Below are 123,312 nucleotides of genomic sequence, written 5' to 3'. Positions count from 1 at the left end.
GCCCCGCCCCGGCGCAGCCCCGCCACGAGGCAGCCCCGCCCAGGGGCAGCCCCGCCCAGGGGCAGCCCCCCCACGAGGCAGCCCCGCCCAGGCGCAGCCCCCCCACGACGCAGCCCCGCCCAGGGGCAGCCCCGCCCAGGGGCAGCCCCACCACGACGCAGCCCCGCCCAGGCGCAGGCCCCCAACGACGCAGCCCCGCCCCGGCGCAGCCCCGCCCAGGCGCAGCCCCGCCCCGACGCAGCCCCCCCACGACGCAGCCCCGCCCAGGCGCAGCCCCCCAACGACGCAGTCCCGCCCCGAGCAGCCCCGGCGCGGCCCCGCCCCGGCCCGGCCCCCGCCGCCTCGGCCCCGCCCCGCCTAGGCCCCGCCGCTGCCGCCTCGGCCCCGCCCCCCGCCCCCCGTGACCGCCGCGCCCCCGCCCCCCCGTGACCGCCGCGCCCCCGCTCCCCCGCCCCCCCGTCCCCCCCGCCCCCCCGTGGCCGCCGCGCCCCCGCCCCCCCGTGACCGCCGCGCCCCCGCTCCCCCGCCCCCCCGTCCCCCCGCCCCCCCGTGACCGCCGCGCCCCCGCCCCCCCGTGACCGCCGCGCCCCCGCCCCCCCCGTGACCGCCGCGCCCCCGCCCCCCGTGACCGCCGCGCCCCCGCCCCCCCGTGACCGCCGCGCCCCCGCCCCCCCCAGTGACCGACGCGCCCCCGCCCCCCGTGACCGCCGCGCCCCCGCCCCCCCCGTGACCGCCGCGCCCCCGCCCCCCCCCCACCGCCGCGCCCTGCGGGCGGGATCCCGCCTCTCCTGCGGCTTCGCGGGACCAGGACGTGGGCGGCGCCCGCCGCTCCCCCCCCACCCGCTCCCGCCGCGAGCCCCTCTGTGCGCCCGTCTGGGGGCGCCCACTTTCGGAGTGCGTGGGCGGTGCCGCCGAGACGCGCCGCGCAGGCCTGGGGGCGCCTCGCTGCCGGGGCTCTGGGAAGGGGCTCCCTGCACCGGGGACCAGACACCGGCCACGCGAGGCGCGGCCACCACGCGGCCCTCAGGGGCTGCTTGGTGCCGGGACTGCCCGCGGGAACCGGGTGCCTTCCAGACAGTCGCGCCCGCGGCCCCTCCCGCTGCCCGCGGCCCCCCGGGCGTCGCTCTCCCTGCCGCTCCCTGCACCCAGGCCCCTGTGCACTAGGTCCTGACACAGGGCGGTGCCAGCCACCCCCCTCCACCGCAGGCCCGTCAAGACCGTGGCCACAGCCAGACTGCAGTTCTTGGGGCTGGGCCTCAGTTCACAAGGCAGGCCCACGCTCGGGGCGCCTGCACCCCAGGGGTTGGGACGGGGCTGCGGGGGTGGAGGGATTGTCATTTACCAGATGCCGAAGATGCAACAGTGTTTGCGAGTGGGGTGACCAGGCCCTGCTGTCTCCCCTGAGCTACCACCTGGCCCAGCTGGGTGCCCAGAGGCTCCAGGCAGGAGCACCCCCTTCTGAGCCCCCAACGCCAGAGGCAGGCGTCTCTCAGGGACTTTGCTGCTCCGGGCCTCTGACTCTAGCTCCCCACCTTCTCCACCGACACCCCCCACCTCCTCCAAGAAGCCTCCGCCAGGCATGCATTCCCCCCACAGCAGACCCTGGGGCCCAGGGCGGTCGACCAGCGTGGTGGCGGCCAGCCATCTGTGGTTGCCAGCCCAAGCCTTGTCCGTGCATGTGCACGAGTGTGTACGTATGTGTACGTATGTGTGCTAGGGAGCCCTCTGCCTCAGGTCCTCCCAGGGCCCCAGCCAGGGCACACCCAGGCGCCTGAGGCAGCCTGTACACAGCCAGGGAGCCTGTGGCTCAGGGGGCCCTGGGCGTCTTCCCGAGGCCTCCCCTGCTCCTGTGCAAGTCCTCAAAGACCCGGGACCCCAGACCCCAAGAGAGACCAGCCCAGGCCGCGGGTGGGGGTGTGGGGGTGCAGAGGCCGCCCTGCAACCTCCAGTCTGGGCTCTGGGGGGGGCGGGGGGGGCTGTAACCTGAATTGCTCCCAAACGCCTCCCAGAATGAAAGGATTAGAGGCAAAGGCTGAGAGTATAAAAGAGTCACTCGGGGAAAAGGAAAGATAATCGATTAAACAACTGCAGAAAGTCTCAGCCAGAAAGATGGGAAACACAGAAGGCTGGCAGGAGATGGTTCTGAAGGGAGCAGTTGCTAAATGAATGAATAAGATAACCCGGGAGTGACTCACCCCAGGCGGGGGAGCCCCTCAAGGTGAGGTGGCCTTCCAGGCGGCCTGCCTCCCCTGCCTGAGAAGCAGCCATTCCCCAGGCCAAGGCCCAGAGCAGATCCCCACCCCCAGATCCACATGGGGTGGCCTGGTGTGGGTCAGCCGCAGGGGGCTGGGGGCTGGGGGCTGGGGGCAGGCAGCAGCGCACCCTCAGGACCTGAGCACCCGCACAGCCTTGGACCCAGGCAGCAGGGCTGTGGCTGCAGTGGCGACTCTGGCCTGTACCCCAGTTTTTTTTTTAAGATTTATTTATTTAATGGGCCTCCCCGGGGGCGCAGCGGTTGAGCGCTGGGTTGCGAAGCTGCCCGGCAGCACCGGTTCGATCCCTGGCTGCTCCCCGGCCACCAGAAGAGGGTCCCCCATGGCGCGCAGACCTCTCCTGCCACCCGCTGCTCCCCTCAGCAGTGTCCTTCGGTCCTTCTGCCTGCTCTGCTCCCCGCTCTGGCTCTGGTGACTCCTCTCACCCTCCTGCACTTCTGACTGTCCCCAGTGCTTGTATAAATAAATAAATAAGTCTTTAAAAATGAATGAATAAAAACTAGAGGGCCTCCCTGGGGATGCAAGGGGTTAAGACACAACCTATGAAGCTGTCTATAGCCTCTGCAGCACAAGTTCGATCCCCAGCCAGGGAGCTGACCCACATGGTGCAGCAGACCTCTCCTGCCGCTCGCTGCTCCCCTCAGCAGTGTACTTCGTCAGTCTGCCTGTTCTGCTCCCCGCTCTGGCTCTGGTGGATTCTCTCACCCTCCCGCGCTTCTGACTGTGCCCAGTGCTTGCGTAAATAATAAATAAATCTTTTTAAAAATATATTTATTTAGTTATACAAGATCTGGGGTACAGGCCAGATGCACAGGAGGGTGAGAGGATTCACCAGAGACAGAGCGGGGAGCAGAACAGGTAGATGGACTGAAACCCACTGCTGAGGGGAGCAGCGGGGAGACAGGAGAGGTCTGCCGTGCCTTGTGGGATTCTCGCCGGCTGGCAGGCTCGAACCCGCGCTGCAGAGGCTGTGAACAGCTTCACAGTGCGGTGCTCAACCGCCTGCGCCACCAGGGAGGTCCTGTACCCCAGTTCTTAAAAAAACTAAACTAAACTAAAATTGGACCCAGTGCGTCGAGACTTAAAAGGAATGATTTCGCTTCTCTGAGAGTGAAGCATCCCACCAGGCCAGTTGGCTTTCATGGTAAAAGCATTTTAGGCCTGAACGTTGCTCCAAGTTCCCTGACAGGCGCAGGTCGGGCACTGCCAGGAGCTCAGCGCCCCTCCCAGGGGCCGGCGTCTCCAGGAGGGCACGAGGGGCAGGCACGGGGGCTCCGCAGGTGTTCCTCAGGCTTCCTGCCTCTGCAATCGGGTGGTGGAGGCACCCGTCAAAGTCAGGTTTCCACGCATGCCCCCGCCCCCCACCCCAGCGCTGAGCTGCAAGTCCTGCCCTGCAGCTGTGATGGTCACTGCAGCAGGCCGCCCCCTCCTGGGGTGTCTCTACTGTGATGGTCACTGCAGCAGGCCGCCCCCTCCTGGGGTGTCTCTACGCCCTGGGGTGTCTGTGAGGCAGAGAGCGAGGGTCTGCCTTGGGCATCACCTGCACGCTGGTGAGAGTTTCCTTTTTTTTTTTTTCTTTATTTTTTTTAAATAGAGGCATGTTTTTATTTATTGATTTGTTTGTTTGTTTATACAAGCACTGGGCACAGTCAGAAGCGCGGGAGGGTGAGAGAATTCGCCAGAGCCAGAGCGGGGAGCAGAGCAGGCAGAAGGACCGAAGGACACTGCTGAGGGGAGCAGCGGGCGGCAGGAGGGGTCTGCGCGCCCTGCGGGACCCTCCTCCGGTGGCCGGGGAGCAGCCGGGGATCGAACCGGCGCTGCAGAGGCTGCGGGCACCTTCGCCACCCAGCGCTCAACCGCTGCGCCGCGGGGAGGCCCAGGCTCAGGGCTGTAAACAGGGCCTCCTCGGGCCGCCCCCTCCCTCCCCTGGGGCTCGGGTCCGGAGCAGCAGCAGCTCAGAAGGGGGGGGGCGGCGCGGGGCGCGCGGGGGGCGGGCGGGGGGGGGGCACGGACGGGAAGGGAGGTCGAGGGGCGGGGAAGGCCTCGGGAGAGGGGCGTGTGGGGAGCCGGAGAGGCCGCGGCAGGGCGCTCCGCGGGGCGAGGGCGTCGGGGCTCGAGTCGCGCGGAGGCCGCGGGCCGCTCCCTCCGGCCGCCCCTTCGCGGGCTCCGCGGCCGCGCGCCGGGGGCGCTGCCCACTCGGGACAGCGGCCTCGACGGCGGCTCTGCCCGCGGGGCCCGCGCGCCCCCGTCTCGGGGCGCGGCGAGCGGACACACCGAGGGGCGCGCGGGGCGGGCGGCGGGCGCCCCGGGAGGGCACCTGCGCGGCGGGCGGCGGTCCTGGGGCGCCGCCCACCGGGGGGCGCGGGGCGGGGGCCACGGCCGACCCGCGGCGGGGCCGGACAAAGGGCGCTGCCGCCACTGGCCGGAGCTCGCCTCGCGGCCGGCGCTCGGGCCCGGGGCCAATGGGCGCCTTGGGATGCAAATGGGGCGCCTTAAAAGGCCGGGGCCGCGGGGGGCAGAGCGGCTGCGGGGCGCGGGGGACCGCAAGGTGCGGCGGGGCGGGGGCCGGGGCCGGCGCCGAGCCGCCCGCAGGCCCGGAGGCCCCTGGAGGAGCGGCGGCGGCGCGCGCGCATCGGCCGGAGCCTGCGGGAGCTGCGGGGCTGCTGGCGGGCGCTGAGGGGCGCGGGGCGGGCGGCGGGGGGTCGGCCCGGCGGCCCCGCCTCCCGCCCCCGCCGCGCGCCCCGCAGGTGCGGGCCCAGCCGGAGAGCGCCGGGGCGCTGGAGCCGGCGGCCGGCGGTGCCGAGTGGCGGCGGGGCGCGCGGGCGGGGCGCGGCACCTTCGCCCGCCCGGCGAGCCCCTGGACGGGGACCCCCGCCGTCGGCGGCTCGGCCTCCCCGGGAGCGGGCGCGCCCCGCGTCTCCTGGGCGCGCCGGGTCCCGCGGGCGGGGCGGGCGGGCGCTGCGCTCTCCCTCCCACCCCGGGGCGCCGGCCGAGCCGCCGCGGGCGAGCGCTTTGCGCGGGCTGCATGCAGGCGCGCTCGAGGTGCACACGCCCGTGTCCGCGTGCCCGGCCGCCGCCGCCGCCGCCGGGCTCCTGAACCCCTGCTGAGTCCAGGCCGCTGCCGAGGGCAGCCGCGCCCGGGATCTGCTGGGGCACGCGCGCCCCCCGGGGAGGAGCGGCTGGCCAGCGCGGGGGTGGGGGGGGCCGGGGTCCCCGCTGCCGAGCCCCCGGGGCCCCGGCGAGGACCAGCGCGCCGACCTGGAGGAGGCCCCGGAGGCCGAGCCGAGCCGGGCTCCCGCGGACGGGCTGGACTCGGTGCCCGCGGCCCCGGCAGCCTGACAGCCGCCCGCGCAGCCCAGAGCGTCTGGAGGCCGCGGAGACCCGGCCGGCTGGGCCCGGCCCCGGTGTGGCGGACGGAGACCTGGCTGTCTCCCGGCTGCCGCGCTCCTCTGGGCCAGGCCTGCTGGGCAGTCCCGACGACCGCGCCGGGCCCCGCCCTTGTTTCCCGAGGGAGCGGCTTGTACGGCCCCCACAGCCCCCCTGGGGGGAGCGGGAGGGCTCCCCAGGCAGAGGAAGCCGCTCGCGGAGGCGCCAGCCTGCACGGGCACTGTGGCCCGGGCAAGGCAAAGAGCAGCGCCGAGCTGCCCGGCCGCGGGCACCGGTATCCGGGCAGCAGCCCTGGCCTGAGGAGAGGCTTGAACTTGCCCCTTCAGCCTGGCTGCAGGAGGCGGCGGCCTGAGGGTCCAGAGCTGGCGGGAGCAGCGAGGTCCCGGTTCCGCTTGCGCCTCGCACACCTGAGCTCACACTAGGTGGCCGGGGAACGTCCCAGCGCCAGTAAATAAAGGACTTTGGAGCGCGAGCTGCCCCTTGAGGCTCCCGAGTGGGGGGTGTCTGATGTGTCCGTGTGCCCTGGGGTCACACGTGCCGTGTGGACTGCGGGGAAGGCTTTCCAGCCTCCCCCCGTCGGCCTAGTGCCATGGCCCGGGCACAGGACAGCCGCTGCCCGGCTCACGGCGGACGCCGCGCCTGGCCTGGGCCTGGCTTGCCCTCCCCGGAGTCGCAGGCCGCGGGGAGCGGATGCCGCCGGCCGAGGTGTGTCTCCACGTGACCGAGCGAGAGGGGCAGTGTCCGGCCAGGACTGGCCTCTGGCTCTTGAGCTTCCAGGACTGAAGCGAGCACCTAATTACTAGTCCATGGTTTGGAAATTTTGAGGGGTTTTGCCTCTCCACCCCCAGTTCCTTTCAGAAACCCGGAGCCCCAGGCAGAGCAGGCTCAAGGGCAAGGTGGGCCCGGGAGGTGGAAGGTCTGGGAGGAGAGCGAGGGAGACAGCCCTGTTGGGCGGGGCCAGGGCCAGAGGCAGCATGTGGTCACTGCCAGGGGACCAGCTCCCGCTCCAGGACCCCAGAGCAGCTTGTTCTCACTTTGGGCTGGCAGTGCCCAGACTGGGCGAGACACTCGGGACTGCCGCCAGGTGCCTTGGCTTCTTCCCCGACAAAAGCCCCTGGAGGGGTGCTGCGCCCTGTGATCCCATCTTAACCCTCCAGCGCCCCCCCCCCCCAACCAGACGGGGCTTCATATTAGGAGTTGGGGCCAGAGGAGGTGGGGTGGGGGACGCAGGCCTGTAGGGGGGGCGAGGGGGCGCATTCCTCCCGGAGTGCCCCAGGCAGGCGGCTGCAGGATGTGTGCAGGCCCGCCTGAGCTATCCCGCGCAGCCCCCAGCAGCCCCCAAGGCCACTGGTGGGCCCCGGTGCCATGCGGGGAGCACCAGCCACCAGGAACGGCTGTGAAGGAACAGCTCTCCTCTCAAGCCCACGCTCGTCCTTCTACCCAGCAGCCCTGGGGAGGGGCAGGGAGCCGGGGACTCGTGTGGGCCAGGGGCAGGCAGGAGGCGAGCCGGGGAGCAGGCCCCTGGGACGAGGGCCTTCCCAAGGGCAGCGTGCTAACCCCACGCTCTGGCCCGAGGCGGGGCCCGCCCACCTCTGCTCTCGTCTCCAACCGCCCGGCGCAGCCTCATTCTCGGGAACACAAATGGCTCCCGGCAGTGCCCGTGCCAGCCTTGCCCACCGTGCCGCCGGGACCGCCTGCTGCCCGCCGCAGGCCTTCCGCCGCCCCTCCCGCCCTGCAGACACCCCTGTCACCGGCTCCCCGCGCCGAAGGCCTCGCTCTGGCACTGGGCGGCCTGGCCTCGCCATTTTCTGAGAACTGCCTCCCCCCACCCCAGGCCCCTGGCCCGCTGCGGCTGCTCCCCAGGGCCCCGGGACAGGTCACCGCAAACCTGGCGCTTCACACAATTATTCTCCTGCATTCTGTGGATGACCAGCCTGCCCGCCCGAGGCGGACATCAAGGCAGGCCGTGTGGTTCTGGGGCTTGAGGGAGGGTCCGTTTTTCCTTCGCCCGCCCGGGGCTGCCCACCCTGCTCGGCCGGCAGCCGCTCCCGCCATCTTCAAGGCCAGCGACGGTGCTGCCGCCACCTGACCATTCCCCACGCCTCCCGCGGACCCCTCTGCCTCCCTCCTCCTCCTCCTGCTTTCAGGGTCCATCCCGAAAGCCTGACGCCATCTCCCTTCCCCAGGCCCTGGCCTGAGGGTGTGGCCGCTCGGGGCGCCCGTGTTCTGCTGCCCACACCAGCTGCCCCGCCGCTGCCGACACCCCCAGCGTGCGCGCCAGCCCCCTGCGCGCGGGTTCTGCCCCCGCCCCCCTCATTAGTCTCCCCTCCCTTCTGGACCATTCTCAGCAACCCACAGGCCGAGCCACGTCCACCCAGGAGGGGGGCGGCGAGCCTGGAGCGGACCCCCGGCTCTGCCTGTCTCTCTGCTCGAAAGCAACCGCGCTGTCCCCCCTCCTCCCCCCGCCCCCCGCGGTCTGCCCGGCCGGCCTCGGGGCGTCCTGCTTCCAGGCGCAGCCCCGCTAGAGCGCAGTCCTGGGGTGCGGCCCCGCGCGGCCCCAGAACCCCGCCTGTGCGGCGCCGGCGCCCGCCTGTCTCCCGGCTGGAGGCCGCGCGCGCGCCCGGGGCTCCCCCGCCCCGCGCCCCCCGGGCCCGGCCCCCGCCCCGTGCACGCGGCCCCCTCGGAGAAGGGGGGCCTGGCGGGCGCCACACCCCGGAGAAGCCGAGCGCCGCCCCACCGTCCTCCTCCAGCCCGCGCCGCCCCGCCGGGGGCAAGCGCAGAGCTCACCGCGGCTCCCCCCGCGCCCCGCCTCCACTCGAGTCCAGGCGGCCCTCGCCCCGCCTTCCCCGAGCGCGCTCCCGGCCCGGGCGGCCGCGCAGCCCCGTCCGAGCCACTGCGCGCCGCGCGGGCCTCGGCGGGCGACGGGCAACCCGCGGGGCCGGGAGGGAGGGGCCGGCAGCCCGGCCAGCGCGCCCGGGGCCGCTCCGCGCCGCTCGAGGGCGCTCGGAAGGCGCTCGGGTGCGCTCGGAAGGCGCTCGAGGGCGCTCGGAAGGCGCTCGAGGGCGCTCGGAAGGCGCTCGGGTGCGCTCGGGTGCGCTCGGAAGGCGCTCGGGTGCGCTCGGAAGCGCCCGGAGTCGGCCGGGAGGCGCTCGGGGGACCTCGGCGGCGCACGCCCCGGGCAGCCGCGGGGCCTCCTGGGAGCTGTAGTCCGGGCCCGCGGGCGCGGCCGACGCGACCCCGGAGGCCCCGCCCCCGCCGCGGGGCGCCTCGCCCGGGGCGTCGCGTGCCCGGCGCCGGCGGTTCCGACGCGGGGCGGGCCGGGCTGCCGGGTCGGCGCGGCGCTGGGGAGGCCCCGGGATCTCCCTCCGTCCGCGGGGCGCGCGGTTGCCGGCCCCGCGCTCCGGCCCGACCGGCGCCCTCCGGCCCCCGCCCCCCGCCCCGCCCCGCCCCCAGGGCTGCCCCGCCTCGCCGGGCGCCCGGGCTGTGCCGGCGCCGCCCCGCGTGAGGCTCCCCGAGGGGCGCGCGCTCCCGAGGGGCTCCCCGCGGCCGCTGGGACGGCCCCGCGCTCCCGTGCTGCGTCCACGGCCGGGCAGCGCCCGCCTTCCCCGCGGGCGGCGCGGCGCCCCCTCCCAGCCCCGCGTCGCTGGGGCCCAGGCCTGGGGCCGCCGGCCGCGCCGGCCCGACTCCGGCCTCCAGCCCCGCCCGCGGCCGGGCCCCCCCCCCACCCCGGGCGAGCGCAGGGCCGAGCCGAAGCCGCCCCTGTCCGGCTGTCTGGGCCCCGCGCCCGCTCGTCCCCGGGTCGGCGCCCCCTCCCCGCCAGGGCCGCGGCCGGCCGGGCGCTCGAGGACGGTCCGTGGCCTGCGCCCGCGGAGCCGGGCCGGGTCGGGCGCGGGAAGCCGAGAACACGCCGGGGCCACCTGAGGGCTCCCGGGCCTGCCCTCGGGAGAGGCAGCTTCAGAGGCGCCAGACGCCTCCTGGGCCTCACGTGGCGGCAGCAAAGGCGTTGCGGGAAGAACGGCCAGCGGGCCCGGGCCCGGGCAGCGGGCTTCCTGGAGGAGGCGCATGGGAACCCTGCAGGCCAGCCCCGGCGGAGGGAGGGCAGCAGAGGGGGCCTGGCTCCCAGACCCTAGAGGTCACTGCACTTCCGACCTTGACTGAGTCTGTCCTGACGGGACCGCTGGCCGGACTAGGGAGGAAAACCCAGAAGGGCAGGCGGGGCTCGTAGAGCACAGGGGCTGCAGGGGTGGGGGGTTGGCTGTGGTCAGGGCGCGCCCTGAGAGGGTGCTGGGCCTCAGTGGCCTCAGTCTGGCCGCTCCCTCCCTCTCCCCCGCTGGGTGCAGAGCTCATGCTAGCCAGTCACCCCTGCCTGGCACCCGACTCACACGGCTTCCTGGCGAGCAGCTCCCCCACCTGTCAATCCTGGGGGGCAGCCCCAGAGCAGTGGAGAGGGGGTGCCCGGCTCCCCACAGGGGTGTGCAGCTGGCTGCAGGAGCTGCCCCCCAGGCTCTCCCTGTGGAGACAAGACACAGAAGGGGAGACAGAGCTGTCTGGGCCTGGTGACAGACTGGCCCCGCTCATCAGGCGAACAAAGCTTCATTATCTCGCCATTTCTGCAGCTCAGGCATCCCGGGGGGCCATCCTGCTGGCCCCGCGTTCCTGCCGCCAGGGCCTCACGGCTGCAGTTGGCGTGAGGCAGGACTGGGTCTGGTCTCCAGCCAGGGAGAGGAGGGAGTGGGCCCCCAAGTCCAAGCTGGCCCCGGAGCCTTCTCTTCTGCCTTCTGGCTGAGGCCTCCCTCAGGGGTTTGCAACCCTGGCCTGGAGCAAACCCGCCCCCCCCCCCCAACAGGCAGCAGCCTCTGCTACCACCTCATCTTATAACCTTATATTCTATTTAATTTTTTCTAATCTTTGTTTCTTTCCGAGCTGCAAAAGTTTCATTCTGTTGATTACTGTGGCCAGAGGGACATGAAAAATGAGATGCTTCAGAGTAAAAGAGCCAGTCACAATGAACTAACTCACTTGCCATTAGAAATAAAGTTCAAAAAATCTTTGGCTGTCGCACTTGCCTGTTGTTGGGTCTATGTTCTATTAAAATAATTTTTATCATGGGAGAGCAGCGACGGGAGAATTATCGACATGTCTGCCAACCACATCTTTTGCTCACACTCATGCACTCGTTTCTGAACATTTTTTTAAAGATTTCTTTATTTGTACATATAAGAGCTGGGGTGCAGGCCAGAGATGCAGGGGGTGAGAGGATTCACCAGAGACAGTGGGGAGCAGAACAGGCAGACTGACTGAAACACACTGCTGAGGGGAGCAGTGGGTGAGTCAGGAGAGGTCTGCCGCGCCCTGTGGGTAGCTCCCTGGCTGGCCAGGATTCGAACTCGTGCTGCAGAGGCTGCAGACAGCCTCACGGTGCGGTGCTTAACCCTTTGTGCCACCAGGGAAGCCCAGATCCGCCTGTTCTCCCACTCTGTCTCTGGTGAACCCTCTCAGCTCCCGCATCTCTGGCCTACAACCCAGCTTTTGTATGCATAAATCAATCAGTCTTAAAAAAAATTATCAGTAATGTAATAATAACAAATGCATTTCAGTACATTAATAAGGGTTATATTTATCAGGTAGGTGTACATAAAATTTTGTATCAAAAATACAGAAATCAGGGGCCTCTGTGGTGGCACAGTGGGTTGAGCGCGGGGCTGTGCAGCTGTCCGCAGCCTCTGCAATGCGGGTTCAATCCCTGCCAGCTGGTGAGAGTCCCACATGGCACTGCAGACCCTCCTGTCTCGCCCGCTGCTCCCCTCAGCAGTGTATTTCTGTCATCTGCCTGTTCTGCTCCCCGCTCTGTCTCTGGTGAATCCTCTCACCCTCCCGCGCCTCTGGCCTGTACCCCAGCTCTTGTATAAAAATAAAACAAATCTTTAAAGAAATATATAGAAATCAAATTTATATTTGCTGTTGGAAATATAAAATGGGAATAGACACTGTAGAAAAACTGCATGTAGAATTACCATACAACCCAGCAGTTCCACTCTTAGGTAGACTTCAAAGTACTGAAAATGGACCGGGGCAGATAACTGGACACCAGCTTCATAGCTGGGTTAGTCACAATAGCCAAATGGAAAACAACTCGTGACCTAGTCAGTATTTGAACAAAATGGGGTCTATTCAGACAGTGGAATATTATTCAGCCATACAAAGACAAAGGAAAAAGGAGGCGTCTGAGCGCCGGGTGGGGGTGGGAGGTGTGGGGGTGTGGACAGAACTTCAAGAGCATAGAATCTCTGTTTCTGATGACGAAAAAGTTCTTACCTCTAAAACGGGGTGAGAATACAAAGGTGCACCCTGCATGTTGCTGCTGCGCCAAGCGGCGCGGGAAAGGCTGGGAGGTCACAGGTAAGGCCAGGCTAAGCTTCCCGCAGGCGGGAAATTTATTGCTCCGGGCGGGGACCCCCGCGGGGGTAAGTGGCCCCGAGGAGGGGGTACGGGCAAGCTTTCACAGCGCGGGGTCTGGCCTTGGAGGGAGGTGGAGAAGGCAGAGTGGAAGCTGCCTTTCAAAGTTCTCCCGGAACCGGCTGCTCCTTCAGCGCCGCCCGTCAGGCCCGCGGAGCCGGCTCCGGGAGGCAGGTGGCAGCAGTTCCAAGTCCCCCTCTGAACCCCGTCTCCGCCCCTGCCTCCCCCTTACACTATAAACAGTAAAAATACAACGTCTGAACAAGGCTCCTGAGGTGTCCTTCAGGAAATAGTTTACGAAAAAATAAACACGTACATGCAATTTGCTGCATGATATTGATCATGACTTTTACAGTGCGCTTTGGGAAAACTGCGAGAAGTCAGTGTCCACGCTGCTTTGTCCGGCTTGACTCTCCGGAACTAGTCCCAGAGCGGGTGGCTGCGCGCGCCGGGCTGCCCCGAGGCTGGAGCTGCGCCCCCGCACCCCCCCCCGCTGGAGCTGCCCCCCCCCCCCGGGCTGGAGCTGCCCCGAGGCTCGAGCTGCCCGACGAGCCGGCCCCGCGTCCCCCCCGCGCGCAGCCTCCAAGGGGCGGCCGCGAGCCAGGGGGACCCGGCTGGAAAGCGGGCCGCTTGGGCCCCTGGGGGCGCGGGGCCGGGCCCAGCTCCGCCCGGCCAGGGAGTGACCCCGGGCCCCCGCCCTGCTCCCCAGCACGCGTCCCGGCGGGCCCGCCGCTCTGCAGCACCCACGGGCGTCTTTGGCGGAAGGCCGCCGCCCGGGCCCGCTCTCCCGGGGCCGCTCTCCCGGGGCCGCTCTCCCGGGGCCGCTCTCCCGGGGCCGCTCTCCCGGGGCCGCTCTCCCGGGGCCGCTCTCCCGGGCGCGGGTCCCGACGCGACCCCGAGGGGCAGCCGCGCCCGGGGGAGACGCGGGCGGGCGGGGCGGGCGCGGCGGGGCAGCCCCGTCCCGCCCGCGTGGGGCTCGCGCCCTGAGGCACCGGCGCGGGCTGCGCGCGTCCCGGCCCGGCCCGGCCCGGCCGAGCCTCTCCCCCGCGGGCCGGGCCGGGCCGGGGCCGCCGGGGCTCCCCGCTCGGCGCGCGCTCGGCCCGACGCGGGAAAGGCCCGGCGCGCATGCGCCAGCGCGCCCCGCCCCCGCCGTCCCGCCCCGCCCCGCGCGCAGGACCCTGGGGCGCCCGCCACGCCGCGCGCCGATTGGTGGCGCTCGGGCCCGCCCCCGGGTGATTGACGGCGCCGGCCGCCACCGCCGCCGCCCCGCCGCTGCCGCTGCCGCCGCCGCCGCCGCCGGGTGTGGAGGCGCCGCCTCGCGGGCCGCGTGTCCCCCGCCGCCGCCATGGACCTGTTCGGGGACCTGCCGGAGCCCGCGCGCTCGCCGCGCCCGGCTGCCGGTAAGCGGCCGCCCGGAAGGCCGAGGGGGGAGGCCGGCGGGCGGCGGCCTGGGGCGGGCGGACGGGGCGCGCCTCCGCCATCTTCCCGCGGGCGGCGGCCCGGCCCGGCCTTTGTGCGCCGCGCGGGGGGGGCGGGGGCGGGGCCTCGCGGGGCGGGGCCTCGCGGGGCGGGGCCTCGCGGGGGGGCGGGGGGCGGGCGGTGGCCGGGCAGCGTCCACTCGCGGGGCTTGGGGGGGCCAGGCTGCATCCACTGGGGGGCCGGGCAGTATCCACGTGCGAGGCTGGGGGTCCGGGCAGGGTCCACGGGGAGGCCGGGCTGCGACCGCACCTGCGGGGCCGGGGGTGGTGCTGGTCCCCCGCGGGCTGGGGGCTCTGGCTGCGTCCAGGCTGGGCGGCGTCCACATGCGGGGCGCGGGGCTGTGCTGGATCTCGGGGCTGGCGGGCTGCGTCCACAGGGCCCGAGGGCAGCCTGGCCTCGCAGGGTGCCGCCCCCCCGGCTCTCCAGCGCCTTCACGCTTCTCTGTGACACCCACACCCGTGCCAGGAGCTCGGGTTTACATTGCTGTTTCCTGCCCCGTGGGAGCAGCGACCTGGGCATCCCGCCCCTGGAGCCCGTCCCCTGTGCCCTGACCGTGCCCTGGACAGCAGGTTTTGCGCTCTCCGCGTCACGGGAAGTCTCCCGTCCCCAAGTTTTGGGCACTGCCCAGGCCGGCATGCCCGACTGGCCAGCGATCCTGTAGGCCCAGGTCTGTGTGCTCCAGACCAATGTCCCAATGTCCCGGGCCCTGGCTTTGTAGTCCCCTGCGTCCAGTGGGTGCCCCGCCAGGTTTATTTTGGAGGACCCGTGAATGTCCTGCCGGCCGACTTCCAGCAGGATGCAGTCGTGGAAAGCCTTGCTTGGAAACTTAGGGGCAATAAACACGGAAAACTTGAAAACGTGCAGATTTCCAGGCCCACCTCAGTGCCACCAAACCTGGAAACCTGGGAGCGGGGTCCTGAGTCCATGTTGTCAGGCCCCAGGGCATTGTGCCTGGCGGGGCCCTGGAGACCCATCTGCGAAGCCCTGAGGTAGGGAGTACCCCGTGGACAGCCCAGCCTCTGTGTCCAGGGAGCTCAATTCTGAATACGAGCAATTGTGGCCGAAGCCGGTGGAGCTGAGGGCTGCAGGAAATGCTCAGGAGTGGGTTGGCCTCCGAAGGGGGTGGGCTGGTGCGCCGGGACTGCAGGCGGGGGACAGGGCGCTCGCAGGCATGTCGCTCTCCAGCTGGCCAGAGTGGGGCGTGGGCAGGGCAGTGTGGGACAGAGGTGTCGCTGGCAGGACCAGCCCCTGGCTTCTCACGGTGCAGAGCCGCCAGCTTTTTTCGGGCGTTAACCCCAGCGATGGCTCTTTCTTTGCCCCTGTGGCGGCACAGAAGCCTCCCCGCTGCTTGAACCAGGTGTCCATAGGCCGTCAGTTCTGGTCATGGCTGCCTGGCTGTGCAGCTTTTGCTCCATAGAGTACGACTGTCTGTATCTGGCTGTTTGGATGGGCGGGTGTGGCTATAAGCCACATTGGTTTATTCAATCTCTGTCACTTTTTATCCAAAATTAATTTGGGTTTCCTTAGGGGAAGGCACCCTTGAGGGGATACAAATAGGACTTACAAGCTGGCACCTGGCAGCCTGACCCCAGGTGCAGTGGCGAAGCCACCCTGGCCGAGGTGATAGGGCTGCCTGATGTTTAGACCCCTTCCCTGGAGTGGGTGGTGAGCAGCCCCCGCGGCCGGAGGGCACAGGCCCTGCCTACCGAGTGTATTTTTTAAAGTAGCTTTGAAACAAAGGAGGCGGGCGTCCTGAGGGCACAGGATGCCAGGAGGCCGAGCGGCTGGGCGCCAGGGTGGCGGCTGGCTCGGACGAGATGAGATTTAACAGGTAAGGAAATCACCTGTGCAGGAACGGGGTCTCAGTTCACACCCTTGGGAACACCATGACTTGGGGAGCGTGGAAGTGCCGGCTTTGTTTCAGTAAATGGATTGTACTGAGAAATTAAAGATGGGGTCAGTGACAGCAAAGTGGGGGTTTCACGACGTGGATGGAAGAGCCTGAACTGCTCGTGCGCCTGGCCCGAGCCGGGTGCCGTGGGTGTCCGAGCTTAGGGCAGGAGCAGCGGTGGACGCGGTGGCGTCACGGGTCCCTGGGAGCCCAGAAATGTGCCCAGACTGGTTCTGGACGGCAGCTCTGCTCGCTGCAGGCCCAGTACCCCGGGCAGGCGAGCCAGTGCCAGCACCAAGGCACCTGTGTACCCTGAGCGACCGGCCGCCTCCGGGAACTCTCACCGGCGCTGCCCGTGTGCCGAGCCCGCCTCACCGTACTTTTGGGTCTGATCATCCCCCTGATGTTGCGCCCCGAGCCGCCTCCGTCTTTCGGTCAGGGGAGGCGAGCGCAGGGGAGTGATCGTGCAGGCACGGGAGGTGTGTCCACGCCAGCGCCACAGGGCGGCCTTCCGGACAGCCGCACAGGTCAGGGGCGTGTGGCGCCCGGCGTCCTCGTGGGTCCTCCCGGCAGGCCGGGGGCCAGCTGTGGGGCGGGGCGGCTTTGCGGCCGTCTTCAGGGAGGGTGAAAGCGCCCCACGCAGAAGACAGCCTAGACGATAGAGTGGGGCTCACTTATCGCAGAATTGGGGGTTAGGCAAGAAAAAAACCCAAGACAGAAAAATGAAAATTGATTTAACTGCGTGAAAATTAAAATAAAATTCCGCAGGATGAGATACGACCAGGCAGAGCCGCGAGAGCACCCACACGGGTGAGTAGGGAAGGGGTGACGGGGTGCGTCGGGGAGATGCCGGCGCCAGTGGGGTGTAGCCCGGAGCCCCTCACTCCCAGTCTCTGAGGGGAGAACCGCCGGCCCCCGTGTGCCGCGCTTCTCACTGGTCAGACCCGAGACCAGATAGCGTAGGCGCTGGCGAGGACTAGGGCCTGGATGCCCTCGGAAGCGTGGGGGTGCCATGGTTTGGGGGAGAACGGTGGGCATCTGTCAGGTGGAAGGCACCCTGAGCTGTCTCCGGCGGCCTCCCTGCGGTTTGTGCGGTGGCAGCCATGGGGCCGAGAGTCCAGGAGCCTGAGAAGGGCCGTGCTTGGGGGCTGTGCTTGCTGGTGGTGGGGCCCCGGGCCTCCGCGGGAAGGCGTGGCCTCTGCAAACGTGGACTCCAGTGGAAGAGAACGCTGGGGGTTAGAAAATCCAGGCCAGGTACTTTCAAGCCTCTTTGTTGCTCTGCTGTCCCCACCGCAGCCTCCTGGTGGGCGAGTCCACCCGCTGGGCCCACCTGGGGTGACTTGGCTTCGGTGAGATTCACAATGAAGACAGCCTTTGGCCTTGTTTCTTTATTAGGATTCTTATATTTACAAATGAGGGGGCGTCTTCCAAAGTCAGTGATTGCAGCCCCGAGTACTTGGTGTTACATTTACCCAAATAGGGCGTCAGGTTCTGGCCAATGAGACGTGCCCTTCCTGGCGCCCGTCCCCTGCAGGCTGCTGTTTTGCTTCCTTGAGATTCCTGACGCGAAAGGTCGCCCGCGGGTCTCACAGAGCCTCTGAGTCCTCTGGGGTCCTAAGGGCTGAATGAGGTGATTTTTGTCAAGTTCCTGAGGGTGCCGGCCGCAGAGGTCGGGGAGGCCCGGCTGCTGGCTCCAGTGCCCCCGGAGCCCTTGGGTGGCTGGTCAGCGGGAGCCTCCGACCACCCCTGCGCGCCGCGGCCGGCCTGTAGCTGCCTCAGGTCACTGCAGGGGCTCAGCATGGCCTAGTGGCCTCGAGCAGCCATTCTCGTCCTTGTCAGCCACGCTCACGTGTGACCAGCAAAAACATGGGGTGGTCGCAGGGTGTCTGCTTGCATTTCCACGCGCAGCGCGGCCTCCGCTGAAGATGGTTCCGCTGCAGTCTTTGGCCTTTGCGACTGCCAGGAGAGCAGCGGGCGCCGATGGGGGCAGCTCTGGCCTGGACTGGCACCCCCTGGTGTGCGGGGCTCCCAGCCAGCGCGGCCCCTGGAGGCATCGCTGCTGCATTTCCGGTGCTGGCGATGCAGCCTCGGGCGGGCCTGTGCCGTGGCCAGAGGGGCCTGATTCGGGGGTTGGGGGGGTATGGGGGGGTGGCAGGCGGGCGGTGGGAGTCAGGAGGGCGCCTTCCTGCCCGGAACTTCTCGGGCGTTTAAGGTGCTTCTGACCGAAACTCGCCTGAAGACGTTTTCTGCCTTGGAGTGAATCAGTTTTGATTGAAACTTGCTTTTCAGGCTTCGGCACCCAGCTCTGGCGTGCAGAGGCAGAGAGCGGGTGAGCCTCGGCGGAGCCCCGCCGCTCGGCTCTGGGGGTCCCCCCGGACGGCGCCATGTCCCGTGGGGTGAAGCCCTAGGCCGGCAGGTCCTGCCGGCTTTGCCCCAGTCACCGCTCCCGTGGGGCTGGAGATGAGGCCCGGCGGGTCAGTGTCACGGGGAAAGGGATAATGAAAGCCAGGACGGCTCAGACAGGGCGCTTCTGCGCGTGCGTCTTCAGATTTTTAATATAAAGTCTCCAGGCTTCGTCCTAAGTCTTGTCTTGGCGCATCTGAAAATCCGCGTCTTCTCCACAGACACTTCCTGACCGGGCTGCCGTGCTGGGCGCCAGGCCGCCCCGGCGCTGCGCGTCTGCCTTAAGGTTCTGTGGGGTGCTGGATTCCGGGCCTTTTTTAGACCTGTAGGTCTTTGAACGGGGTGCAGGCCAGGGGGGCGGGGTGAGAGGACTCCCCAGAGACAGAGTGGGGAGCAGAACAGGCGGATCCACTGAAGCACACTGCTGAGGGGAGCAGCGGGGAGACAGGAGGGGTCTGCTGCGCCCTGTGGGTCACTCTGGCCGGCGGGGATGGCACTCAGGCTGCAGAGGCTGCGGGTACCTTCCCAGTGCTGCGCCCAACCCCTGACGCCACCAGGGAGGCCCCTGTCTTGAGGTTTCAAATCATTAATTATCTTCTTGCCCTGAAGTCTGTTTCTTCCCAGGATTCACTTTTTTTTTTTTAATTTTTTTTTTTATAGAGGCATTTTTTTTTATTTATTTGTTTGTTTTGTTTATACAAGCACTGGGTACAGTCAGAAGCGCGGGAGGGTGAGAGAACTCACCAGAGCCAGAGCGGGGAGCAGAGCAGGCAGAAGGACCGAAGGACACTGCTGAGGGGAGCAGCGGGCGGCAGGAGGGGTCTGCGCGCCATGCGGGTCCCTCCTCCGGTGGCCGGGGAGCAGCTGGGGATCGAACCAGCGCTGCAGAGGCTGCGGGCAGCTTCGCAACCCAGCGCTCAACCGCTGCGCCACCGGGGAGGCCCAGGATTCACTTTTAAAGAAAGATTTTAAGTGTTTGCTGCTTTCAATAGAAAATTATCAAAAATGTTTGTTTTTCTCAAAATGCCTGCTGGGTCATCTTCCGCTGCTCTTACGGTGACTCGCTGTTGGGAACAAACGTCCATATTAACCACCGTCAGGAAAATACTGTGTGAAGGAAGTTCTGTCCTAGGGGGGTGAGGAAGCTGAACCCGCGGCAGGGCGGCGTGGCTGCTCCCGCCCGCTCTAAGCAGGTGTTCCCTGTTCCAGGGAGAGACGCCCCGAGGGGACCCCCGCTCCTTGACGCGCGCCCTCCGGCCAGCAGTGCTGACTCAGGTACAGTCTGCAGGCGCGCCCAGGTGTGTGTCAGCGTGTCCCCTGGGGTTGTAGTGGTCTCCGTCTTTCTCCCTCTCCCCCGCTCTCAGCACAGATGTGTAGGTGTTGGACTGTCTTAAGTTTTGAATCCATGGCTCAGGTAAGGCGGAAAAAGCCACCGGTCGCTAGCCCTGAGACGCTGCGCGGATGGCTGAGCGGTTTTCTCCGGTTCATAAGTGTCTGTTTTACCTGCTGGAATAAGATTTAACTCTTGAAGGCAGATTTTTGCTTCCTTTGGAACAATAGGCCTCGGAGTGAAAATAGGTTTCCACGCGTCAGGCGCTGCGGTGGGCGCCGCCGCTGGATGCACACGCGTGTCCAGGCTGTCTCCAGGCTGTCTCCAGACATGCACAGGCGTGTCCAGGGACCTGCTCGGGTGTCCCAGTGGGGGGGCTGCTGGCCTGCCGGCCGGAGTCTGACTAACAGCACATCCTACTGTGTTTCAGGACCGGGGGGACCTTTGCTTTTTGATGATCTCCCACCAGCCAGCAGCGGCGATTCAGGTAAGTGGTTGGGGAGTCAGGGTGCTCACGGCAATCACCCACCTTTACTCTTATGTGACATTTATTTGTAGCTTTAACAGACTTGGTGACGCCAGCGCACAGCGTAGCGTGAGCATTGGGACGACAAGGAGGGAGGGGCAGTGTAGATTCTCACGAGCCAGTCACTTCGATGATGGTTTTTTGCTGCTTGTGGTACAGCTTCTTTTTCTTTTTTTTTTTTTTAAAGATTTATTTATTTATTTATACAAGCACTGGGTACAGTCAGAAGTGGGGGACAGTGAGGAATTCACCAGAGCCAGAGCGGGGAGCAGAGCAGGCAGAAGGAGCGAAGGACACTGCTGAGGGGAGCAGCGGGCGGCAGGAGAGGTCGCGCGCCATGTGGGACCCTCGCCAGCCGGGGGCCAGGGATCGAACCGGTGCTGCAGAGGCTGCGGGCAGCTTCGCAACCCAGCGCTCAACCGCTGCGCCACCAGGGAGGCTTCTTGCAGCAGACTTTGGGAATTGCAAATGTAGTGATTTACTTTGAAGTTTGTTATTGACAATTAAAAAACGCTCATCTCTTATTCTTGTTTGCCTTTTATGTTCCTGACAGACCGAGATGTATCCAGAAGTGTCTGAAAATGTAAAATAGTTAAAGTGTTTTCAATATCCTGAACCCACAAATACAAATAATAGGTCTTCAGTTTTATGCCGTTACATGAAAAAGGACTTCATAAGGAAGTGAAATCAGAGTGATGCCAGTTTACAGACTGGGGCAGATCATGTGTGGGAATTTTCTTTTTTTTTTTTTTTTTTAAAGAACATGATCTTTATTTCTTTTAAGATTTATTTATTTATACAAGAGCCAGGGTACAAGCCAAAGGTATAGGGGGTGAGAGCATTCACCAGAGGCAGAGTGGGGAGCAGAACAGGCAGACTGACTGAAACACCCTGCTGAGGGGAGCAGCGGGTGAGACAGGAGAGGTCTGCCGCGCCATGTGGGCTACCCCACGGCCGGCAGGGGTGGAACCAGCACTGCAGAGGCTGCGGACAGCTTCACAGTGCTACACTCAACCGCCTGCGCCACCAGGGAGGCCCTGCAGGAATTTTCTTGAAAGTCGAGATCTTAGTTATTTTCTAGTCAGCCTTTTGCTCTCAAGATGCCTTTGACTGATTTGCTTTCCTTTTTATCAGGCCTATTAACGTTGGCTCTGCCCGTTCTGGTAAATGTTTGACTTTTTTTTTTTTTAAGATTTATTTATGCATACAAGAACAGGGGTACAGGCCAGAGTTGTGGGGGTGAAAGGATTCCCCAGAGAGAGCGGGGAGCAGAACAGGCGGATCTACTGAAACACACTGCTGAGGGGAGCAGCGGGGAGATAGGCGAGGTCTGCTGCACCCTGTGGGTTGCTCCCTGGCTGGGGCTCAAACTCGTGCTGCAGTGGCTGCAGTTAGCTTCATAGGTTGCATGTTAACCCTTTGCACCGCCAGGGAGGCCCTGACTTGTCTTTTTATGTCCCAGTTAAGCAGAAAGGAACAGAGCGGCTTCCTTTAGGTTATCATATTCAAACTTATTATCCTGTCTCACTAGAACGCACCAGGGTTCCCCTAAGGTGGGGGGCGTGGGGATGCAGGCTGCCTTTTTTTCACAAGCATTTATTTTCTGGCATAAAATCTTTTGTTGTCAGAGCACATGCTGCTATTCAAGAGCACTATTTGGATTATTAGCTCATTACCATAAAGTTGCTGGAATTAGTATTATACTTTTCTTACATAAAAATTGGAAGGTTTTTCGGAGCTGCGGATCCATGCAATCTCATTCATTTTAGCCTAAAACCTTTCCAATAAATACAGTGCTCTTCTTTACTATGGGAATTAATATGTGCAGACAGGCCTTTTAACAAATTTAATAAAAGGACGATTTCAAAGTAGCTACATCTCGGTTAGCCATAGAGCAAAAGACAAGAAAAAACTAGTAACAACTTAGAAGATTCCAGCACCATTATTAGAACGTTTGGTAGCTTTGGTTTATTTTGAATATAGAATCCAGTCTTGCATTTAATATTTTGAATTTCTTGAGAAGTAGGTTCTTCTCAAGCAGGCAAGAACCTTATGAAAATTGACTACATTCTAGGCCAGAAAGTAAGTCCCAGTTAAGAGTGGGTTTCACGGACAGCCCGTGGCCGCTGGCTCTCGCGTGACTCAGTCAGAAGTCAGTAACAAAACTTTCATCGTTTCTTGTTTTGCACTTTAAAAGAAAGGGAGGTTTCTCTTCCGTACACGTTGGGAAAACTGGATCACAACCAGTGACAGGGCGGGCGGCTGGCATCGGAGGCCACGCACCTGTCGAGGGGCCGGGGCATGTGTGTGAGGGTCACGGTGGGGAGTTGACTCTTTGGGGAGGAGGCGTTTCCTTCCTGTTCCTGTACGCAGAGCTGTCTGCCAGGGAGGACCTGAGGGAGGGGCCCTGTGCTTTGCTACCTCAGTGCAGTGCGCTCAGGTCGTGTTTATCGGGCGGCTGGCGGACCAGGAACCAGCCCCGTGCCTTGCACACCTGTCCCCGTCCATCTCCGCCCAGCCCCTGAAGGCCTAGCTGGCCTCCACATTGTGGATGAAGGTGCAGAGGCTGCCGGGCTAACCAGCTTGCCTCAGGGGCACCCCTCTTCTGAGAGGTGGGGTGGGGATTCCAACCTCAAGTGCCCGGTCAGGGACCCCCTCTGTGGGAGTGGCCGGCAGCCTCTTCTGCCTTTCAGGACACAACTTCTTAAAGCCTGATATTTACCTCACGTGAGTCTTCTTGGCAGTTGTTCTTGAACTTATTCTTGAACCCGTTCAAGGCAAGGCCATGTCCCGGTGCAGATTGGGGAAGCTTTATAAAGAAGGGCCTGTGGCTGTGAAACCTGTCTGTGCGGGAGCCCAAACATAGACGGGCGTTTTCACTGCTGAGAGGCCTCTGCGGGCCGCCCGTGGGGCCGGAGGAGGCCCGGTCTCAGCCCACGCGCTCCCGCCCTCCGAGCCGGCGCCGCGTCCCGGTCGCCGCCAGCCTGTCTCAGCACGGGGCGGGGGGTCAGGGCGCTCGTGTCCGCGCCTCCAGCTGTGTTCTGCTGGCTTCTGCTTTCCTTCCAGGTTCTCTTGAGACTTCGATATCCCAGACAGCAAAGAATGAAGGGAAAGGAGCCAAGAGAAAAACCTCCGAAGAAGAGAAGAATGGCAGCGAAGAGCTTGGGGAAAAGAAAGTTTGTAAAGGTTTTCAGACAGTTTGAAAACAAATGTACTAGATCTCCTATTCAGAACCGCCCGAGCGCCCAGCTCCGCTTCCCGGGGCTGCTGCCCCCTTTTCATGCCCGCGGTTAAGGTGCGGGCAGCTTCTCTTGGCGCAAACACTGCCCGGGTTTACCTCTGCTTCCTTCCGCTCTACACTGCGTGCACGTCTCTGGCCCTACCCTCGGGCACTTGGGAAGCCTGGTCGTCCCCAGGGCCACGGGTCCCGGGCACTTGTTACTCAGCGTCTGTCGCGGTGGGAGGCACAGCACCAGCCGGCCACCTGCCTTCCCGCCTCTGTTGACCACCTGTTGACCAGCACCTGAAACCCCGAGCAGCTCAGCGGCTGTTCCCTAAAGAGCTGGAAAAGCAGCTGGAACTTGCAGCCGGCTCTGTACTTGCCAGAGAGGCTGGGAGGACACAGAGTATCAGCTAAGGAAAAGCAGTGGCCTCCACGGCCCTGCCGGCCACCTGGCCAAGCGCTGTGGGCACGGCAACAAGGGACAGGCCCCTGGGTTCTGCAGAGAGCGCCCATCCGCAGCCGGCTGGTTCCGGCCTCCAGGCCAGAGCAGCCGCCCGTCAGCAGGTGCCCAGTGTCAGAGGGGCTGGGCCTAGTCTGCCCACCAGGCCCACGGGTCTCCACCCGGACGGGGTCCTCACTCCCGTCCTGCTGCAGCTTGAGTGGGCTCCCTCGGCCGCTCCTTCGTCAGCTCTAGCTGGGAGACGTTTCCAGGGAGTCTGATGGGTCGTTTGGGGAAACCACTTACTTGCATTTCTCTAAAGTAGGCATTTACCTGTCGCATTAAAATTATTGGCAAGACTAGACTATCGCTCCTCCCTGGGGTTCAGTCCTCCTCCCGTGGGGAGCTGCACGCCCCGGCCCTGCTGCTCGAGGCCTCTGCTGCCTGCTCTCTCTGCTCTCTGCTGTGCGGCCCGAGGCCGCCTGTCCCGCGTCGGCTCTGGGAGGGCCGGGCCAGCTTGTGTGCGCGCCCACAAGGGCCGCTGAGCGAAGCAGCCGCAGCCCCTCTGCTTGCTCGGCCGGGGCTGCTGGGGAGGGCACAGTTTTGTATTGGCTCCGTTCCTCCCCTCAGCATCCGCAGCCGTCTTTGGTCTGAAAGGCTACGTGGCCGAGCGGAAGGGCGAGCGGGAGGAGATGCAGGACGCCCACGTCATCCTGAACGACATCACGGAGGAGTGCGGCCCCCCGTCCTCCCTCATGTGAGTGTCCACCCCAGCCGGCCGGTGGTGTCAGTCTCTGAGTGGGGGTTCCCGGGGGGCTGACACGGGCCGCCAGCCGCCTGTCCCCACTGGTGGTGTCCGCTGACTGGCCGACTCTCCGGCCTCTCCCCAGAGGGCGCGTACCTGGGGTTTCTGCCTGGGGGCCGGGGCGCTGCTGAGGAGCCTCCAGCACACAAGACAGCCCCAGCCGAGGCTCGCAGTCTGCCAAGGTGGCCAGCCCTGCCGGCCGGAAGGTGGCTCCCCACGGGCGGGCCTTCGTGCGGCCCTCTCCTCCCAGAGGGAGCAGTGGGGCCACCAGGGAGAGCGAGAGCAGAAATGGCATCAATGAGAAGGAAGATAGAAGTTTCCTGCAAATGTCTGGGAACTAGGATGAGACCAGTGGCTAAGCGCCCAGCGGGGCCTCGGGGTGCCGCGGGGGAGAGCCGGCCGCCTCCAGTCGTGAGGAAGGCTGGGCCTGGGCCTGGGCCGGCACCGGCACGGCTCCCACCACTGCTCGGGGGCCCCCCCCCCGCCCCCCGTGCTGAGAGTGAAGCCTGAGGTGGGCTCCGGAGCCGCTAGGCGGCCTTCAGGGCTGGCCCGGCAGCGCTGATGCTCCTGGCGTCCTGCGGTTTAGGTCACGTGGACCTTGCTTTTTTACAACTCGGCGCGTCCCAAGTTAAAACTCGGTGTCCCAGATTGAGGAGGAGATCCAGAAGCGTTAGGGAAACAAGCAGCTCTGCAGAGTACGTCCCTTCCCGTGGGCATTTTGTTCTTTCCTTCTTGGGCGAGTTTATCATCTGCCGTCCTCTGTCTTGTGACTTTTTTAAATAATTTACTTTTTTTTTTCCAGTTTTTTTTATGATTTATTTATTTATACAAGCACTGGGGTACAGGCCAGGGGTGCAGGGGTGAGAGGATTCACCAGAGACAGAGTGGGGAACAGAACAGGCAGACAGACCGGAGACACTGCTGAGGGGAGCGGCGGGGAGACAGGAGGGGTCTGCCGTGCTATGTGGGCATCTCCCCGGCCGGCCGGGAATCGAATAGGCGCTGCAGAGGCTGCGGACAGCTCCACAGCGCTGCGCTCAACCCGCTGCACCACCGGGGAGGCCCTGTCTGGTGACTCTTCTGGCAAAACGAGAGGGGGCTGGGGACGGGCCAGCTGGGCGGTCTTCAGGTCGGTGTGGCCGGGCGCCTCGCCGGTGTGTTAGGGGTAAAGCTCGTCTGGCTAAGAGAGGAGAAGGTTCTGTGTGTTGGTGTTTCACCAGTGGGAAAGCCCGTGTTAGTTAGCAGAGCCTGATTTTTGAAATGTGAGTTTTCAATGTGTGGTTTTAAAATGCCCTGGAAGTTACTTAAGCGTGTCTCAGTTACCGGCCCGTCTTTCCGTCTGTGGCGAGGTGGCGGGTTCTGACCAGTGGGGCTTCCTCTTAATTACTGTCACCGCTTGAGGTGAAGCCTGGAAGCCTTCGGAGGCGCGGGCTTCTGTGAGGGTCTCGACTCTGACCTCCTCCTTCCAGCACACGGGTTTCCTATTTTGCTGTTTTTGATGGCCATGGAGGAATTCGAGCCTCAAAATTTGCTGCTCAGAATTTGCATCAAAACTTAATCAGGAAATTTCCTAAAGGTGAGACTGGGCGCGCGTCCCTCGCCTCTGGGAACGGGTGCGCTGTCTGGGGCTCTCCCAGTCCGGCCGCGGCGGCTGCAGGAGCAGGGTGGGCCTGGGGCCAGGGGCTGGTGTCTCCGGGAGGGCCCCTGGGGAAGGTGCGTGGGGGTGGGGGACGTCGCCAGGGAGACGCCCAGACTCCGGTGCCCCTCGCACAAGGGAGGGCAGGTGGCCAGTGTGCTCAGGCAGCAGCTGGCAAGGTGTTCCTGCTGCCACAGGCGACGTGGTCAGCGTGGAGAAGACCGTGAAGAGGTGCCTTTTGGACACGTTCAAGCACACGGACGAGGAGTTCCTCAAGCAAGCTTCGAGCCAGTAAGTGGGGCCGCGGGTGGGGGGCGCGCATGGAGCCCCGCCGCTCCGGCTGCCTGCAGCTCCGGCAGGGCATGAGCCTGTCACGGTCACCCTGCTCCGCACGGGAGAAGCGAGCTCTGGGGACCCGGGCGTTTCACAGTGTCCCCCCACCCGTCAGCTCGGCGGCCCAGTGCGGGTGCAGGGGTGACTCTGTCTGGTCTGTTTCCCCAGGAAGCCTGCCTGGAAAGACGGGTCCACGGCCACCTGCGTCCTGGCTGTGGACAACGTTCTGTACATCGCCAACCTGGGAGACAGCAGGGTATGCGCCCGCCCGCTCGGGCAGCTGCGCTGGGGGCCACGCCCCGACAGGCGCCGGCTGCGGGGCTTGCTGCGGCCTGGGGTCTGGGTGGGTCGCGTGACTGGCATCTTGTGCTTTACCGCCCTGGCCGGCCCTGGCCGTCTGCCCGTCGTCGCCCTGTGTGCGCGCGTCTGCCCGGCGCCGTGGGCCAGAGCCTGGTCGCCCGCACGTGGCATCACAGCCTTGACTTCGTTTCTCTGACCTCAGACGTGGCGGATAAAGGCAGTAGCCCCTGCCCTCAAAGTCATTTCGGTCTCAAAACTGCAAAGCTGCACCTGGGAAGAGCAGGGTGGTGTGGCGTTTGTCCAGCCCAGCGTCCCCGCTGGTGGCACCATGTCCCATCGCCGCCGTGGGGACGCCTTAGCTGGCGGGCAGCTCTCCGGCCCAGCCGGCCCCCGCTGGTGAGCGCCTGCCGCCCTCTGCCAGCACCTCCTGCCCCCTGCTGGCCGCCCTCCCCTCCAGCAGCAGCTTCAGACTTGGAGGGCTCTGCCCCGCCCCACCCTCCTGGGCAGTCATTCCCCTGCCGTGAGGTGGGTCCAGTCCCTGGGGCACGGCAGCAAATGTCCCTGGAGGTCCACCCGGTGGAGTTTGCAGCGTGGACTGTCCCCGATAGGTGGGGGTCAGCCCAGACGGCTTCACAGCAGCCTGAGTAAAACTGCTGAGCGCAGACTGTGTAGTCAGGCGCAGACTCGAGTCCCGGGCCCGCCAAGCGCCTGAGCACCAGGCTTCCCCCCGGCCCGGCTTCCTCTGCAGAGACAGTTCACTGAGGCCTGCGCACCGCGTGGCCGGCAGGCTAGACTCGGGGGTGGCCACTCTGGGACCTCCCTGCCCTCTGGGAGAGGGCGGCGGCAGCCTGGAGGGGGCGCTGGCGGGCTCCTCTCCCTGCGGCTGCTTCTGCCGGCCCTGTGCTGTGTGACGCGGCCCGCTGCTGTGCCTCTGAGCACCTGCTGGTCGGCCAGAGGCTGGCTCAGGCCCTCGTCTTGGTGCCCGAACCTCACCTTTGCTGCTGTTTCCATCCTCCCAGGCCATCCTGTGTCGTTACAACGAGGAGAGCCAGAAGCACACGGCCTTAAGCCTCAGCAGAGAGCATAACCCCACGCAGTACGAGGAGCGCATGAGGATCCAGAAGGCAGGGGGCAACGTCAGGTACGGGCAGGCGGAGCTTTCCCGGCTGTGCTGGCTCCCACGGAGGCGGGTGGAGTCCTGGCCTGGCCAGCAGGGTGAGCGCTGTGTGTCCACGCGGGGCAGGGCGGATGAGGAATGAGCCTCTGCACTTGCAGAGGGAGGAGCCCAGCCCGGGTTCGGGCACATGCGCAGTGCTCTCTCAGGGCCTCGAGTTGAGCCGGCGGTGGGCGGTGGCCCGTGGCCCGTGGCCGGGCTCCTGGGCACCCCTCGTGTGGACGGCCGCTCGCTGGGCCGCCCTCTGCCCTGCTGAGGCGCTGCTGGCTGTGTCCTTGCTCACCGCAGCAGATTCTGCCCAAAGTCACCACTGGTGGCATCTGACTGGGTGTTCCTGGTTCACGTCCTAGAGTGGCCTGAGATGTTGCTTCTGCGGGGCCGAGAGAAGCAGCCGCGCACCACTGCCTGGTCCTGGCAGGGTGGCTGTGCCTCTTACTCATCGGGGGCGGGGGGCAGGCTGGGTGTGGCCCGGGACCTCTGCTGCAGGGCAGCCGCTCCTGGGGCGCTCAGGGGCCCCCTGGCAGCAGGGGGACTTTGGTCCCAATTATGGTCTTGGGGGCGGCCCCCAGCACTGCTGTGGCGCTTGCGCCCGGGCGTGGGGGCCTGTGAGCTCTGCGGCTTTTCCGCAGACACTCAGCTTCTGCCTTCTTGCCTGACCCCTTGGGGTGGTGACACCCGGGCATGGCCTGTGCTTCGTTCCAGTCCACCTTGTGCCAGTTCCAGACCGTGAGTGCTCCCGGGCGCGCCCATCCGGGGAGAGGGTGCCAGCCGGATGTGTAGGCGGGCACGCTCCTCCTGCCTGCGCCGTGGCCCGGTTTCTGCACCGCCACCCCCCACCCCCTTCCTACTAGCAACGTTTTGAATGTGCCAGTGGTCGGCCTTTGCCGGGCTTGTGCTGCGGCGAGCAAGGCTGCGGTACTGGCACGCTCCTTGCACATGGTGCCTGAGGTGGATCCCCGGGTTCCACACAGCCCCCCGCCCCCACCCCCAGAGCGTCTTCACTGCAGACCAGGGTCCCGTTGGCCTCCTGTTCACCTTGAGCGCGGGGTCAGGTGCAGACAGGCTCCCCGCACTGGCCGCTGTGTGGGCAGCCCCAGCCTGAGCTTGGCGGCCCCTGTGTGTGACTCGGGCCATGTTTCCATGGTCCTGGATGCGAGGCTGGCACGTGTGCCCACAAATGGGAGGTTGGGCCCACAGGCTTCTTCGGGTTCAGAGCAAACGTTTCTTAGCAGAAATATTTGACGGGAGCTGTTACGCACCTGGTCGTCCCTCACGGCATCGGTGCGCACGGTCTCTGCGGCGAAGCTGACTCTGGCCTTGGCCACAGGGTGGCCCAGGGAAAGGACACGCTTGCTGGGAAGCAGTGGGTGGGCTGGGGAGACGGTCCTTGGCGCCTGGGGCCGCCGCGCTTCCTGCCGCCCTCCAGCTAGTGCTCGGCGTCCTCCGGGACCCTCAGGCCTGCTAGAAAGGCTTTCCTCCACGGTGGGGGCAAAAGGCTTTCCTCCACGGTGGGGGCCAACCAGCTTCTCCCCGGAAGGAGGCTAGGTGTTTAATTCTGTGCCAGCTTGCAGAGTAAGGGGGCCACCCCTTGGGGTCCACGTTGCCGCAACCACGCCTCCCTGCCCACCTCCTCCCTCCTTGCTCCCTGGTGCAGGGGCTTCCTCTGCTGGCTGCTCTGGTCGGATCAGAGCTGCGGCATCTGTGCTGTGCTGTCGCCTCAGATGGGCCTGTGGGTGATGGGCACCGCTCGGGCTGGCCTGCGCCCGCGGATACTCTGCCTTGGCCTTTGAAGCACCTGGTGCTGGGAGGCCGGATCCGGCAAGGGTCAAGCTCACAAACACCACTCAGGCACGAGTTTGTTTATTTATTTTTAAAGATTTATTTATTTATTTATGCAAGCACTGGGTACAGTCAGAAGCGCGGGAGGGTGAGAGAATTCACCAGAGCCAGAGTGGGGAGCAGAGCAGGCAGAAGGACCGAAGGACACTGCTGAGGGGAGCAGCGGGCGGCAGGAGAGGTCTGCGCGCCATGTGGGACCCTCCGGGGATCGAACCGGCGCTGCAGAGGCTTCGGGCAGCTTCACTACCCAGCACTCAACCGCTGCGCCACTGGGGAGGCCCTCTTTTTTTTTTTTTTTAAAGATTTATGTATGCACGCAAGAGCTGGGGTGCAGGCCAGAGATGCAGGGGTGAGAGGATTCCCCAGGGACAGAACAGGCAGATGGACCAAAGTATACTGCTGAGGGGAGCAGCGGGGAGGCAGGAGGGGTCTGCTGTGCCATGTGGGTTGCTCCCTGGCCGGCCAGGGATGGAACTCGTGCTGCAGAGGCTGCGGATGCTTCATAGTGCGGCGCTTAACCCCTTGCGCCACCAGGGAGGCCCAGTAAGTCATAGTTTCTGTCACAACTTAAAAACCAAAAAACTCTTTTACGTGGTAAATATCTAAATTAAATAAAAAGCGTGTTTGGGAGAGGCTTTCAGTCTGTCCCCTCATCCTTGTGTGTTGACCCTCTGATAAAACACATCAACGCTTGCGTCTGCGCCCTGTGGGCTCTCCGCGGCGGTGGTGGGGCCGGCTGTTTCCTGCGGGGGGCGTGGTGGGCGCCTGTGTGGGCTTCATCCCGGCGCAGCAAGGACGGTCTCTGGCCCCCAGTCGGGGGGGCACGTGCGGTCCTAGTGGTGCACGGGTGCCGGCCAGGCCAGGCCACTCGCCGGGGCCTCCTGGGTCCGAGAGCCAGGCCCGTGTGCACTCCCAGGCACTGCCAAGTTGAGCGGGTGCCCTCAGGCTGGGGGCCGTGCCAGGTTCCCGGCCTCCCTGGGCCCACGGCATAGACCTGCCGAGCAGAGGCCAGAGGCTCCCCAGAACCAGCGGGTGTGGGGCGGGGCAGCCCTAAGCTGCCTGTGCAGGGCGCTCTGGGGCGCAGGGGCCCTCCAGCCACCTTCGGCTCTGCGTGTTGGCTGCTCTGCTGTGGTCTCCATAACACACCATGCGGCGGCACAGCTGTCTGCGGGGAGGCCGGGCTGCTTCTGGCTGCACGCCGGTGCCCCAGCAAGGACTTCCTGCCACGTGTAGCCACCCGTGCAGTTCTGGGGTTGCCAAGCACACCTGCCGGTGGGCGCTCCCGGCTTCCCCAGCAGGGGCTGAGGCTCATTGTGAACGAGGCTGCCCGAGGTCACACCAGGGTGTTCTGTGTCCTCGAAGCCCGGCACTGGCACCCCAGCTGAGCCTGCCGTCGCCCCCCACCCCGGGGCGTTGCCTGCACCTGGAAACGGCAGGCAGGTGCGGTGCTGTGTGGAGCACTGGCTCCCTGCACTGCTGGACCCGGCCCAGGCCAAACCCCTGTGCCTCCAGCTGTGGATCGTGGCCCCTGGTTGCATCGTTCTCTGCCCCGTTCTCTGCTTTAGCCCCGAGCCCGCGGCCCTGCAGGGGTCTCTGCGGTGACGTCTGCGTGTCCCCCTCATTTCAGGGACGGGCGAGTCTTGGGAGTGCTGGAGGTGTCCCGCTCCATCGGGGACGGGCAGTACAAGCGCTGCGGGGTCACCTCCGTGCCAGACATCAGGCGCTGCCAGCTGACCCCCAACGACAGGTAATCGCCGCCTGTGGTCCGGGCCTGTCTCCTGCGAAGCCGGCCTGAGGGCGGGGGCAGCTGGTCTCGGTGGTGTTGGGGGGCGGTGTTGTTTTCGGCCTGGTCGGGGAGCGCAGGGGGTGGGGGCTTCCACCCGCTGCTGTGCGTGGGGATGGTCAGGGAGGCGACCCTGATGAGCGGGGGGGGCTTCTGGCAGAGGGGGCGCCGGGTTCTGTTCAGGCGGGGCAGACGAGGGCCTGAGTCTGCTGCTCGGTGCACAGGACGCTGAGGTCCCCTTAGGTCAGACCATCGCGGAGGGTTTTGTTTTTTCTTTTTTAAGATTTATTTATGCTACAAGAGCTGGGGTGCAGGCCAGAGGTGCGGGGGTGAGAGGACTCCCCAGAGCACAGTGGGGAACAGAACAGGCAGATCTGCTGAAATCCACTGCTGAGGGGGCAGCGGGGCACAGAGTCTGCTGCGCCCTGTGGGTCAGCCTCGCACATGCACAGGTGTGTCCCATCAGGCCGTTCGGCCGGGTCCGCCGCTGAGCCCTTGTGTTCTGGCCCCGCACTGCAGGTTCATCTTGCTGGCCTGTGATGGGCTCTTCAAGGTCTTCACCCCAGAAGAAGCTGTGAACTTCATCCTCTCCTGCCTGGAGGTGAGACGGCTGCCGGGGAAGCCCGTTCCAGCTCGCCTGGGTCTCAGCGAGGCAGTCCTGCCACCTTCCCTTGTGCCCGGGGGTGTGGGTGGGCAGCCCCTGTGCCCCCACGGGTGCTGGCCAGGCCAGGCCAGGCCACTTGCCGGGGCCTCTTGGGTCCGAGAGCCAGGCCCGTGTGCACTCCCGGGCACTGCCAGGTTGAGCGGGTGCCCGCAGGCCGGGGCCGTGCCGGGTTCCCGGCCTCCCTGGGCCCACGGCATAGACCTGGGGACTGTTGCGGGGCAGGCGGGCTGGGGCTGCGTGCCTGCTCACCGCACTGTCCTGCCCTCCAGGACGAGAAGATCCAGAGCCGGGAGGGGAAACCGGCCATCGATGCCCGCTACGAGGCTGCCTGCAACAGGCTGGCCAGCAAGGCGGTGCAGCGGGGCTCCGCCGACAACGTCACGGTGATGCTGGTGCGGGTCGGGCGCTGAGGGGCGGAGCCGGCGCGGGAGCGAGTGCCCAGCACGTCCGCTCTGCGCGCCCTGGGCTCCGGTGTAAATAAAGGGTTTTCTTTTTTCTAGTCCTTTTGCCTTACTGCACTTTGCGCCTCTCTTGGCCTGCAGAGGCCGTGTTTGCGGGGGCTGTGCAGCGCCCGTCCTGGTGAGAGGCCTGGCTTGGGAGTGCGGCCTGCGCATGGCCTGCAGTGTCGCCCTCTGGAGCGCACGCACCGCTGCTGCCCTGCGGGGACCTGCATTCTGCAGCCAGACGGGCCGGGCCGGAGCCGACGGCTGCGCTCTGGTGTCCTTCCCTCCCAGAAGGGCCTGGCCCTGTGGCTGTGTAACGAGCCACCGACCAGCACGTGGTCCCCTGCAGGTGCCACTGGACACACTGTGCCTCTAGCGCTGTGCGTCTGGCCCACCCTCAGAACAGCTGGACCTCGCGTTCTGATTCCACGCACCCGGGGTGCAAGTGGCCGAGGCTGTGGGGAGAACCAGGGTTCTGGGTCTCAGCCCTGGCTCCCGGGTGTCACGTGAGCCCGTGGGAGCAGCTGGGCTGCTGTTCAGCATGGCCTCCGGGCCGGCTCGCACTGGGGCTGTGCGTGAAGGGCTGCATGGAGCAGGGGCTCTTCTGTTCGAGGGAGAAAAGCAGGCCAGCCCCCCACAGCACCCCTGAAAGTGCCCCCAGGCTCCTGGGAGATGGTGCTCCCCGCCTCGCCAGCTAGTCTTGGGGAAGCAGCTCCTGGCTGTGTGATGTCCTGCGATGATGTAAGAGTCTAGAAATTTGCCTTGAAGAAGCTGCTTGGGTGTTTGCTGGACCTGCCCAGGGTCTTAGCGCCTGTCACCTCGGCTAGCGGGCTGGCCCCTCAGCGGTCCCTGGGAGGGGCTGTCCCACACGCCAGCCCCCCAGCAGAGCTGCTTCTGTTTCTGGGGTCTGACTGCACAGGGAGGCACCTCTGAGAAAAGCACGCAGCGCCGCAGAGGCGGAGGCCAGGACAGCCGAGCCCGCGGACAGCTTCCTCCAGCAAGCCAGGCCTTGGTCTGTGACACCCCCCGAGTCCCCCAGAGCCACTGTCCCAGAGCGGGCGGCCTTGGCTCTGGGGGCAGCGTCCCTGGGAGCCCCCATCTGAGTCATGGGGTCTGAGGTCCCCAGGGGCTGGCCGCCACCCCACCCCACCTCTCCTTCACACCGTCCTGAGCCCGGCCCAGCGGTTAGGAGTTTCCCAGCTCTGCCCTTTTTATTGTCACAACTTGCACAGTCACCGCGCGCGATTCTCCCCGTCACATAACTACATCCCGCCCGGCCAGGTACAATAAATATGTCGCAACCGCTACATAATACTTAGGACGGGGGAATGGGAGGTCTGCGGCTGTTCCAGGGTAAAAAATAACTTCCGTGAGGCGCCTCGGCCCCCCAGATACACAGGGCGCTCCCCAGGCCCGCCCTCATCGGGAGCCCGGGCAGGCAGGGCGCAGCCAGCCCGCACTTCCCGCCAGGGGGCCAGGCCTACTGAGAATGGGCGCCGGGCCTGGCCAGGGCACGAGGGGCCGCCTGGAGGGAGGTGCTGACCTGCCTGTGGGGCAAGGGCCGCTTCCTGAGGCAGGGGGGCTGCCCCGCGTGTGGCGTGGGGGTCGGGCGAAATCCCTGCTAGAGGGACCACTGCTCTGGGGCAGACCTGTCCCCCGGAGACGTGTGTGCAGGCTGACACCCCAGCTCCCCGGGGCCCCCGCCCTCCCGAGACCAGCTCCTGCTCTGCACCGGCCAAGCTGGGGGCCGCCGTCCCCCAGGAGAAGAGGCGCTGGAGAGCCCAGGGCTGGCGGGGCCGGCGGGCAGGGGTGGGCGTCAGGAGCTGGCCTGTCGTGGGGCGCGCCTGACCATCTGTGCAGATGGGTGGGCAGGGCCGGCTGCCTGTGCGCTGCAGGGATGTTCTAGGTCTTCCATCTGACGGGTGGGCCCTGGGGGGGCGGGAAGGGCCAGTGCCACAGAGAGCACCCCGACCCGGAAGGGGCCCCTGCGGATGAACTTGAGTATCAACACTCGGGAGGCTCCTGGAAGCCGGCCTAGGTTCCCCCGCTGTCCTTGGGCCGGCCTGAGGCATAGCTGGAGGAGGAGCAGGCAGGACGTGGGCGATGGCAGCTCTATCAAGCCCGCCTGGCCTTGAGGCTCAGCCCCCTCGGGGTGCCCCTCCCCCATGCACTGGGCCCTCAGTGGGATGTTCCCCCCGTCCAGTGGGCTGGCGCCCCAGTGGTCAGTCACAGGAACACTAGGCTGGGCCCCAGAGAGCAGAGAGCAGCTGAGGCCGGCCAGGTAAGCAGCCCAGTGGGGCCTGGAGGCCTGACTTGGCAAGGGCCCTACCACCCCCCACTAGGCAGCCTCCCCGACAACATCCAGCAGGTGCCCCCAGAGTTGGCGTCCTGAAGCCGCTTCTGGCTGTGGGGCTGCCCGTGGTGGCCAGGTTGGGCAGCTCCACTGGCTTCTTCCTGCATGTGGCCTGTCCCTCCAGTGCTGCCCGGAGCTCGCTTGCCCGGCAGCGAGACCAAGGCCTGGTGGCCACTCATACGCCCAGGAGGACGGCGCTGAAGTGGGAGCCGCCACGCACGATGAGCGAGGAGCCGCTGGCGTTGTCCAGGAAGATGGAGGCGTACTGGCCGGTCTGCAGGCAGGGAGCCGGGGCGTGGCGGCCTCACCCCCAAAGCCGCACCCCTGTCTCCCAGCCCCCTCCCCCCGGGGATGGCTCCCTACAGCTCCTGAGTGGGGAGACCCCCTGCGCAGGGCCCGGTCGGGGCCCCAGGGTGGAGCAGGCTTCTGGGCCCGGGCCTGAAATGCTCCTTCCCCAGCCCTGCCCCGCCTCCGGCAGATAACCCTGGCCAGTACTCAGGCCTGGCTGGTCAGCGCTCCCTGGGCACCCCAGAATGCAGAATCTTTCTAAAGACCCAGATGGGCAGCGTGACCTTGGCGTCACACAGCAGGTGATGCCAGGCCTCCAGTGACCGCCGCGGAGCCCGGGGGCCAGTTGGCTTGGGAGCCCTGACCGCTGGGCCCAGCCCCTGGCGGGGAGAGCAGGCAGCGGCGGCACCCCAGCATTGCCAGGTGAGTGGGGGGCTGACGCCGGCGCCCAGAGCGGCCGCATGGTCGTGCCACGGAGCGGCGGGGTCCACGCTGCAGGTCAGGGCGCTTCCTAGGAAACCCCACTGTGACCTGAATTTCTCACCACTTGCCCAGTGCCCGCGCGCTGGAGAGGCGGTCACTTAGGGTTTTGTGTAGGAAGCAGTATCCCCCCGTCCCCGGGCGCCCCGCCCGCCCCGGCTGAGTCTGAGGGCCGCCCAGCGCCCTCCCCGCCCAGGCGCCCCACACACCTGCAGGTACAGGACGCCGCTGGCCGCGAGGGTGAAGAGCTCGCCGCTGCTCCCCAGGCCCACGGCCGCCTCCAGAGCACTGCCAAGGGCAGGACAGGCTGCGCCCACTGCAGCAGCTCCCCACCCGCTCCCACGCACCTCGCAGCCCGCGTGGCCCACAGGGTGCGGCCAAGCCTGCGGGCCCAGCGCTGGGGGAGCTGAGCGCAGGCCCTGTCTGCGGGAGGGTCCCGGCCGCGAGGCCCGCGGGCGAGCTCCGAGCCTGTTTCCTGCCGGGCTGGCGCAGGGCAGCCTGAGGGCGCTCCCCGGGCGGGCGCGGACCGGCGGGCGGAGAGCTCCCGAGGCCTCCGAGGGCGCCTGGGGCGGGTCCTCCGGGAAGGGCCGGGCTGGAGCCTGCGGGGCGGGGCGGGGCGCGCCGGGGCCGCTGGGGCCGGGCAGGACCGCGAGGAGGGGCCGCCGGGGCGCCCCAGGCCGGGGCCGGGGCGGGGGCCGGGGCGGGGCGCACTCACGCGTGGCTCCGGCAGCGGGACTGGATGCAGATGAGCAGGCGCAGGCGGTCCCGGGGGCGCGCGGGGCCCCGGCGGCGGGGCGGCTCCCCGAGCTCTGCGCGGGAGGCGGGGCGCGGTCAGGGCCGGCGCGCGTCGGGCCCCCCCAGCCCGGGCGCGGGCCTCACCCACGTGCAGCGAGGCGGCGAGCGCGTAGAAGCCCGCGACGGGCGCCGAGTAGCGGCCGCTGGTCAGGTCCAGGCCCGGGCCGCGGCGGAAGGCGCCCTGGGCGTCGGGCTGGGGGCCGGGGCGGTCACCGGTCACCGGGGCCGAGCGGTCACGGGGCCGCCCCCCGCCCCCCGCCGCCCGCCGCCCGCCGCCCGCCCCCCGCCCCCCGCCCCCCGCCCCCCGCCGCCCGCCGCCCGCCGGCCTCACCGGGTAGCAGGCGCCCAGCTCGTGCAGCGCGCGCCGCTCCACCGACGCGTCCCGGCGCAGGCGGCAGAGGAAGGCGGCCTCGACGCGCCGCGGGCCCGGGGCGGGGGGCGCTGGGGGCGCCGGGGGGGCCAGCAGCGCCGGCCCGCGCCCCGCCTCGAGGGCCTCCCGGGCGGCGGCCGGGCCCGGGGCGCGCTCGCGCTGCCGCACCGCGCCTGGCACAGAGGAGCCGTGGCCGCGCGCCCCGCCCGCCGCCCCCAGCCCGGCCCAGCGCCCCGTCCTGGTGCCCCGCGCGGGTCGCCCGGACTCTCGGGGCCGAAGCCCAAGGCCGAGCCCCGGGACACCCAGTCCTGCGCCAGCGCCCCCGCCCCCCGCCCCCCGCCCCCTCCACACGCTCATGGCAGCCGCGCCGGCCCCCGAGCCAGCCGGTCATTTGGGGAAGATCGGCCGTGGCTACGCTGGGCGCCCGGGGTCATCACACATTAGCTGAGGTCAGCAGCCCAGGGCCGCCGGCCAGCCGTACCCACGCCCTGCTGTGCCACGCCGGAGGAGGCAGGCAACGGGGTGGGGGGCACTATGGGGGTGTTGGTGTAACTGGGGTGAGCCTCATCTCCAGGGTGTCCTCATGGCAGTCAGAGGAGCCTTCGGGGAGCTCCTGACTCCGGCTGGGGCGTGGGTGCTGGTCCTGGAGCTCCTCCTGGACCTCGAGTGGCCAAGTCCACCTTCCCAGTCCACTGCACCCCTCCCAGCCCCAGCCATGGCCCTGGTGGGCTGGGCAGGCCTCCTTGGGCGCTGCGCACTTGGGGGTGTGCCAAGCAGGGGCAGATCCCTACCTTGCAGCAGCAGCTTGAACTCCTTCAGCAGGACCTCCATGGGGATGATGGGGCCCGGGGGGGCCCGGAGGCCCGGGGGGCCCTGGGGGCCCTGGCAGGCCAAGCTGGACAGGAATCCGCACAGTGAGGACACTTCTGCAGGCAGGCCAGTGCCAGCTGCACCCTCTTCGACTCTTGCACTAAGGTGAGAGGGGCTCCCCTTCACCCCCAGGGGGGAGACCAGCCGCCAGGGCCTCAGACTCCTCAGATGGACTCTCCTGGGTCTCCAGGGGCCGGAGGTCAGCCCTTGCGGTGAACTCACCCCAACCTCATGCAGAAGGCCCCGCCTTGACCCACCGCTCCCTCCCAGAGGACACGGTGCTTTCTTTGGGCTCGCGGCAAGAGAGCTGTGGGGACCAGGGCCCTGGCCAGGCCCAAGGCTGCAAGTGGTCACCCCACCGCCTCCACGCCCCACGTTCCCTGCCCACTGGGGAGCAGGTCAGTGGCCCACTCAGGCTGCTGCAGGCCCCTGCAGCCTGGCTCCTGAGTGTACTCCCACGCAGTTATGCAGAGGCAAGACAAAGTGGGGAGCAATGGGCTGCCTGGCACTCTAGGGGTGCAGGACAAGTGGAGAGAACAGCCAGCCCCCAAACTCAGGGCTGCCTGGGCCCCCAGCTTGGCATTTTCTGTGACCTCCGGCCCCCGGCGGAGGGCGAGGGTCTGCGGGAGATGCTCAGGCTATGCAGGGGCGGGGCCTGGCCGGGGCGGGCGCTGAGGCTGGGGCCCAGGGGAGCTTGCAGGTGCAGGCCCTCGCTCAGATCCCCCCAGGCACACAAGAAGGGGGACCCCCCCCCCGCACACACCCCCTGCTCTCTGCTCACCTTGAGCTTCTTGGCCCTGCCTCTGCCCGCCGTCTTGCCATTGGCGCCCTTGTTGCTCTGCCTGACGAAGAGCATCCAGGCGTCCCGGGGGTCGACGCGCGCTCGCTGGGCGCTGGGCTCCTGGAACACAGGCCACGGCGGTCACGGCACATGGCCGGCCTCGGCGCCCCCGGCCCCGGCTCTCACACAGGCGTCCTGGCGCTCGGCGGCGAGCCCTGGGAGCGGCTGCACCTGCCGGGAAGGGCCTGGGCAGAGGAAGTGGGGGCGAGGCCGCGGCTGGGCCACCGGGCCTCTCCAACCCGCTGCAACGGAGCCCCGTGAGCACCCTCCAGGGAGTCACCAGGACCCACAGGGGCTCAGGTTATTGGGGACCCCAGGGCTGCCAGCGGCGTACAGGCCGGCCGGGCACAGAGTTGCCCCAGCTCGGGTCCCTCGTGGGGACTGAGCTGCTCCGCTCAGGGCTCCTAGGAAGCCTGGCCCACGCAAGGGCACTGCCAGTTCCAGAAATACCCACTCCCCTGCCCGCTCCCCATGCTGCCCCCACCGAGGGCAGTCCCGGGGCACCGTGCGGGCAGAGGCCTCTGGCCCACTGGGCTTGGATTTCTGGGCTCCGGGCCAGGCTGCCAGCGGGAAAGGAAATGGGCCCAGAGGCTTGGCTGAGGCTGTGGGCGCCGGGGGGCTGCGGGAAGCCTGGAGCTCAGCTCAGCGGGGGCGTCCTGCCCTCCTGGGGGCCCCCAGACACCCGCGGGCCTGGGGCCTCCCCCGCCGTGCGCTGTGGGGCGAGGGGGGTCCCCTCTGGCAAGAAACTGGGATCGACGGGAGACAGGCCTGCAGTCCCGGGCCCTGTCCGGGCACCCCCACATCTCCCTGGGCAACGGGCCCTGCTCCCCACTGCCGGGGCCCTGCTCCCCCCTCCCGGCCTCGGCTGCGGGCCGGGGAGAGGCGCTCAGGCCCAGCTGGCCGCGCCCCGCGGGACAGGAGCCCCCGCCGGCTGGGAGGGCGGCTCGGCGCAGCCCGGGGCAGGCGCGGGTGGGGGCCCGGGGACCCGAGCAGGGCGCGCGGCGCCTCCCGCCGGCCCCTCACCCCGCGGAGCGACCCCGCGCCCGGGTCCCGTCAGGGCGCCCCGGCCCCAGCGCCCGCCGGCGGAGGCGCCTCGGTCTCTCCAGGGGCGCTGCGGGGCCGGGGGCGGCCGGGCCGCGTCTCCCCGCCCGGCCCTCCCGTCGGGCGGCGCCTCTCACCGGCGGGCGGGCGGCGGGGCCCGCGGGCAGCGCGTTCCCGGGCGGCGCGCGGGGCTCGGGGGCGGCCGGGCGGGCGGCGGCGGCCAGCAGCCCCGCGCAGGCGACCAGCAGGCGGGCGCGGGCCATGGGGCGGCGGGCGGGCGGCGGGCGGCCCTTATGGGCGCAGAACCCCCGCCCCGCGCCCCCTGCCGGCGCGCCCCGCCGCTTGGGGGGGGAGGGGCGCGCCCTGCCGCGGGCGGGGGGCGGGGGGGGGCGGGGGGGGACGGCCGCGGCAGGGGTGCGAGGGGAGGAGGCGCACGGCCAGGGCGCGGGGAGGGGCCGCGCGGGAGCGCCCCGTCCAGCCCCGTCCAGCGCCCCGTCCAGCTCCCCGTCCAGCGCCCCGTCCAGCGCCCCGTCCAGCCCCGTCCAGCCCCGTCCAGCCCCGTCCAGCGCCCCGTCCAGCCCCGTCCAGCTCCCCGTCCAGCGCCCCGTCCAGCTCCCCGTCCAGCGCCCCGTCCAGCTCCCCGTCCAGCGCCCCGTCCAGCCCCGTCCAGCGCCCCGTCCAGCTCCCGGCCCGCCCCGGGCGCCCGCAGCCTCCCTCCTGGCCACACCCGGAGGCGCATCCCGCCCCTTCCCCTGGTCCCTGCCCTGCCCGGCTCTGCCGGCCCCAGGCCCCTCCCCGGGAGCTCCAGGCTCCCCACACGGGCCCAGCCAGTCGGAGCGGAGCCCCCTCCCTCCCCAGGCAGAGCCCGCTGGGAGGTGGGGGTGACAGGGTGTCTGGGGTGCACTGAGCAGGCCCTTCCCCACCCCCGGGCACCTGCAGGCCAGGGCCGGGAGTGCCCCCCACTGAGAAGGTGCCACTGCCCTGCACAGACGGGACCCTCAGGAGGCCACACCTGCCCACCGCCAGGGTCCAGTCCGCCTCTGCCCACCGGGTCGGTGCAGGCGCCGGGCTGGACAGTGTGAGGGGAGCCGAAGGCCCGGCCCCTGGCCCCTCGCGGAAGTGCCAGCTCTCCTCCGGGTGCGGCCCCCTCCGGCTGGAAGCAGTGGCCCCAGGGGGGCACTTGTGCTTGTCTTTGGGGGGTGAAAAGACTCCTGGAATGCGCTTCCCCAGGGCCCCCGTGCTGAGAGGGGGGCAGCCCTGGTCCTCTCTCTCAGAGGGGCACCACCACCCAAAGGGGGTTCCAGGTCGGGGAGGCACCACCTCCCCCAGCAGGGGCAGTGCACAGGGCCACCCTCCTGGGAGCTCACTGGCACCCCCTGGTCCCCGGGACCACGCAGGCCCCTCCCGGCAGGGACTGTGGGGAGCTGTGCCCGCACCCACTGAGCCCGGGGCACCTGCTTTTCCTCCAGGAGGCCCAGGGGGGTGCTTATGTCTTCGGGGGAAGTGTTTAAAGACAGATCAGTTGCCTGCAGGGGCAGCGTGTCCACAGCTCACTCGGGGGGTCTTTCCATGGTGAACAGAGCTGGTGCAGAGGAGGGGTCCGGTGGGGAGAGGCCCCCTGAGCGGCAGGCTCTCCCAGCCCCCCGGGGAGCCTGGCGTGAGCGCTGGCCCGCCCGCCTGCCAGCACACCCTCGTGGCCCACCTCCCGCCTGCAGGAGAGGCGGCGCTGGGGAGCCTGCGGGGGGCTCTGGGCTCTCTGCCCTGGTCCCCTGAGCACTGCCGGGAGCCGGGCTCGGGACGGCCCCGTGAGGGTGGGCTCAGGGCTGTCTTCGGCGACCCTTGACCTGTGCGATGCTCCCACCACTGCTTTCTGCGGGAAGGCGAGCGGCCGGCCGCCCTGAGCCTCCCACCTGCGCCTCTGTGGTGGCGCCTCGGGCCGGCACAGCACACAGGTGCCCCCGCGGCTCCTGCGCAGGCTGCGTCCGCGGCCAGAGCTGTGGCGGCCGAGACACTCGGCCCGGCTGGGGCACAGCCAGGCCCTCCCGCCGCCCAAGGTTGCTCCCCGACCCTGGGTTTTCCCATGTGTGGGACCCTGTGTGGGTGTGGCTGAGGGAAGCCTGGGACACACGTTCACCGGCCACTCTGGAAGGCGGGGGCTTGTCCCCGGATCCCCCCTTGGGTAGGTGGCCAGCCCCTCCCCACTCCCGGAGCCTCGAGGACTCCCCTTGGGCTGTAGGGGACCGGTGGGCCTGGTTGCCTCCCGGCTCCCTGAGGGTGAGGGGCCTGGCCGAGGTTGTGAGCACTGTGCCATGCACGTGCAGGGCTGGAGCCCTGGACAGTCCAGCAGGTCAGGCCCTTGCCTCGCCATCTGGGTGGAGGCCAGATGAGGCTTTGTAGGAGGTACGTCCAGGGCCCGGGCCTCAGCCCTCCGAGCCTGCTTGCTGGCTGGTCCCGGGGGCAGCAGCGGGCAGCCCGTGTCCACGCCTGGAGCCCCGCCCCCAGGTGTGAGCAGACTCGGCCAAGGCCAGGGGCAGGTGGCCGTGGTGCTCACGCCCAGCAGGAGGCCAGGCTGCGGGGCCCCAGGACGGGTGGCGCCTGGACTCTGCGCTCTGGGGCATGAGCTTCGGGCCTGACCTGCACCCCGGCAGGGGACCTCGGGCTCGGTCACCTTTGGGCACGTGCGTGGACGGAGGGACCCGACTCAGGGACTTGATCCTTGGGGTGTGGGCATGACATCACCCCCCCTCACCGTGGGTCCTGCCTGCCTGGAGCCCGTGTCGAGGACGGGGCTGTTGCCATGTGAAAGCCGTTATTTTCCCAAACAGCCGACAGCCTGGTGAGGTCATGGGCCGGCCCCGGCACCCGGATCAAATCGTTCCTGGTGCTGCCGAGCGTCCTGGAGCTCTGCCGGGGATGACCTAAGCCTGGCCCTGGCAGGAGGGTACGGACTGGGCTGAGCCGGCAGGTGGGGCTCCCTGCCTGTTTCTGGCTCATATTTCAAAAACATCCTCCACTCAGAAAAGGGGGGCTGAGCGGAGCAACACCCAGGTGAGGGTCCCCCCCGAACAGGCTGAGAGCGCCGGAGCCCCTCCCCGCAGCGCCCGCCCGGGGACTCAGGAGTGGGGTGGCGGCCGACCTCACGCCCCAGGGTGGAGGGACGATTTGGGGTCCCAGCAGGGCCCCCCCACATGCTCAAGGGGCCGCCCCACGTGCCTCCAGCCTGGCTGACATCCGATTCCCGATCCTCGGTCTTGGCCCAAACAGCCGGGCCCTGGCTGCCCCGCCGCCTGATGGCTCAAGCTGTTCCCACCCCTCCCTCCAGAGGAGGGGCCTTCCCGGTGAGGTCATGGGAACGAACGCTCCCGGACCCGAAAACAACGGGAGCCCGAGGTCAGCTTGTGTAGCCTCCGCAGCGTGGCCTCCTCTGGCCAGGCCCGCCGGGCTCACGACGTCAACTCATGGCCCGATCCCGGGACCGTGGCCCAGATGAGGACACTGAGGCCGGCGCCTCGGGACGGCCGGGCCACGGAGCACCTGACACGGCCAGGTGCAGCCTCCACGGCTCGGGGTACCCCCAAACTCACTTCAACCCCGCGAACACTAGCTGAGCCCCTGGTGCAGGCCGGGGCAGGGTGGGGGGCCAGGGTTAGGCTGTGACTCTGCGGGTATGACCCGGACGAGGTTCCCCTTTCTATTTGCGCTTCTCAGCAGCCGCCCCCGTTCCTTCCTGCTGGTTGTCTCGTGGTCTCGATGGCGCCGTGGCAGGCAAGAGCCCAGGGCCGCCGGTGGGTGGGTCAGGGAGAGGCCCGTGGCTCCTTGCCGCCCTGCTGTCCCGGCGTCTCAGCGCCCCCCAGGCCTGCGGGGGAGGCAGTGCACCTGGCCGAGACCAGCGCCTGGCGGGTGGGGGGACCTTGAGGGGCTCCCTGGTTCTAACCTCCTTTTTTAGGGGACCAGCCCCAAGCTGTCTCACAAGCCAGGGTTTCCTCAGGGGCTTTGACAGGGAGGAGCACAGACGTCCTGGTGTGAACTCGGGACACTCCCGAGCGCTTGGCCCCATGCCCACCCGGTGCCCGCCCGCCCTCCGGCCCCTGGGCTGGCGCTGGGGGCATCCATGGGCTCTTTCCTTGATGCTGCTGGGTTGGCCAGTGGGAGGCGCTCTCCGGAGGCTGGGGGCATCTGCTCCGGCGCGTTGTCCCTGGTGGCCCGGGGACGTGGCACTGCCCCTGTGGAAAGTCTGTAGTCTCTCCCGTGGCCTATTTTCGGGGTGTCTCTTTCCTCCGATAATGGAGAGAACGGTGCCTACAGGCACCGTTATCTCTGCACGGGCAGCTGGGCTGAGGCGGGGAGGGGCTGTTGGCGTCCACGTTTGGGGAACAGACCCCGGAGTGGATTGCTCCCCCCGCCCGGGAACCGCCCCCTCGTGGCCATGAGGGTCAGCAGAAGGCAGGCCTTATGCCGGCACATGGCCTCCACCGCCCGCCTGTGAGCTAGTTAGAGCATCTGACACGGAGGCCGTAGGTTGAATCAGCACTTGGCCGAGTGCCTTTAAGAAATGTCTAGAAACATCTCACGTTGTTATACAGAAAGAGCCAAGGATCCGGACTCCTCCACCTGGTTCCCCCCTCTGCCCGCTCAGGGGTCTGTAGGAGCGTCCGGGCAGTACCGGGCAGGAGCTGGCTCCCCAGGCCCACCCTGCGTCCCGGCTCCTGGTGAAAGTGTGGCCAAGGCAGGGTCGCCCCTTCCAGAGGCCTTCGCTGCCCCCAGGGTCACAGCACGGGCCGCGTGCAGGAGCGAGGCAGGGGCACTGAGCTGGCACCGGGGGCTTGCCCTGAGCCCCCCACCCTGAAGCTCCCCATGTGCTGGCAGGATGGTCCTTCGGGCGTCCCCTTGCCCCAAAGCGTCAGGAGACAAGCTGCAGGGACACCCGAGAGCCAGCCAGACATGCTGCAGGAGGCCCGTCTCGAGGTCCTTCTGCCGGGCCTGTCACTCTGGGGGTGCTTGGAAGCAAACTGCCCCCCACCGCTTCCAGGGCCCGTGTGGGTGCTGCCAGGGGGTGACAAGGAGGTGGGAGAGGTGAGCGAGGCCTCCTCTTCTGGCCTGGGAGTAGAGGCCGTGGCCATGGCCGCACAGCTCGGTCAGGCAGGCCACCGGGCCGTCCGCTCAGTGTGCCCCCGTCGGCCCCCAGCTCCCCCAGCTCAGAGCCCCAGCCCTCCGCCGCCCGCGCCGGTGCTTGGGGCCGAGGCAGGAAGGCGGTGTCTCCTGCGTGCTCCCTCCCCGGAGGCTGCCGCGGGGGCAGGAGTGCGCCGGGGTCCCAGCCCTTTGTACCCCTCGGCTCAGAGTTTGGTGAGAAGCTGTGACGGCGCGTCCTGGGGTGTCCCTGCTGCAGGGCCCGTCGTGCCCCGGGGGCCAGCGGCGCTGAGTGGACTGGCAAGAATAAAAGGGGGCCATCATCCGGGTTGGACGCCCTTGCTCAGTGCTCCTGCGCGGGCCCGAAGGGCTGGGTCCACTTGGACACGTCCAGGAAGATGGTGGAGGCCCCGTGGTAGAGCCAGAGGCGGGGCAGGGGGCCGTGGCGCACCCAGGCGTTGCGGCTGCGGTCATAGGCCTCCATCTCCACGCGGTAGTCGCCCTCCATGCCCTGCCAGCGGCCCCCTGTCACGAACAGCGCACCGCCCAGGGGCACCAGCGCCCCGTTCTCATGCAGGCTGTGCAGGGGCTGCACCTGCGGGCGAGGTCCAATGAGGGCCGAGTGGCTGAGGCCTGCCCGCACCCTCCAGGGTCCCTCAGGCACCCCCTCTTGTGGGGTGTCCCTGCGGCCCCCTCTCCAGCTGCCCCTTGTGTCCAGGCCCCTCTTGCTTTCCGAGGCCCAGATGTGCCCCGATCTGACGCTGGGAGTCACGATGGGTGGGCGAGGCTGGCTGGGCCTCCGCTCATGGGGCTGTCTTGGAGGGGCAGATGTGACCCCAGCCCTGATGCATGCACACGAGGGGCCGCTTGTCCCATGAGCCCCTCACCCTTCCCCGCACCCCTCTCCTGGGCCCACTGCCTGGGAGCCCGCCAGGGGGCCACAGAGTTAGGGTAGGAGCTTCCCAGGGGCCAGAGGGGGCGTGTGTGTCTGGAAGAGCCTGTGACCGGCAGGTGAGGTGGTGGCAGGCGCCCGCCCGCAGGCCTGGAGGGGCCCAGAGGATTCTCATTGGCTGGGACCCCCACAAGCTGGGGGACCCCACTCATAACCATGGCCTGAGCTTGGGAGAACCCCAGCCGAAAGCCCCCAAAGCAAGCTGGCTTGGCAGGGTGCAGCCTGCACCTGTTTGCGGCTGTCCCGGGCCTCCGGTCAGCTGAGTGCTGACGCAGGGGACAGCTGTGGCGGCGGGTGGCCCAGGCCCTGCCCCCCAAGCTGGCGGGTGGGGCCTCGCGGGGGCTGCGGTACCAGCACCCGCCCCCAGGGACCCAGCGTCTCGGGCAGGTGGGCGTCCGGTGAGGAAGGGAGTGGCTGGCGGGTGCTGCCAGGAAACGGGGCACCCAGGGACCCTGGTCCCGCTTGACCACTCCTGGGGACGGGAGACTCACTCCCTTTGGGCCTGGCTGGCCAGGGGGGAAGTGCCGGCGTCGCGCTCACGCTGTCCCTGATGCACCCTGGCCGCGCGGGGGCCCGGCACCCCGGTGTCCAGCAGCCGCTTGTCCGTCCCCGAGGGGCCTGCCCGGCTGAGCACCGCCCTCCCTCCCTGCCCCCCACCAGCGCCCCGCAGCGGCCCAGGCTGCCCCGCAGAGCCGGGTGGGCTCACCTTCTGCCACAGGTTGGCGGCCGGGTCGTACATGTAGACCTTCTTGGTGTTGTCGCCCACCAGGTACAGGGCGCCCTGCAGCGCGGCGCAGCGCGGGGACGACAGGTACTTGGGGAGGAAGGGCGAGGCGATCACGCTCCAGGCATCTGCGGGGCACGCGGCACTCACTGGTGGCTGCGCCTCGGAGGGGCGTGCCGTGGGGGGCCCTCCCCGGGGAGCTCCTCATGCCCCCGCCCGCCCTCCTCCCCGCCGGGCCGGCTCCTGCAGGTGTGGCCCGTGGCCGCCCCCCCCCCAGCCCCCGTCTGGGCTGGGACAGGGCTGTGCCTCCCTGCCCTCCGCTCCGCCTGGCCGGGACGCCCCCCTGGCTCTCCCTTGGGGAGGACTGTAGCCCAGCAGAGGGGCCTGGGGTCACCTGTCCCCTGGTTCCCTCCAAGCCCCGGCCCTGTTGGCACTTGAGCACAGCAGGCAGGAACCTGCGACCTCTGACCCCCACTCCTGCTCCCCGGGCCCCCCGCTTGTGCTGGGCAGGAAGCACCGCAGGGCCTCGCCTGTGCCGGGCCTCACCTGTGCCGGGGTGGTAGCACTGCAGGGCCAGCGCGTTGTACTTGCAGGCGCTGGAGCCCACGAGGTAGAGCCTGCCGCTGCAGCCGGCGGCCGAGAAGTTGCTGACGTACTTGAGGGCCGGGCTGGCCGGCGTCCAGGCGTCCGTGTAGGGGTCGTAGCGCTCCACCTCCACCACGTCCAGGGTGGTGCCTGCGGGCGGCAGGGCGGGGGTCGGGGTGGCCGGGAGGGCCAGAGCACCCAGGGGGCAGGTGAGTCACCTGAGGCATGAACTGGGATGGGCCCCTGGAAAGGACCTGGTGGGACCCCCAGCGGGGGCTGGGCCTGGGGAGGGTCAGCCCAGCCCAGGGGTTGTGCAGGCACGTGCCACCCCAGCAGTCAGAGGCGCCGGCGGTGTGGGCCTGCCCCGGGGCAGACACGCTGGGTCCAGGCAGTCGGGGCTGGTCCTTGGGACGCCCCCGCCGCAGGCATGTCCGCCCTCCAGCCATCAGCACCCGGCCACTCCTGGGGAGCCCTGCGGGGGCCGGGGGGCCCAACCTGGGCTGGGTAGGCTCGCAGGGGCCCGCGGGGGTCATCTCACCCAGGGGTCTCGACCCTGGCAGAGGGTGGGCCCCAGGGTCTGGGCAGGTGGGCCCAGCGCCTCCAAGGCCCCTGCCGGGTCCTGTTTGCTCCGGAGCCTGGGAACAGCCTGGCGTCCCCCAGAACGGCCGGGCGGGCGGCCCAGGGCAAGCATCCGGCGTGTAGCCCGCGGGGCACCCTGGTCTGGGGCTCGTTCACCCCAGACGTGCCCTCTCGAGGGCCGGAGTGGGCGGCCGCCCCTCGAGGTCCCGGCCGGCCGGCGGCTCTCTGGTCCGGGTGAGGACTGGGGCTCCCGGGCCACTAGCCGGGAGAGCCGGGGGGTCCTCACCGCCGACGGCGTAGATCTCCCCGTTGAGCGCCGCGCTGGCGTGGTTGGTGCGCGCCTTGAGCATGGGGGCCACGGGCCTCCAGGCCGCCTCCTTCAGCGGGAAGCACCAGGCTTGGGTGGTCGACCAGGTGTCCGTCTTGGAGCCCCGAGAGCCTCCTGCCGGGAGGGTGTGTCTGCTTGGCGCCCCCAGCCTGGGTGTCCGGGCCAGAGGGGTCCGGGCACCCGGGGCCCCGCGTCCTCTCCCCCAGGACCCCGGGTCCCCCCACCCCTGCCCCGCGTCCTCCTCCCGGGGCCCCATGTCCTCCCCAGGCCCTGCTCCCTCCCTGTCTGGTCCCCCCTCCCTGTGCCGGTCACCGTTGCCAGAGGTGGGGGCACCGTGTGAAGTGGGGCATCCCTCATGTGCCACCATCGAGGGCGACAGGGCCGGTGGCTTTAAACCCCCACCAGTGGGTGTTTGTGCCAATTCATACAAGGACCCCAACTTCTAAGCCATAAAAGCACCACGTAACCCCACGACACAGCTGCCCTGGGGAGACCCAGGCTGGGGAGCCGGGCAGGGCGGGCCGGGTGTCCACGGAGCGGGGACTCGGGTGGCTCTACGCGGGCGTGCCGGGACGGGCATGCCCTCGTCACCACATCAGTGCTCTGGAAGTCTCGGCCACGCTGCCGGGGCTCTGCGAGGGCACGCCCCGGCTGCCCACCTGTGACGTAGACGACGTTGTTCAGGGCCGCCAGGGAGAAGCCCCACTTGTGGTAGTCGGGGAAGTCGGGGAGCGCCATCCACTTCTCTGGGGAGAGAGCAGGGTGAGGGCCCCTGCAGCCCATGGCCACAGAGATGTCCCCTCACTGGCAGGAGGGTGAAGGGGCAACTGCTGGGCAGGGTGTCGGGGCCCTGGAGCACCCCCACAGCTATCAGGCCAAGCTCTGGGGCCACCTCCCCCCAGGCTCCAGAGGCCAGCCTCACCGTGAGCGGCCACTGACCCACTGACCCTGAGTGTCTGTTTGGTCAGGTCCCACCAGGCAGGTGTGACCTGGGCAGGGGCTGGACAGGGGCCTGGTCTGCTGTCAGTGGCGGGCACACGGGCATCACTGGCTCAGTCCTCAGTCATCCACGGCCCCCTGGTCCAGGCACCCGGGCCACGCGCCACGAGGGGGGAGCGGGCCGGCATGGCCCCCGCAGGCGGCATGTTCAGAGCACGCCCTATGTGCCAGCTGCATGCCTCGCACTGACTCCAGCCTCGGCTTCCCGTCTGTAGAGTCGGGGCAGCGTGGGGTGATAAGGACGCACGGGCACGCAGCTGCTCAGCCACGAGGCCACGGGCTCACTGTCGCTATTTCGAGGTTAGTGAGCCCAGGGAGGACCTGTCATCATGGAGGCCGGGAGGTAAACTGAGGCAAGAATAGGGAAGCTCCTGGAAGGATCACCAGGAGACCACCAGCGTGGGGATGTTCATGTACCCCCATGTTTGGGTTCGTGGAGTTGTGGGGAGCCCCAGCCTTGGGCGTGCCAGGAGCTTGAGGGCAGGCAGGTTCCGGGCCTGCTGGCCGCCTGCCGCGCCAGGGACGGCTTGTCCCCCTGACTCATGTCTGTGTCACCCAGGGGGGTTGCCCACCAGCCACTCGCTGCCAGCTTCCCCGCCACCCTCCCCGCGGGTCCGAGAGACAGCTGCTCCGGGCGGAGCTCCGCTCATCTGACGTCAGCCTCCAAATCCCCCCTCGTCACCCCTGACCCAGGACAGGCAGCCCCGACCTCCTCGGGCCTCCAGCACTGACGCACGGTGGGCGCGACCTGGCAGGCCCGGGGCCCGGCCAGCCTGAGCTGCTTCCCAAAGGCTCCGGGGCAGGCAGCCCACAAAGCCCGCGCAGGGCCCTCCTCCCTGACGGGGGCAGGACGCAGCAGGAGACCGTGTCCCAGCAGCGACCAGCTGGCCCTGCACGGCTGTGAGGAGCCCCCCGGGCTGGCCCAGGGCCTGAGCGCTCACCCAGCTGCCGCACCCCAGCCTCTGCTCTCGGGGGCCACGCAAGGGCGGGGCTCTCCACGAGGAAGCAGCCCCGGCCCACAGGGGCCAACAGCCAACCCCGCAAAGGCTCGGGCAGCGGGGCCCTGGAAATCGGGTACTGTGGCTTTGGGGCTGCAATGCTCCCCACCATCAGCCTCCCCTCCCCCATGTGACCCCCAGTTCCCTGTACCCCTGGCGACCCAGCACACGGCGCGGGGGGCTCGGGTGGGCCCTGTTCCCTGCCACCCCCACTGGGTGGGCACTGGCGGCCCCGTGGGGCAGGCCCAGGTACTCACTGGCCTGGGCGTGGTAGAAGGCGAAGTTGCTGGGCAGGGGGGCGGGCGCCTCCGTGCCCTCCTCATCCTCCTCCAGCGCCCGCCCGCCCACCACCACCAGGACCTCCTCCAGCTTCCGCGGCAGGGCCGGCAGGGCCTGTGGGCAGAGGCCGGGCTCAGAGCAGGGGCTGGTGTCCAGCCGGGTGTGGGCAGCCTCGGGTGGTCTGAGGCAGGTGGGGGCTGGATGTTTGGGGCCAGCTTGGGTTCATGAGAGTGCCATGTGCTGGAGTGCCCGTGTGCACATGTGTGTCCCTGTGTGTGCCCGTGTGTAGCTGGGCACACACACCCACCATGGTCGCCGTGGGACCACTGACGGCGGCAAAGCTCAGAAAGGGGAGGTGGGACAGCAGGCCACTGTGCACCCCAAGTGTGAGAGCTGGTCCCCTCTCAGCTGCCACCACACACCTTTCAGAGACAGTCCTGCACCCACCTTCCTGGAATGGCCCCCTGGTGGTCTCCCCAATTCCGCATAAGCTTCCCCCAGCCCCTTGCACACTGCTCTTCCCTGGGCCAGCAGGGAGCGCCCCAACTAGGCTGGCCCCGCTGCGGGGGAAGGGCTGGGTGGGTCCCCTGTGGTCAGTAAGTAGAGCTCGGCCTGCCCCGGCCCCAGCAGCTGGCAGGGCCCAGCAGAGCCCACGGGTGCTGGGTCAGCAGTTTGCCGCCACACACCACCCGCCCGAGCCAGGCCAGTGCCCCCCGGGCTGGCTCCAGGCGTCCTCGGGAGCAAGGCCAAGCGGGCGTCGGGCCGCAGACAGGCTCCCGTTCCAGCCACGGCCGCTGTCACTCCATCAGTCCCCGGCCACTGCTGTCCAAGCGCCTGTCCCTGCCCCCCCGCAGCCACCCAGTGCCCTGCGTGGTGCCCGGCCCAGGCTGGCCTTTCTCACGTGGGCTCAGGTCGCTCTCAGGCTGGTGCCTCTGAGCTGTGGGCTCCTGTGGGGCTGGGGGGGTGTCGGGACCTGCAGGCTTGGGTCCTCTTTGCCCTCGCCAGGGAGGGCGGCACCGCGGGGTGCACAGCGGGGCCCTTGCACATCCCTCACGCAGAACAGGTGAACCCGCAGGTGGGGCACCACGGCCTGTGCCCGTTCAGGGTGCCCCGCTCCCTGCCCTTGCTCACCCCGTCACGGCCCTGGGACAGGGCCTCCCGACACGCCTCTGACTCTCGTATCAGCGGCTCCGTGGCCAGTAGCTGCTGCACACAGGGCTGGGGCACGGCGTCCAGGCGCACGAGGCTGAGCAGCTCAGGCAGGTGGGTGGCCCGGGCTGGGGGGTCGTGGCGCACCCAGCGCAGCAGCGCCTCCAAACGGCTCTGCTCCGGCCGCGCCTGCAGCAGGTCGCTGGCCAAGCAGGTGGCCAGCCGGTCCTGGGACAGCTGCAGGAACTCGTCCTCACGTGCCACAGCCTCGAAGTTCTCCCGCAGGAAGGCCCAGGCCTTGGCCGCCACGCCCAGCAGCCCCTGCTGCTCCCCGAACTCACAGATGCCCAGGCAGTTGGAGGCGTCCAGCTGCTGCTGCAGGTAGCGGCCGCACACCTGCTGCACGGCCGGGAAGTTCAGGCGCGCGGCCGTGCGGGTCAGCGCCTCCACGTTGCCCTGCGTGACCGTCAGCCGGCCCGTGTACACAAAGTCCACCAGCTGCGCCACCACACCGGGCTCCACGCCCTGCAGCTCCACGCGTGCAGCGACACTCTCGGCGAAGTCGCCGGCGAACATGGCCCGGAAGTAGGGGCTGCTCAGCGCCAGGAGGCTGCGGTGGCAGGGCAGCTCCCGGCCGCCCACCAGCAGGGTGACGTCGGTCAGCTTGGGCTGCGTGCGCAACCGCTGCAGCCCGTCCAGCATGTCCTGCGCGTGCGACGGCAGGTGGAAGTCCAGGTCCTCCACGTTGCGCACCATGGCCGTTGTGCCGCCGCCTCCGTGCCCGCTGCTCTGGGGAGGACAGTCACCCACGGGCTCCTGAGAGAGACGAGAGCAGGGGCAGCAGGGGCTTCCCATCAGCCCAAGGTGCTCCGGGGCCGCGGTCAGGGCTGGGAGAAGCCATCCTGCCCCCCTCAGCAACTCTGGACAACACAGAACAGACCCCAGAACAGGGGTCCCTGTGGCTTCCTCTGCCCCCACGACAGCATCGCCAGGGAGGGTCCCAGAGCCGCTCCTGCCCTCTGCCCCTCACTGTCCTGGGTTACAGCGACCTTGGGGAAGCCGTGCCCCTCTCTGGTGCCCCTTTCCTCATCTGCCGACAGAGAGGCAGGCGCGAAAGGGACTGTGCAACCTTGGCCCAGGCAGCAGCTGCCCGCCTCTGTGCTCCCTCTGTGCAGCTGATGCTCGCTCTGTGCAGCCAGTGCTCCCTCTGTGAAGCTCAGTGCTCCCTCTGTGCGGCCGCCTCGCCCCCAGACAGCACCTGCCTCAGCCCTGTGCTGGGAGGTGGGTGCTGTAATGTCCCTTTTACAGGTGGGACACTGAGGCTCAAAAGACCTCTGTCATGCGTCCAAGGTCACAGCGAGGACATGGGGAGTCGTGCTGCGAGCCCTGTGTGACGCCCCTGGTGTAATTCTGCGTTCCAAGCCCCTCCTTTGGGTTCGGCCAACCTGCTTGGGTCTGGGCTGCACGCACCCTGACCTGTGCTAAACGCCCCCGAGAGAGCCAGCTCTGCCAGGGGATCACTGCTATTGCCAGAGCAAAAGGCCACACCCCAGAAAATGACACCAAGGGGTGCTCACAGGGCCCTCAGCGGGACGGGAAGGAGCCAGCGTGCCCGTGGGGGCAAAATCCTGGGAAAACAGCGCCTGGAGGTGACAAGGCCCCATAATGCGGGTGCCAGGGTAGGGACTTGCTGAACTGGGGTGTCAGTGCCCATGGGGACTTGGGCCCCTCGACCCCCCATGTCCAGCTCCATCCTACAGAGCCGGGGCTGCCGAAGAAGTCCACTTAGGCCCAAGGATCTGCTCGCGCACGGACAGGACATTCGGGGGGCCCGCCAGCGTCCGTCTTGCCTGACTCTGTCCAGGGGCGCTGTGACCAGGGTGGGGGTGCCGGTGCCTCCGAGGGAAGGTGGGGCTGGGGGAGGAGAGGGGTCGGGGCAGCCGCCCAGGCTCGGGTTCTGGTCTTGGCTGTGGCTCTTTGGCCAGCTGCCACGTGCCGGGCCAGCGGGCGGGCGTGCCTGGCCACCGCCTGAGGGGCCTTCCCGTCTGCTGCCGCTGCCGCTCTGCAGCCCGCACCGGCGGGGGCTTCCGGTCGGGGGTGGGGGGCACAGGGCCGGAAGGGAAGGACAGCAAAGGGCCTGAACCCAGTTCCGGCCGCCGGACGCTGTGGCCTCGCTGCGGTCAGATGCGCGGTCCTGCCTCCCCCCACCGTCCAGCAGGAGACCCGCAGTCCTCTCGGCCCCCACCTCTCCTCGAGGGCCTGACGTGGCCTGCATGGACGCCTCTGGCCACGTCACCCAGGCTGTGCTCTCTGCTGGCCGGGCTGTCCCTCTGCGACCCGCTCCTCTCCGCCCTGGTGCCCACCCCACCCCCGAGCCCTGTCCGGAGCCCCCGAATCCTACCTCTCCGTCGACCCCTGGACCCATCTGAGGACACGGGCCGGAGCACAGGACTGGCGTTGGCGAGGGGGCTGGAGGCCTGTGGGCGGCGGGCGGGGCTGGCGGCCACGCGCTCGGGGGTATTTTTAGCCTGCGTCTGCCCGGGGCGGGGGGGCGGGTGGGGAGAGGCCAGGGCCCTCCCGGCCAGGAGCTCCAGAGCCCACGCCCGCCGGGCACCGGGCTGGGAAGGCCGAGGCTTGCGGGGCTGTGGGCCAGGGGCCGACAGCAGGAACATTCTGGGGTGAACTTGTGCCGAACCCCACCCTGGGCCCTGGACTGGCTGGGGAGGGGCGCGCAGCTCCCCCAGTTCTGTCCTAGTTTGCCAGCAGGATTCAGGGGACCTGCTGGGTCCTGCTCAGGACGGCAGGTGCGGCCTCCCCTGGGGACTGGCCCTTCCATCTGCTGTCAGGACGGCCAGCAGGGCCTCGCAACTTGGGGTCCGGGGTAGAGAACTCCGTGAGGCAGGGAGAAGGCCCCCGGAGCGCCCCTGGGCTGGGGACAGGCACACGGGGTCACACACGCTCGTGGTCGTGAGAGCCAAGCAGGCCAGACGTAGGTCCCAGGCTCCCGGGTGCTGGGGGGGGTCCCTCCCTCCTGAGGCTCTGACGGCCCCCGGAGGCAACCCTCACTCCCTAAATTCGGGAACTTTCTCAAGGCCTCTGGATGCCAGGGCAGACGTCACCTGCCCGACAGCACGGCAGCTGCCCCACTGACGGTGGGGGGTGGCCAAGGGCAGGGCGCATCAGCAGCACCCGGCCCGGCCTCGCTCCCAAGGGTGCCGTCCTGCATGACTCGCCAGGTTGCCCGATTCCACACGGCCCCCGGCCCATTGCAGTCCACTTCGCTCAGCCCAGTCCAGCCCAGGCTAACCCAACCCGGCTGCCCCACCCAGCCCAGGCCCTCCCCTGGCAGTGCCAGGATCCCACAGCTTGGGCCCCGGCTTCCCACGGGTGGGTGAGGGCGGGGACCCTCCCCATCTCCCCAGCCTCGCTGTCTCCAGGCCCACAGCAGGGAGAGTGCCGGGGGGAACCAAGGCATGCTTTCTTGTGAGCACGCGTGCACACACACGCATGCACATGCACATGCACACGCACGCACAGGAAGGGCGATGCTCCCTCCACCGGCTGGAGGGATGGGCAGCCTGAGCCGGGCCGCGGTCAGGGGCCGCCCTGCTGGCCGTCTGGGGACACGGCATAGAGACTAGGCCTTGGGCCGGGCAGCCTGGGACACTGGACCCCAGGGTCAGGGCCGACCCTCACGTCAGGCCACGGGTCTCCGGCAGCGCCTGCTCTTCGGGTGAGGACGGCGTGTGCGCTGGTCATGGCACGTCTGGGAGACCCGGATCGCCGTGAGGGAGGAGTCCAGCAGCGGGGGCCGCCCACGCGCACCCGGGCCCTCCGCCACCTGCCCACGCCCAAGAGCGCCCGCGGGCCCTGCTGGCCCCGGCCTGGCCCGAGCTCGTCTGCGCGGTCGTCTCTGGCCAGATCTCAAATCCCGCCCCCTGGGCCGTCACCCCTTAGGCCTGGGAAGTGGTGCCCGCCCCGTCAGCGGGCACGAGGGCCCTGAGCGCCCCGATGACGGCTGCGTGATGGGCACCTCGGTGCTGTGGGCCCCCGCCTCGCAGCGACTGTCCCCGTGGTCCCCAGAGTGCGCCTGGGGACGGCCTCTCCCGTGGAGACGCGCGTGGCCTGGGGACGGCCCAGAGGCTGCCCGTCCCCAGCCCCCACTCCACGCTCCGCCCGCGCCATCTCTGACTTCATCTGGGTCAATTTGGGGTCCAGGGACCATAAGGTCTTTTATTTACAAGCTGGTTCTCAGGACAAACATTGACGCCCCTTTGCGGTATCATCTCCACCTTGGGCCATGTTCCCCTCCGCCCGCTGCCTCCCCTCCGCCTGGAGCCGGCAGCGCTCCTGGGCCAGCTCCCCCCGCACACCGTGCCCCAAGGCCCCAGGACCGAGCCCACCCCGCCCCTCCCCATGCCCCTGGGGGGTCGGGCCGGCTCGGCACCCCATTCTGCGGTCAGGGTGGAAGCTGCCTCAGGCGGGTGCATGGTGCTGAGAGGAGGACCCCCCATGCCCTCACGCGGGGTGCCTGGGGGCCCAGCCTGGCAGGGCCGGCCAGGAGCAGAGACTATTTAGCAAACTCAAATCCAGCATCCAGGGTGGCGCCCAGGGGCCTGGGGCTCCCGCCCCTGTGACCCTCCTTGTGGGACCCCGAGTTGGCGGGGGGAGGCCCTGTTCCAGCCACGGGCCTCCCGGCAGAGATGGAGCTGACAGCCGCAGGGCCCCGGGCTCAGGCCCACATCCGGGTGGTGGCCCCCAGCGGCCGCGGGGCCCGTCGCATTCCGCCCCCCGACCCCCTGCAGCACCTGAGCCCTCTGGGGCACTGTGTCCTCTGCCCGTCGCCTCGGGCGGTGCTGCGCCTGGCTGTGACCTCCCCCTTGGTGCGCGCCCCCTCTGGCCTGGCCACCGCCTTTGAGGGTGAGGTGCTGCCTCCCTGAGGACCCCCTTGAGCTGCCTCTCCAGCAACGTTCTGCACGCCCTGCTTGCACGGGCCTGCAGGGGCCTCGGGCGTGTGTCCTGGCAGGCGGTCCGTGGACTGGTGCCCGCTGGCCCCTGCCTTTCAGGGACCAGGACCTTGGCGGCACTAGCAGGACACGGCAGCAGGACACAGGACCGCCGGGCGGGCGGCTGCGCTGGGATCGGGACGGCCTGCCCGGAGGCCCCGTGCCGCAGAAGCCTGTTCCCTCCAATCCCGCCTCGTCCCGCTTCAGAGGGAGCCGTCTGGGCGGTGAAGCGAAGGCCCAAGGTCCCTGAAGGAGCAGAGGCGGGGCCAGTGAGGTTCAGACGGAGGCGCTGGACACGGTCAGGGTCAGCAGGACCCGAGGGACCAGGGAAGTCGGTGCTCCGCAGGGGGCGGGGCCAGGACGGCGCGCTGCCCGACGGCAGGGCCAGGTGAGAGGCGGAGAGGGCTCTGCGAGGGCTCTGAAGGGGCGTCCCACGAAGGGTCGCGGCAGAAGGGGCCGGCCCTGGCGCTCACCTCCAGCAGGAGAGGGAGAGAGGAGAGATGGCCAGAGCCCAGCCCGAGCACCGGCCCACGCCCCGCGCCCGCCTCACTCTCCCGAGCTGAACATCTCAGCTTCTTTCTCCTTCCAGAAGGCGAAGCTCCGGTCGATGTAGCCACAGATGTCCTCGCTGTTGAAGCTGCTGGGCGGGGAGCTGGACCCCAGCCGCAAGGCGGGGGGCTCGGGGCCGCTGCCGGGGCCGGTGGTGTGGGCCGGGGGCCCGGGCAGGGTCAGGCCTGGCTTGCGGCCGGGCTCCGTGTCCCAGGCGGGACCACGGCTAGCGCCGAAGAAGCGGGCTTTGATGTCCTCGAAGCCGTCAGACCAGGAGCGGCGGCCGGCGGCCACCTCGTCGGTCACCGCCTTGTGGAAGGCCCGCGCGGCCTCCCAGCCGTGGGCGCCCAGGTGCTCGAAGACCTCGAAGCACAGCAGGTGGCGCGTCCGGCGCTCCTCGGCCGGCAGGTCGCACTCCAGGAGCTGGAAGTAGCCCAGCATGAAGAGGCCCAGCGAGAGGCTGCCGTAGGGTGCAGGCGCCCCGTCCACATGGGGCAAGAACTGCTCCGGGGAGAGCAGGCCGGGGGGGCGGCGGTTCAGCCGCTGCAACCGCCGGGCCGGCACGCGGGCCATGACAGCCTTCCAGCTGCCCAGCAGGTGCGCGATGACGCTGTGCTGCTGCCACAGGTGGCCCAGCCCCGGGCCCCCGGCAGGCTCCTGGCCATGCGGGCCTGCCCGGTGGACCGCCAGGGTCCTGCAGGCCGCCGTCCAGAGGGCCGGGGCGTAGGCCGCCCTCTTCCAGTGGCTGAGGAAGAGTGTGACGGCCCGCTCCTTGCGCGGGCTGGCCAGGTCGGGGCCTGGGCCTGCCTCGGACGGGACCTCCTCGCAGCTGATGCCCGAGTCGCTGGCCTCCTCCGCGTGGCCCAGCCCAGGGTCCCCTCCGACGGGGTTGCCACGGGGCTGCGGAGGGGCCAGGCAGCATCCTCTCGGGCACTGCCCGGGCCGGGCCCCCAGCACACAGGAGCCGGGGGCACAGGACAAGCAGGGGGCGGACTCGAAGTTGCCACGCAGCATCTGCACGGACACCCCACACTCCTGGATCTCGCGCTGGGCCGTGCTCCCCGGGGGCCCAGCGGGGGCCTCCCTGGAGGCCTCCTGGGGGACCCGGGCGGCCGGCTCATCTGTGCCCTGCACCAGCCCGTTCATGGCCTTGAGCAGCAGGCTCAGGCTGCGCACCAGCCGGGCCGTGTGGCTGCACCAGAAGGGCAGGGGCTGCCCACCGGGGGCGGACTGTGGGGCCCCCTCGGAGCCCTGGGGTGTGGCTGTGGGGGCCTCCAGCCCCCCCAGCGCAGGCGCCTGGGGCAGGAAGTGGCTGTTGACAGTGATGCTGACGAGGGGCGCGGGCAGCAGGGCCTGCAGCTCGGCCGCCAGCCGGCCCAGCTCGCTCTCATACTCCTGGCAGCGGCGCCGCAGCTGCAGCTCCCCGATCTGCCTCTCCAGGTGCTCCAGGTCATCCTCGGTCAGCAGCTCCCCGAAGGGGCCCAGGATGGCCTGGTGGGTTTGTGAGTAGCGCCAGGCCGCCTGCTCCGCGGGGCCCGTGACCACGCTGCCATCCTGGGTGCAGGGAGGGCGGTCAGTGGGGTCAGGCAGGACCCCATTGGACACACTCCCTGCAGGGGCTGGGACCCCAGTGCGGGCCCTGACACAGCTGGCTCTGGCCTAGCTTGGGCGCTGGCCTGCCCAACCCACAGCCAGAGAGCAAGACGGCTTCCCTGCCCCCTCAGAGACGGCCCAGGGGGCGCCCTCAAAAGAGCAGGTGCCCTGCTCTGCCACCTACCCACCACGTCCTCCTAACCACCCCTCATGGCCTCAGTGTTGCACCCCAAGGCTCCTCTCCTGAGGGCCCTCCTAGCAACCCCCAGCGCCTTCTGTGCTGGGCGGTGGCTTCTCCCATCCCTCCCCCCAGCCTTCTCTGGAACACAATATAGCCGGTGCTTGCACACTGAGGGGGGCAGCCATGGAGGGGCCTAGCTGGGCTCCTGTGGGGGGCTCTGGGCCAACTTGCTTACCCTCCAGCTTCCCAAGGGAGTGCTGTGTCCACCCCTTCTTGGGCTGGGACTGTGCCTGGCTGCCAGGTTCGGCGCAGCCCCGCCTCTGTGGTGCCAGGGGCGTCCTGACATCACGAGTTCCCATTTCCTGGCCCAGCACGTGGGAGCAACGGTTGGCCGGTCAGGGTCTGGCCAGTGGGGCTTAGGCGTGTCCAGCCTACCCCAGCTGGCCCCCGCAGCCTTCCTGGCTCTCCACAAGCGCTGGCTCTGCTCCTAGGCGGGCTCTTAAGGGCTTCTGGCTGAGGCAGAAGTCCCCACCCTGCTCGGCCCTCAGCCCACACGTGGGACAGGCTGGACCCCAGAGCAGTGCTGTCCATCGCTCCGTGGCGATGGGGTGGTGTGCACTGGTATGACGGGGCAGCAGGCCCTGGCTGTCCCTTAGCCACAGACACACGGGGCGGCACTGTCTGGCAGGCGGCTCCCGAGCAAGGTGCAGATAGCCGCGTCCTCCAGGCTGGGTCTAAGACTGCGGCCCGCAAGTGGCCAGAGGGCCTGTTCGAATCCAAGTGGTGCCACAGCCCTCTCCACCCGGCGCGCACGGGCGTTCCCTGCTTCTCTGACCCGCCTCGGCCCGACGCCCCCTTCACGGGGCTGCAGCCCTGCGCCTCCTCCTGGGCCGGCGCCACCCACCCCAGGGCCTTTGCACTCGCTGCTCCCTCTGCTCAGAGCGCGCTTGTCCCAGGGCCACAGGGCTGGGCGCCCACGGCCGCCTGGCCCGGCTCAGAGCCCAGGCCCGAGCCCTCGGCCCAACTGACGCCCCCAGCGCTGCTGCTCCCGGCGCGGACCCCCGCCCAGGGCAGCGGCCGTTCACCCCCTCCCGGAGCGCGGGCGCCAGAGGCGGGGCTGCCCCGCCGCCCGGACCAGGGGCCACGCGGGGCCGGGGCGCACGGCTCATGCAAGAAAGTGGGAGCCCCCTCTCCACGGGGGGGGGGCGCGGCGCCCGGACCTCGCTCTAGCCGACCTCGTTGTCTGACAGGAAAGGAAACTGAGGCCCCAGAGGCTGGGCAGTGGGTCCCCGGGGACCCCAGAGGAGGGCTCAAGGCCCCCACTTCCCACGCCCGCCGCTCAGGACAAAGGCTTGGGCTTGGCCTTGGCCCCTGGGCCCGCCCCCGCCCTGGGCCCCGCCCCTTCCCCGCCCCTCACCCACGCCCCGCCCCTCGCCTCCACGCCCCGCCCTCTCCACGCCCGCCCCACGCCCCACGCCCCGCCCCTCGCCCCCATGCCCAGCCCCTCGCCTCCACTCCCCGCCCTCGCCCCGCCCACCCCACGCCCCGCCCCGCCCACCTGGACCTCCAGGGCCGGGGCCGCTCCCAGGCGCGCCTGCAGCTGCCGCACCATCACCTGCCGCTTCCACTCGGGGATGGGCCGACCGCGCTCGTCCTGCGTGGGCACCAGCCCGTCGAGGTCGCCCGAGGGCAGCCCGTGCAGCTGCAGCGCGGCCAGGCCGCTCCGGGGCTCCTCAGTCGCCGGCTCCGTGCCCTGTTCCGGCGCCGGCAGGTCACTCGGGGGCCCGCGCCCTCTTCCAGGGCCCGGCTCAGCCCGGAGGACAGGCCCCCGGAGGACAGGCCCCGATGGGGGGGCCCAGCAGTGGGCGCCGCGGGGAGGCGGGGCGGAACCCTGGCGTGGGCCTGGGACCTGGGTGTGGGGGCGCTGAGCCTACCTCCCTTCCCTGTGCATGTCCCAAAGAGGTTGCCCAGAGCACGCCTCAGGATGGGCAGCCTCAGGATGGGCAGCCTCACATGGGCACTGGCTGCAGACAGAGGGCGGCCGTGGGCTGCGGGGCATGTCAGGGCCTTCAGTGTGCCCTGTGCTCTGTCCCCCCCCCCGGGCGAGCACGCCTGGCATCCTCCACGCTTGCTGGCCTCTCACGGCTCCCAGGACCCCTTCAGGGAGGGGGGCTGGATTTATCGGCGCCTCTTGCCCAGAAAGGGGAGACGGCAGAGCACCCCCCAGCCGGTGCCTCCTCCTTCCTCCCAGAGCACCGGGGACATGCCTGCGTCCTTAGAGGGGCGTGAGGCCTCCGGGGTTCCGGGGTCAGACTGAGGGCTCGGGCTGCTGGGACTCCCTGGGGCTGCGGAGGGGCCCGGGACCGTCTGTGACGGAGTGACACGTGGCTTTGCTGTGCCGGAATTCCCAGGGTACCCTCAGAGTCGGCCAGTCCCCTCGCCCCACGGCCACCCGCAGGGAAGCTCCTGGCCGCTGGCAGGTGACCTTGTGTGGCCAGAGGTGAACACGCTGGGGCTGGGGGGACAGGCTGGGGCGCACCGTGGGGATGGCCTCGGCACTGGAGGTGGCGCTCGGGGGGGCTTCGCGGGTGATCTGCTCCCTCGGGAGAGGCTGCTCAGGCTGGCCAGGCCAGTCTGGGCTGGGAGAGGCTGTTGGAGGAGGGAGCTGGGTCAGAGGAGCTCTGGCCAGGCGGGGGGCCGGGGGCAGGACCCCAGCTTTTCTGAGGGGCCTCGACAGGGAGCCAAGACCCAGCAAGCAGCCCAGCACAGTGTCCAGGACAAGCTCATTCACTGCGAGGTGTCCACAGGGCCTGACCCCACCCCCAGCCCCCACCCTGACCCTCAGCCCCTCCAACAGCCCGAGGAGCGCGGAGGGTGGGGGTCTGGGGGCCCAGTCAGCTGGTCTCGTCACGCCTGTCCCGTACCCCCCTCACCCTCCGCAGACACGCCAGGCCTACCCAGCCAGCAGCACTGTGCACCCCCGGGCCCACACGCTCACTCACGCGCACGCACACACGTGCACGCACGCTCTGGCACGCCGCCCCGGCGCCGCTAGCTACGTGGGCCCACGTGGGCCTGCTGGTCTGCCCCACGCCGCTCTGTCCGCTGTGTCCACGCGGGCTGGCCCCAGGCCCGGAGGAGGGCGGCTGCGGACTGTACCCCAGGCCTCGCGCAGAGGCCAGTGCCCACCGCCACACCCCAGGCCCTCGTGGTCCTCCCCGCAGATGCATACTCACAGGTGGGGCTCCCGAGACCTGAACCCCCTCTTCTTCCATCCTCCAGGGAGCACCTCGCAGCTGACAGCGGAGGAGGGGGGAAGGGCGGCGGCGGGGGCGTCATCAGGAGCGGCGCCTGGGGGTGGGGGGTCGGGTCAGCAGGGGCCCAGCTGGGCCTTCACTACAGCCGTGGTGTTCCCAGGTGCGGGTTACCAGCGGGCCAGCCCTGGCCCAGACCCCTGGTGGCTGGGGGGGCTCAGAAAGGGTTAAGTGTGCAGGAGTGAGCAGCTGTACCCCTCGGTTCTGCCCCGTGTCTCTCCACCTGCCCTGCACTGGGTGACCAGGGCTCCCAGTCACCCCTGCCCTTGCTGCATCCCCCAAGACAGCACCCCCTAGAGAGCCCCACCACCCAGGCCGGCTCATGACTCCCTTCGGGGGCAGCTTGCTGGGCAGCTAGATGCTGGGACGGGGCCTGGGGTCCCGCTCCCTGAGGCCTTCCAGGAGCTGCGTTCCACACACGCGCACACGCACACGCACGCACGCACACACACGCACACCCCTTCTCTGACTTCTGTCCTGAGACCACCGTCTGGAGAGGCCCGCGCCCCATCTGGCCCCCACCATGGGGATCTGACCCTTCCCAGCCCCGCAACATGTGTGGCTGAGGCCCCGGTGGGGGGGGCGCGGGCCAGGCCCACTACGCGGTGTCTGGCTGGGACGGGCAGGGACTGGCCGCTTGCCCCGGGCTACGTCCCCAGGGCCACCTGGGCACAGAGACTGAGACCAGCCCGGGGAGTCTGGTGTCGGGGAGAGGCACCCTGGGGCTGCAGACCCCACATCCCGCGCCCTTGTCTTGGCCCCTCTAGCACTGACCCCAGGCACTGACCCCAGGCACTGACCGCTGGGCTGCCAGAAAGAACCACTGACCTGCAGGCACCCTCGGGCTGCGGCGCCAGCTTCCGCTTTTGCATCTGACCAGTGGGTGCCAGACCGCGGGGCCCGCCAGGCCAGCCACGCGGGAGCCGGGCCCAGGGCTGCCCCCAGCCCTCCTGGGGCGGCCGAGCATTTTCCCGCGGGACAGGTGGGCACCGGGCTGTCTGCCAGGCCCCAGGCCCTGCCTGCAGGCGCCGGGTTCAAAGCTGGAAGCCAAGGCCGCTCACCCTGTCCCCGCGAAGGTGACACTGGGCCCCCCATGGCCCCAGCCCTGTGCGGCCTCCCGCGCACCCCGGCCCGAGAGCCGCTGCGTGCGGGTGCTCGGCTGCCCCAGAACCGGAGCCTTTTGCCTTAACCGGCCCCGCGCATGATGCAGCGGCCGGGCCAGCCCCTCGCCCGCCCGCCCCCCTGCACAGCCACCTGGGGCCCAGCCCGCCTCGGGGCAGGGGCCGTGTCAGCGGCCGGGCCCAGGTGCCCTCGGGTGAGCCCCGGGTTGCGCACGCCCCCCCTCCTCTCCCCCCCTCCCGCCTCCAGCACCCCAGTCACAAGCCACACCTCGCACCTCACCCCTCCCGGGGGCCGAGCGGGGCTGGAGGCGCGGGCTCTGAGCGCAGGGCCGGGTGTTGGGGGCTGTCTGGGCTGCCGCCCCGGGTGGGGGGGCGCATTACTGTTTGAAGGCCCGGGTGTCAGGTGGCCCGGCGGGATCTCTTACCTGCGAGCCCCAGGCCGCCATCAGCCCTGCGGGGCAGCGCCAGGGGGCCGACTCCGGGTGGCGAGGGGCTGGGGACCTGGGTCTCCCGGGCCACGGAAGAGGGAGAGGGCACGGAACTCCCCAGCACACCCCGGCACAGAGAGGGAAACTGAGGCTGAGCGCGCGGGCCCCAGCCCGAGGGGTGGCAGAGCTGGGCTGAGTCTGCAGGGAGACCCCGAGGGCTGAGGGCCCGCCCTGCTCCTGGCCAGGAGCACCGCGCGGAGGGGGCGCGGGCTGGGCCGCTAGGGCTGGGGCGCCCGGTGGGCTCCTCTGCCTCTTCGGCGGGACCAGCCAGCTCTCGGGCTGCGCTTGCAGGGGGGCCAGAGGGACCAGCGCATGCCCCGCCCTCTCGGCTGGACTCGGGTGCTGGTCCTCGGCCGCGACACAGGCCTCCTGGGTGCGCAGCAGCCCCTGGCCCAGGCGGCATCTCCCAGGGACTTGGGGGCAAAGGGCCCAGGTGGAGGCCGGAGAGGCGGGCCCGGGCAGGTGGTGGACAGAGGAGGGTCCTGCCAGCTGCCCCCAACCCCTGCCCCCTGGGATAGCCTGGCCCAGACCCTCCCCCATCGAATCTGGGGTGACAGAAGCGCCCTCCCCTGGCAGAGTGAGAGGCTCAGCCACGGCGGCCCCCTCTCCCGGGCCAGGAAATGGACTTTGCCCCCAGGGCAGCGTGTGTGGCCTGGGGGTCTGTGCCTCGGGCTGCCCTATCTCTCCCCACACGGAAGGCCTGGGGACTGGCCCTGCGCAGGTCACCACCCCAGCTTTGGTCACGGTGCCCCGCCTTTTAACCGGCACAGGCCGTGGGGCGGGGTTGCCCAGGCGATGGCCGTCCCTCGTCCCTTGCCCCTCGTGCAGGCCCCAGACGTGGACCGAGGCTTTGCGGGCCGCAAGGAGTGGCCGGCGCTGGGCCCGACCTTTGGGGTCCCGGCCCTGGGGAGCCGGCGGCCGCACGAGGTCCCGGCTCCTGTGCCCTGGGCCCGGGCCCGGTGCATTGCGCATGGGGGTGGCCAGCCCGGCGCCCACGGGCCTGTCAGGCCGCCCTGGCCGAGGTCGTGACCCGCAGATGGGCCGACGCCAGTCACCGCGGCTGAGATTTGGTTACTGGGGAGGAGGCTGCCCGGGCACCCCTGGGCCTCTTGGGCCTCCGTTTCCACTGCACCGCGAAGGGCCCTGGGGGAGGGAGTCAGCATCTTCCGGGGCTGCCTCGGCCACGGCAGAGCCCGCAGGCGCCTGCAGCCAGGAGGGGCCTCTCTGGGTGCGAGGACCGTGGGGGTGGGGGGCGAGCGGGACGGCAGCCACCGTGGAGACAGGAGGGGCCGCTCCATGTGTGGGGGCTGAGCCTGGCGCTGGTGCAGCTGTTGCCCGCACAGCCGCCAGCCTCCGTCGGGCCTGGCCAGCAGGAGCCAGCGGGGTCAGGCAGACCCAGCCCCGCAGGGAGCAGAGGGTGGGGCACTCGAGGCAGGGCCGGGGCAGGGCAGCCCGGAGCCCCACAGACCCCCTAACGAGGGGCATCCCCTGGTAGCTCCCCCGGGGCCCTCCGGCCTGGTGCCCCAGGCTGCCCTCTCAGGACGCTGGCAGCGCTGCGGGGAGGTGACGGCCTTCTCCCCTCCCCAAGCCCAACTCGGAGGGCCGGCCCTGCGGCCGCGTATCGCGTTTCCATCAATATTGCAGCAGCCCCCGCGGCCGGCAGCTGACGGCGCCCCCCGTGAGTGAGCAGGCGGCTCCTAGACAGCCCCAGACAGTGGCAAATCTGGGCACCCCTGCTGCCCCGCGTCCCGGAGGGAGGAAGGACACAGAGGCTCTGGGTCCAGCCCAAGCCCGACGGCGCCCAGTGCCCACTGCAGACACAGCGGGGAGCCCCGGCCGTGCGGGACAGGCTGGCTGCTGGCCTGCAGGCCGGGCGGGGGCTCCTGAGGCGCGACTGGCTTGGGCAATTCTGAGCAAAGGGGACGGGCCTCGAGGCCTCCCATGACTCCAAGACACGGGAGGGCCAGCAGGAGCCCAGGGAGGCTGGGCTGACAGCCTGGGGTGTCGGGAGACACCCTGTCCCCCGAAACATTGGGTGGGGTGGCCGAGGGGCTCGCAGGTGGCAGGGCCTGGGAGGGAGGGCCTGGACAGAGCCCCTGCTTGGGCAGAAGGCCGGGGACAGGGCACGGCAGCATGGCCAGGCTGGGGATGGGCAGGGGCCCCGGCCAAAGGCAGGTGGGACCCTCCTCCTGGATGTGGTGGGCAGCGCCCACCTGAGTCGCAGTGGCCAGGTGCACCCAGTGACCACCCAGGGGCCAGGAGGGATGGAGCAGCTGTGTCCCCACCCAGGACGCAGTGGCAGCCACTGGCCTCTTGACCCGCGGGAACAGCCGCCGTCGGTGGTTTGACAAACGTACCCTCACGGTCACCCTCCCGCAGCCCCGGGCGGCTCAGCCAGGGCCTGCTGCGCCCAGAGCCCTGAGCCCGACGCCTGGCGTGGCTCCTGGACGGCGGTGGCCAGAGGCCCGTGGGGTGGCCGAGGAGGGCTCTGCCTCGGCTGGTCCCGGACACCCCCAGGGCAGAGCATGTGGGGGCCTCGGTGCTCCCGCTGGGAAATGTGCCAGGGGACCCCAGGACACCCGAGGAGGCGGCGACCCCAGCCACGGGCGAAGGCCGGGCCGGGCGGGACCCCAGGGCAGGGCCCGCGCCCGGGGCGCTCACCCGCAGGGCGGCCTCCCGCAGGTAGCGGGCGCAATCCCCGTGGCCACGGCGCTCCGCCAGGTCCGCCGCCGTGCAGCCGTCCTCGTCCCGCAGCGAGGGGTCCACGTGGTAGGAGACCAGCGTCCGGCAGCACTGTGGGGGCGCGCGCGTGACCCGAGCCCGCAGCCGCCCCGTCCCGCCTGCTGGCTCCAAACCGGGGCCCTGAGATGGTGCCCTGGGCCTGGACGAGCTGGGAGTGACCGTGCCGAGGACAGAGCCGTCGGGAACAGGCGGCCCTGGGGGGGACGGAGCGCCGCCCGCGGAGCGTCCGCGCTGAATGCCGCTGCCCCCCCCCCGGCTGCTTTTAAACCCTGGGGTATTTGCCCGTTTCTCCTGGGCACCGAGGCTCCCCCCAGGTAGGGGTGGAAGCCGGGGCACCGGGTGAGAGGAGGCCTGCAGGGGGCAAGGAGAGGGGTGCTGCGGAGCAGGTGGGGGGCAGAGGTGGGGGCCTCGGCCTCAGCCGGGAAAGTCAAACAGTCGTCAGCAGGGCATGGGCTGGGGGTTCTAGGGGATTGGGGGCTGCGTGGGCTGGGTGGGTGGGGGGCCTGGGGAGGCTGGGGGCGTGCAGGGGCTGGGGGGGCTGGGGGGGCTGGGGGGGCCTCCTTGCACCCTGCGAGAGGTGTCGCTCACGACAGTGTCCTGCAGACTCCTGGGCCGTGCCGTGCCCTGGGCACCGAGGCGGGGCCCCGGGATGGCGGCTCCAGCTGGGGGCCACTCACTTCAGTGACGCGCTGCCCCGACCTGGCCTGCCCAGGCCGGAGCTCACTCCTCGGGGCAGCCTGCCCAGACCCAGGGGGCAGGGGTGACACAGCAAAGTGGGGGTGGGGGTGGGGGGCGGGATGAGCTGCCCCATGGAACGGGCTGCGAGGCGGGGGGCGCAGCGGGAGTATGTCTCCACCCCTCAGACGTGGCCTCCCAGGAGCTGGACACAGGCTGCCCCGGGCAGGCCCTGCTCAATTTCGGGCCTTAAGTGTCTGAGCAGCAGCCCAGCCGCTCCTACTTTCTGGGTGTTGTTTTTGGGGGGCCACTTGAGGCCCCTCCCCTGGACTGATCCGGGTAACAGCCAGGGGCGAGCACAGACCTGGCCGGCTCTGCCCGGCGCCCAGCAGGACCGCAGCCAGGGCTCTCCCGGGAGGAGCCTGCGCCCGGGGCGCCCGGAGAGGGCGCGGATGGGGGGAGCCACGGGTAAGGGGGAGCCTGTGCGGGCGGGCGACGGCGCCGCTGCCCGCACCTCACCTCCATGTGCCCGTTCTCCGCCGCGTCGTGGAGAGGCGTCGCGCCCCACGCGTCCGTCACCACGGGGGCGCCCATCAGCAGGAGCCGCTCGAGAACGGGTGCGTGGCCGCCCCGCGCCGCGTAGTGCAGGGCGGTCGCCCCCTCGCGGTCCCGCGCCGCCAGGCTGATGTCCGTGAAGGTGACCTGGGGCGCAGGAGGGGGGCGACCAGCGCGCCGCAGCTGGACGGGGCGGCCCCCAGGCAGGAGGGCAGGGGCGCAGCTCTGCCCGGGGCCAGAGCGGGGCTGCGTCTGGACAGCAGGGGCAGCAGGGAGCCTGGCAGCCCGGGAGGAACAGCGCAGTGGGGCCTGCTGCGGTCTGAGGACCGCCCCGCGGGGCACAGGGAGGCTCGCAGCGCCTCTGCTTCTCCCCTCCCGCACCGCCCCTCCTGTCCAGGCGCCGTCCCGCCCCCTCCGAGGCTGAGTAGAGCTGCTCCAGGCCCCCGGAGGCCCTGCACCCGGCCTGGCCGGCTCTTCTCAGAGCTTCCTCCAGGGCCAAGGCCAGAAAGGGCCCAGAGGGGGTGAGCAGAGGCCGGCGGGCCGGGCCAGGCACTGGCTACAGAGCACAGGGAGCCCTTGCATCCCCTCAAGTCTTCCTGGGCTCTGACACCCAGTGGATGGTCTCTGTCAAAGTTGAGGGCTCCCAGCGGCACCCATGGGTGCCCCCAACCACCCTGTGGGGCCCCGGTGTGCAGGTGGGCAAGCTGAGACCCAGAGGGCTGCCGCCCCCACCCCAGGCAGGCCCTGCTGGTCCAGAGCTGGCTCGGGGTCGGAAGGCCCCACCCCCGGGGCGGCCCCTTACCAGCCAGACGACCAGCGAGTAGTGGCCGCGGGCGGCGGCGGCGTGGAGCGCGCTCATGCCGTCCAGGGCACGCAGGTGCACGTCGGCGCCGCGGTCCTTCACCAGGAACTGGGCCAGGTGCAGGTGGCCCTCCTGGCAGGCCAGGTAGAGCGGGGAGGCGCCGCTGTGCGTCCGCCGGTTCACACCACTGGGGGGGGGGTTCCGAGGGAGCTTGGGGTGTCACGGGGGTGGGAGCACCCGCAAGGGCCAAGGTCGAGGGGAGGAGGGCCCAGTCACCTGGCCAGCCTGTTGCACCCGCCCCTTCCCGCCTGCGGGGCCCCGGCGTCACCCATCAGGTGCCCCGGTGGCGCAGCACCCAGGGACCCCAGCTCCGCCCACCCCATCCACTGGGAGGCCAAGGGGCCCCAGGGCCAGTTCCCAGCGGGGAGTAGCCTGGGGGCAGCCCCTCCCCCCGCCATCAAAGGGGCCACCCTAAGCAGAACAAGCCTCTCCCTGGGTGCCCGGCCAGCGTCCCAGGGCAGGCCCGGGGGTGCGCCCACCCAGAGCAGGGACAGGGTTCCCCACATCCCGCTGTCCCCGTGCATGCTGCCGCAGGGCCAGTGAGACCCTGGACCCCAGTGACCACCGTGGGAGGCCAGCTGCTGCCAGGCTGACCGCGCCCTGGCTCTCGCCTGCCGCTCAGGCCGTGCCGAGGGCCCGGACCTCCCGTAGTGTGAGTGTAGGCGCGCACATACACGTGTCTCTCAGTGTGTGCACACGCGCACACCAGCCGTCACGCTTGTAGCCGTGTGCACGTGTGCATGTTTGTGACTGTGTGCAGCGCGTGTGCATTCGTGCGTGTGTCAACATGAAGTCTCTGTTTTCCAGTGGCAGAAATCACACACGACAGCTCTAAGAAGCCCCCCGGCCACCCAGGCCCGGTCAGCATGGGGCCAGCAGCGTGGACGCTCTGGGGAAGACCCCCCGCCCTCCTCCTAGCCAGCACCCGCTCCGGGCGGGCACGACATCACAGGACACAGGCGGGGCCCCGTTCAGGGCAGAGTGACCTCACGTGATGTCCCCCCAAATCCGCTATATGGCCCGTACTCTGTTCAGGTGTACGGCCCCCCCCCACACCCCGGGCCCCTCGATGCCCCCGGGAGCTTCCTGTTGAGGTTGTTCTCGCAGTTTCCTGGATGTTCTCGCTGCCACTCCAGGGGCTCCCCGGCCACACAGCCGGGGGCCGGCCTCTGCCCGCGGCGCCTGGCTGGCCCCTGCACTGCCCACGGCTTCCAGACCCCAGCTCTGAACCTCGGCCTGCACAGCCCACCGCTCGCGCGGCCCCCGCGACCTGTGCACCCAGACGGCCCGGCAGGCGGTGCTGTGGCCTCACCTGCTGTGGGCGGCGGCCAGCAGCTTCAGGCAGGTCAGGTCCCCGCTGACGGCAGCGTGGTGCAGCGGCAGGGCCCCCTCCCGTGTCTCCAGGGTGGCCGCGTGGCCCTCCCGGAGCAGACACTCCACAAGCACCGGGTGTCCGAAGCGGGCGGCCAGATGCAGTGGGGAGACCCCCGAGGCATCTTGGTCCTAGGGGTCCGGGAAGAGCCGTGAGCCCCAGCACTGGAGCCGGCCCTGGCTCGGGAGGGCCCACTGCACAGGCCAGCGGGCGGGAGCCCTGCCCAGGGGAGCACAGGGCTAAGGCTCAAGCCTCCTGGTTCAAGCCGTGACCCGAGGCGCTGCCCTCTCGGGCACAGCGGTGGCCCTCCCTCTGCTCACAGCTGGACGGGCTCCTCGGGTCAGCCGCGCCGGGTCCTGGGCTCCCGCCTCTGGGCCTCTGTCCCCACCCACCTGCGCACCCACGCGCCTGCTACAAGGAGCATTTCCACCTGCTTCCCACACAGAGGGGTGCCCTCCCTCGGGGACCCGCAGACCTGGGTGCTCCCCAGGGCCCCGCTCCCGCCTCCCTCCTTGGGAAGGGCCAACGGGGAGTCAAGCTGGTCTCCTTCTCGGGGACCCCTTGGGTCAGGCTGCCCCCCCACCCCCGGCTCCGCCAGAGCCCGCTGACCTCCTCCTAAGGACTCTGCAAGGGTGTGCTGGCTGCTCTGGGGCAGCGCCCACTCGGGGACACTGGGCTGCAGGGAGGGAGAGGGTGGGCCGGCAGGACTCCCTGGCAAGCCAGCGCTGAGCCCCGGAGACCCCTCTTTGTACCATGGACCCCTCTCGCCTTCTGTCCCCACAGCCTGGCCTGTGCTGTCCCTGCCGTCCCCCAGGGCCCACAGCGCCCAAGCCCCGGGCCCACCATGCTTCTCTGGGGTCCTTTCCTAGGCCCTTTGGGAAGCAGGCCCCACGCATCAGGCCTGATGGGCCCCGGCAGGACCCCACTGGCCAGCAGGGCGCTCCTGTGGCGAGGGCGGGGCAGGAAGCGTGCCCCGTGCCCGGTGCCGGGCAGCCCTGGGCCCTCGGGGGTGGCCCTGGCTCTCTCAAGGGCTTGGAGTTGGTTTTGCGCGGGGAGAGGCCGGCGACTGGCATCAGGCCAGCCCCGGGGAGACTCCTGGCCAGGCCCTGGAGAAGCCCGGCCCAGGGCTGCCCGGAGGATCTTCCAGCTCCGCTCACACCGCCCTCTCCCCCTGCTGGGCTCCGGCCCTGCCTGCTGCTGCTGGCCGGCTCACCTGCAGGCCACAGCCGCCGTCACGCACCAGCCAGCACAGCTCGGCCAGGCTGCCGGTGGCCGCGGCGTCGTGCACGGGCGTGGCGCCGTTGTGGGCCCGCTGGTCGCCGGGCAGCTGGGCCCGCTCCACCAGGAACCGGACGCAGGCCAGGTGGCCGGCGCGGGCAGCGTGGTGCACCAGGCCGGCCCCCAGGGCATCGGTGATGCCTGGGCCGAGGGCGCCCGCCTCCAGCAGCTGCTCCAAGGTGGCCAGGTCCCCGGCCTTGGCGGCAGCGAGCGCCCGCTGTGCCTCCATCCCCTGGCCGCCCGCGGCTCTGGCGCACGAGGGCCCGGCTTCCTGTTTCAGGGGTGGCTGCAGCTCGGGCTCCGGTTACCTGATAAGTTGCACCGGCAGATGGGAGGCGGCTGGGGGGCGGGGGGAGCGCTGCCGAGCCTCTCCCGCCATGCCCGGCTGCAGGGGCAGGGGTGCGGGGCAGCGGTGGGCTCTGGCTGGCCGACCACCCCCTTCCTTGGTGGGGTGAGGGCGAGTCATCCATTCTCCCTCTCGAGAGGGTGTTTCTGGTCACCAGTGCGCTCCTGCCAGGATGGGGGGCCCCGCGTCTGGTCCCCGTCCGAGCAGTGGCCGTGGTGAAGCCTCCCGGGAGACCGTCTCACGGTACAGACCGCGCCAGGCCCGTCCTGGGGTGCTGGAGGCTCTGAGCGTACGCAGAGATGGAGGTGCCTGTCCTGAGAGGTCTGCTGGGTCCCAGCCCGCGCAGCCTGGGGGGCCATGATCCCAGGGAAGCCCAGGGCCCCAACTTCAGACAGGAGGGCTCTGGGGGCGAGGAGGGCCCCACGCGCCCCTGCAGCCCACCTCCCCGCCCGACTCCGGGGCTGCAGGCCGAGGCCTCCCAAGCGCATTTTCCAGGCTGCCAGGCAGCTTTCCGGAACGTCCCTGCGGCAGAGCTGGAGCACCAGGGTCACCGGCCTTGGCCCACGGGCACTGGCCGCCCAGGGCCACGGCCTCGAGCTGAGCTCCGTGGCTAACGCGCGGTCAGGCGGCTGACCCTCGCCCCGGCCCAGAGCGCCCGGCACCACCAGCCGGACACGCAGGGCGGAGGCTTGTCTGCGCTGTGGCGGGCCTGGCCGGCGCGGGTCTCCCCTGGAGCGCGTCGGCAGGGCCTGGTGTCCGCGCAGGGCCGGCTCAGGCGGACGCGGCTTCAGGCGAGCTGAGTCCCCTCTTGGGAAGGGCCAGAACTCACGGACGGCCGTGAGGCCGAGACGGGGTCAGAGGGCGCCCGGGAGCCGCCTGGGTCACGCGCAGAGCAGAGGGACCCAGCTCTGGGGTCGTGAGCTTGGCCTGGCAGGGCAAAGGACCGCGGGGCCAGGGGCATCGCCGGGTGGACCCCAGCCCTGGGTCGCAGGCGGAGGCTGGACCTCCCAGTCCCACGAGGGCGGCGGACAGCGGATGGTAAACACCAGGATTTTATGTCTGGATAAAAACACTCCCTTTGGAAGGGGGAGCTCCCCACAGGCTCGCCCCAGCTCCCGAGGGGCCATGGCTGCAGCGGGACCCACGCCCCACAGCCGTGGCGGCCCCCCACTCTGCCCGGGCAGTGGCCCGCTTTCCAGGCCGGTGGGGGCACTGCCCTGGGCACCAAGGAGGCGGCGGCCGGCCCTACGAGGCGCCCTCGGCCCGCGGCTTGCCCTCCAGCCGCGCCACGGCCTGCTTCAGGTCCTGCACGACGAGGTCCACCTCGGCCCTGGTGGTTCCGCGGCCCACGCTGAGCCGGAGGGCATTCCTGGCCACGTCGACGGGGACACCGCAGCTCAGCAGCACCGGAGACGGCCTGCGGGAGACCCGCATGAGAGTCCCGAGGACGGGCTGTGCGGCGGGGGCGGAGGGGCGCCGCCTCGCTCCAGCCCCCAGGTCCGGCTGCCTCGGCCCTCCACCCGCCCCCCCCCCCCCGCCCTGACCGAGTCCCTGTCTTCTCTCCCGGCCAAGGTCCCCGCAGGGTCCGTGGGCTGCGCCCTGGGGGCGTGGATGCGGCCCCCTCAGCCCCAGGGCCCCAGGGTTTTCTGTCTCCTGGGCTGCGGTGGGCGTCCCACCCCGCTGGGAGGGCGCGTCCCTTGCCACAGCCCCGAGTCCCTGCAGGGCTCGCGCTCAAGGCCCCTCTGCAGGCTGCCCGCGAGGCGAGGCAGGGCTGGAATTGTAGGCGAGGCCGTGGCGGGCCCTGCCTTCCTTCTGGGCCTGGTGAAGGGGTGCCCGAGCGGCGCCCCTGGGCTGAGCCTGGCTGCTGCTGGGGACTCTGGGCCACGCCCTGCATCCTGCCCCCTCGGGACCTCGCCCACAACCTGCCGCCCTGGGATGGGGGACTGCCCGCTGCGCATCAGCCCACGCTGCTGCTCTGTCCAGGCCCGGCAGCTCCCCACCCCCATCTCTGCGGTCCCCACTCACCCGGAGCCAGAGATGGGTCCAGGGCGCCGAGGCTCAGCCCGCACCCTCCCCTCTGCCCCCACCTGCCCAGCCCCGGCCCGGCTCCCTGCCCCAGAGACCCTCCTGCTCCTGGCGGGGGAGGGAGCATTGGGGACCTAAGTCCTACCCCCCAGCAGCGCCCCTATCATCTCCGGAAGCCACAGTCAGGGCCACGCTGCCTGTCCCCCGCCCCCCGCTGGCGCCTCCCCCCCCCAGGGCTCCCCCTGGGCGGCCCCTCTGATCCTGGGCAAGTCCTGCTCCCACACCTCCCTCCCGCGCGCCTCGCCCACTCCACTGCCGCTGGACCCGCTGGTCACCGGAGTCCCCGTCAGGCTGCTCCGTGCAGGCTCCGGCCCAGGCAGGCCCCCGAGCAGGACAAAGTGGGCACTTACCGGTCCCCCTGGTCCGAGTGGCACGCAGCCCCCACGCTGGCCAGCAGCGTCCTGCACTGGGCCAGCACCGAGCGGCCTGCGGAGACAGAGCAAGGTGTCCCGGGGGGGTCTGGCCCCAGCCCCCACCCCCACCCCCGCCTGCCCTGCCCCTGCAGTGCCGTTGTGCCCCTTCCCTGCGCAGGACACGACCTGCGCCCGGAGCGAGTGCAGCCGGCAAAGCGGGCGGGGGACACGGCCTGGCCAGGGCCCCAGTGCAGATGCTGCTGGGCCGTCCAGTCCACGCTCGAGGCCCCGCGCCCCCCGCAGCTCGGCCAGACCCACCACCCGTGGTCCTCACCTTGAAGCTGGGGTCCCAGGATGGAAAAGTTACACGTGTTGGGGAGTCGCTCGGTCCCTGGAAACCGGCTGTTCAGACGGATCCTCTTAGCAAATTCCACCTGCAGGTGCAGGACACTCAGGGCAGGGGCTCCCCCCCTGGAGGAGGGGCCTGCGGCTTCTCGGGAAGGAGGGCCCGACTGGAGTGCACGGTCGGCACCGGCACCGACAGAGAAGCACCCGGGGCCCCCAGGGCTGCTCGGAGAGCAAGGTCAGCTAGAGGACGCCCGGGGCCTGCTCCCCTGCAGCCCCGCCCCAGGCCGCCCCGCGCCCCTGCGCGCTCACCTGCAGCCTCTCCTCCAGGTAGTCGCGGATGTCCCGCATGTGGGCCTCGTACGCCTCGCAGTTGCGGGTCACCAGCTCCGCGGCCTGGGGTGGACGCGCGCGTGAGGGCCAGGAGGCCATGCGGCCGGCGGGGCAGGAGAGGGGCGGGCCCTAGTGACCGCGGACGCCCCCGTGCGTCAGGGCCCGGACGCTTCCAGGCTGAGACGCAACAAAAATGACCGAAAAGTGACGCCAGAGCTTGCGGCGCCCACCCCAGCGCCGGAAGCAGACACGACGTGGCCGCCACACGGGCAGCACTGGGGCGGGGACCACGGCCAGCCAGGGCAGCCCCCAGGGAGCAGTGTGGGCCGTGGACAAGCCCTGCAGCCCGAGACGGGGGTGCGCCTCGGTGCAGGAGGGGCTTGAGGAGCAGCGGGGGGTCCGCAAGACTATGGGGCGCCGGGCGGGGCGGTGCTGGGAGTGGGGCCAGGGAGTGGGGCCCCGGAAGCAGGGAGAGTGTGAGCGGGGGGAGCCGGCACAGGCAGCCCTGGAGGCTGGAGCTGGCCAGGCACAACCCGCCTGTCACGCCCCTGGTGGGCGCTGCACTCCCTCGAGCAGCCTGTCGTCGGGGCGCAGTCTGAGGGTCGCCTGATTGGGAACGAAGAGCTTGGAACCTTCTGAGTAACTGAATCACTCACTCACCCGCCCCCCAGGGCATCCTCTGTGCCCCCTTCCAGGCTGGCAAGGCCAAGCACAGGCTCTTGTGGTACTTCCAGAGCGACAGGAGGGGCTCAAGCAGGGAAGGGCGGAGGGTGGCAGCAAGGGGGCAGGAAGCTTCTGTGGGTGCAGCCTGGAGGACTGCCTGAAGGAAGTGGCTTTGAGCAGACCCTGAAGGGAACACGTCCTCCACAGCTGAGGTGTAACAGGCACCCCACCTTCCTGTCACAAGCCTCGGTCAAGGTGGCCCCCAAACCCTGTCCCCGCTCAGGCCCGTGGGGCTGTCCTGCGTGCGACGTGGACGAGGAGCCATGGCTGCCCCCGGTCGGCGCATCTGAGACTCACAGCACAGCTCCTCCCTCAGACCCGCTAAGCACGTGCACCTGCGCTCCCGGCCAGCGGCCACGAAGCGGCTTCTTGGCGCCCCGCTCCGTTTACGGGCGCTCCCTCGGGCAGTGTGGCTGGGAGGAGGGCAGCGCCCCCTGGCCCGCCGCGGGCTCCAGTGAGAACCGCAGAGGGCAGCTGTCCTCCCGCTGGGGCCGGGCCCCGGCCACCTGCAGGCCGGTCAGATGAGGGGCCTGGCGCTGTGCGCCCCGCCCCGCGCCCCAGTGGGGTCAGCGACAGCGAAGTGCCAGGTGAAGCTGCGGAGTCCGGGTGTGGGGTTCCTGGGCCTGCGAACGCAACGCCCAGCCCGCCCTGCGCCCGCGCCCTCCTGCTCCTCCTCCGCGCCTCGGTCACGTCTTTTCTAAGCAACCAGTGACCAGGAGTCAGGCGGCCCCTGGTCGTGTGCGCGGGCTCCACACTCTGGAACGCGGCGGGCTCCGAGCCACAGCCCTGGGCCAGAGCACGGGACAACCCGGACAAGACGGGGGTCGCCTCGAGGGACGGGCCCTTCCCTGGAGCTGGAGCACAGCCGGCGCCCAGCACGCTGGGGTGGGGGCAGCGGTGGTGGGACGAGAGAAGTGGGGTCGCCCCCGCCCCCACTCACCTTCCCGAGCCCGGCGATCATCGGGGTGTTCTCTGTCCTGAAAGACACGGGGGTCCTCAGTCCTCGTTCAGAGCAAGAGCAGACCCGGGCCCAGCCCGCCCCGAACACCAGCCTCAGCCCGCCAGGCCCACGCAGCCCCGCCCGGTCCACCGGGCAACACGTGCCGGGCGCCCCCAGGGGCAGTTCTCCTGGACCTTCTCCCACCCGGGAGAAACCCCTGACGGTGGACCCAGAACCCCTGCTCTGGTCCCCACCGCAGACCAGGCCGGCTCGGAGGGCTCAGCCGGCACCGGCCCCGCCACCCAACTTGCGCCTGGAGCCACTCCACTGCCAGACGTGAGTCCTCTGGGGTGGGCTTGGGCATCACAGGGCGTGTGCCCGTGAGCGCGTGGGGTGGGCGCCCTGTGGCTGGCTGGAGAAGTGGGCACGGGCTCGCCTGTCTTTCGAGGCCGTCCCTCGCTGGCCCGCGGTGGGCCAGGGCAGCCGGCGGACTAGCTGCTTGGAAGCAGGGAGGAGACGGCGGGTCCCTCCTCCGGCGGCCGCGCTGCTGGGCTGGCTCAGGCTCAGCTGGCGGGGGCCGCGGTCACGGCCCGGAGACAGAAGCCCCTGCCTCGCGGGCAGCACGGCCAGCAGGTTGGGCCGGAGCACCCTCTCCCTTACCCTGGCCGGAAACTCTGCTCCTGCCCACCTCCGAACAGCATGGGGTACAGCGGGGTGAGTTCCCCGAGTCCTCGCACGAAAAGTGCCCCGATCCTGGGGCCGTAGAACTGAAAGGGAAGCGGATTTACTCGGGGGAGCCTCGAGGGCCCCTGGACACGGGGCCGGGCGCCAGGGCGGAGCACGCTGGACGCACAGCCGCTTCGGGGCCCTCCCGCCCGGCCCCTCGTTCCCAGGACTCGGCAGAGTGACCGGGGCCTGGGGGCGCAGCACCAGCCCCGTGCGGGAGGCCCCTCTGCCGGGATCTGTGGAAGGGGAGAGCGGGCCGTTCCCGCGCGTGGCTCCACGGCCGCCGTCACACCACGCCCGTTCCCAGCGCCACGGCCTCGGCTCGGCACACACGGGAACCGGCTCCAAGCACTGTGCTTCCAGGCGGGCGCCAGACGGGGGCCAAGGCTCGGGGGGCTCTGTGTGCACCTGGCCACCCTGAAGGGGAGTCGCTAAACGAACCCCCACCCTAGGAGCCCCTGACCCTGCAGCCCCTGACCCCCACCGCTGGCCGAGCCCACGCCTGGGGTCCCCCAACACCCCCAGGCAGCACATGGCCTGGCCCGCCTGGCCGTCCCATGCGCCTGACAGTTGGGAGCCCCACGGTCCCCGAGCTTTAACTCCGGGGGGCTGGGCCCAGGGGCGCACTGGGCGGGCACCCTGAAGACCAGCGAATCCCTCTGAGCTCGGCCCACAGTGAGCTGGGGGGGCCCTGGGCCTTTCCTACGTGTGACCCCTGTTGTCAGTGACCCTGGCGCCCACATTTCAGGGCGGGGCTCCCCCTGGTGCCTGGGACGCACCTTGTGGCCCACGATGGTCAGGAAGTCCACCCCCAGATCTGCCACGTCCACACGCTGCTTCCCCAGGGCCTGGGCGGCGTCCGTGTGCACGAAGACACGGGGCAGCCCGGCGGCCGCGCGCTGCTGGTTCAGGCTCCGGACGCGCCGGCTGATGGCGGGCAGCGGCTGCGGGGGCGGGCAGTGAGTGCGGGGCCGCGGGCGGGGCGTGGGCGAGGCCGGCCCGCCCCACTCACCATGACCACGCCCGTCTCGTTGTTGGCCAGCATGACGCTCACCAGGCACGTGGCCGGGCGCACGGCCGCCAGCACGTCGTCCGCCTCCGCCCGTCCGCTCGCCGTGGACACCGGCACGAAGGTGACGGCTGCGGCAGAAGCAGACGGTCAGTCTCCGGGCCCTCACGGTTCATGTCCACTCGGCCCCACAAAGCGGTTTCTCGCAGCGGAGAAGCCAACTTCTTGAACGGGCTCCGGAAATGAGAAAGGAGCAGGCGCCGCCCCTTCTTGCCCACCCGCTGGACGTTCCGGCTGCTGCCCGCAGGGAAGGCCTCTTGGGGCACCTCCGCGCTGTGGCTGAAGACCATGCGGACCCTCAGGCCCTGAGGTCCGCTCGCACCCCAGGGCCCGGCCTTGCCTTCCATGCAACCCACATCTGCTGGGCACCCGCCATGCTGGGCACTGGCCCGCACTGCTGACCTCACGCCGCACCCGGAATGTGGGGAAATCGAGGCTCCTGGTTCAAAGCAAAGGGCCTTCCGCTTTCCCCAAGGTCCCACGGAAGGGAGAGGCATTTCTAGACCGGGTGGCACCTGCAAGCGGGATGTGAGGCGCCCCAGGGAGCAGAAAGGGGGTGCTCCTCCGTGCAGAGTGAAAGGACACCGAGCTGCTCAGGGTGCAACTGGGGGGCAGGGCCGGAAGCAGGGCGGGGAGCAGGGTGGGCAGCAGGGCGGGGCACGCGCTGCAGCAGGTGAAGCCCAGGGTCCAAGGGGGAGCAGTGAGTGGACAGTGCGGGCCTGGACACACAACCAGGAGAGGGACGGGGCCCAGAGGCCGGGCAGGCAGCCAGGATGCGCCAGCAGAGGACGGAGCTGGTGCGTCCGCCCGGACCCCACAGAGAAGCCGGGACGTGCATGTCCATCGGGCGATTAAAGCGGCAACAAAACCCCCAGGTGCTCGGGCTGAAGGCCAGGTGGCCGCTGGGGTGCCAGGCGGGACCGCGACTTTCTGCTCTGCTTTTCCGGGACCTCACGTCACGGCCGGCGCGGGCAAGCTGCTTGCAAACCTGCAAGGGGCCGCGCGGTGGGAGGGGCACAGGCCAGCCGCTGGGCCCAGGCGGGGGCGGGAGTGCAGGGGGCTGTTTCACAGCCTCCGAGGCGGAGGGCAGGCGGCAGGCGGCCGCTGCCACCGCCCTGCAAGGCCTCCAGGTTCAGGCCAGACCGTGTCCTATTTTGGGGCGCTCTGGTAAACACCGGCTTGTTGCTGGGACATAGGGGAGAGGCGCTGCTGAGGGCCCTGGAGAGACGCGCCGTGCCCGCCAGGCCAAAAAGGTTCTCACAGTTTCACTTTTGAAAGTGGCGGGTCTCACCCTGGGCTCAGGCCTCAGCCCCTCCAGCCGAAACCCCCGCCCGAGTCTGGGCGCCCCTCGGGAGGGCTGGGGTGGAGAGCCGTCCTGGGCGCCCAGATGCGGTTGCCCCCGCAGCTCTGTCCACTCGACCCTTGTCTTGTCAGAGACTTGGCTAAGCTCTGGGCTCCCAGCCCCGCCCTGGCCCTGGCTCCTCCTGAGCACCCCGGTGTGGCCGCGGCCTCCCGAGGGCCAGCAGGGAGCGTGGCGAGGGCAGTGACCGCGAGGCGCTGAGGATCTGCCTGCCCCACGCCTGGGCACTCACCCGCCGTGCCCTCCTTGGCCAGGCGCTCCAGGGGCAGGCGCACGGAGTCGTGCTCCACTGAGCAGGTAATGAAGTGGGGTGTGGCTGCCGAGGCACCCCCAGACGCGTGGCTTTCCTGGAACCAGCGCACCATGGACTGGATGACCAGGTTGTTGGACTGCAGAGACAGTGGGGGCGGCACTTACCAGCTGCCCGGGGAGGGCGACCTGCCCGCAGCACAGAAGACGCTCAGCCCCAGTCCCCGCCAAGACATCCAGCCACAGGGCCCCCAGAGCCCCCCAAGGTTGAGGGGCGCCCGCAGACCCGACGCCAGCTTCCAGCCAGGGCGGGTGGGGCCCATCCACCCCCCACCCCGGGGGCTCCCGGGACAGGGCTTGACTCCCGTTTTACAGGACTTACAGCACCTTGATAAGCAAATTTATTTCCTAAGCATTTGCTATTTTGGGGTGCTCTGGGGAACACCTAGTTGTGGCCGGGACGTACAAATAGTTGATCTTGGGAGCTGATAATTTGGCTCAACTGTCTTGTCAGGCCAACTGGGGTGACCGGGGCCTCCTTCCGGAAAGGCAATGCAGGGCTCCGCTGGCCAGCAGAGGCCCGGGGCCACCTCAGCGACCGTGAGCCTCTTCTGTCGATTCACACGTCACTGCCCGAGTGATCGCCCCTCCAGCTGCCACCCAGGCAGACAGCTCCGCAGGGGAGCCGCGGGGAGACTCTGGGGCGGCCGGAGCAACGGAAGGACAGGGCAAAGCAGGTTCCTCTGCACATGGCGTGGGGGTCCCCCACCCCGGGCCACGCCTGGCTGCGGTGCCCCTGTCCGCGACCTCATAGAACAGCCTGCTGGCGCCACCCGGAGGAGGGCACCTGCGCTTTTCTGCGAAGCTGGCTGCGAGGGCGCGCCCTTGGGAACGTTACCTCGGTGCCCCCAGATGTGAAGAGGATGTCCTGGGGGGCCCCGCCTATCATGGCAGCCAGGTTCTCCCGCGCCGCAGCGATGATGGCCTTGGCCTTCCGACCTGGGGGCCAGAATGGAAACTCCTGAGCGTCTCTCCACCGAGTCCAGCCCACCAGACGCGAGGGGCGGGGCGAGGAGACAGTTCCAAGACCGCCTGCCCGCCAGCGTGGACACGACACCCACCGCCTGGAGGACCTGCCAGCGGAGGGGGTTGGCGCCCATGGGGGCTACCAAGGCCCCATAACTGGAGTGGATGGAGGGACAGGGCTGCGTGGGGCGCTACAGGCCCGGACATGGTCGCCTCTCACCGAGGCTGCGGGTGCGGGGAGATGCCCGGGCCTCAGTGCGGGGCAGGGAAGGACAGACTGGCCAGCTTACGCTCTCGCTGCACAATCAGAATAAGCACAACCAGCTGATGGCTCCTGTTCACCAGGCCTGGTGCCCCCTGGCGCCGGGGACCAGGCACTGCCCGGCCTCCAAAGACGCAGTGTGCCCAGCGCCACCCGGCCCCGGACGGCGGAGGGAGGGGATCTGCACGTTTGCATCATGACGGCCGGCAGGTGCCCTCGGGGCCCGGCCCGCCCGGACTGGCTGGGGCCCACCCCAGCGGCCTAGGGCCCACCCCGGGGCCCGCCTTCTCCTGCGCACACCGCCCCCCACTCCTCACGTGCGAGCTCACTGGGGCCTTCTCCCCGGTTCAGAAACGCGTCTCATAAATCGCACATGGCTTTGCAAAACCTCCCTTGTCCACTCAGAAACAAGTCAGGCCCCGTGGGGCCACCTCGCCAGCGCTGGCCGCCAGAAGGGTGTCCGTGGAGAGACTGTTCCCGTGGTGGGGACGCTGGGGGGACAGTGTGGCCACTCTGAGGGGGCAGCTGGGCCTGACGGCGCAGCCAGTCTCTCCAGGTGGACACGACTCACCCATGTCCACAGCCCGCTCTTTGGCGTGGGCAACACTGGAGCCAACCGAAGTCCACCCAGGGAGGACGTCACGGCCCTGGAGGACACCACACGGCCCAACAAAAACAAGCGCGTACCCCAGAGAAGGGCGCCTCTTGCCTCGCTCCCTGGCCCAGGGCCGTCTCCACCATGCAGCCGCCAGGACAAAGACGTGGGCGCAGGGCGCAGGCACACCCTCCAACCTGGGCCGGAAACCACAGCGACGCAGGCAGCTTCCAGCGTGTCCTCAAAGGACTCGGCGCACCTTTCTCCCCCCTTCTCTCCTTCCCACCACGGGACTGCGGACGTGATGGCTGGAGCTGAGGCAGCCGCCTTGGCCATGAGGGGAAGGAGCCAGAAGAAGCGGGGTGCCTGGCCCCTGGTAGTGTCTTGATACTGCGTGGGCCCTGGCCTGAGGGAGAGAGAAACCCCAGGCTGTTTAAGCTACTCCCGGGGGGCGGTGGGGGGGGGGTGTCTCCCACAGTAAAGCTACATAAGACGTTTCCCACATCTGCTCTCATAGCTCTGCTCCTGGGGGCGGGCGGAGGTGGTTAACTGGAGATTACAGTCTTGGTGACAAAGAGTTTATTAGCTCATCAGAGGGAGGCCTGGAACCGGAATTGTCCAGCAGGTCTGCCCGGTGAGGGCTGTTCCGGCAAACGTGGTCAGGACATGGCTTATAGGGGCGACCGCAGCCCCGACGCCAGCTGTGATCGCCCTTGACGGGAGGGGCCTCTGGGTCTGGGTGCCCGATGGTCACTCGCTGCGTCCAGACTAGGGCGGGGCCCAGAAGAGAGTGCATCCTGCTGACGGGAACCCCACCGCACACCCTGCTCCACGTGCTCGTTCTGCTCCCCGGCCATCGCCCCGGTCGGCCGTCGTGGGACAGAGCAGGCAGCAGGAGCCGCTGTCCCCAGGGCCCCGGGGACTTGAGCGCTCTATACCAGCAAGGCTGTGAGGGCAGCTGGACAGCGGACCTCCCCTCACGGCCCGGGCGTCCTCTCAATGGAGCCACAGGCCGTGGCCCGTGGGGAAGCAGGGCCGTGCCTCCTGCGCCTTTCCTCTTGGCATTTCTGCCCCAGCCCAGCACACAGGGAGCCACGGGGTTTGAAATCACGGCTCTGTTTATTCGAGGCCTCCAGGCCCGCCCGCCTCCTCCAGAGCATGTCGCCCTGAGGGATATTCCTGGACTTCTGCAAGACAAATGCTTTTTATTGGCATTTGAACTTACTCAAGTTTCAAGCTTAAAGCCGGGAAAGTTCAGTGTTACTGGAGAGATTAGCCACAGGCAAAGTCCAAGGAGTGGGTTGATCAGTGACCGGCACCGGCTTTTAACAAGCTTTCATTTGACGGCTGTGAGCTCTGACTCAGCCGCAGACGCCAAGGCCCGCCCCACCGCCTGCCGTGACCTTGACTTCCACTTCCACCGGAGAGTTACTTAGCGATCACCGTCCAGACGGTCCATCTTTTTTAAAGATTTATTTGTTTATGCGTACAAGAGCTGGGGCGCAGGCCAGAGGTGCGGGGTGAGAGGACTCCCCAGAGACACAGTGGGGAGCAGAACAGGCGGACCCACTGAAATCCACTGCTGAGGGGGCAGCAGGGAGATGGGGGGCTCTGCTGCGCCCTGTGGGTCAGCTCCCTGGCCCGGATCAAGGGGCCGGCCATGCTGAGACTTGCCTGCCCCCCCAGGGAGGCCCCAGATAATGGATCCTAATCACCCCTGTTAAACCTGCAGTGAGAAGGGCAGAATGAGCCCCACCGGCCTCTGCACAGTCCCCGAGGCTGCAGCCAGTGCTGCAGACGCCCTGCCAGGCCCCCAGAGTGAGGCGGGTGAGACGCTTCTCCTCGTTCTAGTCGGAGAATGTGAAAGTGGTTTCACAAAAGCCTGGATTAATGGGATCCGAGCTGGGTGGCTGTGCAAGGCCCAGCAGGGCGGTCAGCACAAAGACCCTTAGCCCGACCCCGCTCCCGGCGGGGCGCTGGAGACGGACAGCCGCTGGGTCCGCGCGGACTCGGGTCTGCAGGAAGCACAACCTGGGCTCACAGGAGGGGTCTGTGGTTCGGGGTGGGGAGCCGGGGCGGTGGGCAGTTCCTGGCAGCCCGTCTCTTACCTGCAGGGTAGGGACTGCTGGGATTCCCCCAGGCGTCCCGCATGGCCTCGGCCACGGCCTGGATGACCTCCGGCTCCAGGGGGGTGGTGGCGTTGTAGTCCATGTACACTGTCCTGGGGGCGAGAACAGAGCCCAGCGGTTAGTTCAGAGCCACAACTGCTGAGGGCGGCGCCTCCACAGGCCGGAGGGCAGGGCGGGCAGCTCCCCAGGGGGCTGGGGGGTGTGGGGCTCTGCAGGAGCTCCATGGAGGGGCTTCACCGGGGTGGGGGGGACGGGGGTGGGAATCCATGGGGGTGGGGGCCTCCATGGAGGGGCTCCACGGGGGCTCTGTGGGGGACTCTGCGGGGAGTTCGGGCCTGAGACGGGGGAAGCCCCAGACGGGCACCCTCACAGGGGGCACCCACGCCTTGCCAGCTTCCTGTACAACGGACAGAGGCCACCGTCCTTCTACCCCTCACAGGACTGAGGGTCACTCCAATGGAAAGACGGAAGGAAGCCTTATGTAGGGACCCCACTCGTCCAGGGTCCCCCAAAAGTTCTCTCCCTCCTTGGCTGTTTCAGCTCTTCACCGGGCAGTTCTCTTTTCTCTCCCCGCCGGACTTTCCATTTCTTGGCCTTGCATGACCATCTCCCTCCCTCCATATTCTAGGTCTCTGTGTCCACTCGACCTTCCTAGTGAGGCCCCTGAGGTCCACGTATAGCTGCCCCCTGAGCCCCCACAATCCTCTGCAGCCATTGGCGCATCCCTGGTTTGTTGTCCACAGTACGTGGGCCACGTCCCCTCATGGCTCAGCAGGCAGCACCGAGAACGAAGCTGGCACACAGGACAAGCCGGTCACGTAGAAAACGCAGGCCTGAAGCCCCCGGGGCCGGAGACAAATACGCTCGTTACTCTACCCGGCTGGGAAAACCCACAACGGGTAACCCGGTGAGAGTAAAATGCAGCAACCAGGCACAGTTACGAGCCGTCCAGAGTGGCGCGCCCAGCCTGCTGGGCCCCCCAGCCGCCGGGGGCGGGGGAGGCTGGACGCCGGCATATGGGGCCCGGTGCCTGCCCCGCTGCCACCGAACCCCGCGGCGTGCTCAGCCCCCACATTCTGAGGGCTCTGACTGCAGTCGCTCAGTCGCCGCCTGGTCTCCTGACCCACGGCCTGGATGTCAGGTGGAGGCGCTGCTGACAGACAGGGCTTACCAGACCCTCGGTGAGGATTCGAACCCGGGAAGCGGCCCCACAAATTGTACCCCGGGAGCTGTTCCAGCAACCATGAGTTTGAGTTGAGTTTATATAAGTAGCAACAGGTGGGCCAAAGACATGGGGACGCCCCAGGGGCGCAGCTGGTTGAGCACAGTGCAGTGAAGTTATCCGCAGCCTCTGCAGCGCGGGCTCGATCCCCGGCCGCCGGCGAGGGTCCCACACGGCGCGCAGACCTCTCCTGCCGCCCGCTGCTCCCCTCGGCAGTGGATTTCCTCAGTCTGCCTGTTCTGCTCCCCGCTCTGGCTCTGGGGAATCCTCTCACCCCCACACCTCTGGCCGGCACCCCGGCTATTTATAAATAAATACATCTTTAGAAATATGTGATGGGGGCGGGGAGGGAGCTTCTGCTTCTAAGTGACTTTAACATGAGGACGGGCCGAGCCTCTGAGCCAGGAGACGCCAGGCTGGGTCCCCGCAGATCCTCTTTATCCTCCCTACTCCTGGGTCAGCCCGGGGGGCGGGCTGGGGGGCGGGCGGTGACCCCGCGAGGACGCGGGCTTCTGCCAGAGCGGGGAGGGCTCCCGGGACTTCAGCTCCCGACCGGCCGCCTCTGCCGGCGCCCCGCACGGCACGGAGCAGCCCCCGCTGCCCACGGCCAGGACACGGCGCGGGGGACAGTCTCGGGGGGCCGCGGCCCCCCACGGGGCACCGGCCTGCGCGCCGCGTGGGATTCGGGTCTGGCGGGCGCGGGAGACACGCGCGCCCCTCCCGCCCCGCAGAGCAGCCCCGAGGCGGCCGCCGGCCCGGCGCCCCCCCCCCCGGAGCGGGCCTCCCGCCGGCGGAGGCAGGGGCGCCCCCCCGCACCCCCCCGCACCCCCAGGGCCTCCCGGGGGGGGGGGCCGAGGCTCCCGCCTGAGTCACCACAGAGCACCCCCGGGGTTTCGGGGCCCCCCGCGCCCCCCGCGCCCCCGCGGCCGGGGCCTCTGTAGCCCAGCGCGGCCGGACGCGGGGCTCCGGCGCGGGCCGGCCTCGAGGCGGGCGGGTGTCCCGGGAGTCCGGCCCGCGCCCCCGGAGGGCTTCCCGGAGGAGGGCGCCGGCGCCCCGCCCCGCCCCGCCCCGCCCCGCCGCGCACCTCTCGGGCGGGGTCTCCTCTGCGCGGCCCCGCGCGGCCCGGCCCGGCGCCTCCATCCCGCCCGGCGCGACGCGGGTCCCGCGCGGCCGCCCCGGGCCTGTCAAGCCGCGCGCGGGCCGGGCCGGGCGGGGGCGGGGCGGCGGCGCCGGGGCGCGGCCGGATTGGCTGAGCTGCTCGCGGCCGGCCAATCCCCGCGCTTCCGCGCGGCGGGCGGGGAGGCGGGGCCTCCGGGACGGGGAGGGCGCTCATTGGCCGCGCGGCGTCAGGTGACCGGCGGGGGCGCGGCTTCGCGCGGGGCGCGGGGCGCGGGGCGCCGGGCGCCGGGCGCGGGGCGCGGGGCGCCGGGCGCGGGGCGCCGGGCGCGGGGCGCGGGAATTTCTCACGGGAGCCCCCGCGCCGCCTGGATCTCGAGCGGCAGAGGGGTCCCCGCCCTGCCGGCGGGGAGTTAGGGTGCAGGGGTCCGAGCACCCCCGAGCCGGGCCGGGGGTCGGACGCTTTGCTGGCTCGGCCCGTCCGGCCTTGGGGTGCGGGGTCCGCTCCCCTCTCCGCACCCCGCTCGCGCGCGGAGCCGCCCTCCGGGCGGTGCTGCCGGCAGCTGAACCCCAAACCCGGACAAGCTGGGCGCAGCCCGGGGCCCGGGACCGGGAGGCGCGGGGCGGGGCCGGGGAGGAGGGGGGCGGCCGGGCGGGGCGTCCTGCAGAAGTGGGGGGCGGAGCGAGGGCGGAAGGCACGGGGACCCCCGAGGGGAGCTAGTCCGCGAGAGGCACCGGCAGGGCGGGCGCGGGTCGGAGGTGGGGTGAAGGAGGCGGCGGGACCCGGGCAGGGACGGTGGCTGCTCCCCAGGGCCGTGGGCGTGGGAGCGGGGAGAGGCTGTGTCCGGGGAGTCGGTCACGAGGCGCCCCTGCGGCCGGTGCACCCCGGCCAGGACCCGTGGCGAGGCCGCCGGGCCCTGCGCTGGCAGCGCCCCCCACGCGCAGGCGGGATGCCGCTGCGTCCAGGCGGCTGGCCCCGGGCGGCGGGGCAGGGCGAGACCTAAGAAGGGACGCTCGGCCGCCAGCTCCCGGAGGACCCGCGGGGCGGAGGCGAGACCTGCAGGGAGAGAGTGGACACGTCATTTTTATTTTTCAGATGGCAGTTGTAAGAACAAAAACAATGAAAAAACAGATTTTGGATGTGAAAGCTAATAACCGAGGCTTAAAATCTCAGTTGTTGGGGGGCAGCGTGGGGGAGCGAGGGGCTCTCGGGGCGCGGCGCGTTGTGGGTGCTAGAGGCGGGTGCCGCCGTCACACGCCTGTGAATCCCAACGGAAACTCGCACACCAAGAGTGAACTTCAACAGGAGCCGTGGACTTGGGGGGCAAAGTGTCAGCGCAGCTTCGTCAGCTGTACCGAATGACAAATTGTGGGGTGTCGTACTAGGGAGGCTTGCATCCACTTTTCTCTCAATTTGCTGTCCATCGACTTCTCTAAAACAAGTTCTATTTCCAAAAAAACCAACAGATGGACCAGATAGAACAAGTGTAGCAAAGGATGAGTGAGAGGCGCCTCCCTGGGCGCAGGGTTATGTCTCAGCACTATCAAGCTGTCGCCATCCCCTGCGGCCTGGGTTCAATCCCCAGGCAGGGAGTGACGCACACAGTGCAGCAGACCTCTCCTGTCCCCCGCCGCTCCCCTCAGCAGGGGATTTCAGTGATCCACCTGTTCTGCTCCCCAATTGTCTCTGGTGAATCCTCTCACCCACACTCCCTGCACCTCTGGCCTGCACCCCAGCTCTGTATGCATAAATCAATCCTTAAAAAAAGTGGGTGAGGGCCTCCCTGGTGGCACAGCGGTTGAGCGCTGGGTTGCGAAGCTGCCCACAGCCTCTGCAGTGCCTGTTCGATCCCCGGCTGCTCCCCGGCCACCGGGGGAGGGTCCCGCATGGCGCGCAGACCTCTCCTGCCGCCCGCTGCTCCCCTCAGCAGTGTCCTTCGGTCCTTCTGCCTGCTCTGCTCCCCGCTCTGGCTCTGGGGAATTCTCTCACCCTCCCGCGCTTCTGACGGTAGCCAGTGCTTGTATAAATAAATAAATAAATAAATCTTAAAATAAATAAATAAATAAATGGGCGAGAGCCCTAAGCGTGCCTGAACACGGATTCTGACTATATAGAAAGCTCAGAAGTGGAGTTGAGAAACACCAAAGGAAATCCTGCCCCCCACCCCAGTATAATGATTCTAGAGGGGGGTGTTTCCCTGCAGGGGCCGCCTGGCAAGTCTGGGCCCTGGGGGTCATACCGGGGGAGTGGGTGCCTCTGGCGCTGGTTGGGGGGGGCACAGGTATGTTGCTTGTCTCCGCCGCACTCAGACTCCCGTGTACACAGCCTGGCCCCATCTCCACCAGATCTGTTCCTGCGGCCCGAGGTCTTTGTCCAAAGTTTCTTTTGGAGCTGCTGCTGGTAAACCTCATCGTTCAGGGCCTCCCCGTTGGCGCAGCGGTTGAGCGCTGGGCTGCGAAGCTGCCCGCGGCCTCTTTCGCGCCGGTTCGATCCCCGGAGGGTCCCACATGGCGCGCAGACCTCTCCTGCCGCCCGCTGCTCCCCTCAGCAGTGTCCTTCGGTCCTTCTGCCTGCTCTGCTCCCCGCTCTGGCTCTGGTGAATCCTCTCACCCTCCCGCGCTTCTGACTGTGCCCAGTGCTTGTGTAAATAAATAAATAAATATTTAAAAAAAAAAACCAAAAACCTCAGCGTTCATACATATGAAGGCAGTATTTTGGCCTTCACCTTCTGAAAGCAGACATTCTAAGTGGCCACCCCTCCGCCCTGTATTTTAAAGATGTTTCTTCGCTGTTTTCTAACTTGCTGGTTTCCGAGGAGACCTCTGCTGTCGCCCTTGCCTGTGATCCGCCATGTGTTGTCTTCACTTCCCGCCTGCTTGTAACGTTTCTGCTCTGGTTTAAAGCCACTTAGAATGTCACCTGTTGCTTCGGGTTCGCTGGCCGTGGACCTGTGGGTCTATTTTGTCAGGTTGGGGGGGGGGTTCCGTCTCCTGCTTCTCTCCCGGCCGCTCCAGGCCCGCCGCGGGTGTGAGCTGTGGGCCGGGACGCCCCACTCTGAGGTTCTGCGCTTCCCCGCAACGCCCCTCGTTGTGGGCGGTTACCGCCATCGCCAAGCTCAGGCATCTTTTCTGCAATATCCGACCTGCCGTTAAGCCAACCACTGTCCTCCTCCAGGTGTCTTTCTTCTGGAAGTTGAATTTGGACTTTTGCCCCTTCCCCGCCCCTGAGTTAACACGCATGCTCTTTCCTCTCGCTCTTGTCTACGCTTGATCCCTGTCGTTCCCGGGGCCGTTCCGACGCTCTGATTTCCCATGGCCCTGGTCCCGTTTCCTCTGCACACCCTGTCATTCCCGCCCTGTCCCGAGACACGATGACACGCATCACTGTAGCGAAGGTGTACGGCGCGACTTGCATCTTGATCCCCACGTCTGCTTGGCATCCACTCTCTCACACGACACAAAAAAGCAAAAAACAACAAACCAACCTGGGGTAGGGGGTGCTTGTGACTTTATTGAACGCTAGCTCGTGTCCCCCACCCTTGGGCGCTTCGTTATATTGTCATGGAAGATTTTGTCCCAATCACTGCGGATCTGCAGGCGGCTGAGATAAATGCTGTGGGGCCCTTTGTCCGGTTGTCATGTTTACGATGGTGAAACCTCCCAAGACTAGAGCAACCTGCGGCCAACCTGCCTTTTGGGGCAATGAGACCGCTTTGTAATCGCTGATTTTTTTTTTTTTTAAGTGTTGGTGATGTTCCCTCCCTCCCTCCCCCTCTCCCTCCCTCCCTCCCTCCAGCACCAGGTACAGTCAGAAGCGCCGGAGGGTGAGAGAATTCACCAGAGCCAGAGCGGGGAGCAGAGCAGGCAGAAGGACCGAAGGACACTGCTGAGGGGAGCAGCAGGCGGCAGGAGGGGTCTGCGCGCCAGGTGGGTCCCTCGCCGGCGGCCGGCGCTGCAGCTGTGGGCAGCTTCACAGCCCAGCGCTCATCCGCTGCGGCACGGGGGGAGGCCCTGTAATCACTGATGTTAACGTAAATCTCCCGCCTTACTGATCCTCTTGCCAACCACCTGCTTCTCTGAACTTCCCTTCTTGTGGGCTATTTAAAAAAAATTCTGTCATGATTTCTCAATAGTTTTAAAAATTATACTTCACATATCATTGAAATTCACATGATTATATGAATTATAATTCTATAAGTGTATGTGAATTGTAATTCACATGCCATAAAACCCACCTTTGAAAGTGTTACGTAGTGGATTTTAGTAGTCACCACCCATTTCAGAGTATTTTTATCATCCCCAAAGAAACACGCCCAGTAGCACCAGGCCCCCCCCCACCTCGCCCCTGGGCATTCCTGTTAAGTGGGATCCCGCAGGGCAAGACCTCAGAGGCCTGGCCCCTTCAGGTCGAAACATGTAGCAGTGGCCTGTTGACCCCCAACGGGCCCGCGGCCGTCCCGGTGCCCGACTACTGGGGACAATGGCGCTGGACATTCAGGCCCCGCTAGCAGGCATCGCGCCCTTTCTCCTGCTGGCGTGCCCAGAGCAGGGTGTGCGGGGTGACCCACTCATCTCATTGTGCCGAGCAGCTCCCAGAATGTTCCCAAGTGGCCTCACCATTTGCCTTCTGCCTGGGGCACACGAAAGCTCCACCCCCAACATCACCTGCGACCCTTGTTCTTTGCCCTTTCGGGCCCCTTGGGGGTGAGCTGGCTCTGCACCTTCTTCCCAGCTGTGATCGTAATCCTCGAGCCCTGCGTGTTCCTAACTCAGAGCTCCCACCACCCCTGGGCGCCCTCAGTGACGTGGGTGATAGAGGTGACAGGAGCCTTTCACCTGCGCTGGAAGCCGCTGTGACTTTGGGGCGCTGGCTGCGGGGGAGCCGACCACGTGGTTACAGGTGGGCACTCCCGGCACCCCTCTCCCCACTAACCAGCCGCCAGCGGCCCGCAGCGAGGTCTCCTCAGCAGCCCCGGCTGAGGGGCTAGCAAAGACCCAGCTGGTGAGCAGGCAGGGTGCCGGGAGGGCGCGCGGGGCCCCCCACCCCGCCTCACAGGCAAGCTCCCCTGTTCTGTTGGCAGCGAAGCCTTTCCCGAAGCAGTCATGGAGAAAGGAACTTGTCTTTCTGGGTCCTGGGAGCCGTTCTAGCAAATGACTGACCTGGGGTGGAGCCCGACTTAGAGCCCGTCAGTCCGACCAGAGACCTCGCGCTGTCCCTGGCTTCTGCGGTGGGGGCGGCCCTGCTGAGCCCGCAGGCCGCAGGCCCTGGCGCTGACCCGGCCAGGGGAGGCTGAGCGCCGAGAGCCCCTGGGCAGGCCACGTGTTCCGGTCGCCGGCAACAGCCTCTTCCTGGAGCGCACCGGCCACCGCCGCGACGTGCCCGCGGCTAATGCTTCAGCTGTTGGGCCTCGAGTGTTCCGGTGCCGGGTGCTGCCCAGGTCTGCCGGGCGGCATCTCCCGAGCCTGCTCTTCGCCTCCTGATGCCCTTGGAGGCCAAGGCCCAGCCCCCGTGCCGCTCTGGCTGCTGTCCGGGCGGCCCGCGGGGCCAGGGCGTGCGTGTGTGTTTAGCTCTGGCTGAAGACCTGGCGCCCCACGGCAGCGCCGCTGTTTCCCAGGCCCTGGAGTTCCCCTGGTCTCCACGCACCTGACTTGGCGTCTGCGGCGTGGACGCGCCCACGTGGCCATCTCGGCAACGTTTGCAGAAACCCTTCCCGCAGCGGCCTCGGCGGAGGCGCGGGCTTCCCCGAGCCAGCACACGGCGCGGCCACCCGCGCGGGAAGGCGAGTCAGACTTCGCGCCCCTGGACTGTGTGGGCGTCGGAGCCCAGCCTGCTACTGTCAGCATCAGCTTGGCCGGGCCGCCCTCCAGCCCTCCAGCCCCCGGGGCCTCCCACCAGGGTGCTGGGCCCGCCCTCCCCCATCCCCTCCCTCCCCTCTAGGTCTTAAACATCTTTGGGGGGTTTTATTCTATTGTAACTGGAGTCCTTAACCTCGTTCTGGGGCCGCTCAGTTCCTGTAGGGAAACAACCGGTTTGGGGCCACTGGGCTGCCCCTCGAGCCTGGCAGCACCTGTCCAGCGGGCGAGGCCCAGGAGGTGGTTCCCACGGCCACTGGTTTGCTCCTGACAGCCCTGGAGGGAGGCTGCGAGGGGGCGCCCCCCGCCTGCTGGCCTGTTCCTGCCGCGGGGCTGGGCATGCCGGGTGGCCCGGGGGTATCATGCCTCAGTTCTGAGACTGAACAGCTGCTCCGTGGGTGACTTCTGTTCATCTCCCCGGTTCTAAAGGAGCTGACAGAATTTTTGCCTTTTGTTGCTTTTATGAGGGAGAAAAGTTCGAGACGTTCTTTGCCAAGCTGCCCGCGGTCGCACCTGCTGGCCCCGTCACTGCTCCCCAGGCTCCGAGGCCGTTCCGGGGAGACTGCGCGCGGCTTCCGGTCTCTGCACGTTTATCACGTTCATGGAGGTGAGGAAGCCTCCCCCGCACTGACTTCCCTACCTTCTCTCGTCTCATCAGATGAATCCCCTACGACTTACGAAGACTTCCGCCTCCATCATCACCTTCCTGGCTGCAGACTTCCCTCCGGCCATCTTGACGGGCAGCTCTGCCAGCGACACATTCTTAAAGAATTTCCCTGCCAGTATCTTGATTTCACTTTCATTTTTGAAGTTTGAGGGATACAGAACCCGTGACTGACGTTTTTCTGCGCCTGAGCAGCGGCAGGTCACTTCCTCTCAGCCTTCGCGGCTTTGCAGGAAACAAGTGGCTCGCAGGGTGCCCCGACGGGTAGCGGGGCCCTCCTCTGAGGGCTTTCGGGTTTATATAAACTTGGCTTTGGCGTGGACTTTTCGTTTGGCGTTCACGCAGCTTCAGGGCTCTCTCAGAAACGATTCTCCTGCCAAACTTGGGTCCTTCCCAGCTCCCTTTCTTCACGTTCTTCCTCTCGGGGCCAGGAGTGCTGCTGTCGGGCCTGCTCCCACCCCCCCCACCCCCCCAGTGCCACAGCTGTGCCCCTCTCCCGTGCTGCCTCCTGCTCCAGGTGAGCCGGGGCTCCCGGGCCCTCCCCGGCCCTGCCAGTCAGTCTTCCCACTTGCCAGTCCTAGGAAGGTCACAGGCGAGGAGGCTGCTGCCTCCTGCACCCCAACGTCTTTCCAGACAGGTGTGCAAATCCCCAGGGAGGGACTTGAAGGCGGGAAGCGTGCAGGGCACTGTGACATCCGTCACCGGCAGGCAGCAGGCAGGGTCCTTCCCAGACTCCACCTGAAACGTGGGAGCTGCTGCAGACAGCGGGCCCAGCAAGACGCGGGCTGCACAGAAGTGTCTTTAAGGCAGTGGCCTCCCTGGAAGGTGCATGGCCGACTTCATTGGCCGCTGGGGGAGACCAGGTAAGCCACTCCCAGGAGTTCCCACGCGCCAGCCTGCCCCACAGCAGCGGCAGGGCGGCCCCCCAGAGCCAGGAGGGTACAAAAGCAGAGGCAGGTGGGGCTCCGCCTCAGGGCAGTGCTCTGACCCCGGGACACTGAAGGGGAGGGGTCTTGCAGGTGCAATGCTTGAGAGATGAGGGGACCCCACGCTGGACCACCACACACAGCTGCCTTAACAAACCCCAATCAGTGGCACATGGGGACGTGCCAACATTTGGCAGCACTGTGCCCCCGGGCCTGCCCCCGACGTCTCCCTGGCAGCCCTGCCTGCTGGGGACCGGGTCCCACCCGCGCTCATCTGGCTGGTGGGCACACACCAGAGCCGGGAATGCTCCCTCGGCCTGGCAGCGGGGAGGAGCCCCAAGAAGCAAAGGGCCCAGGAGCTGGGGTCCCCAGAGACTGACAGGGGCATGTGGCCTGTCCACAGTGGCAGTCTCGCTCTCCAGGGCTGGGTGGCGGGAACGAGTGAGCCAAGCCGCACGTGCTAACGCCGTCTGTGGAGACTGGCCGGACCCGACAGATGCTTGCCCGCATCATGGGCTCTGCCTTGCATCCCGCACCTGGGGCCGCCATGGGTGGCTGTGAGTGGTGGCTGCTGTGCCTTGGGCCTGGGCAGACCAGCTGTGGCCTCCCGACACCACATGGACCTGTGCCCAGCGGGTGGCTTCCCTCAGACCTCAGGAGGGGGTGCTGCTGTGCCCCGGGACGGGCCCTTGACCCAGCCCCCTGCCCCCCGCTCCAAGCAGAGGTGTGGCCCACGAGGCAGCCGCCCTCAGTCTGCTGGACACGATTCCTCAGCACGGGCCAGAAACAGGGCCCCACCCTTCGCTGCTGACCACACATCAGGCAGGGCAGGTGGGTGGGGGAGGGCCGCACAGGGCCCAGAGCTGCCAGTGCCCGGGAGCGCCCGGCAGCGGCGCGGGACCGAGCCCACATTCGCCCAGTACTTGCTCACTGGTCCGGTCGCCCAGACACCAGAGGAAGCCGCTGCTGCTGCGTCCTCGCTCCTGCGCACCGACACGACCGCGTCCGGCTGCCGGGCCACCGACTGCGAGTTCACCCCCGGGCGCCGGGTGCCGCGGCAGCGGAGAAGGCCCGCGGGCTCTGCCACGGTGCGCCCCTGGGCCTAGCCAGCTTCCCGGCAGCGGGGGCACCCAGACCCCCCAGCTTTCTCTATTCTCCTTTCTGTAAATCCTCCAGCTCCACTGTCAAAGGGCCCCGGAACTTCCTGCCCCGTCCGGACCCGAACGCGAGAGCTGGTTCTCGGGGCCCGCCCCGCGCTGCGCGGGGACAGAATGGCTGCTGTGCCGTTCGTGTTTCCTTTGTATTTCTCTGCAAGAGCTGCGGGACCCAGCACCTTTCTGTCTGCTCTATAACAATGAAAGTACAAACTAAATGAGAATAGAAAAAAATAATTAAAGCATTAAATTGTACAAATTACAAATCTGTTCCAAAATATACTTACATTAAATAAAATACGCATTTCAGTAAGAGACCTACAGTGAGTGACTGAGCTCCCGGAGCGGCCAGACCCCGCGTCCGGCCCCGGGGCCGCGGCCCGTGCAAACGCAGCTGCGCCGGGCAGGCGTCGGCGCCGCGGGCGCGGGGGCTGGTTCTGCCGGGGAGGGAAGAAGCGGGCTCCGGCCGTGGCTCGAGTTCATCCCCCTCCTCAGGCCCCGCGGCGGCCCGACAGCAGGTTCAGAGAGCGGACAGGTTAGGGAAGCAGACAACGCGTTAGACCCCAAGCACACGTGCTGCTGTATTTATGCGGCGTCGCCGTCTACAAGGGCCGTCCGGGAGGGTCTTCCTCAGACCACACGGCCGCGGGGCGGGACGGCCCAGCGCGAGGACCGGGGAGGGCTCCCTCCGGGCTGCCGCTGGAGACAGGCTGGGACACAGCCCGCTGCCGCCCCGCCGATCATCTAGCGTAGCGCCGCATGTAGTCCTCCACCTTGTTCCGGAAGTCCTCCTGCGGGGGAGGGAGGACGGGGTGAGTTAGTGAGGGGCAGGCGGGACCCGCTCGGCGCCCGTCCTCTCCTGGGGGCCGCCTGGGCGGGACGAGGACACCAAGCTGACAGAAGGGGCCACCAGCCCCCTCGTTGTGTGGATGGGGCAGTGAGGCCCAGAGTGGGGCCGAGGTCCGCACGGGCCAGGCCAGGCTCAGGTAGGTGTGGGTGAGGGCGGCTGCCCCAGGGAAGACTCTGCGTTGAGCCCTCTCCCCAGCATGACTTTCTGGGATCTCACTGCCAGGTGCTACCCTGCCCCAGAGCCACACAGTCCTCCTGGGCCTCAACCAGAGGCCACCGGCAGTCTAGACTGACCCTCAGGCAAAGCAGGGTGGCACAGACTTGGAGTGCCCCAGTCAGGTGCGTGCCCAGCTTTGCTCTAGGGCTGGAAGCCAAATGCCTGTCTTGCAGGAGTAAGCAAGGGCCCTGAGTGACAGAAGCTTGCCCATCCGAGGTCTCCCTGCACCTCAGGGGCTCTCAGATGGGGCTCCGGACACAGCCACACCTGCAACACAACCGCCAGGCCACTGAGGTCCCGTGGGGCCCGCTGCTTTGTCCTGTCAGGTGGCAGGTGAGCCCCAACATGAGAGCGCACAGTGAGGTCTGGCTGGGCGTCAAGGCCGGGCTCTGGAGGACCAGCCATGGCTGAGTGGCCAGTCGGTCCCCTCACTGCCACAGAGGCGGAGGACCTGGGGGGGCTGTGCTCCAGCCACGCGTCACCCACTGCGGCCCCCACACGGCCAGCTCAGCTCTGGGCCCTAACGTGCTGGATGGCGTGGGGACGTGCCCAAGGTCGCGGTGACCAAGTGGAGAAAGATGTCTGCTCCTGTCCACGGGGCAGCCTGCCCATGGCAAAGGTGGGCAGCACAGAAGCCCGCATACCTCTGGCAAAATCTCTCACAAGGCCATTGCCGCAAAGTCCAGGAGCCAGAGATACCACCAGGTCCTGAGAGCCTCAGCCAAGGCGCATGGCCACCCGACCCCACCCCACCTGCGGCCACAGGTTCCTCTGCCTCGTCTTAACCCCTTCTGCACTATCATCTCACCCAGGACAAAGGCCGCAGTCCAGTCCAGGCCCTCCACATGAGGCTTCTGCCGCCCCCTGCCTCCCGCCTTAGGCCTGAGGGTCACAGAGCAGGACCTGCATGAGGACCATGGGCCCGGAGCCAGAGGGTGTGGTTCAGACCTCACGCTCCGCCCCTTCCCGGCGAGTCTTTTACCTCTTTCATGCTTCGGCTTCCTCACAGCAAGTCAGGGGCAACAAGAGCACCCCGAGCTCTCATGCGAGCATCCGCACCCTGGAGGAGTAGGAACAGCCTGCACCCGGCGAGCGGCCCCACTCGAGGCACTGCCGCTATCACCCCCCTGTCCCGCTGACCTTGACACTCTTCCCCGCACGCCCCAGCACGGTGCTGCCCCAGGGGTCTCTGCACAGGCTAGGGACGCCCCTAGATACCCTCTTGGTTCACGGCAAACCTCTAGTCACACTGAGCAAAAAGGCCTGCCCTGGGCACCCTACATGAAACAGCAACACCCACCCCCGGCCTGCTTATCCGTGCTCTGTGCGCACCACGGGAACGGGGTGGGGACAGTCCTTCACAGGTCTGTCCTGGGTGCGTGGCCGCTCAGTGGCCATCATGAGGTCGGGACAATGAATGACCACTAAAGTCAGTCACAAGCGGTTGGCCGCTCTGGCCAGGACATGGCGAGGGCTCCTGCGGGCCGGCCCAGGGTCTGCAGGACCTGGCTCACCCACCGGAAGCTGGAAGCTTCGAAACTGCAAGTCACCCCCTGATTTCATACCAAGAGCAGGAAGCAGTGCCCCAAGAAAAATAAAGATAGGCCTGGTGGCAGGTCTCCCCAACAGCCCCAGGGAGGCCTGTGCGGCAGCCACAAAGAGCGGCCTCGCCACGGCTCCAACCGGTGGGGTCTTCACAGGAACGCAGCCTTTTGAGGTGGGGCCAGGGCGTGGAGCAGTACCCCGAAGGCAGGCAGGCTGTGAAGACAGGCAGAGCAGCATGCCTCCCGGGACCCCCTCAGCAAGACCCCGGCTGACGGGTGGCCTGCTCGCCTCCCCTGGGCACACCCCCACGGTCCCTGCGGCGGCCCTCACAGGCTCTGCAGGCCTCACCAGCACCTGGCCGGGCGTCGGGCCCTCGCTGCAGCCCCTGCCGAGGCAGTCCCCGGGCCCTGGGTTCAGGGTCGGGGTGGACGCCAGCCTGGCATGCTTGGAGAGCCCACGCGTCTCCACAAACAGATGCCAACACCAAGCTCGGCGCACAGAACCTCCCGAGGCTTCCAGGACTTCAGAGCATGGTCAGAGCCGCAGGAGCCAAGGCGGCGTGCTGGGGGCCACCCACTGGGTGGTGAGTATTCTACAGGGAAGCCGGGCCAGAAGTGAAGCGCGCTCGCTCGGCCCAGCGTGCCGGGCACACTGGAGGGGACCAGCCCCTCGGCCCATTTCCTGCCCAGGCCGCATGCCCCAGCTGCGCTCTGTGAGGAAGCGTGTGCAAGGGCTGTTTTCTGCACTACTACTGGTCGATGGGAAAGACAGACTGCCCTCTAACGAGAGAATGGATTTTTAAAAAGCACGACAGAGCTCCTAACAGAAGACTACACAGCTCCTGAGCTGAGCGGTGAGCTTATGCACTGACCTGCAAGGAAACATTTAAAAACAAATAAATAAGGAATCGAACACGGCCCATTACTTCAGACCAAAGCCAAACACGCAGGCATGGCCAGGATCACAGGGACCGAGGGCGGCCTGCGGGCGGGGGCTACCACCTGGTAGTGCCAACACTGCCTGCGATGCTGAGCAGCCTCCCCGGGCACGCCCCACAGAGGCCACACTTAGCCCAGCCCTGGAGCGCGCGGCCTGGCTTCCCCACCCTCAGCGGGGACGGCCCAGGCTGGCTCACCTTGTCCCGCAAGTGGTGCTCTGCGGCCTCAATGTTCAGCGGGTCGTCGAAATTCAGGAGGTCCTGGGGAGAGGGAAAGGCAGCGTGAGCCCCGGGGGCTGGCTCCGCCCTTACAAGGCCCCCCTCATTCTATGAACTAGGCAACAGGGATCTGACGGGCAAATGGCAGCACCTGATTGCTGACAAAGCCCAGCAGGAACGGAAATTCTCTCAACATGTGGCTATTTTTCAAAAAGGCGAGGAGCGGTTGGCCGAGAGAAGCTGGCACGTGCTCACCCGTGACTGTCCAAAGGGAGGGGCGCGGGCAACGCGCCGTCTCCGGCTTTAAAGCGACCCTGGATGACTGGAGACGGGGCCTGAGCTGATTCCTTTTAAACTTTTTTTATGATCAGAAAACTAAAATTCATAAGAAATAAACGCTACATAAAAATGCAAACAACAGCTTTCAGCTGTGCCCTTTCAGCTCTTAACAGCTCCTGCCCGTGAGCCCCGCGGTGGAGTATTCCCCAGGACAGGAAACCTGGCAGCTCATCCCCGAGAAGGGCGTTTCGGGTCTGGGCATGCAAAACCCGGGGGTCGGGCCCACACACCCCAGCCGGACGCCGAGGAGCAGAGCGGCTGGTGGTGAGAGCAGACAGTGGGGCTGGCCAGGCGCCCCGCCAAGGAGACCAAAGCAATGGGCGTGGCTCATGCCCCCCAAGGGGCAGGGGCGGCCACCCAGCAGGGCAGAAGTGGGACCCTCTGCCCCTGGGGGTCACTCCAGACCTGCTGTGTCTTCTGACCCCAGAGAGCGCAAGAGCAGGCCCGCGGCTGCTGGGGTGTCTACCCCTCCAGAGAGGCTAAAGGCAGCAGCCAGGGGAGTCAAGGAAAACGTGGGGTTCGGGTCAATATACTTACAGTAAACAAAGAGTTTAATCCCCAGACAACATCCTGAAAGAAGAGAGCAGAAAAGCAGGTGTCAGACGCCGGCGCGGTCCGTCTTGGAACCCGCAGCCAGAAGCTGAGCCGCGCAGGCCACAGCGAGCCCCGTCCCTGGCGCCACGGCTCTCCGCAGAAGAAAATCAACCGACTCCGTGGGTGGAGGAGGGCACCCCCTCCTGGGGCGGGTCCCACGCCTGCCCCGCCCAGCAGAGCTGGCTCGCGGGCCACCAGACAGGGACGCCTGCTGCCTCCCGGGGCGCAGGGAAGGGACCGTCGCTGCACACAAGTCTCCTCATTTCGCTCTCGAAGCTCCACAAGCGAGACTGAGCTTCCCAGCGCTCCAAGGTCAGAAACTGTCACCAGAGAGAGCTCGCAAGCCAGGGTGGCCTGCGGCTGACTTGTGACCTGTGACCCCAGCGTGGGACCGCCGGCACTCCCGCCAGCCCATCAAGGCCCCTTCTCCTTCAGAGCGCTGCCCCCGCGGCTTTCGTGGGCCTTCGCTTCCTCTGGCCACCTGTCCCCGCCCTCCCGGTGGGGCCGGGGTCAGACGGATGGGCGTGAGGGCAGAGCCCACTGGGGAAGGGTGACGTCACAGAGCTGCGGGTAGCTGATGGGCAGAGGGAGGCAGGAGCCCCTCCCAGGCCAGGACCACCTCAGGTGGCTAAACCCGAAGCGGGCAGGAGACGCGGGGAGGGACAGGGCAGCCCGCCTCAGTGGTGGGGACCACACTTCAGAGCAGCCTGGACCCTGTGCCTGCCATGCCCCAACCTCAGAAGGAGTCCTGTGCTCTCCCCCTAAGCGCCCACTGGCTGTTGGCTGACGTCTGACCATCCTCTCTGGCCATGAGTGGCCGCGCTCCTGTTGCCGTCTCCCGGGAGGGCGGTCCCCTAAGAACCTGCCCTGCCTAGGCCCAGAGCCATCACTCCTGGCCCAGGGGACCCACGCCCGTCTCTGGCTGCTCCTCCCGGACAGTGGCCGTGGGGCCACAACAGCCTGTGCAGTGGCCCTGGCCGCAGCCTCCCTCTACACACTGTCCCCGCCCACCCTCCTTCTTGCCCATGGCGGCCACGGTCCTACCCCAACCCCAAAGTGAAATGAGGACAGAGGGAGGGACGGGCCGAGTTGCCCAGCAGCCGCAGGCAGGGGGAGGTGGGGGGGGGAGCGCGTGTGCCTGGCCCCCACGTGGACACAGCCGCGAGGATGGGGCGGTCCTTAAGGGGGGCTGGTGACCAGCGGGAGGGCCCGCGGCCTGGGTCGGGGCGCTCAGCCTACCTTCAGTGTCCTCGTGGGGGCCCAGCCAGTGCCGTCGATTGAGTGCTCCCTCAGCAAGCTGGAACAGACAGACCGGGTCAGAGGGGCCGTGGCGCCTGGGCAAGCGCCTGTGGGCTCTGCCTCTTCCTGTGCCCCGGGCTCCCGCCCTGCTGCAGGTGCCAGTCCTCCCCCGCCCTGAAGATGTCTTTAGCTCGGGCGCAGGAGTGTTGCTGGGAAGGGTCATGGGGAAGCAAGCGGAGACCAGGGGGGCCCGGCTCTTTCCCAAGGGGAGGGGTGGCAGAGCCCAGGTAGCTGCCGGGCTGGCCAGCAGGGCCGCAGGCACCGGAGGACACGGTTTGGAGGCTGAGCCCTCGGGGTGGGGGTGGGGGGGCTTGGAGAGGGGAGTGGTTGGTGGTTCCCAGACCTCGCTGATCTCGGCCCAGCTGGAAAAGCGCCTCAGAGGCGCCAAGAGCTTAGATACCCGGCACGCACATCCCTTGCACACACACAGAGCACAGGAGGGACTCACCTCAGACATATCTCGCCTGTCTCCGTGATGTTGGGGTGCCAGATCCTGGTCAGGCATTTCACTTTGGGAGGCTGCAACACAAGGAGATCCCGGCTCTGCAAGCACGCCCACAGCGTGAGGTGGCCCTGGCCCGGCACCCTCACCCACGGGTGCCAGCCTCACTGGGGAAGCCAGCCATACCCCAGCTGACCACTGGCCGTACCCTGGGGTGTGGGCCAGGCCTGCTAGGGCCTGACCAAGGCCGGGCCCGGCGGAGCTTGCATGTGCGGAAGGGCCACACACTACAGGTCGGCTTAGGGCGTCTGCACCTCCTGCTCGTCCCTAGGGCTGAGGGCGGGCCCCGGCTTCCACTCGGGCAGAGTGCCCTCCCTCTAGGAGGCTGGGCGGGGAGGGGCCCTCACAGGGGCCACCTCGTCCCAGGGCTGAGGCGCCGGCTCCGAAAGGAGGGCAGCCCCTCCCGTGCATCACTTGGCATCTCCATTTGTGGCGTATTCTGAGGCTGAGGGTTTCTAGATCGTTGCCATCGAGTCTCGTCTTCGCTACAACACCCAGGCAGCACTCTGCTACTGGCATGCTCCCCTGAGCCTCTGCTCCGCCTGGTCCCGCACCCCTCCCACCACATGAAACTGAAGCTCACTGTCCTGCACCCCAGAGAGGCCCCCGAGGCTCCGAGCGCGCACCCCCCTCAGCACACTCATCTCGCTTCCTGCATGCTCACGGGGCGCTAGCAAGGAAGGTGCATCCAGCAGGCCTGCTCCAGGCGAGGGAAGCCAGCAGCACCTGCCCAGGTCACGGGACAGTAGTGTCCAGGGCCAGATGCCGCCGTGGCTCGGCACCCAAAGGGCCCGAAGCCATCGCCCTCCCCCTGTGGACTCAACATGCCTGCGGCCCAGCAGCGGCGCCCACCGCCCCTCATGCCCGCGCTGCAGCCTCAGGTCAGGGGCCCTGCGCATCAGCGCTGCGTGCCCAGACCCCCACCTTTCCAGCTGAGATCTGTGTGGACGCCCACCCGCCCGCCCCGGAAGCCAGACCGTGCGTGTCGACAAGGAGAAGCGGGCCAGGCAGGGGACCGCGCTGCCGGCCACGGGGGTGCGCAGGGGACACACGGTCGGGAGCCCACTTGGGAGCTGATTCCAGGGCCGCTGAAGGCAAAGGACTTGGAGACACAGGCGCGCTGCAGGAGGAGGTGTGCGTGAGGCACCCCTCTCCCAGGGACCAGTTTCAGCATTTCCTGACCCGAAAACCTCACAAAAAGGGCGATTTGACGGCAGCGGTGAAACGAAACGGCTAACTCCTACAGAACGAGACAGAAAAGGCGAACGCAGAACGGGAGAGTATCCACAACCCAGGAAACACTGGGCGGTCTCACAAAGCTTTCACAGCTCCTGGCGACAAACAGTCCGACCCACAGCGGCCGCGCTCGCAGCAGCAGCTCACAGAAACACGAAGAGCTGAGACGGGGCGACTGCCCCCCTGATTCAAGTGACCACTGGGTGCTACTTATTTCCTCCCAAAATGACAAAAAGAATCGAGAAGCTGCCCCACCTTGGGGCGAGGTTCTGAAAAGGAAGTTTCCAGGCACTGACGCTGAGCACGCCAGTCAGCACAGACTCCAGAGGGAGATTTAGGGGTCGGGGGAGAGCCCTGAAATCAGCAGAAATGAGCGCCGTTTACCCCACGCCTGCCACCTGGTTCCTGGAAGCGCACCCCAGCAGCAGGTGCGGTGTGGTCAGCCGGCCCTGCCCGCAGCCCTGTCCGTGCGAGGCCAGCTGCCCCGGGGGGGCGACACGCACGGTCTGCGGTTTCACAGGTTCTTTGTCTTTCAAAGTTTATTTTTAAAAGAAGAACGCGCGATGGAGATGATGCGTGGGGCACAACACCCAGGACAGCCCCCCGGCCCTGCAGGGAAAGTCTGCCTCATGCTAGCAAGAGGCTGCTCGAGCGGTGGCCGCGGCTTCCCGGTAGGACACGGGTCATGTCGAGCGCTCACTAGCTCACGAGATCACAGCTCGGTGGCAGGAGGCCCAGCTGTCACCCCAGCCCATCGTGCCTGCACGGAGGGCCCTTCCCGGGCGTGCCCATCATGCCAGGCCTCACACGCCCGCTGCTGCCTCGTGTCCATGCGGTCACTCTCCTCTCTGCAGCCTTGCTAACGGGCCCAATCCCACCAAAGCCAAAACAAAACGCAGCAGTACTTGTGTAAATCTTCCCCAGGTGGGCCTCTGAGGGAGCGACATGTGGCTCTGGGTGTAAATTTACTTAACAGTCCAGAACTACACGTCATTCTTTTACCCCCAAATGTACAAACACATGCTTTATAGACTTCTCACCATTGGTGCAATTCTGTAAACAAAGCTATGGTTCCAAATGCAACGCTTTCATCCTCAGTGCCAGACTGAGCAAATCAGGGTTCCAGCTTGGAACTACCCCCGCGCCTGCCCAAGCCCGGGTGGGCCCCCAGACTCTAGTGTGTAACCCCCAAACTCTGAGCACATAGTGGAGACAGCCTCGTGTGCAGCCCAGGCCCGGGGGCCACGCGGGATGGCCACAGCACACAGGGGGACAGGCCGAGACGCAGGGTACTCACCACCATGTTGTACGCGTCAGGAACTTCAGTTTCAAACTGAAATTTTCCACCCTGGTAGTAACCCTCATCTATCAAAAAACACAAAGCAAGACAAAAATATCCTTTAAATTAAAAACAACAAAAACAACAAAGCCAACGCTAAGTCACGACATGGCCAACACGCAGGCTCAGCTCAGAAACGGGCCCGCAGCCCCTCCCCGCCCGCATGGGCCTGCCCGGCCAGTGCCACCCACCCCTCCCGGCCAGTCTCAGGTCATGTGTCCTTCCAGAAGACAGATGCGCCCCCCCCCCCGCCCTGACATGGGCCTAAGCAGCCCTGCTCTCACCGAAGCCCCAACCTTCTCTGAGCACAGCACCCATGTGTCCCCTGCAACGTATCTCAGGAAGCAGCTGCCTGCTTAAGCTGCCTGGTCCTCTACTGCCGCTGGCCTCCCCAAGACAAGGCCAGTTCTGGGGGAGGCTGCCTAGCAGCAGCCGCTGTGCCCCAGTGCCGGCGCCTGCAGACCAGGCCCCGCCCCAGGCCTGGGGACCCAACCCCAAACCCAGGGCTGAGCCCCTGCTGTTGGCACCGGGGGCTGGCAGCTGAGTGCTGGTGCTGCCTTCCACCCGAGCGGAGCGGGCCCCCTGGAGTCGGGGCTGGGAGGGCGTCACCACCCCGCGTCTACAGGCTCCAAGCGCAGCTCCCAGCCCCAGACTCTGAATCTGCCCTCAGGCTCCGCCTGTGGACCTGCTGGCGGTGCCGCCAGTAGAGGGCGCCCCAGGAGTTAAAGCTCGGGGTTTAGCCGCCCACGATGAGCACTGCAGCAGCCCACCAAATAGCTATCATCGTGACCCAACCAGCAACAGCACTCGGTTCGAGGGCGCCGCGCTCTAAGGCCAGCACCAGGCAGGCGGTGGTGTCACATCTCCACAAAACAAATGTATTCACGAACCCGAAACTAAAAAACCCACTTGCTGTTCAAGCTCACGGTCCCCTCTGCCTCAAAGCCACAGCTCCAGGGGCAGGCCGAGGGTCAAGCTGCCCCAGCGCTGCTTAGACATCAGCACCAGGAGCGCCGCGTTCATTTTTTGCAATCCTGAGGAGAGCACGACTCCAATTTTTTAAAAAAAACATGCTATTAGGCAGGAGCGGGGGGCTGCGGGTCCGTCGCGCTTCTCCCATGGCAGCGGGCAGGAAGCACAGCCGCGCGCCGACTCCCCCGCACGCCCAGGGTGCAGCCGGGACCCGCCTCGGGCCCAGGGGAGCCCCGATGTGCAGTGGGGCAATCACTGGCGCTGTCAGAGCAGCAGGATCATCCGAGATGGCGCCCCTGACAAGTTCTAATCATCACAACATCCACGTGACTCCGCTTAGCACGAGCGAGCCCGAGCACCCGTCACTCAGGGGAGGCGGCACAGGCAGAGGCGAGGGGGACACCAAGCCGGGCCTGGAGAGGGTGGGGGGCCGAGTCACCCCACAGCCACTGCAGAGCCCTCCGAAGCCAGAGGGAAGGAAATACCTTCACTCCAAACGCGCGCGAGACGACTCAGCCAGAGCCAACCCGGCTGCTATCAACACTCCAGACGCAGCCAGCACTGCCTAGGGAGCGGCCCTAACGGGGTGCTCATGGGGTGCCCCAGTCACCAAGAGCCGCGACACCCTCGCCAGGACAGCAGGGGCCGCGATGCGCTTCCCGATGCAGCGCCTCACCCTTTCCTTCCGGGCCTTGCCCGGGGGCGGTCACCTCACAGGCACAGCCTCCACCCAGCAGAGGTGCCACCAGACTGAACTTGTGCCCCAGAGTCGCTCGGGAGCTGCCACATGGGCACGACGACTTGTACACGTCCGCAGCATGCGTGGGAAATGGAATTTCTCCTGTAATTAGCAAGCGACGCCCCCACAACCCCAGCCCGGCACACAGGGCGCCTCCGCACCTCACCTACGGCCACTCTCCCGCCCTCCTCCAGGCTCGGTCAGCCACACACGCGGTCCCAGCGTCTCACTCCTCTTCCACTTCCCAAATGAAGCCCCCGGCCCTGTGCGCGTGCCCTCTGGCTCCTCCCCTCCACCCCCTGCCAGCACCCACGAGCCCTGGCACCAGGCAAACGCCAGTGGCCACAGAGAGCTGGCAGCTTCCACTCCGGGAACCCAGCGGTATTGAGGACACAGGCCTCCCTCGGATGGCCCGCTGGACCCAGGGGCGTCACCCTCTGCAGCCCCTGGAGCCCAGACGCTTCTCCATTCTCACAGCACAGCCGCAGTGTGCTGCGGCTCCAGCGCCAGGCCCTGGGCCGAGGGGCTCCCCGCACAGCAGCTCTTTCATGCCCTCCCCGTCCTGCGAGATGGCCCCGCCAGGGCTGGGGGCGCAGCTGAGAGTCCTGAGCAATTAAATCCTGGCCACACTGCAGCAGAAGTGGCAGGAAGGCCCGAGTCCACACCCTCTGCACCAGCCAGCTCTGTGGTCACTCAGGCGCCATCGGTCGTCAGGTCGTGGACTTTACTCCGATGCACCGGGAGTCGAGCGCTGGGCCGACTGCCTGACCGCAGCGCACACGCTGTCTTCCTGTGAACGCCCTCCCCGTCAGGAGTCTCAGATCTCAGGACAAAGCACGCCAAAGGTGACAGACCTGGCAACCTGAGCACCTGCTGCCTGGCCATGGCGTCAGCACAGAACGTGAGAGTTACCTGGGGTCACCGTGAGCTGGAAGCAGTGAAGCTTGTTTGGGTCAGGAAAATGCACTTTGCATGTACCTGCAAAAGAAACAGCGGGCAGGGGGTGAGCGCTGCGGGCGCCCGTGGGGCCGGCTCCCCGGACACACCCAGGGCAGTGGCGGGAGGGGGGGGGGGGGAGGGGAGCACTAAAGCAGCAGAGGCCCTCGCGCCCCATGGGAGGGGACTGTGCTGACCCCCGATAACCATGAACCGGGTAACTGCCGTGCTGCCCTCCCTGGGGTCGGTCACGGATTCTGAGTTGGCACGTTTCTCTTTCAACTTATAAACGTTCACGAGGCTAGAGCTCCTGCTTATTTCAAGAATGATGCAACCTCACCGCGAGGAGAAAGCGCACCTCAGGGAGGCTTGAGGCTGAGGAGACCTGAACGTGGGCTTCCCAGCTGCTGGCCACCGCAGCCTCTCGGGCCCTCCTGGCAGGTGCAGGTGCAAAGAAGCACGCCCGCTGGGTCGGCCCCCACCCGGGGTGCCCACGGCACTTTTCCTCAAATGTCCTCACAGCCCGAGCGGAAACAGCTTTGTGGGTGACACGATGTCCTGCGACTCGACAGCGACCCCGCCCACGTGGCACAAGTCACAGGGGTCTGACCAGGCCGGGCCTTCCCAGCGGGGAGCTGGCTGCACCCGCACTGACCTCCCACAGGCAGTGGCCCTGGGAAAGGCAAGTATTCCAGGAACAAATGCCCGAGGAACCCGGAAGGAGCCGACGCAGGCACGGCTAGCTTCCTGGAGGTTGTTCCTCACAGGCCTGAGAGTATCTGCCAAGCTGCGCCATGACAGGAACGTCCATCAGCACAGGACGGCCCGGACTCAGACTCGCCCAGCGCACTCACCACCGCGGCACCCGTGCCGGGTCAAGGCTGACTCGCGACCTGCTCCTCTGCCAGGCTCAGCCCACGGAATCACGGCCTGTCAGATACCACGCGCGCGCACACACACACAACTGCCTTTTTCTGCCTCACTAATCCCTGAGAAAATCACTGCCGAGGGAAAGGTAGTCCCGGCCAGAAGAGCGAGGGGGCTTAGAAATGACAGCCACGTTGGGCCTCTGTGGTGGCGCAGCAGGTTGAGCGCCGCGCTGTGAAGCTGTCTGCAGCCTCGCAGCGCGGGTTCGATTCCTGGCTGGCCACGGAGACACCCACACCCGCTGCTCCCCTCAGCAGCGCTTTCGGTCGTCTGCCTGTTCTGCTCCCCGCTCTGTCTCTGGTGAGTCCTCTCACCCTCCCGCGCCTTTGGTCTGTGCTCCAGCTCTTGTATAAATAAATAAATCTTTGAAAAAAAGAAATGACAGTCACGTTCCGTGCTGAGAAGTAAAGAAAACGCAGGCTGGCAGGTCCCCAGACTTGCCCCAGTCACTCGCTCGCTCTGTGCACAGAGTAAGTCAAATGGGCTTCACCCCCCCAGGCCCGCCTAGGACAACAAAGCCATCTCCCCAGCACGCAGGATGAGGCACGGATGCCTGGGGGGCGGTTGGCGCTCACGCTGTTGCTCGTTTCACTGCTCTGGCCCTAACCCAGCGCTCCCCTTCGCTTTAGAAAAGGGACAGATGGAACCGGTCCCTCTAAAACAGGCCGGCGCGCCAGGAACGAAGACGTCATGGAGGTGAAGCAAGAACAATGGAACTGCTGAAAATAACCTCAGTTCTCAAGCGCAAACAGGTCTGACGTTCCAAGCACGAAGGCCGACGGGGCCTGTCGCGCAGAGCGCAGGGGGTCTAGCGGGAGGGGGAGGGGGGGAGCGCGCTCTCCCAGTGGGCGAGGCCAGCCTCTCGGACCCCGCGTCTCTGACGGGCGGCTTCCGTGTCTGGCAGGGGAGCCCGCGGTCCCGCGGGCTGCGGCCCCAGGGCAAGGGCCTCTGCCTTGACAGACGGCTTAGACGGACCAACAAGCAGGTCACTCCTCGCCTCCTCCTGAGCGTGATGACCCGCGCACTGCTGGGCAGCCCCGCGCCTGCACAACCCGACTGCGGTGCCCCCTCGGCCCGGGGGGAGGGCCCGGCCGTCCCCTGACTGCCTGCGGCCAGTCCACGGAGGGGCAGGACTTTCCCAAACCTGGGGCTTTCGTCCAGATCCTGTGTGGAAGCCAATGGTGACGTTGCACTGTTTCTAAACCTTTTCCTCAGATGACGCTAAAGCTACACTCCCCGGGGTGAACCCTAATCATCTCTGTGGAGCTTTTCGTGGTTGTGGATTGAACTTCCACAGCTCAAGTGACAGCCAACGGGAAGATGTGATGGGAAAGAAAACAGACGCGTCACTTATTTCACCTTAACAGGAAAAGGTCCTGGCGTTCATAATAAGACACCTGTACAGCGAAGCCACTACCCGGTTTCCAGATGCTGCCGGCCCTGCTTCATCCAGCTGACCACACGCGAGTGCTGCTCATCTCTCAACAGGCAGAAAGAGAATCTTTCGTTTCAAAAGATAACCTTTTAATTGAATCCCTAGATATTTTCTTTGCGTTGTGACTAGAGGAAAATGCGAGGTCAAGCACTCCAGCGACTTTTAAGACATTCTTCGCCGAGACCTACAGTACGAAACGTTTTCTTTCCCGACCTGTTATATTTATAAAAACTACATATTAAAGTAATCTTTCAAGAAACAACGTGCACTTCCCCAAAGCGCTGTGGGGGACGACACCCACAACACGCTCCGACTTTAGGTGGAGGCTGGGGGGGCCTCTCTCCCCCTGGCCGGAGCCTCCCAGCAAGCTCTCTGGGGCATCCTCTCCAGCCTGGAGTCCCGGTAGGAAGAGAGTCCCCCACATCGACACAGATCCTCAGCCTTGCAGCTAAAAAGGCCTAATTCAACAGCTACTACATGGCCCACCAGATGTGACGTCTTAGGAAACAGAGAGAAAAGGGATCAATGTCAGAGAGAGGCCGCGGCTGCCCACCGAGTCTTTGGGGGGGGCGCCTGGGGGGGGGCGCATCGCGAACCTGCGCCTGCTGGACCCCAAGGCCGGTGTCCTCACGTACAAAAGCACGATTGCCCGCCACTGGTTTATGTACCTTCGCTCCAACAGGCCCGGGCAAGACACCGTGGAGCACGCAGACTTAGGCGCGCGAGGCTGACGCTGGGGGCGCCGCGGCACGACACGCAGGAGACGGGCCACAGCGCCCTTCTCGGGGCCTGCAAAGGGTTCCGCTACCCGCCTGCGCGAGGGGAGGACCCCCACACGCAGGAACCAGGCTTTCACAAGGCCAAGCTACTGAGACTCCAAAGAAGCTCCGTCCACACAACGATCTCCCGGCACTTACGTCTGGGGACGCGATACTTACACGGTAAATTAGCTTCAAGTTCCGCAACCTCTGTGGAAACAAAGAGAGTGTGGTTAATGTCCGTCGAGGGCGCCACACACAAGCACCAGCTCTAAATGGGCAATTTCCTCCAGAACATGGAGCAAAATCTGAAACTGAACTGATGAAACCTTCCCTCGGGCTGGAGCTCAGATTTCCAGGGAGTTCACGCACACAGAGACTTGCAGGACCCGCTGCTGTTAGTCTCACGGTGCCCGGGGGTGGGGAGTAGGGTGTGGGGGTCCAGCTGCTCCTCGTCACCCTTCCCCCAGCACGGGGTACCTGCTGCAGGAACCTGGACACCGCGGGGCTGGCCGGGCGCTCGGAGAGCGGGACGCGACTTTCCCTGCCATTTGCTCTGGCGCCGCGACCGCACCCTCCAACACGCCAGGACTCGGCGACTCCGTCAGCTCCGTGTAGGATCTGCCACCCCGCCCTCCCCAGGCCTCTGCTGCCGCTGCTCTGGGGGGCCTCGGGGCTGGCTTCACGGCCCTGCGTGCAGGGAGCTGCCAGGCTGCTGGGCCCCGCCAAGTAGTCTCGCCCGCACCCGGCAAGGCTGGACTGGGGACGCCACAGGGTAGTCTAGACTTCCAGCGCGAGGAGGCGTGCCACCACCTGCACCCCGCCGCCAGTGCCACGCACTTGAGGCCGGGGGCCGGGGAAGGCGCGCCGCGCCCTCTGACACAGGCGAGCCACAGCCTCCCCCGCCAAGAGCCGGAGCAGCAGGAGCCCGGGGCTGGGAAACGGCTGGTTTCCGTAAAGACGCGCGCAAATCCGTTGGGCCCCGTGCAGAAAACAGAAGCTGCGCGCGCGCCTGGGTCCTCGCGGGGACTGGCGACACTTCGTGCTGGCAGGTGGCTCACGGCTCGGGGAGCCAGTGCCTTCCTCAGCGACCCAAGAGGACTAGAGCCCGGGAGCCACGTGAGCCGCCTGACCTGCCCGGGGGGCCTCCTGGCAAAGCAGCAGCGTGGCCGGCCCGGCGGACCCTGGCCTACCGGGACGGAACGAGACGCAGGTTTCTCAACCTGCTCAAGGCCTAACGCTCGAGCCCCCGCCAGGCCTGCTGGGCGGCACCTGGGAGCGTGCACAGAGGCGCTGCACAACTTCCTGCCGAGAAACCACACTCCCTTGCCACAGACCCCCCGGAGCCCGGCCGTACCGAAGCACCAGATCGCGATGCCCCCGCTGAGCACAGTGGCACGGCCCGGCCCGGAGCCCGGGGCCGTAGGAGGCTCTCAGCACGGCCGGCACTGGCCGCTCGTAGGGGGCACCGGCCTGAGGGGGTCCAGACCCGAGCCTGGCTCCGCGTTGGGCACACATGCTGGCGAACGAGCGCACGTGCCGCCGGGGGTGAGGCAGACCCTGCGTGAGGTCCTGGGACCCGAGACCCTCCCAAGGGACAGCAGGGAGAGCCCCAAAGCGCTCCGTGGCTGTTGGGAGGCGAGGTCCTTAGCGGGTGATGCGGTTGGATGAGGTCATGAGGGCGAGGCCTGCTGCAGGGCCAGGGTTCAGGCTAGAGGCCGGTGCGCCCTGCCAGGAAGAGGCGCTGTGGCAGGAAGGGCCCCGCGAGTCGTGGTCCTGAGCCCCAGCCCCACACCCGGGACGCTGGCCTGCCACGGCGGCCGCTCACCTTCGGCAGGTCATGTGGCCAGAGTGACCGAGACGGAGGCTGACCGTGGGCGCAGGTGGCTCTCTCTCGGCAGGAGCCAGCCTGCGCCCCTCGGGCAACTCCGGGCAGGGCAGCCGAGCCCTCTCCCCAACCCCGCCCTGGGCCTGGCGGCCTCACCTGAGAGACTGGAACCAAGACCATCAGCCCCTCCACGGGGGCAGCACTGCTCCAGCCAGGCCCAGGGCCCCCGCAGAGCCCCAGAATGCAGGTCCTGCACACTCACAGCTCCTGCCACATTTGGGAAGCAGGGCTGTAACCCTGAAAGCCAGTGCAGCCCCAGCAGCCGGAAGAGAGAGGGGAGGAGTCAGAAGGCCTCACACCACCCACCGTCAGCGTGAGCAGTGAGGGCTGGCAGAGCCCGCTCCCGCTGCACATCAGGGGAGCACTTTCCGGGCAGCTTCACTGGCACTTGACCCTCCACCCGGCCCCGCTGGCAGCCGCCCCAGGCCCACGGGAGCAGGTCTCCCCTCCGGGTCACTGCTCTAGTGTCTGAAGGCTGGGTGCGCGCGTGGGGCCCCGGCTCCGGCGCTGCTGGACGCACTGGATACCTGCCGCCGCGGTCAGCTTGACCCGGAGCCCCCAGGGCCTGCCAGGGGGGGAACGGCACCAACACTCTTCCTGCCCCTCCTCTACGCGCGGCAGGGAGTGGGCCCGCTGCCTCCACCACGCAAGCCGGTGCTGGGACCACGTGCCGTACCACCCAAGGAAGCCCCTGCGTGGCACCCACAGAGGCGGCGGCAGCGCAAAGAGCCAACAGCCCAGCCCCAGCCCAGAGCCCAGCACTGACTCGAGACATGGGCCACTGGGCTGACGTGGACAAGGCCCCGACAGACTCATCCCGCCAGCTCCCCGAACGCCAGGCCTGCTCCTGAATGGGCCTCAATTCCAGGCCCCACCTTCAGCAAGGACTGACAGAGGCAAAGGCTCCTGCCTGGCTGCTGAGGCCGGGGAGCACTCCCCTGAGCCCGGCTGCCCACCCACGATTCCCTGCCCGTGCCCTGGTCCCAGGAACTTGGTCTCCGCAGCAACATGTGGAGGGCGGAGCCCGGCGGCCTGGGGTGGCGCAGCGTGGCTCCCGGGTGGCTCTTGCGAGTTCCTGGGGCCTCCCACTCCAGGAGCTGGGGGCTCCGGCCTCACGCTCCTCAGTGGGCCGCGGGAGCACTCACTCAAGAGCTCCCGGTGAGTCCCAGGCAGCGCGCAGGTGCAGGGGCCTCTGAGCTTCCCTCGGGTCTCTCTCCGTGGACTTGCACTTCTGCTCTGCTCACATGGTCTGTTTGCTGGTCTGTGCCCCCCCAAGCCAGTGCCAGTACAAGGCCAGGCCGTCCTGCTGCCATAAAGCAGAGTCCCTGGGTGTGCGATGACCACCCACCTGGCCCACCTGTGCCAAGGCCGACGGGAACTGCCCGGCGACGGCCGACACGGGGCCTGGCCACTGTCAACCGCGACGAGGCCGCGCAGGGGAGGGCACAGTCTACTTCCCACGTGCACCCCGTCAGCTCACGCTCCTCCCTCGCGGAGACTCCCAGGCACTAAAATAGCCTCCGCTCCAAACGCACCAAGCTCCTCCCCTGGTGTCCTCGGGTCTGGCTCCCTCTACAGACGACCCAGGAGCAGCTGCAGCCCGGGGGTGGGGGGGGGGGTGGGGTGGCGGCGGATGGTCTGGCCTGGGCAGCAGAGCAGGCGATGCCAAGGTGTCAAGACACACTTCCTGCTCGTCCCGGGCGCCCCTGGGGCCAGCCAAGCCGAGTGAAGCCAAGATGCAAGGCCGGGGGAAAACAGGCAGGCGGCCCGGAGGACGCCCCAGCTGCACAGTGGACACGGCGCCCCATGCACACCCGCTCTCCTGCAGGGACCTGCCCAGGGGCCTGCCCTCGCCAGGGCCCCCACGGCGCTGACCACCTCACGGGCAGGCAGCCCAATCCCCCACTCGCCCCTCTCTGCTCCCCGACACTTAAGAAACACAAACTCATCCGAAAGCAAAGGCCTGCAGATCCCAAGTCCTCAGAGCAGGGATAGTTCTCCCCGAGCCACCCGGGTACCCCAGCAAATGTCTGTGCCTGGCCTGCCGGCAGGCTGCTAACAAAGCTGGGGTGCCACCGAGCACAAGCGCCCAACACGCGCACTAGGAAGCCCCTCGCGGAGCCCGGCCTCGAGCAGAGGAGGCGCCCCACCCCTCCCGGACCGGCAAACTACGGTGTCCCCGACACACGGCAGCTGCGCGTGGCAGCCCCAGGCCAGGGTCTCGGGCCTCGCTCCTCACCCCCTGCGGGGCCTCCACGGCCCACAGAAGCCCATGTGAGACGCCGGCTGCTCGTGTCGAGCCTGCCGTCCGCGCCACCACGGCGCAGGCCCCGCCGCCAGCGGGGGCAGCTCTATTTCAGGAGTTTCAGGCGGGCGCTCGGAGCCTGCAGCAGCTGCCCGTGGGGGGGCCACGCCCGGGAGACCTCAGCCCCAGGGCCCGCGCCCGCCGGCCTTACCTTTCACCAGCAGCCTGTCTCTCACCGACACCCTTCGGGTGGAGTCGGAGGCCGCGGCTGCCGCCCGGGACCCGCGGAGGCCGTCATCCCTCTTCAGCTTGCTCGCCAGCGTCAGCATCGCTGCGGCCTTCACCTGAAAGACCGGAAACAGGCTCAGGGCGCACCTCTGGGCTCCGGCTGGGCCCCGCGTCCCTGCAGCCCAGCCCGCGCGAGCTGGCGCGGTGAGGATGAGCCCGGAGCTGTCCACGCCGCGCTCGGCCAGCCTGGTTTTCAAAGCCCGAACCGAAACATGACAGAGGGAGAGTCGGGCACGTCACACCCCGGACCCAGCGCCGGTGGAGCTCCAAGTGGGGGCGCCTCTGGGGACCACGTTCCACCTGGACCACACCCCGGCGTGAGCCCCGGGGGCTGCCCGCCATCATCAACGCGGAGAGCCAGCTGGAAATAAGCGCCCGCACCCCCTGACGCGGTGCCTTCTATTTCCAGGCAGAGCAGCATCAAGAATAAGTCAGAATGAAGCCCCAGAAGATTCTCTCCGCCGGCTGCTTCCAAGCCCCCGTGCCCCGGGTCCCGAGGAGGAAGGCACGGCGACCTGACGGGCGGCCCGGGAGAAGGGGCCGCGGAGCCGACGCCCGCGAACAGGCGTGCCTGGCCCCCCGGCCCGGCCTCGTGGGGAGGGCTCTTTTGGCAAAAATTGGCCACCAGGTGCAAGAGTTCCCTCCGGCTTCCCCAGCACCCCCTCACCGCCGCCCGGCTTTCTCAAAAGAAAACATCAAAATCCCCAGAGGAAAACCTTGACCTAAACAGACGCTTTGGAGAATAAGACCCCGAAAGCCAAAACGCGCTATTCCCCCCCCACTGGTGTTTTGAACGCGGCGCCTGGGAACCTGCGCACCGTCCCCCGCGTGTTCTCCGCAGACGCCATCCCGCCGCACACGCCGCAGGCTGACGAGCTTCTGGGCCGCCCTGAGCCCCCCCCCCCGGCAGCCCCCCAGCCTCAGCGCACCAGAGAGGACAGGGCGGCCCCGCGACCCTACTTCCCTCCTGGAGAAGATGGACAGGCTCACTTGGGGGTGCTGCCGGCCTGAGGGGCGACCCCCGCGGAGACCCACCCAGCTGCACCCCTCACAGCCGGGCCGCTGCGCGCGTCTCCACACCCACACGGGCTCTGTTCCCGGGCACCACAGCCCCTGCCCGGGACCGACACGCGGGCCCCTCGGAGGACACACCTGCTCCGCCCACCCGGGACCGTCAGGTCAGTCTACCCAGGGGCCTCCCAAGGGGGAGGGCGGCGGAGAGTGGGGACACCCAGGGCGGCCGACACAGCAGCCGACGGAGCCAGGCTCGGCCCTCACCAGGAACAGGGGACCCTCTCACCAGGAACACCCCGCACAAGGCGCACCCCGTCCCCCCCACCCCGTCCGCGAGCTTATCACTCCTGCCGCGCGGTCAGGACGCCCGCGTGGGCCAAGGGGTGCGCCGGCCGCAGGGCCCGCTCCCTGCAGTGCTCCAGCCGAGGCGGGCGCGGAAGCAGCGCGTGTGGAAGGAGGCTCGCCGCAGCGCCGAGAGCAGGAGCCAGGGCCCAGGCGCACCGGCCCGCTCAGCACCCAGGACCTGCAATGAAGCCCCACGCTCCAGGCCCGCCGCCGGGGGCGCCCTTCAACGCCGGAACCCCGCCCGGCCGGCACACAGCTCCCCGCAGCTCCGCCGGCCCTTGGCGCCACTGCGAAATGCAGAGAACAAGTGTTTTGTTTCCATAGAAGCCAGAGGCGAAACTCACTTCCCCAGCACGCCGCGGTCTAACCAGCCCCGCCGCCTCTCCCGCAGCTGCCCCGCCGCCACCGCAGCCGCTTTCGGGATAAACCACAGGCCTCATTTGGGGGTTTCCGAAGCCGGAAAATGAAGTCTACACAAAGGGACGAGAGCAACAATCACTCCTCAAGCTGTCAGGCAGGGGGTGCAGAATTTTTTCTCCTGCACTGGGCTTCGCGAACCCGCCAAGGCCCGGGCAAAACTCAGCTTCCCCTTTCCTGCCGGGCGCGGGCGCGGGCGCTGCCTGCCGGGGAACAGGAACAGCAGCCCTCGGGAGCGGCGCCGGGCCTGGGCTCCTCGGGTTGTCATTGGCCCAGTTAAGTTCCTCCTGGGGTGGGACCTGCCCTGCACTGTCCGAGATTACGGGCCACTCCCCGGCTCTCCTGGGCAGGCAGGCCTGCAGGGGCCCGATCAGGCCGTGTCCCCTGGGCAGGGACACCCAGGGCCGGCCGTCTCGCGGGAACTCCTGGCCGCGGCCCTCGCGCGGTGGAGGCGATCCGCCCAGGCAGGAGAGGAGCCGCCGGCCCCCGCCGACAACCAGCTTTTTCTGCCAAAGAGGCCCAGACTGGGGCGCAGAGGCGAGCAGCCCCCTCCTCTCTCTGAAGGGCTGGCCAGGGTCCCGCCGACACCGGTCATCCGGCCGCTGATGACCTTTGGAGCCGCCGTTGCTGCCAGCAGGAGCTGGCCCGCTCCCCCACCCCAGGGGGAGGCCGCCAGGACCCTGGGCCTCACAGACCCTGGGCCTCACGCTGGGGGTCACCCCTCAGGCCCTCTCCGGTGGGCCTCTCCGGCGGCCGCCCCTCCCGGCCGAGGGCCCCTCCCAGCTCCCCCGCCGCACGCTGATCCTTTCTGGAAGCTTCTGCTGTGTCCCATCCAGCCGCCCTGCCGCCCTCCCGCCCCGCGCCGCCCCGGCCCGCGCCTTCCTCGGGACGAGACGCCCCGTCCCGGCTCCCGCAGCTGCTCCGGGCCCTGAGCCGGGCCCCGCCGCCCCCACCCCGCGCCCCCCGCCGCCGGCCCGGTGGGCCCCCCCCCCCGCCCGGCCGCTCACGCCCCGGCCCCCCCCCCGGCCTCCCCCCGCCCCAGCCCCCCCGGCCCGGCCTCCCCGGGCCCCCCCGCCCCCCGGCCCCCCCCCCGCCCCGGCCTTCCCGGCCCCCCGGCCTCCCCCCGCCCCGGCCCCCCCCTGCCCCGGCCTCCACGGCCCCCCAGCCTCCCCCGCCCCGGCCCCCCCCCGTCCCGGCCCCCCCGGCCTCCCCGGGCCCCCCCGTCCCGGCCCCCCCGGCCTCCCCGGCCCCCGCCGCCCCGGCTTGACCTTGGCCGCCCGGCCCCGCGGGGCCCGCGCCGCGCCCGAGAGCCGAGGGGCCCGGGCCGCCGCCGCCCTTCCGGGCGCCCCGCGGCGGCGCCGCCTCACCTGGGCACCCCGACTCCGGCGACGCGGGCGCGGCGCCCAACACCATGCCCGGCGGCGACGCGGCCCCACAGCCGCCCGCGCGGCGCGGACCGGAAGTGGCGGGGCGGGGCGGGGCCTCCCGCGGGGCCGCCGCGGCGCGGGCGCTTTAAAAAAAAGATTCAAAGTCCCGGAGAACTTTATTTGGGCCCGGCTCGCGGACAGCGGCGCGCGCCCGGGGCGGGCCTCGGGCTCGCGGAAGGGCAGCGGGCGCGGCCGGGGCGGGGCGCGGCCTCGCGGCCCTCGCTGATTGGCGGGCGGCGGCCGGGGGCGGGGCGCCGAGCTCGTGCCCGAGCCTGCGCGCTGGCGCCGGGGCCGCCGTGCTCGCCCCCGTCTCCATTCATTTGGTCCCGCGCGGGGCCGGGGCGGACCCCGGGGCGCCGGCCGGGCCGGCAGGACCCGCGGCTGGAGCGCGCCGCCCGCACATTGCCGGGGCGCGGCCCGCCCTCCGCGCTGGCCTCCGCGCCCGGGCCGGGGCGCGCGGGCACCCCGCTTCCAGGCTGGGCCCCGAGCCGTCGCCGCCCTCGCCCCCTGCGTGCTGGCCGCGGGCCCCGGGCGCGGGGGCCGGCGCGGGGGCCGGGGCGGGGGCGCCCTGGCAGGGGAGCCCCGCGCCGGGGCCGGGAGCAAGGGCGGGGAGCGCGACGTGCGCCCGCAGGGGCCGCTGGGAGCCCCGAACGGAGGGCGACTGTCGGGGGCGCTCCCTGCGGCGGGCGGCGGGCGGGGCCGGGCGGGCGGGGACCAGCGTCCGGAAGGACGGAGAGGACGCGGCCGGCCGTCGTCCTTCCGTGTGGGCTCAGCTTCTTTTTCTTCACCCCGCTAGTTCCAAGTTTCCCCGCGCCCAGGGGCCGCCGGCTTGGCAGGCCCCAGAGCCTGCGGCGCAGCCCCCGATGGCGCGGGAGGCCCGAGCTTCCACCCCTGGTGCTGCAGACACTGCCCCTGAGCCCAGCGCCCCAGCCCAGCGCGGGCCCATCGTCCTGGCTGCACAGCCCGCACTCGCAGGTCCTGGCACGTAGGAGGAGTCAGAAGGCTCCTGCAGGGTGGATGCTCAGCAGGGCTGGCGAGGGCAGGCGAGCCGTGAGGTCAGCAGTCGGGCAGGGACCCGGAAAGGGCGTGGGTGGGTGTCCAGCTGCCGAAGGCACCGTCCGTGGGGCCGGCTGCGCGGCCGGGGGTCTCCGTGGCCCAGCTCTCTGGGCTGAGGCTCAGGGAAGCCACTTCTGGCTGCTCCGTTCCCCGACACTGCCGCCTGCCTTCAGCCCGGCTTGGAGGTGGTTCACTCGTGTGATCCTCACAGCCGCGTGAAATGGATATTTTATCTCCATTTTATAGATGAGGAAGCTGAGGCAAAGGGGCTAAGTGGCCTGCCCAAGATGGCAGAGCGGGGATCTGCCCTCCACCTGGGCGCCACGCCCACCAGGGACTTGGTGGCAGCAGCCTGGGGGGGCCCCGTGTGCCCCAGGCTTCCTGGAGAAGCAACTTGTCTCCACCAGGACCTTTGGAAACGCAGCTCCAGCGTAAGCTCAGACCACCCAGAAGGCCGGGCGTGCCCAAGAGCCCGAGGAGGTCGGTTTAGGGAACCCGGGACAGCGCCGGCACTTGTGGCCTGCGGGCCCAGCTCTCAGCGCCGCCTCATCTTCCCGGATGCCTCTGTGAGTTGCGGCCTGAGTTCTTCTCCCAGAGCCCGGGCTGAGCTGAGCCTCTGTGCTCCACAGGCTTGATCTGTCCTTTCTTCAGAAACGTATTAAAAATCATCCGGGCACGTGTTTCGCATTTCCCTCTGTGTCATCACAAACTGAGGGCGACGCCCATCTTCAGGTGCTGATGACAGGGCCTCCTGCCACAGTTTGGGTCTTAAATGTGTGTGTGTGTGTATGTGCACACGCGTGTGTGTCACCACATATGGTGGCTGGAGACGCCTCCACAGACGTCCTTGTCCTCAATTCTGGAGACTGTGACTGTGTCACTTTACAAGGGAAAATGGGCTCTGCTGATGTGAAGTGAAGAATTTTGAGTTAGGGGCCTCCCTGATGGCGCAAGGGGTTAAGACACAACCTAGGAAGCGATCCACAGCCTCTGCAACACAAGTTCGATCCCCGGCCAGGGAGCAACCCACACGGCGCAGCAGACCTCTCCTGTCTCCCTGCTGCTCCCCTCAGCAGTGGATTTCAGTCAGTCTGCCTGTTCTGCTCCCCACTCTGTGTCTGGTGGCTCCTCTCACCCCCCGCACCCCTGGCCTGTACCCCAGTTCTTGTATGCATAAATAAATTAATTAAAAATAAGAATTTTGAGTTAGGGACTGAATGTTTGTGTACCCCTCATTCATCTGTTGACATCCCAGCCCACAAGGTGATGGTATTGAGGGCGGAGGGGCTACGCCATGAGGGCAGAGCGCTATGAATGAGATGAAATTGGTGCCTTACCAAGAAGCCGGGGAACCCCCGGGCTCTGCACAGAGGCCAGGACTCAGAGTGCCCTCACCAGGCGTGGACTCTGCCGGCACCTTGAGCTTGGACTTTCAGCCTCAGGACAGTGAGAAATCAGTTTCTATTGCTTACAAGCTGCTCAGGTATCGTGTCTAGCCCCCCGAATGGACAAGAACGGGGTGCATCCCTGGTGGCTGTGGTCCTCGGGGCTCCTTATGTCGGGAGACGGGTCAGAATCAGGAGCAGCGGGGGCGACGAGGGGAGCAGAGGCTCGGGGGACCTGGGTGCAAGCCCAGGAGAGCAGGAGGCCTCTGGAAACTGGAAAGCCAGGGAGCAGCTGCGTCAGGAGTTCCGGAAGGAATATGACCCACGGACCCTTGATTTTGGATGCGAATCTTCCAAACTGTAAGAGATGAACGTTTGTGTTTGAGGCCACTGTGGCCGTCGTAGTCTGGAAGGCGAAGGGCGCATCGGGAGTCACTGCGGGGCCACAGGGCGCCGAAGCCCGTCCAGCTGGAGGACAGGCAGGCCCCTCAAGGCCGCTCACCGCGACTGTGGAGACTCAGGACGCCGGGGTCCTGCCGCCGTGGTTTCTAGTGTGTGATGCACCTCTAGGCCTCGTCACTCCAGTGTCCGGCATCGACCGCTTCCACGAGAACTGGAGGCAAAATGTCGCAAAACACCGTTTCAGAAAAAAGCGCGTGGTGGGTGCACAGCGCCCGGGTTTCTGGGCACGCCCTTGCGAGCAGGCAGCAGCGCAGCAGTGGGGCCAGCCCCGGGGCTGAGCCCTTGTAACTGCCCAGCAAGGGCACGTCCAGCGCCAAGCTGGCCGAGGGGGCAGGCCCCCGCAGCGCCCCTCGCCCTGCAGCCACTCTGGCCGGGGCCAGGTGGAACTGTTAGGGGGAAATGATGTCCTGAGCTAATCCCATACAGGCTTTGTGGACGAGCCAGCCTGCGGTCTCCCGGCCTCGCCGCCGAAGTCCTCCCCTGGCGGCTCCCCTTTGGAGTGGACCTGGTTGCCAACGCTCGGCTGACAGTGAGCGGCTGGCACAACCCCGTGGGGGGAACAGGAGTCCTGAAAGCCCCCCATCTTTGGGCCTAGTACCCTCCACGCTGGGCCGCAGCGGCCCTAGGAAGCAGCCCGCCAGCAGAAAAGGCCCAGCCCGGACATGTGCGTGTGGTTATGGCAATGGACTCAGAGCGGAGCGGGCGCAGGTGGGTCAGGGCTAAGACAGGGCGGAGAGGCCGCGTCCAGCCGGGTGAAGGGCTCAGAGCAGCCGCCGCCCCGGCATGGCCCAGCACCCTGCGTTCTGGCGGCTCCACGCCGCACCAGGAGCAGCAGCCACGGTTCGAGGATGAGGAAGTTCCGCAGCGAGACAAGGGCGCCTCGTGTCCCACAGGCGCTGACAACTGTCTGGGACTAGGAGAGTGTTGGGGGGGGTGGGGGGGCAGGGAACCTGGAGCCTCCCCTTTTCCTGGGACCACCTTGTTACAAGAGGAACAAAGTGAATCACACACGCACACACACGCATATGCACACACGCACGCGCGCGCGCGCACCCCCCCCCCGCCCCCCGCCCCCAGCAGCGCTCTCAGGAGCGCAAGGAGCCCTTCTTCTAACAGGGAGGGAAAGCGGGAGTTAGGTAAGCACAGGGCGCGCGGGGCCGGTACAGACACGGTGGATTTCCTCTCTCGGCTGTGCGTGTCCCCAGCGGGCAGTCGCCAAGACACTGCGCACAGCCGTGTTGCCCGGAGGGGCCCGCCAAGAAGCCACAGCGGCCGAGCAGGGCAGGCCCCGGCGCCTCTGAGCGGCTCAGAACCCGGGAGGCAGGGGTGGGGGAGCAGGTTAAACTGTCGCCCGACGTTGGAGCCGCAGCCGCAGCCTGAGGCCACCAGGTTCCACCCCGGGAGGCTGAAGAGGGAAGGGGGTGTCCCCGCAGCGGCCCCCCAGGAACGACACCCCCGTGGGAGATGCCCTCCCCTACCATGAACAGCACGGAGTGACGAGACAGCACCCCTACAGCGCGGCTGTGAGGACCGGTCTCTCGAGGGGGCGCCAGGGCTCCTGCAGAGAGTCAGAAAATAGGCTGGGAAATCCGCCAGAGCCCAGGACACACGGAGACGCCCGGAGGCCCAGGCGCCGGCTCAGGGGAGAAGACGAATTTCAGGGGCAAACCAGGTGTTCTCCCCCTGGGCAGATCCAGGTCGGTGGGCGCCACGGCTGGGCCCGCTCCAGAGAGACTTTGCTCTGTTCTCCGAACGCGCTGCACGAGGTGCAAAAGTGGAAGTCGGAGACGGAGAGTTTATTTAGAGGCGGGACACAGGCCACGGCCCGCAGGCCCGGGACACGCGGGCGCCTGCTGCTCTCCTATCCTGGCAGCACAGCACCCACTGCAACCACCTCCGCCTGCGGTCCTGCCCCCTGGCACGGCAAGGGCGTCCCCCCCTTTGTTATGCGACTGGCAACGGGAAGGTGGCCCTGTGTTATGGGGCGCCCGCCTTGAGGGCTGGGTCCTGGGTCTCGCGTGTGCTGCTGTGGGGCGGCAGCAGCGGGTCTCAGGCCTGCAGCATGCCTGGGCCAGGCGATCTGGGGTGCCCAGGACCCCCAGGAAACACACAAGGTGGGGCTCCACGCGCAGTCTTGGAGTTCAAGGACAAGGTCCAGGCCGGAAGAAAGCACGGGGAGTCTCAGGACGTGGGGTGTCAGGACGGCGTTCGGGCCCGAGTGCAGATGAGAGCCCCGCAGGGCCTCGGAGCCAAACCTGGGTTTAGGACGGGGAGGCAGTGGCGGGAGGGAGCCCGGGTGGAGCCCGGGTGGAGAGGCCCGAACCAGGGGAGGGAGTGGGAGGCTGTGACCCCGTGGAGCCGCGGGAGGAAAGTGTTCCCAGCTGACGGTGGCCAGGGCCTGGGCGGGGCAGACCGGAAGACACAGGCTGGTGTCCGGGGCTGACTCAGCGGAGGGCGGGGCTGGCTCGCGTGGCTTCAGGAAGAGACAGGGAGGGAGCTGGACAGGCGCGTCGAAGATGCTCTCTAGTTCTGCTCTCAAGGATAACAGAGAAACGGGGTAACCAGCTGGATGTGAGGGTGTCGTTTGTTTGTGGGGCCTCAGGAATCGCCTGTCACAGAGAAGCACCCCGGCTCACCCTTAGGGACCCTGAGGGGAGAGGGCGGGGCTTGAGCAGGAGCTGGAAGCTGGGCCACGGGGAAGGTGGCCATGGTGGGGGCGGCAGGCGTGGGGCCTTCTGGAAGTTCCCCGAGTGACTTGGGAGCAAGACCATCCGCTGAAAGCAGAGCTGTGGGGCATGGCGGCAGCAGGGCTGGAGCAGTCCCCCCTGGGGGGAGCAGGTGGGGAGGAGCACTGGGAGGGGTGGGAGTGGGGACTCCAGAGCACCTGTCCCCTGGCGGGACCTGGACCCACAGGTGCTCCTCGGGGGCGTGGGCCTTTCGGGTGCGGCCCTATCTGACACAGGATTAGTCTCCAAGGCGAGGATTCTGGACACTGGGTCTCTTGCCCCTGACCTTCTGGAAACTGAATGCTGGCTCCAGGGCCAGGCCTCCCGGCAGCCCCCTCGGCCTCTGCTGGTGCCTCCTCGAGTGTGGAGGGTCCTGTTCTTGGTGCTTTTGGGCTCTCCGAGGGCATCTGCCAGGCTAACTCAACATGGAGAGGAACCAGATGGAGGAAGCAAGGGTGGGAGCCTGGAGGCCAGGGAGGGCAGTGCCCGAGCAGGTGGGGGCATGACGTAGGGCGGGGTGCACCGTGGGGCGGGGGTGCTGTCTGTACCCGCTTCTGCTCTGGCCCAGTGGTGCCCCCACAGGAGCAGGGGCAGACAGGGCTCCGCTGAGCCCGAGGAATGAGGGCCGGCTCTGCTGGCTTTCATTTGGCGCCACAGTTGTGGAACTGTTACAGGGCAGCCCCGATACAAAACGGGGTGCCTGACTGCGGGTCCTCACCCACGCGCTTGAAAGGACTTATCCATGCTCCACTGCAGGCGCACGCGAAAGGTTCATAAAAGGTTTATTCACGAGGGAAGGGGAGATGAGGAAATGCACAGCTCAGGGAGAAAAGCGGGAGACAAAGTTTTAAATGCGTCCGAC

General features: G+C 68.0%; 6 protein-coding genes across 10 annotated transcripts; 1 reads left to right on the top strand and 5 right to left on the bottom strand.

Annotated features, from left to right (window-relative positions):
• Positions 1-13,461: 13,461 nt before the first annotated feature.
• Positions 13,462-32,481, top strand: ILKAP (ILK associated serine/threonine phosphatase; the record flags this gene model as incomplete). Of its 2 annotated transcripts, XM_084230546.1 has the most annotated exons (12): positions 13,462-13,516; positions 19,099-19,164; positions 19,650-19,706; positions 22,812-22,931; positions 24,038-24,164; positions 25,682-25,788; positions 26,046-26,139; positions 26,350-26,437; positions 27,501-27,622; positions 31,122-31,241; positions 31,797-31,878; positions 32,211-32,481. In XM_084230546.1, the coding sequence occupies 12 exons, from the start codon at positions 13,462-13,464 to the stop codon at positions 32,349-32,351; spliced, it is 1,179 nt and encodes a 392-aa protein (XP_084086672.1). In that variant the 3' UTR covers positions 32,352-32,481. The 2 variants fall into 2 exon arrangements, with proteins under 2 accessions (XP_084086672.1, XP_084086673.1); XM_084230547.1 differs by lacking the exon at positions 19,099-19,164.
• A 2,431-nt stretch (positions 32,482-34,912) lies between these two features.
• ERFE (erythroferrone) lies at positions 34,913-44,542 on the bottom strand (the record flags this gene model as incomplete). The annotated part of the gene is given in 10 exon segments (XM_084228177.1): positions 34,913-35,011; positions 35,715-35,793; positions 36,221-36,314; positions 36,385-36,493; positions 36,632-36,843; positions 37,462-37,522; positions 37,524-37,565; positions 38,322-38,441; positions 39,560-39,744; positions 44,443-44,542. Coding segments are annotated over 10 exon segments (1,101 nt in total).
• A 350-nt stretch (positions 44,543-44,892) lies between these two features.
• KLHL30 (kelch like family member 30) lies at positions 44,893-51,898 on the bottom strand (the record flags this gene model as incomplete). The annotated part of the gene is made up of 7 exons (XM_084244252.1): positions 44,893-45,144; positions 46,208-46,353; positions 46,772-46,960; positions 47,676-47,831; positions 48,377-48,463; positions 49,972-50,107; positions 51,125-51,898. The coding sequence occupies 7 exons, from the start codon at positions 51,896-51,898 to the stop codon at positions 44,893-44,895; spliced, it is 1,740 nt and encodes a 579-aa protein (XP_084100378.1).
• A 4,796-nt stretch (positions 51,899-56,694) lies between these two features.
• Positions 56,695-71,146, bottom strand: ESPNL (espin like; the record flags this gene model as incomplete). Its single annotated transcript, XM_084244426.1, has 9 exons — positions 70,814-71,146; positions 69,541-69,731; positions 68,169-68,355; positions 67,331-67,513; positions 66,056-66,187; positions 61,708-61,822; positions 61,011-61,120; positions 60,030-60,224; positions 56,695-58,251 (listed from the first exon to the last, which is right to left on the bottom strand). Exons 1-9 carry the CDS (start codon positions 71,105-71,107, stop codon positions 56,695-56,697), a joined length of 2,964 nt encoding a protein of 987 aa, XP_084100552.1. The 5' UTR covers positions 71,108-71,146.
• A 1,323-nt stretch (positions 71,147-72,469) lies between these two features.
• On the bottom strand, positions 72,470-85,801 carry SCLY (selenocysteine lyase; the record flags this gene model as incomplete). Its single annotated transcript, XM_084228168.1, has 12 exons — positions 85,726-85,801; positions 83,399-83,511; positions 80,306-80,406; positions 79,391-79,547; positions 77,742-77,869; positions 77,509-77,673; positions 76,664-76,770; positions 76,004-76,040; positions 74,320-74,403; positions 73,997-74,096; positions 73,660-73,735; positions 72,470-72,641 (listed from the first exon to the last, which is right to left on the bottom strand). Exons 1-12 carry the CDS (start codon positions 85,779-85,781, stop codon positions 72,470-72,472), a joined length of 1,296 nt encoding a protein of 431 aa, XP_084084294.1. The 5' UTR covers positions 85,782-85,801.
• Positions 85,802-94,922: 9,121 nt separating this feature from the next.
• On the bottom strand, positions 94,923-116,807 carry UBE2F (ubiquitin conjugating enzyme E2 F (putative); the record flags this gene model as incomplete). Of its 4 annotated transcripts, none has more annotated exons than XM_084242436.1 (9): positions 94,923-95,145; positions 98,101-98,163; positions 98,998-99,030; positions 100,294-100,351; positions 100,802-100,872; positions 103,389-103,456; positions 106,054-106,119; positions 109,378-109,407; positions 116,762-116,807. In XM_084242436.1, the coding sequence occupies 9 exons, from the start codon at positions 116,805-116,807 to the stop codon at positions 95,095-95,097; spliced, it is 486 nt and encodes a 161-aa protein (XP_084098562.1). In that variant the 3' UTR covers positions 94,923-95,094. The 4 variants fall into 4 exon arrangements, with proteins under 4 accessions (XP_084098562.1, XP_084098561.1, XP_084098564.1 ...); XM_084242435.1 differs by lacking the exon at positions 116,762-116,807 and adding an exon at positions 113,542-113,659; XM_084242438.1 differs by lacking the exons at positions 98,101-98,163; positions 116,762-116,807 and adding an exon at positions 113,542-113,659.
• Between the last annotated feature and the right edge of the window lie 6,505 nt (positions 116,808-123,312).

This window comes from Talpa europaea (assembly GCF_964194135.1).
Source record: "Talpa europaea genome assembly, chromosome: 1".
Classification (NCBI taxonomy): domain Eukaryota; kingdom Metazoa; phylum Chordata; class Mammalia; order Eulipotyphla; family Talpidae; genus Talpa; species Talpa europaea.
Note: the sequence above shows the minus strand (reverse complement) of the source record. Positions and strands in the feature narration are given on the sequence as shown.